We start from the raw sequence: 142,027 nt of genomic DNA, 5'->3' as shown, positions 1-142,027 counted from the left end.
CACCAAAAGATAACAGGAATTAACAATCACTGGTCATTAACATCCCTTAATATCAATGGACTTAATTCACCTATTAAAAGACATGGGCTAACAGAATGGATACAAAAGCAGAAGCCATCTTTCTGCTGCATACAAGAAACACACCTCAACTTCAAAGACGAACACTACCTCAGAGTAAAAGGCTGGGAAAAGTCTTCCCAATCAAGTGGACTTAAGAAGCAAGCTGGTGTAGCTATCCTAATATCTAACAAAATAGACTTCAAACTAAAATCATTCAAAAGAGATCAAGAAGGACATTACATACTCATCACAGGAAAGATCCACCAAGACAAAGTTTCAATTCTGAACATTTATGCCCCAAATACAAGGGCACCCACATGTGTAAAAGAAACATTAGTAAAGCTTAAATCACACATCAAACCCCACACACTAATAGTGGGAGACTTGAACACCCCACTCTTACCACTGGACAGATCTACCAGATTGAAACTTAACAGAGAAATAAGGGACCTAACTGATGTTATGACTCAAATGGACTTAATCGATATCTAAAGAACATTCCACCCTAACACAAAAGAATATACCTTCTTCTCAGCACCCCATGGAACCTTCTCTAAGTCGACCACATACTCGGTCACAAAGCAAATCTCAACAGATTCATGACCACTTAAGAGCTGAGAAAGAGGGGTTGCATGCTCTCTTGGGTGATCAGAGCCAGATCAAGTGGCAGAGAGTGGCTTGCAGTTGGTCCCCATCATCCTTGGCAGAACAGCAGCTGGATCAGCAGTGGCATTTACTTCTTCTGTATTCATGAGTGTGATCCTCATTTTATTCCTTAATAAATAAGTCTTCTTCCCAGATATCTGTGGGTTTCTTGCATTATCCTGTGTCTTAGTTTATTTGTCAGAAAGACTAGAGTAAAGGTATATGGTCTCTATGAATTCTCTCAGCTTAAAACACTGATTGTGTTATATAAGAGACACTTTGGAATTGTATGTTTTGGTTGTTTTGTTTTGTTTTTGGGTTGTTTGTTTGTTTGTTTTTTGAGGTGAGTTTCTTTGTGTAGCCCTGGCTGTCCTGGAACTCACTTGCTCTGTAGATCAGACTGGCCTCAAATTCACAGAACTATACATTTTAATCTTAGTACAATTTCTCTGTTATATGTAGTATCTACATGATCGATTCATTTTCCTTAAAAGTCTTCATTCTATTCAGGAAATAAAAGCTCTTCCATTACAACTACAAAATCCAGAAGACAAATACTTATGATTGTATATAATGGAAAAATAACAGCTGCAGCAGCCATTGCCAGTCAAGAAAAACGCTTCACTGTTTCCACTAGACAAGAAGCCAAATACATATTATTTAAATATAACTGGAGTAGGGCTTCATAGAGTGTGAGTTAATCAATCCTTCAATTACATAAACACAAAAATTGTTCTAAAATAGCCTGACCTTGGGGCTAGGGAGTTGGCTCAGTGGGTAAAATGCTTACTGCACAAGTGTCAGAACCAGGCTTGAGATGCCCAGATCCCATGTAAATGCTAGTGGTATTGCAACCCACCTGTAGTGCCAGTGCTTGGAAACCAAGACTGGCCTCCTGAACCAAGCTTGATAGCCAGACTAGCCAAATTGGTGAGCTCTGGACTCAATGGGGAGACCCCTTGCAAATGTGTGAGGCTACCTATGTATATCCATATATGTGTGTGTAAGCCTGAGGTTAACATTAGGTGTTTGTTTTCCATGATTTCACTCCACATTATGTACTTGCTTATAAGTGTGTGTGAAATCTAATTCTAGATCACAGTTTCCAAAGTGGTCCCATGATGACCTTTGCAGGTCACTATTCATCTGTTCTCTGTTGCCCTTCTTGAACTTGCAAATAATGGTGATAAATGGCTACTTGTGACTAATATTCCTTGCCTTCCCATAATAGGTGTGCAAAGCTATACATGCCCCCAAGCCTTCTGACACCATCAATTCAGAGGCAGGCTATTTAACAACAGGACATCCAGGGAAAAATGTCATGGTCTCATTCAAGGATTACATTAAAATATTGGTGGCAAATTGGGCTTCCTGAAAACAGCACATCTCAGATGCAAGCTTCATAGCAATCTCTTTCTGCTGTGATCCACATGTTTTGTCCTGCAAGTCTCAAATGTTTGAAGCTTGCTTCTCAATGTGCTGATGCTGGGAATTGGTGTGAAACATTTAAGATGTGAGGCCTGGAACAAGATAGTCATATGGCCCCTGGGAGCATGGCTGAATTTATACCTGATAACACAGAATTAACTTCATTATTTATACAATTACAGGAAATCATCAGAATTAGGGAACATATATATAACACATCATATCCCATACAGGACTGCCAGGTCCTCTTGCACAAGGTAACAATGAGATTGATCAGGTATTAATAGGTAATATGCTATAAACCTCAGAATTTCATTAAAAACACCTGTATTATCAGGTATAAATTCAGGAGTTTCAATATGTAAAACAACTCTCTCTGCATATTAAGAGTCAATAACTATATTGAGAGGTTCCATGAAGTACATTAGTACCATAAGAGTGGCATACAGTTCTGCCTTTTGTACAAAACTGTAGGAGCTTTGAACCACTTTACTTAAGTCTCCTAATTTATACCCTGCCTTTCCTGATTTATTTGCATTAGTATAGAATGTGGGGTCTCCAGAGATTGGTTTTTGGTGTACAATGTGAAGAAGGACCCCTTCAGTTCGCTTTATGAATTCTATTCTCTTGCTTTTGGGATAATAGTTCTTAATCTCTCCCAAAAAGTTACTGAAGGTTCTTTGCCAGTATTCATTATCTTTTCATAAAGAGGAAACTTCCTCATTAGTTAAAGGTACCACAATTACTGCTGAGTCCATGCCTATCAACTGACAAAGTCTTAATTTTCCTGTTAGAATCAAATCAGAGATCTTTTCCATATAAGTCTCTAATTTCTTACTCGGTATATGTGGTAGAAATATCCATTACAATATAATTTCTTCCCTCTGCATCAAAATCCCTGTGGGGGAGTGTCTGGAGGGGAGTATGACCAGAATGCAGTTAAGTTCTAGATTCACCCAATACACATGTGCCTCTCATATTTTGTTTTCTACTAGAGCCAATTCCTTCTCAGCTTCACCTGATAATTATCTTGGACTATTTAAGTCCTTGTCCACTTTTAAGATATTGGAAAATTTACTGTTCCATTTTTAGATGTTCCAATGATGGTATGTAAGTTGGAAATGCTTCTTAAAAATTTTTGAAAATCATTAGGAGTCTGCAATCAATCTCTCCTGAGTTGTACCTTTTGGGGTCTAATTTTTTGGAGATCTATCTTATATTTTAAGTAATTAATAGAATTTCCACTTTGTATTTTTTCAGGAATAATTTATAATCCCCAGTGAGGCAAAACTTGTTTATTTCTTCAAACATGTTTTCTAAGGTACCTAACTTTGGATCAGCTAATAAGATATCATTCATAAAATGGTAGATTATAGATTGTGGAAATTTTGCACAAATTATTTCTAATGGTTTTTGCACAAAATATTGACACAGGGTAGGGGTATTTAACATTCCCTGTAGGAGGACCTTCCACTGATATCTCTTGACTGGCTGGGATTTATTATAATTAGGTACTGTGAAGGCAAATTTTTCTCTATCCTTATTTTGTAGTGGTATGGTAAAGAAACAGTCTTTAAAGTCAATAAGTATAACAGGCCATTCTTTAGGTAACAGAGAGGGCAAGGGCATCCCATTCTGTAGGGAGCCCATAGGCTGAATTACCTTTTTGTGGCTCAGATCAGTCAGCATTCTCCATTTACTAGATTTCTTCTTAATAACAAATACAGGATCATTCCAAGGGCTGGTAGATTCTTTGATATGTTGAGCATTTAACTGCTCCTAAACCAAATGCTCTAAAGCTTGTAGTTTCTCTTGTGTCATAAGCCATTGTCCAACCCAGACAGGTTTATCAGTTAGCCATTTTAAAGGTAGGGTCATTGGTACTTCTGAGATTTTAACAGCAGTTGTGCTCTGTTTATGTACAGCCTAAATGGTTGGTGGCTGTTTTTTGTATAGTATCTTATAATATTATTCTCAGAAACATGAGTTGGTCTGAATTCTATGCCTGAGATTGGAGGAATTTTAATCCGGATATTCCATTGCTGTAACAGATCACAGGCCCTAAGATTCACTGCTACATTTGCCACATATGGCTTCAGCCTTCCTCTTTGTCCTTCTGGCCCTATGCATTCAACCCATCTCAAATTTTGTTTTACCTGAGATAGGATTCCAATTCCTAGAAATTGGAAGCCAACTAGGATGCCATAATTTGGGTGTAATTATACTTGCATCCATACCTGTGTTCATTAATCCTTCAAGGACAATGTTATTAATTCATACTTCAAGCTTTGGTCTTTGTTCATTTATGGAAGTCTGCCAAAATGTTCGTTTTATAGTATTTTTTGGGAATTTTTGATTCATCTATCAAAGTTGTTCTATCATCCAGTGGAGTATCATTCTTTACATTAGGCACTGGGTTATTTAATTGTCCTGGGAAGGAATTTACTCTATAGTTATTGGAAATGTTTGGACCACATTCGACTTGGGGGCCTGCAAGAGAGTCCTCAAGGCATTTCCAACTGGTAAAGGGTTTCCTCATATGTCTCTTATTGATCTGCATTCATTGGTCCAGTGTCGGCCTTCGCCACATCTTCTGCATAACCCAGAAGTTTGGGGTCTCCTGTTTGGTTTATTTCTAGAAGAAGTATTGCTTCTAGGAGCACCCTGTGTACAATTTCTTCTTATAAGACCTGGTGCACCACAGTTAAAACATTTGTTACCTTGATGTCTTCTTCCACCTTTGGAAATTGCCTCCCCTATCCAAGCCTCATTACCATAGTTAAGAGACTCAACACCATTTATATGTTGAATCCATTTTTCCAAAGGAGCTGACCTGACATTTAAAGGTATAGGTATTCTTTTACATTCTGTAGTACCATTAACAAAAGCCAAAGACTGAATTAGTACTTGTCTTAATTGTGGGTCTTATATTGTCTTGTTTGCAGCCATGGTCAGCCTTTGTAAAAAATCAATAAAAGATTCTTTTGATCCTTGGAAAAACTTTGTATATAGCTCAGTTGGTTTCCCTGGTTCTGCAATTTTTTCCCAAGCAGTTAAAGCTGCTGTATGGCTTAGAGATAATGTATGCTCATCCAAGGTGGTTTGTACATTTAAATCAGTAAAATGGCCCTCATCAAGAATTTGATCTTGGGAGATCTCAAAACCTCTGATTTTACCTTGTTATTTAAGGGCCTTAGCCTTTTCTCTAAACCAGCTTTTCCATTGTAACTGGTGGCTATATTCTAATACAGCTGAAATTAACTGATTCCAATCATTTGGAATAATTCTCTTTCTAGAAGAACATGTATTAAACATCTGTTTTACATATGTTGAATGTATTCTGTAGGTGACTACTGCTTTCTTAATATTTTTAAGTCTCTCATATGAATAGGTTGCCAGATATATTCTATATATTCTTCAGGATGTGTATCAGGCCGTTGCTGGGGGCTTTGTGCTGCACAGGCTCTGCAGGGAGGAGAAACTCACCAGCAGCCACCCACATGTGCTAGGGTTTGGTCACACAAGTAGCCCCAGTGGGTACACATAGGGCTCAGATCCACGTGGTTGGGACCAAGTGGCTTGGGGGTGCTAGTGAGGCAGACTTGCAGTGAGCACACAAGCCTCTGAGCAAACCTGCTGCTGCTGCTGCTGCTGCTGCTGCTGCTGCTGCTGCAGAGGCTGTGAGCAGGAGCTGCAGGGAATTGGGGTCTTTTTGTCACGTGGGCACCACTTATTATGATCAATTCTCATGAGTCTACTAAATGAGTAACAGAATTTATTAAGATATAAATTATGGAAATACATTCATGAATACACAACAGAGTAGACAGCTGAAGTCATCCTCTGACCTGACTGGGAGTGAATCCACCTCACAGGCAGGAGCAGGGAGAAGGGGGCATGTGATCCTTTTCCCTTCTCTTGTAAGAGGTCACAAAAAATGACAGGAAGCACCAACTCCTTTGGGCCCTATAGCCCAAGGTCATGGATGGAGCAAATACTACTACAAGAGGCTGTGAATTAATTCTGTGTTAAGAAAAATTAGATTTGATTGAGGAAAATCCCCTGATCTCCAATGGGAACAGATAGCCCAGATTATCCAATGTTTTAGAGAGCCTCTGTTGCAGTTTCCTCTGAGTTCTGCATCCAGAATGTCTTCAAGACTGCTGGCTGATATGATCTAGGCTCACAGAATTCTCCAGTCATGACTTCACCATAATCCTGAGTTTTCTCAGGGTGCTCCAAAGATTACTGGCGCCCCCAATCAGAAGGAAGTAGCCTAGAAAACTACACCCACATTCCTCAAAAAATGGATTATGGATGTTTGTCTTTATTTAGGGGATTTGGTTACAAATTGTTATTGGTCATAGTCAATCCCTTTTTAAAAGAAGAAAGGGGGATATGATATAGAAATGATGGGGGAGAGGGGTTAAATTATTAAATTTACTTTAATCAATTTAATTAACAACTGTTAATTTTACATATTTTACATCAGTATAGAGTTTAGTTTATTGATACAACTTTAAAATTAATTTTGTTATACTCTATGTGTATTCCTACTCTTGTTTATGGTATTATGCTTATGCAGTTCATTTTAAAAGTAATACATAATTAAGAAATATGGGTTAATAGTCATCTATAATAGAAACTTATAGTCATATTAGGTATGTTTTCAAGGTCATACAGAGATACATTTCAGATAGATAGGCAACCTTCAAACACTTGGAAGACATACAGAATATGGCATTTAAAATGTTTTAAGAACTTAGACTTTTCTCGACAATGAGATATGTCTGCTCTTGGCAGCACCAATTACTTCAAAGAGGATGATGTGCATTAAAGAAACTCCATATGGAGTTTGTTTTCTTTATGGCAAAAGATAGTCACATGGGCAGAGAAAGTGCCCTTCCCTGAACTGCTGACAGTATGCTGTACAAATTGGAAAAGCAGAAAAGAAAAAAAAAGTGACTGTAGAACTTTGTCAAGACAAGGTGGGACAGTCCTTCAAAAATCCTGCTTCACAGAGAAGTCTGTCAGATATGTTAGGCCTGTAGGCCAAAGACAGATGGCCCAATATTGCAGAGGAACTTTGGGTGACCATGCAGGCAGCCTGATGTCCCTGTTATTAGGTAAAATTACATCCTTCTAGAATATTTGATAGAGTTAAAGACTACATAGTTATAATTATAGTTTTCCTTAGTTATAATAGAAAATACATTAGATACAAAATTTTAGACTCACCAAGATAAGCATATTCTCTAATTTTGCCAAATGCAAATTAAATAGTGTTACTGCAATTCTTACTTAATAACTGTTTTTGTTGTATATAATTTTACTATGTTAATTTTAAAACCTTCCTTCTTAATTAGACAAAAATGGGGAATTGCTGTTGGATAATGCTCTTGTATACTGTAAAGATATGTCACTCAAATTGGTTTATTAAAATGCTGATTGGTCAGTAGCCATGCAGGAAGTTTAGGCAGGGTGACCAGTCTAGGAGAATTCTGGGAAGAGGAAGGGTGGAGTCAGGAGTTGCCAGCCAGATTCAGAGGAAGCAAGATGAGAATACCATGTTGAGAAAAGGTACAAAGCCATGTGGCTAAACATAGATAAGAATTATGGGTTAATTTAAGTGTAAGAGCTAATTAGTAATAAGCCTGAGCTACCAGCTGATCATTTATAAGCAATATTAAGCCTCAGAGTCAATTATTTAAGAAGCAATGGACAGGAATTTGGGAACAGGCAGGCAGGAGAGAAACTTCTGCCTGCAGATATCAAAACCATAGGAGGACAAATAGATAGGGTCCAAAATTTATCAGCTGTATTCAAGGATAACACTAGTGCCTATACCCATAAAATTAACAGCTTTATGCTCTGTATTTGATGTGATTAGTAGGATGTTTAGATTTGACTATATTTGCTTCCTCACATGGAACTTATTCCACTGGATAAAGGGAAGTTTTAAGCTTTTTGTATTCATCATAATGGCTCCTTTGGCATGAAAACACCTTATGATTATTTTGGGGTTGTTTAACAAACTTCATTTTGGGAAGAAATATATGACAATGAGCTCCAGAGACTGCTATCTCACCAGGAGGAACAGATTAGCATGATTTTTAGCAGACACACCTGTGCAAACTGTGATTGGAGAACCTTCTTCTGGAGATGTTTCTTCTCCATAGTAACACCACAAGTCAGGAATATTGTGTTCCAGATTCTTGTTTATACTCCAGCAATAAAGTATCATTTTTGCCAGAAGAGGTGGTCTGTATAACTGAGTAAACAGGAAGTGCAGAGCAAACAACTTCCAAAAATAAGAAATAATAGAAATACCTGGCTGCCTGAATAGTCACCTGAGGTTCCTCTGCAATGTTGGGGCATCCATCTTCAGCCTACAGGTCTAGAATATCTGACAGATTTATCTATGAAGCAGTATTTTTTTAAGGACTGTCCCACCTTGTCTTGGCAAAGTTCAGCAGTCACTTTCTTTTCTGTCTTGCTTGTCCAATCTGTACAGCATACTGTCAGCAGTTCAGGGAAGGGCAGTTTCTTGCCCAGTGGCTAACTTTTGCCACAAAGGAAGTAAACTTTATATGAAATTTTGTTGATGTTCATCATCTTCTCTGAAGTAGATGGGTGCTGCCAGGAGCAGACATGTCTCATTGTCATAAAAAAAGAAACTTACGTTACTAAGACATCTTAAATGCTATATTCTTTTTTTTGTTTTGTTTTGTTTTTGTTTTTGTTTTTCGAGACAGGGTTTCTCTGTGTAGCTTTGCGTCTTTCCTGGAACTCACTTGGTAGCCCAGGCTGGCCTCGAACTCACAGAGATCCGCCTGGCTCTGCCTCCTGAGTGCTGGGATTAAAGGCGTGCACCACCACCGCCCAGCCAAATGCTATATTCTTTAGATCTCTGAAGTGTTTGAAGATCATCTATCTAAATATATCTGTTTGACTTTGAAAACATACCTAACATTACCACATATTATTGTAGTAGATGACTAACTACTAACCTGCATTTTTTTATTATCTTAAATAGTTTGTAATAATAACCTTCAAGGACTAGACATTACATTTTTAGATGAGCTCTATAGGTATAACACCTTGAATAAGAGTAGAAATGTGTGTACAGTATGTTCTAACTAAAATAATCTTAAATTTGTATTGATATATAAAAATCTATATCAATGTACAGAATTTAAAACTAGTAGTTGCACTTTTGGTTTAAAAATAGATTCAATGATCTACCACTTTATCCTATCATTGCTCTAACATATATACAATATAACAAAAATAACCTCAAATTTGTATCAAAAATCCAAGCCAATGTAAAATGTTTAAAAATAGTAGTTGCTTGTTAAAAGTAGATTCAATAATCTGTCTTTTTAGAATGAGATCCCTGAATCTAATCTTCTTGGTTCAGCTTTTTTTCCTGACCATTACCAAAAATAACCCCTCTAACCAATAACAAAATTTATAACCCACTGAATGACCCAAAACCACCCACCCTACCTCTTGGGAATGTGGGCATTATGTTCTCAAAATTACTTCCTGCTGTCTAGGGGTGACAGCATCTTTAAGGGACCCTGAAAAACAAATTGGGATAATTTTCAAGTCCTGGGAGAGCTAACTGAATCACTTGGTATCCAGTCTCTGTGTAATGGGAATGTGCAGGGCTTGTCTAAAGTCCTGGATAGAGTAGTCTATGAGGCTGGATGATTTCAGCTAGTCACCTTGAAATTGTCCTGAGAAGTTTATAGTCTGAAGCCAATCTTTAGGTGGTGTTTGTCAGCTTAGTGGCATTACCATAGTTCAGGTGGAATCATTGTTATAGGGCTCCATCATCTTTTTGGAGACTTCAGAGATCACTGTTAGGAAAGCCTATCATTCACTATAGAAAACTGAAGCATCATTAATATCAAAACAGAAAGATTAAATTTTAAGATAGTATTATACCTAAAGAAGTGGTTTAAAGAGTCAAAATAGATTTGAGGAGTAAAAGATTTGTGACAACAATGTCCCTCAATTTTGGTTTTCTTCTGTCCCATACCAGGTGGCTCTTCTGATATGAAACAGAGACTCTGAATTTTCTTTTAACAACATGTTTGGGTTTAGAGAAGGAGAGAGCTATGCTCCAACTCCAAAGCCAGCTTTAATTTTTAAATTAACTGGGAGTACAAAAAGATTATTTGCATTAAAGGTTTGTAGAGAACAGCAGAAACAAACATTTAGGAAGATTTATGAAATTTTATCGTGTTGGAAATGTGATACATCAATAGGCCAATTTATACTTTTTCTTGGGACATTTTCTCTGGATGATTCATCCTTTTTCTTTGGGTGTCTCATTTGTCCAGTGGTCTTCAGATTCCTTAGCTGGATGCCTTCATTCTCCTGGAAAGACAAAAAGAAAACCCTGCCCCAGCTCTAAACTGGGGAATTTTACTTTTGGCAAGTTATATCTGATCAAATGAAAAGCATTTGTTAGTCTTATAAGTTAGTTTAGATTGAATGGTCATGCTGGTTGATGAACTATCACCTCTTCTTATCAAGAGGTCTCTCTTGTTCTAATCTAATATTTTAGTTACTCTTAGGAGGAGTTTTTCCCATTGTGATAGGGAATGACTGACCCAAGTTTGACATGGGGATCTTTGAGAGGCTCCCCAAAGTGTTTCCTGATGGCAAAGTGTTACCTTGTTGGTCCCTTGTTGATCTGCATTCATTGGCCCAATGCTGGCCTTTGCCACAACTTCTACACACTCCAGAAGGGAGGGGTCTTTTGTTTGGATTATTCCTAGAAAAATCATTTCTAGGAATGCCCCATTTACAACCCCTTTTTAAGTGACCTTGTTTGCCACAATTAAAACAGTTGACATTTTGATTTTTCTTCAAGCCTCTGGAAATCACCTATCCTATCCAAGCATTATCAAGGTTATGAGATTCAATATTGACTGTATCTCAGATCCATCCCTCTATGGGTGCTGATCTTGCCTTTAAAATTCTAATTATTTTTTTGCATTGTTAATTAGCATTTTCAAAATCCAAAGATTCAATTATTACTTGTCTAGCTTCTGAATTTGGTATCCTATTTACCACTGAAGTCAATCTTTGTAAAAAAAAAAAAATCAGTTTTCTTTTGGGCCCAGTATAACTTTAGTAAATGACTGAGTTCTCTTTGTGATTTCCTTAATTCTGTCCCAAGCATTCAAAGCTGCTACACAATATAAAGCCAGGGTATGGTCATCATACAGAGACTATATTTGTATGTTAGCATAATCACCCTCTCCAAGAAGTTGGTCTTGGGAGATTTCAATACCCCTAACCCTACTTCATTGTTCAATGGTCCTAGCCTCTTCTTTCCTCCAGGCCCTCCACTGCAATTGAGGGCCAGGCTCCAATACTGCTGTAACCAAGTCTCTCCAGTCTTGTGAGACAATTCTGTGACTAGCTGACCATGAATTTAACATCTGCTTCACAAAAGTTGAATGTGTACCATATGAGACTATCACTTCTTTAAATCTCCTCAAATTTAACAGGAATCCAGTCAGCTCTTACACAGCCTTGAGGATATCTGTCATTTGGCAGTTGTTCCTGTAAGGTGACTGGATAAAGTAATGTTGGTTGTTTTAAAACTTGGGCTGTTCCTCTCTAATTTTATAATGTAATGGTGAGGTTGATTGTCCTTTGGATTCCTCTGTCTGGTTCTAAATATCTCTATTATCTGTTTTAATAATTTTTCTGAGGCCTGTATCTTGGCACTCATACCAACCAACTTTTTTAGAGATAAACCAAGAATTATTAAACTGATAATAAGAATTATCAAAATGATAATTAACATTATATCAATCACAGTTAAGTTGATTATCCCTTCATTTAATTGTTCCATTTTTAAACCATGCATTGCATAAACATACTGCTGTGGGATGGTCTGTATGTCAAGTGTGTTGCTGATTGGTCAGTAAATAAATCACTGATTGGCCATTGGCTAGGCAGGAAGTATAGGCGGGACAAGGAAAAGAATTCTGGGAAGTGGAAGGCTGAGAGAAAGACACTGCCAGCCGCCATCATGACAAGCCACATGGGAAGATCCCGGTAAGCCACGAGCCATGTGGCAAGGTATAGATTAATAGAAATGGATTAATTTAAGCTGTAAGAACAGTTAGCAAGAAGCCTGCCACGGCCATACAGTTTGTAACCAATATAAGTCTCTGTGTTTACTTGGTTGGGTCTGAGCAGCTTTGGGACTGGTGGGTGTCAGATATTTGCCCTGACCGTGGGCCAGACAGGAAAACTCAAGCTACACATACAGAGACCTAATTCCCTCCATGGTAATAGTGTTTCCCATTTTTTAACATGGGAGAAAAACTCCCTCTTTTTTTAATTAATTCCCCCCGTTAAGAATTCCCAATTGTGGCCAGGTGGTGGTGGCACATGCTTTTAATCCCAACACTTGGGAGACAGAGACAGCCAGGTCTCTGTGAGTTCAAGGCCAGCCTGATCTACAGAGTGACATCCAGGACAGGCAACAAAACTACACTGAGAAACCCTGTCTCAAAAAAAATCAAAAAATAAAAGAATTCCCAATTGTCTTAACAAATCTGCTGATGATAATGGTGAAGATGATGGTGAAGTGTGAAGCTGACTGCTGCTGTGTAGAACAGTAGAAGTCCAAGCAGGTGTCAAGGCAGCAACCTAGGATGGCAGTAGCCTGAGGAGGGGCCAAGGGAAAGCCCACAAGCCACCATAAGAGAAGAAGGCAAAGAGCCAGCCATTTGTCCAGGGGAATGTGTGAAAGCGGCTAATTCCAGAGGCATTTGAGCCCAAGCACCTGTGGAGTTTGCTACAGAGGGGCTGTAACAGAAAAATCCCAAACTTGCTCAGAGGCTTGGGAAAAAGAAAGGAAAATCTTGCCAGTGAGGTAGTGACTCCTGTGGGAGCCCACGTGTGCAGCTCTAGTGTGTGTTGGCTACAAAGTCATGGGCAAGCTGCAAGTAGAACAATAGTTCCTGGGGTAGCCAACAAGTCTCTGATTAGATTTCTGGTTTGCTCCACAGAATTCATCACTGGTACTGTAAACCTAGTCAAAAACTCATGGTGAAAGAGGTTGTAAACTCTAGATAAATTAACATTTATACAACCTACTTTTTAAATATTTATGTTTATACCCATAGACAAATGTTATTCTCAACTTTAATAAAAGAATTTATTTTGTGCAATTAACAGCAGTGACTGCATAGACTGCTGCTCAAAGTGCTAGGATTAAGTGATGGTTCAGTGCTCAGCTATAAATAGGATGTACATATATAGCACCTATCCAAGTGTCACGAAACTATGAAGAAGGAATGTAAGAGCCAGAGTTAGAGAGAAGAATTGAAAAATACTGTTTTCTAGTAATGATGCATCCATTACAACCATGATCCCATGACTGCTGAGGTTGCCTCCATTTGACCTGAACAAAACAGTGTCTGTCACTAGTTAGTCATGGATGGAGGAGGAACTTATGAGTCCCTACCTCTCCAAGCTGAACAATTGGCTAATACAGGATTCTGAATTAGAGGTGTCTTAGTAGTATATTCACATGTGAGCCCATCAGGCTTCAGTGACTAGCTTCAAATTTGTGGTCACACATATCATCTTAAACTCAGTGGGGCATTAAACAAAAGAATACATGAAAGTTATTAACTTGTAGTGAAGGGAAGGCTTGGCAGGGATAAGAAGAAAGGAGAATATGAGCCATTAAGTAACCAGAACAAACTATATACATTCTAAGATAGCCAAATTGTGGAGCGGCTACCCACCAACACTACAGTTCCCCAGTTTTCTTGAGTGAGAGTAGCAGGAAATATTAGACATAAGGATTTAGATTGTGGAGATAAACAGATAGAAAATATAGGATAGCCTCAAGAGGGCCTGTAACCTATTCCAATGGGCCTTGACTGTCTCTGCTCTAGGGTATTTACAGAAATGCCAAGAGGTAGAGCAAAAGACCACCCCCCAGCACTGCCAAGTACAGACCATCTAAGACACCTGCACTCAGGCCCATGGTCTAATCATCCTCCTTATGCAGACCTGCTGGGTAAAGCCACTAGGAACCTGAAAATGGACTCCCACACCAAATAACAAATTTAATTAAAATTAAAAATAAGTTCTACCTTTTTTCATTTTGCTTTATTAAAAAACTTACTACCCATTCTACATGCCACTCACAGATCCCACCTCCTCCCTCCTCCCACTCCCAAGCCACCCCACATCTCCACATACCCCAAATCAAGATCTCACATGGGGAGTCATCACTGCAACCCACAGCTCCAGAGAGGCTAGCTAACAGGGAAAGACCCTAGGAGGGATGAGAACATATGGAAATGGGAGGATAGAGCTGGACCAGGGACAGAATAGGAGGGCAGGGAGGGAAATGCCATGATAGATGAGGACATCTGGGAATAGGAAGAGGTAGGGTGCAGGGGAGGCTCTCAGGAATCCACAAGGATGACCCTACCTTGGACTGCTGGCAGTGGTCCAGAGGGTGCCTGGACAGGTCTACTCTGGTGACTGGTCTAGTGAATACCCTAACTGTCATCATAAAAATAAATTCTTTCTTAATAATCAAAATTTATAGAAAAGAAATTGATAAATAGTTCAGAATACTAATCTAGGATTGAAGCAAAAATGTAATATGAAGTGAAGCTTCAATAGAAGGACTCTTGGTAGGTGGGTTGTGATGGTTTTCAGTTCTTTTCTCTAGTACAAGTATTCTTATCAGCAAAGAGCAGGACACAAAGCTCTTTAATGTGCAACAGTAGACTTTCATATGACTCCTTTGGGATGACTAGAGGTTAGTTGGTTTACAGCTGTAAAAATATTGACTGGGAATTAACAAGGCTGCTGATGCCCTTGGCAGCAGAAAAAGTCAGTAACTATTAAATGATTATTACCCAGCTTTCTATTTATCCTAGTAATAGCTTATGGAGAGAATTCAAGTTTTAGAGGGTATAATGTCACTTTAGGCAAGCTCTCTTCACTTGGAATTCTTTGAAAGAGAATCACTGTCTTTAGTTACTCTAAATAGTGTACTCCATGCACTATACAAGTTTGCCATAACTTTGCTTCAAAGCTTAAGAATATTTTATCTATTTTTAGATGCTTTTGCACATTTAGTTGTGCCAGTCTATAATATGTATTTCCCTTCAGAAAATGTGCTTTTCAGCACACTGCCAACTAGTAAAAATTACCATCTGGTCATGTTAAAAGCAGCTCTTCCCTCTTTTTCAATTCAGCTCACCCCCAACCCACTCAGAATCACATTCTTCATGTACTTCTAAAGCTGTTGACTCAAGGTCAGAGGAAGCAAAATACTGCACTTTCTAAAGAAAAAGCTGAGTTGTATATATTCCACACTACTGCACACTTAAGCTTTCTTGCTAAATTAAAAATTGGAGACTGAAGCATCTAAGGCAACCTCTTGCTGATTACTGATGACAAAATTACTTTACTGGACCCACTTGTGTTTCTATCACATTAGAAATTCATAGCAGGCAGCCAGCTGTATCTGTCATTCTAGATTTTTGGAAGTTGCTTACAATGCATTTCCTGTTTACTTAGGTAATATTATATCCCTCTGAGGTCTTTGATGTAGTTGAAGTCTAGCTAGTTATAATTTTGGTTTTCCTTAGTCACGATAAAAGATTAATTAGATATGAAACCTTAGACTCACAAATACAGGATAGGTAGAATATTTTCTTTAATTTTGCTAAATATAGACTAGATATTGTAACTGTAATTCTTGCTTGATAACTGTTTTGTTATATGTAATTTTACTGCATTAAAGTTAAAACCTTCCTTTTTGATTAGACAGAAAAGGGAAGTGCTGTGAGATATCTTAATGTATGCAGTGAATATGTATTGCTCTGATTGGTTGATAAATAAAGCTGTTTGGCCTATGACAAAGCAAGATAGAGCCAGTTGGGAAATTCAAGGGAGATAGTAAAAGGAGAAAGGAGAGACAGAGAGATACCATCCCATAGTCCAGGGAGCAGCATGTAACGGCACACAGGCAAAGCCATGGAACATGTGGTAACATATAGATTAATAGAAATGGGCTGGGTTTAGTTATAAGATCTAGCTAGCAAGGAAATTGAACCATAGGCCATGGCCATGCAATTTGTAATTGATATAAGCCTCTGTGTGTTTATTTGGGTCTGAGCAGCTGAAGGACTGGGCGGGACATGTGAAAACTTCCAGCTACACCATTGTTCAGCCTGTAGCAAGGCTCTGCCCTACCTTAGCAGTTCCTGCACTGCTGCTGCTGCACTTTCCATGCCAGGGCATGTCTCACCCAGGTGTTCTATCAACCAGAAGTTTCCCCAGGGTCCACAGCACTGCTTCTGCTGTTGCTTATCAAGGTTGCTGAGTGTAGCTTCCAGCTATGTTCTCACAAACACCATGGCTAATTGCATTCTCCCCACCACAGCTCTGCCATGGCAGAAAGCATGCAGACCTCCTCCCACTGCTTGCTCTGGCTCTCTCTGCATCTGCTGCCTGTGATGCAATAATGCTCCAAGGATCTCTGCTGCTGCTGCTGCTGCTGCTGCTAATTCTTGGACTGTTAGGTCCACAGTGGGTGCTCAGTCATGGAGGCTGTTTTTCTGTTTTCTTCCATGTGTCTAAATCCAAGGTCCCAAACTTTGGAAAACCTGCTCTTACCATAAGTTACTATCTATTATACCTAAGCCTACATTTCTCAAACCTAACAAAAACTTACTTATATTACAACTTTCCTTTAGGAGGGGGAGGGGAGAGTTGCTTCAGCCTAACTTTAGCTCCTCTGGCCATTTTTAAAATGTCTCTTAACAGCTGTCTACTATTACTCTGCTTTATATTTACATTTTACTCCCAAAAAGAAATCACCACACCCACTTAATTATCCAAGCATGCTCACTTCAACCTTCGGTGTTCCTTCACTTTATCCCCCATATTCAAAGGTTCCATGTTGGGGCTCCATATGTCAGGAGACCAGCCCCAGCCTGTCAAATGATACTTGAATGGAAGAGTGAGGAATTGAAAAATAATAGGAAGAAATATAGGCATAGAAAAAGACAAAGGATAGTTTTGGGAGGGTCCTGGGTCAATACCCAGAGCCCCAAATTTATTCACGATGGGATTTTTTTGTTTTTGTTTTTTGAGACAGGGTTTCTCTGTGTAGCTTTGGAGCCTGTCCTGGAACTCACTCTGTAGCCCAAGCTGGCCTTGAACTCACAGAGATCCACCTGCCTCTGCCTCCCGAGTGCTGGGATTAAAGGTGTGTGCCACCACCACCCAGCTATCATGGGATTTTTTTGTTTTGTTTTGTTTTTTCAAGACAGGGTTTCTCTGTGTAGTTTTGGTGTCTGTCCTGGATTTGCTCTATAGACCAGGCTGGCCTTAATCTAACAGAGATCCTCCTGGCTCTGCCTCCCAGAGTGCTTGGGATTAAAGGCATGCACCACCACTAACTGGCTTATGATGGGAATTTTATACAGCAGCAAGGAGAGGGGCAAAAGACCTCACCTTTTCAAAGTCAAGGTATAAAGTACCAACAAGTTTAGACTCTAAAACACCTGGTAACCACAGTTTTGGTAAATCATCCTACTATGCAGCCCTGCTGGGCAAAGCAAGTTCAGACTTTCTGACCTTGAGTAAGGCCTTACTAGGGAGCCTCTGTGGGCCCCCACATGACTGTTCCCCCTGAGCTGTGGTTATCAGTCCCAAGGTGGATATGTCTGGGGTATCTTGTGTTCTCTTTGTCAACACTGTCTTATATAGCTCTCTACTGCCATTGACCTTTTCCCTTCAGCAAATCATATATATGATACTGTACTTGTTTTTGGTTTACTTCTTAATAAGCTTGCTTGTCATAAGTCATCAGCTTCTGCAAGACTTATTAGAATTTATGATTATGACATTAGTATATCCAGGAAAATCTATAGAAAGAAATAAAAGAATTAAAAATAATAGCACATTTTTCCTGAATGCAAAAATATTCACCACAGGTCACCTATGAGAAAAATGAGAAGTTTATTACAAAAACAAATATAGGGGTTAGAGAAACGGCTCAGCCATTATGAGCATTTGCTACTCCTGCAAAGTATTGACCCCACTGAGAGAGAAAGGTCACCACCCAGATTAAGGCCAATTAAGAAAGATTTGTTTACTATGCATGGGACTGACTCTCCAAAGCGAAATTTGAGAGAGCAGTGAAGGTGAAATTTTCAGTCCTCCTTTTACAGTGAAAAAAGGGACAAACTGGGGATTTTCAGAGGAATTTGGTAATATAAGGACTTGGCAAGCAAGTTACAGAAGCAGACAGCAGATAAAATTATTTGACAGATCATCTTGGCAGACTATCTTAAGACTGCTTGGCAGAACATCGTATCAGAGCAGAGTTCAGAGTACCTTCAACGTGTGAGTCAAACTCCATAGAGTGGGAACAAATCAAATTCCAGAAATAGGTGAAAGAAGAGTCAAACATGAGTTTTACATTAAACAGAAATGAACTTATTCTGACCTTATAACAAAATGGCTTCTAACATTGTGGTCGTTTGAAAGAAAATGGCCCCCAAAGGGAATATCACTGTTAGGAGGTATGGCCTTGTTGGAGGAAGTGTGTGTTACAGTAGGGCAGGCTTTTTGAGGTCTCTTTTGCTCAAACTTCCCTCAATGAGACAGTTAGTCAGCTTCCTGTTGCCTGTAAGATGTAGCACTCTCAGCTTCATCACCACATCTGCCTGCATGTTGACATGCTCCCCTTCATGATAGTAATGGACTGAACCTCTGAAACTGTAAGCGAGCCACCTCAATTAAATATTTTCTTTATAAGAGTTGCTGTGGTCACAGTGTTTCTTCACAGCAATAAAAAAACCCAAGACAAACCTTAAGATGGAGTCAGGCTGGTCCATCACAAAGGACCCATGTTCAGTTCCCAGCACCCACACGGTTCCCAATCTACTGTAACTCCAGTTATCCCTAATAGAATAACAGAGTATCTTCTCAAAGTTTTCACTGGGATCACCTCCAAGCTCTGCAAAACAATTACTTTTTTATACATGCAGGCAAAACACTCATATGCATTAAAAAAAACTTTAAATAAAAATTTTTAAAAATCATCACTGAGAAACTCACCAATTACTCACTAATGACAATTGTGATCATGAAGGCCATCCTCAGGAATGAGGTTGAAAAGGAATTGTTCTGGCCTAGGAATGTAGTTCAGGGGATCTGATGTTCTCTTCTTCATGGGCACCAGCCATGTACATGGTGCACACACATACATGCAAACAAAAGACTGATAACAAAATTTAAAAGTCCCAAAGATTAAAAACAAAACAAATATAAAACATGAGGCTTTCTCTCCAATAATAAATAAATAATAAAGGCTAGGGAGACAGTTCAATTGGTAAAGTACTTAATATGCAGGATTTCAACCTGACGCTTAAATAAAAAGTCAGCATGGTGGCATGCATTTGCAATCACAGCCCTGGGGAGGTAGACAGGCAGATCCCTGTAGGGAACCTGAAACCCTGCCCTAGGAACAAGAGGACTGCTCTTGAGGAACCATACCTGGAATTCCCTCTGGACCCATATGCATGTGCATATGCCTGTATACCCAAACATATATGTACTAGCACACAGTCAAATACACATACACACACACACACACACACACACACACACACATACACACACACACACACACACATACACACACACACACACACACACACACACACACACACACACACACACACTGAAAAACAAATATTAAATTATCACTGGGGAGGCTGGAGAGGTGGTTCAGTAGTTAAGAGCACATGTTGCTCTTGCAGAAGACCGGGTTTGATTTTTGACACCCACATCATGGTTCACAACCACCCATAATTCCAGTTCCAGGTGATATTCTGACTTCCATGGGGCCCAGACACACAAGTGGTACACAAATATACATGCAGGCAAAACACTCATATGCATTAAAAAAAAAAACTTTAAATAAAAATTTTTAAAAATCATCACTGAGAAACTCACCAATTACTCACTAATGACAGTTGTGATCATGAAGGCCATCCTCAGGAATGAAGTTGAAAAGCAATTGTTCTGGCCTAGGAATGTAGTTCAGTTAATAGAGTAGTTGATTAGCATGCACAAAGTTCTGGGTTCAATCCCCAGGATCAAATAAGTCCAGAGTAGTTGCACACACTTGTAATCTCAGCACTCAGAAGGTAGAGATAAGAAAATAAGAAGCTTAAGATCAAACCAGGTGGTGGTGGCTCCTGACTTTAATCCCAACATTCAGGAGACAGAAACAGCAATCTCTGTGGGTTTGAGGCCAGCCTAGTCTACATAGTGAGTTCCAAGACAGTCAGGGCTATATAGAGACCATGTTTCAAAAAAGGAAAAAACTGGACCTGGTAGTGTATACCCTTAATTCCAACTCTCAGGAGGCAGAGGCAGAAAGATTCCTGCAAACTGGAAGCAAGCCTTGTATACATAATTACTTCAAAGGGATACAGTACAACCCTCTGAAAACAAAAAAAAAAGTAATTGTTTTGCAGAGCCTGAAGGTGATCCTAATGAAAACTGTGAGAAGACACTCTGTTATTCTATCAGGGATAAACATGATTCAGAAACATGTTTACAAACATCTTATAAAAATGTGTTTGTTTGGGGAGTACAGGTGGCTGGAAAACGACAAGACATTGGATCCTCTACAACTTGAGTTTGGGCAATTGTGAGGCACTCAAATGTGGGTGCTGAGAACCAAATCCAGATCCTCTGTAAGAGCAGCAAGTGCTCTTAGCTGCTAAGCCATTTCTCCAGACCCTGGAGACATCTATCAAACAACACAAAGTGGAATGGAAACTCAGCAGTTATGAACACTAACTGCTCTTCTAGAAGGTGGAAGTTCAATTCCCCGGACTTTTGTGGTGGCTCACACTATCTGTAACTCCAGTTCCAAGGCATTCAATGCCTTCTTCTATCCTCTACAGGCACCAGGCGCTGAAATGGTACAGAGATAGAGGTACATGCAAAATACACATACACACTAAGTAAAAGGGTTTTTGTTTTGTTTTTACTTTGGTTCTCAGTGCTGGAATGGAAGCCAAGGCCTTGATACACGCTAGGCAAGATTCTACCAATGAACTACATCCTCACCCACAGGTATTTAAGTCCAGTGCTACCTCAACACTTGGCCATCACAGCCTTTACTCCCAGGTACTCCTTTATTAATAAGTGTCCATATAAAAGAGCAAAGGAACAGGGCAGTGGTGGTGCACACTTTTAAATCCCAGCACTCAGGAGGCAGAGGCAGGCAGATCTCCGTGAGTTCCAGGACAGCCTGGTCTACAAAGTGGATTCCAAGACAGCCAAGGCTGTTACACGGAGAAACTCTGTCTCAGGAGAGAGAGAGAGAGAGAGAGAGAGAGAGAGAGAGAGAGAGAGAGAGAGAGAGAGAGAGAGAATGGAATCAATAGAAGGTGTTTGAAGAGAACAGATGAAATAAATCTATGCTGTAGTTTGGTTCTGTTCTGATTTTCATTTCTATGTTTCAGCTTCTTTGCCTTCATGTTGCCTCAATATTGTCTTAGAATTCCATTTTCCTTACCTGTTGGAATACGGTCCAAGAACGGAGTTATGTAAGAATACTGCGTGCTCGTGAGAACCCTTTAAGAAAACAAGACAAGAGTCTTAAGACCTCAGTTTCTTCAAAGCACTGAATTGTTCTTGGAATGTGTTTTCATGCTCCTTCAAGGTATGGTGGATAGAAGTAAGTTTACTTCAGATTATTCATTATTGCTTGAAGTTGTTAACCAATTAAATATTTAAACTATCCTTTTGTCTTAGTTAGGGGTACTATTACTGTGATGAAACACCATGACCAAAAGCAACTCGGGGAGGAAAAGGTTTATTTCACTCACAGTACTGTATAACGGTTCATCATCAAAAGCAGTGAGGGCAGGAACTCAAGCAGGGCAGGAACCTGGAGGCAGGAGCTGATGCAGAGGCCATGGAGGAGTGCAGTTTACTGTTTTGCTCCTCATGGTTTACTCAACCTTCTTTCTTATAGAACCCAAGTCTACCAACCCAGGGATGACACCACCCACAATGGGCTGGGCCTTCTCCCGTCAGTCACTAATTAAGAAAATGCCCTACAAGCTTGCCTAAAGCTTGATCTTAAGGAGGCATTTTCTTTTTCTTTTCATTTTTTATTTATTTGGTTTTTTTACATCCTGACTGCAGTTTCCCCCTCCCTCCTCTTCTCCCAGTCCCTCCCATCCACCTCCTCCCCCCACATCCACTCTGCCTCCATTTCTTTCAGAAAAAAAAAGCAGGCATTTTCTTAACTGAGATTCTCTCCTTTCAGATGACTTTAGCTTTTGACAAGTTGATGTAAAACTAACCAGCACATCTTTATGTCTCTAAGAAAAAACACATTTTTGCCATGTGTGACTTGTCCTTGTGATTGTATACAGCTTGAACTCATGAGAACTTTACTCATGCAATTTCTCTTAACCCTCAGAGTATAGATTGTTTGATGCTCTGAATGGAGTTGGCTATTGCATGAGACTTTAGTCCACCTCATCTTTCAGCTTCATTCTCCCAGATGCCACTGCCTCTAGAGTAGTGGCACTTACTGTCTTGTGGGAGTCTACAACTGACTCAGTTTCCCAGTTTGAATCTGAAGTCTATTCTGAGTCTAGAAAATTCAGGCTTGTTTGCTCCAAGGCTGTAAGAAAGTCCTGACTAGCCCAGAGAGTCTCCTTGAAGGGTTTGAGAAAGTCCTGATTAGCCCACAGAGTCTCCTTGAAGGGTTGTAAGAAAATCCTGATTAGCCCACAAGAAGGAACATACTATCTAGCTAGAAGCAGGCTGCTGATGCTAGCCAGAGGTACATTGCCATAGAAAATGAAACTGCCTGCTCCTTGATGCAAGGCAAGATAGATAGTGATTGAATGCCTGCGCTGTGCATTGTTCTATCTCTGTCCTTCAAAACTGTATATAAGACAGTTGTGAAATAAACTCGAGGCTGTCCAGCATTGACCAGCAGACCTCTCAGCTCTTTTCTGTCTTCTTCATTGTCTCTTCAATCTGCAGGCCTCTACCCAGCTACCCAGCTGACTGTCAGCAGTCCTGACACTCTCTTCAGTGTCTTTTTCTGTAGCTTTTTCAGCTGTCCTTTTGTCACAATACTAATGTGGTCATTTTACCATGACCAGCAGAAATCTTAATTCAGCTGGGGACATAGCTCACTGGTAGAGCACTGCCTCCACTATGTGCAAGGCCTCAGTCTTGAGTCTCAGATTTTCAAAAAACTGTATTGTTTGCTTTCCTTCATATGTTCATGCTTTCGTCACTTTCTTATTTGGAGAACATTTTTTTCTGAGACAGGGTTTCTCTGTGTTGTTTTGGTGCCTGTCCTGGATCTCACTTTATAGACTAGGCTGGCCTCGAACTCACAGAGATCTGCCCAGCTCTGCCTCCCAAGTACTGAGATTAAAGGTGTGTGCCACCACCACCTGGCTGGAGAACATTTTTTAATCATTCTGGGAGGGGGGGTAGGTCTTCTGGAAGCAAGTTTTCTTTCACTTGAAAGTCCCCTGCTTTGTCCTTCATTCTTCCCTACATTATGGCTACACATCATCTAGGCTGACAGTTCTTTTAACAACTAACAGTGAAGTCCACTGACATTCTAGTTTTTTCTTTGTATATGCCATCTTTCTGGTCCCACTTCTTACAATGAGTACAATGAGTGTTTCCTGATCTTTTCAGAAGTTCAGTATCAATTTCTTTTGGTTTATCCTCTTGTATCTGTAGATTTATATGTCTTATCAAAGTCAGGAGGTTTTCAGACATTATTTCTCTAAGCATTCTTTTTCAGCCATGTTCTTCATCTTTTCATTATTGTCATTGAAACAAGGTCTTACTATCTAGCCCAGGCTGTCCTAGAACTTGCTATGAGGTCCAGTATAACATCAGCCTCCTCAGTGCTGGGATTATAGGTGAGCATCATTGTAACCTGGTTTAGATATTTGATCATAATCCCAAAGATCCCTTGAATTCTAATCATTTATTTTTCAGCAGTGCTTAAAGGTAATTTACAGACTTCACTAATGAATAAGGAAGATTAAAAGCAAATGAGATAGGGCTGGAAATGTAGCTCAGTGGTAGAGTACTTTCTAGCATGCATGAAGTCCTAGTTTAATCCCCAGTACCAGGGTGATATAGAGAGATGAGAGTATAAATGAGATGTGAAAAGCTTGCTTACAAGAATGAGATCTTGTCATACTTAGCTTCAGCTGTCAACATGACACAAACCTAAAGCCACCTAAGAAGAGAGAACCACTACTGAAGGATTGCCTATATAAGATTGACCTGTGGTCATATCTGTGAGATGTTTTACTTAATTGTTAATTGGTTAATTTCTTTTAGGCTTTAAGAGTGTCCCTGTGTGTTGTCTGATTAACTTGCCTTATAACACTGCAGCTCACCCATTCTGCTAGACTAGCTGGCCAGGATATTCCATGGATTCTCTGGTCTCCATCTCCCCAGCATTCCAAGAGACTTTGAATTTTGGAGTTGTAAACATTGTTGAGACTGTGATAGACTATAAGGTTTTGAACTTTTGAAGTTGGATTAAATGCATTTTGCATTATGATATTGTTACAAGCTTTTGGGGACCAGGGAGTGGAATGTGGTATTTTGGATGTAATTGGGCCCCATAAGATCATAGGAAGTGGCACTATTGGAAGGGGTGACCTTGTTAGAGAACAGGGGGCCCATCCCACTGTTTTGCCATCCCTAAGCAGGTGGTCCTAGGCTTTATAAGAAAGCCAGCTAAGCAATACACAGAGAGCAAGCAATAAGCACATTCCTCTATGGTTTCTACTTCAAGCTCCTGCCTTGAATTCTTGCCTTGGCCTCTGCTGTGGAAGGTCGTTTTATATGCTGTGAGTGTGTGTCACTCTGATTGGTTGATAAATAAAATGCTGATTGGCCAGTAGCCAGAAAGGAAGTATAGGTGGGACAAGCAGACAAGGAGAATTCTGGGAAGAGGAAGGCTGAGTCAGGAGTCACCAGCCAGACACAGAGGAAGCAAGATGACAAGGCAGCACTGAGAGAAGATACCAAGCCTCATGACTAAACATAGATAAGAATTATGGGTTAATGGCCAGGTGCCAGGTTTAGCTCCAGGAATCCAGTCGATGAGAGAAAGGAGGGATTCTGCAGGTGGGGGACTTTGAGATTATGATGGGAAAATATGCAGAGATGACCAACCACACTAGTGGAAGCCCATGAACTGCAGACTAGTGGCTGTGGAGCCACATGGGACTGCTGTGGAAGGTCGTTCTATATGCTGTGGGACTGGACTAGGCCCTCTGGATATGGAAGATGATTGTTTGGCTCAAACTGTTTGGGGGGCACCCAGGAAGGGGGATTGGGATCCATCCCTGGTGCATGGGCAGGCTTTTGGGAGCCCAGTGCCTGCAGTGTGATGCTTTGTGCAGCCTCGTGCAGTGGGGAGGGACTTGGACCTGCCTAGGCTCAGTGTGCCAGGCTCTGCTAACTCCACATGGGAGACCTTGATTTGGGGGATGTGGGGATGTGGGGTGGCTTGGGAGGGAGGTCTAGGGGGTGGGAGGAGGGAGGAGGTGGGATATATGGGTGGTATGTAGAGTGAGTAGAAAATTTCTTAATAAAGAAAAATTTAAAAAAGAATTATGGGTTAATTTAAGTGTAAGAGCTAGTCAGTAATAAGCCTGAGCTAATGCCAAGCAGTTATAATTAATATAAGCTTCTGAGTGATTATTCTATAAGTGGGCCATGGTACTGCAGGGGCTTGGCATGACCCAAGAAAAATTCTACTACATTTGGTGTACCAATGTGGGGCTCTCCAATTTCCATAAAGCCTAAAAGAGTTTTAAAAGGGCTTTTAAACACACAATAATGGAGCTAAAAACAGTTTTCTACTTCATGTCTCATGCAGTTCAAGATATAGAGACACCAAAGTATAGAGACGCTAAGGTACAGAGATGCCATGGCATGCAGACTTGAGCTACAGTATGGCAGGTTCACAGCATATGAGCTTAACTATAGCATGGCAGATTCCTGCCACTGTACACAGTGTCATCTCCAAGCTGCACAGCATGATGTGTGGTAGATATAGCTTTTGCTAGTACAGACCAAAAAAAAAAAGGAAAGAAAGAAAAAGTTTTTGGGCTATACATGGCTGGATGGAAGCATAGAACCACTGCTTCACAAAGTTAGCAATGAGCCTGGTTCCCCCAGAGCTGGCAGTAAATGTAATTCTACCATGTTGGAAAGCTGAGGTGGGTGGAGCCAGCAGGCAAAGCTGCCATTTCAGGCATAGTCAAGCTGCAGTTTAAAGCAATAGATTCACAATAAGACAGATTCAGATGGGAAAAATACAGTCTGCAGTGTGTATAAAAATATACATAGGCTTGGAAAAGAGAGGAAAAGGAATATAGACAGTTATATAAAGAAATAGAAAGTTTTAAAAAATAAAGTCTTTAAAAAGAAAGTAAAAGTAATATAAAAAATAAGCCACATAAAGATGGAAATCACACAGAGAGTCGGGATTATATTGTCTTTGGGATTTTTAACTGCCAAGAGACATTTGATTGTAAAGGCTGCTCGGTTAAACTAATATGTATATTTTAAAGGTGTTTTGACTACAAAATTTGGATCTAAGGATATGTTGCTTTGGAAAGGAGGCTCTGTTTTTGTTTCCACAGGAAGCAAGAGGCTATGAATTTGTTTCAGGTTAAGATGGTTCAGATTTGATCAAGCCAGATCTCCTGAACCTTAACAGATGCTAACTATCAACAAAGATTATAGCTGGTTTTCCCAGGACTTGACCATTATCTTGAATTTTCTCAGGATCCCCATAAGACTACCAGTGCCCACAATCAGCAAGAAGTCGCCTAGAAAACTGTGCCCACATTCCCAAAAACTGGATTATGGACATTTGTCTTTATTGAGAGATTGGTTACAAATTGTTATTGGTCATAGTCAATATCTTTCTAAAGAAAAAAGGGGATAGGATATAGATGTGATAGGATAAAAGGGTGGATTACTGAATCACTTTTAAAGAACAACTTATTTAAAATGTTTTACATTACTATGGATTTTAGTTTATTGATACAAATTTAAAGTTAATTTTGTTATGCTGTATGTATATTTCTACTCTTGTTTAAATTGTTTTATAGACAGAGCCCACCAGTGCTGATTGTACTAAGAGGCGAGTCTTTGTCCTCATAGCCAAACACTGTAGCCTCTAGGCTTTGGGCCAGGGGCTTAACATTGTGCCTCCACACCACCACCCATTGCAGTCCCAGTTTCAGGCCAGTAGGCAGGTCTCTTGCAGACAAGTCGGACTACCACCAGCCCCCACCAGACACTGTAACCCTCAAACACCACCTCTCCCAAACCCTACCCTCCCTCAGAGACTGCAACTGCTCCTGAGACAGAGCCTGCCAGTGCCAATTGGACTAACAGCTGCTCCCTGAGTCCATCAGCACTGATTGGACCAAGAGTATCAATTAAGAGACCAAGAGAGGCTCCCTCAGACACAGACACCACTTGTATTAAGTAGAGGAAGAGATGGGTAGATGCCAGTGCAAAAATACAGTCAACAACATAAAGATGAATATGGCTCTATCAGAACCTACTGGTTCTACATCAGCAAGACTGAACATCCCAACACAGAAGAAACAGGAGAAATCAAACTTAAAAATGACTTTAAGAAGATAATAGAGGCCTTTAAACGGGAAATGAAAATTTCCCTTAAAGAAATAAAAAAAGACAAACAAAAAAATGGGAAGAAATCAATAAATCCCTCAAAGAAAGCCAAGAAAAAGCAATTAAATAGGTCCAAGATTTGAAAACTGAAATAGAACAATAAAGAAGACACAAACTGAGGGAATACTGGAAATGGAAAATCTGAGTAAATGAACAGGAACTACAGATGCAAGCATAACCAACAGAATGCAAGAGATGGAAGACAAAATCTCTGGCATTGAGGATACAATAGAGGAAATAGATTCATCAGTCAAAGGAAACACTAAAGCCAAAAAAGTTATAACACAACATGTCCAGGAAATTTGGGACACCATGAAAAAACCAAACCTAAGAATAATAGGGATAGAAGAAAGAGAAGAATACCAACTCAAAGGCACAGAAAATATATTCAACAAAATCATAGAAGAAAACTTTCCCAACCTAAAGAAGGAAATAGATACAAGAAGAACACCAAATAGACTGGATCAAAAAAAAGTCCCTTTGTCACATAATAATCAAATCACTAAACATACAGAATAAAGAAAAAATATTAAGAGCTGCAAAGGAAAAAGGCCAAGTAACATATAAAGGCAGACCCATCACAATAACACCCGACTTCTCAATGGAGACTCTGAAAGCCAAAAGGTCCTGGACAGATGTTATGCAGACACTAAGAGACCATGGATGCCAACCCAGACTATTATATCCAGCAAAACTCAATCGCCATAGATGGGTAAACAAAATATTCCATGATAAAACCAGATTTAAACAAAACCTATCCACAAATCCAGCCCTACAGAAAGGAGAAGGAAAAATCCAACCTAAGGAAGTTAGATACACCCATGAAAACACAGGCAATATATAATACCACACCAACAAATACCAAAGAAGAGAAAAACACAACACTACAACAAAAAAAATAACAGGAATTAACAATCAGTGATCATTAATATCCATTAATATCAATGGTCTCAATTTGCCGATAAAAATACAGGCTAGCAGAATGTATACAAAAACAGGATCCATCCTTCTCCTGCATACAAGAAACACACCTCAACTTCAAAGATAGACACTACCTCAGAGTAAAAGGCTGGGAAAAGACTGTCCAATCAAATGGACTTGAGAAGCAAGTTGGTGTAGCTATCCTAATATCTAATAAAATAGACTTCAAACTAAAATCAATCAAAAGAGATCAGGAAAGACATTACATATTTATCACAGGGAAAATCCACCAAGATGAAGTCTCAATTCTGAACATTTATGCCCCAAATACAAGGGCAAACACATTTTAAAAGAAACATTACTAAAGCTTAAATCACACATTAACCCCACATACTAGTAGTGAGAGATTTCAACACCCTATTCTCACCACTGGATAGATCTGCCAGACTGAAACTCAAAACAGAAATAAGGGATCTAACAGAAGTTATGACTCAAATGCACTTAATAGATATCTACAGAACATTCAAACCTAACACAAAAGAATATACCTTCTTCTCAGCACCCCATGGAACCAGATGGATTCAGCACACAATTCTACCAGAAACTGACCACATGCTTGGTCACAAAGAAAATCTCAACAGATACAAAAAAATGGAATAACCTCCTCTATTTTATTGGACCACCATGGCTTAAAGTTAGATTTCAACAACAACAAAAATTACAGAAAGCCTAAAATCTCATGGAAACTGAATAATGTCCAAATAATCACCAATGGGTCAAGGAAGAAATAAAGAAAGAAATTAAAGATTTCCTAGAAGTCAATGAAAATGAAAGTACATACCCAAACTTATGGGACACAATGAAAGCAGTGCTAAGAGGAAAATTCATAGAACTAAATGCCCACATAAAAAAGTTAGAGAAATCTCACACTAGTGACTTAACAGCATACCTAAAAGCTCTAGAACAAAAAGAAACGAACTCACCCAGGAGGAACAGATGACAGGAAATAATCAAACTGAGGGCTGAAATCAATGAAATAGAAACAAAGAGAACAATACAAAGAGTCAATGAAACAAAGAGTTGGTTCTTGAGAAAATCAACAAGATAGACAAGCCCTTATCCAAATTAACTAAAAGGCAGAGAAAAAGCATCCAAATTAACAAAATCAGAAATTAAAAGGGAGGCATAACAACAGACAATGAAGAAATCCAGAGAATCATCAAGTCATACTTCAAAAACCTATACTCCACAAAATTGGAAAATCTGAAAGAAATGAACAATTTTCTGAATAGGTACGACATACCAAAGTTAAATCAAGACTAGATAAACTATTTAAGTAGACCAATAACCTCTAAGGAAATAGAAACAGTCATTAAAAGTCTCCCAACCAAAAAAAAAAAAAAACCAAGACCAGAAGGTTTAAGCACAGAATTCTACCAGAATTTCAAAGAAGAGCTAATACCAGTACTCTTCAAATTGTTCCACACAATAAAAACAGAAGGAACGTTACCAAATCTTTTTATGAGGCTACAATTACCCTGATACTGAAACCACACAAAAATGCGACAAAGAAAGGGAATTACAGACCAATCTCCCTCATGAACATTGATGCAAAAATACTCAATAAAATATTGGCAAACTGAATCCAAGAACACATCAAAAAGGTATCTACTATGACCAAGTAGGCTTCATCCCAGGGATGCAAGGATGGTTCAACATACAAAAATCTGTCAATGTAATACACCATATAAACAAGCTAAAATCCACATGATCATCTCATTACATGCTGAAAAAGCCTTTGACAAAATCCAACACCCCTTCATGATAAAGGTCTTGGAGAGATCAGGAATACAAGGAACATACCTAAACATAATAAAGGCAATTAATACAGCAAGCCAAGAGCCAACATCAAATTAAACAGAGAAAAAAATCAAAGCAATTCCACTAAAATCAGGAACAAGACAAGGCTGTCCATTCTTCCAATATTTATTCAATATAGTACCTGAAGTTCTAGCTAGAGCAATAAGACAACAAAAGGAGGTCAACAGGATAGAAATTGGAAAGGAAGAAGTCAAACTTTCACTAATTGCAGACAATATGATAGTATACGTAAGTGGCCCCAAAAATTCTACCAAAGGACTCCTATAGCTGATAAACTACTTCAGTAATGTGGCGGGATACAAGATTAACTCAAAAAAATCAGTACCCCTCCTATATATGAAGGATACATGGGCCAAGAAAGAAATCAGAGAAACATCACTCTTTACAACAGCCACAATAATATAAAATACCTTGGGGTAACTCTAACTAAGCAAGGGAAGGACCTGTAGGACAAGAACTTTAAGTCCCCGAAGAAAGAAATTGAAGACGATATCAGAAAATGGAAAGGGCTCCCATGCTCATGGATAGGTAGGATTAACATAGTAAAAATGGCAATCTTACCAAAAGCATTCTACGGATTCAAAGCAATCCCCATCAAAATCCCAACACAATTCTTCACAGACCTGGAAAAAAAATACTCAACTTCATATGGAAAAATAAAAAACCCAGGATAGCTAGAAGAATCCTGTACCATAAAGCAACCTCTGGAGGCATCGTGATCCCTGACTTCAAGCTCTACTATAGAGCTATAGTAATAAAAACAGCTTGGTACTGGCATAAAAACTGACATGTGGACCAATGGAATCGAATTTAAGACCCTGACATTAATCCACATACCTATGAACACCTGATTTTTTACAAAGAAGCCAAAACTGTACAATGGAAAAAAGAAAGCATCTTCCACAAATGATGCTGGCATAACTGGATGTCAACATGTAGAAGATTGCAAATAGATCCATATCTATCCCCATGCACAAAATTCAAGTCCAAGTGGATCAAAGACATCAAAATAAATCCAGTTACACTGAACCTAACAGAAGAGAAAGTAGGAAATAGCCTTGAATGCACTGACACGGGAAACCACTTCCTAAATATAACACCTGTAGCACAGACACTCAGATCAACAATTAATAAATGGGACCTCCTAAAACTGAGAAGCTTCTGTAAGGCAAAGGACATGATAAATAAGACAAAATGGGGCTGGAGAGATGGCTCAGAGGTTAAAAGCACTGACTGCTCTTCCAGAGGTCCTGAGTTCAATTCTCAGCAACCACATGGTGGCTCACAACCATCTGTAATGAGATCTGGCACCCTCTTCTGTATACATAATAAATAAATAAATAAATCTTTTTTAAAAAAAAGACAAAATGACAGCCTACATAATGGGAAAAGATCTTCACCAACACAAAATCTGACAGAGGACTGATAGCCAAAATATATTAAAAACTCAAGAAACCAGACATCAATATACCAAATAATCCAATTTTAAAATGTGGTACAGATTTAAATAGAGAATTCTCGACAGAAAAATCTCAAATGGCTAAAATACATTTAAGCAATTGCTCAACATCCTTATTCATCAGGGAAATGCAAATCAAAGTGACTCTGAGATACCATCTTATACCTGTCAGAATGGATAAGATCAAAACACTGATGACAGCCTATGTTCAAGAGGACATGAGGTAAGGGGAACACTTCTTCATTGCTGTAGGAATGCAAACATGTACAGCAACTTTGGAAATCTGTATAGTGACTTCTTAGAAAATTGAAAATCAATCTACCTCAAGACCCAATGATACTACTCTTGGGCATATACCCAAAGCATGATCAAGCACACTACAAAAACATCTGTTCAACTATGATCATAGCAGCATTATTCATAATAGCCAGAACCTGGAAACAACCTAGATGCCCTTCCATTGAACAGTGAATAAAGAAAATGTGGTACAAATACACAATGGAGTATTACTCAGCTATAAAAAAAAAAAACAGTGATATCATGAAATTTGCAGGCAAATGGATGAAGCTAGAAAATATTATCCTAAGTGAGGTAGCCCCAACTCAGAAAGACAAACATGGTATGTACTCATTCCTAAGCAGATACTAGATGTAAAGCAAAGGATAACCAGACTACAACCCACAGCTCCAGAGAAGCTAACTAACATGGAGAACTCTAAGAGGGACACATGGATCACCTGGGAAGGAAAAATAGATGAGATCTCTGTAGTAAACTGGGGGTGAGGGGGACAATAGAGGGGTGGGGATGGGGGAATGAGAACATGAGGGAACAGAATGGTTGAGCTGGGGGAGGGACATAGTGGGAGAGCAATGAAAGAGATATCTTGATACAGGGATAAATTATGGAGTGAGGGAGAAATCTGGTGCTAGGAAAATTCCCCACAAACCTCAAGAATGACCCCAGCTTAGACAACTAGCAATAGTGGAGAGGATGACTGAACTGCCCTACCCCAGTAATCAGATCAGTGACTACCCTAACTGTCATCATAGAACCTTCATTTAATAACTGATGGAAACTGATGCAGAAATCCACAACCAAGCACCAGGCCAAGCTCCAGGAGTCCAGTCGAAGAGATGGAAGAGGGATTATATGAGCAAGGGGTGTCAAGATCATGATGAGGAAACCCACAGAGACAGATGACCCAAACTTGTAGGAGCACAGGGACACTAGACCAACATCTGGGGAGTCTGCATGGGACTGAACTAAGACCTCTGCATGTGGGTGACAGTTTTGTAGCCTGATCTGTGGGTCCCCTGGCAGTGGGACCAGGATCTATCCCTGGTGCATGAGCTGGCCTTTTGAAGCCCATTCCATATGGTGGGATGCCTTTCTTACTCTTGATGTGGTGGGGAGGGGGTTGGTCCTGCCTCAACTGAGCATTCCAGGTTTTGTTGACTCCCCATGGGAGGCCTTACCCTTTCTGAGGAGTGGATGGAAGTGGGTTGGGGGAAGTAGGGTGGGAGTGGGCTGAGGGGAGAGAGGGGGAACTGTGGTTGGTATGTAAAATTAATTTAAAATTTTTCCACATAGGTGACATGGGTTACATATAGTTGAACCTTCCTGGCTGAGACTTGGCACCACCTCAGTAGCCGTCTTACATTTCTCTTCTATTTTTGAAGCTATAGGAAGTCATCCACATATGGTAATAAGGTTCTCTCTGGATACCTTTGCCAAAAAGTCAGGAAGGTCAGCACTTAAGGCCTCATCAAAGAGTGTGGGAGTTTTTGAAACTTTGTGGTAATCTAGTCCAGGTCAGTTGGCCCATAAGTCCTCCCTTTTGATCAGTTCATTCAAAGGCCAAAATGGGCTGGCTTAAAGATGCCTACAAGAGGCAAAAGAAGGCATCTTATAAGTCCAGTACTGTATATATTTGTTTCTCTGGTTGAAGAAGACTTGGAATGGTGTAGGGGTTAAGAACCATGTAATGGATGGTCTCTACCCTTTTGTTGATTTCTTTGTGATCCTGCACTAGTCAGTACTCCTTGGTGCCCAGTTTTAGAACTGGGATCATGGGAGTGGTTCAAGGGGAATGGCAGGGCATAAGGAACCCTGCTTCCTATAACCTGTTCATATGTTTAGAAACCCTCTACTTGACTTCCCAGCTCATAGGATACTGTTTGACCCAGTACAGGTCAAACAGTATTTATTAATTGGATGACAATTAATGCTTGGTGGATAGCCAATCCTGGTGAGTTATTCTCAACCCAGACTCCCCTGTACCACTATAGCAAAACCTGTAGGTATCCCAAAGTTTAAGTGTCATTTTCAAGACTTGTTCCAGACTTGGTTGGAGGAGGTATTCCTCCAACAGGAGCAGGTCACGAGAATACAGGCTAAGGGCTGAGTAGGAATCAAAGTAAGATGGATGATTGAAAGCACCACTGCTTACTTTCCAAGCCAGGGTCTCCTGATATGGTCCATAGGAATTAAAACCAGGCCAGGTTAGAGGGGTCTCAGCAAGAATGAGGCTGAGACAAGTTTATTACAAGCAATCAGACTTTTTATACCCTTTTCAGAAACAGAATATAATGGTGGTTGCCAGGAAGAATATAATTGTAGTTGCCAGGATACAATGATGTTTGCAAGCTATACAGAGTACAATGTTAATGTCTAAGACTATTGTTCTATCAAGCTTCTGTATGCTTCACTGACTTCTAGGGAACATGGCGGGGCTTGCTTAAAGTTTCAGAGGTTTAGTCCATTATCAGCATGGCAGCAAGAAGGCAGATATGGTGCTGGAGGAATAGCTGACAGTCCTACATCTTGCAGGCAACAGGAAATCACACTGAGGAAAACTTGAGCAAAAGAGACCTCAAAGCCCATCCTCACAGTGACACAATTCTTCCAAGACCACACCACCAAATAGTGACACTCCCTTTGGGGACCATTTTCTTTCAAACCACCATAGTGGGAATATGGGAACTGCTTCTGCCCAAGGGAAATTCTACCAGGAGCCCTGATAGCAAGAACCACTCCATGTGTGTGGAGGGGGGATGGACCAGAGGTAGAAGAGACTGCCTCCTCTCCACAGAGCTGGGGGAACTATTTCCCTCTCCCCAGATTTAGGGGGCTGGGATGACTGGGACATATGGAAGGGGAAGTCAGCTTCTTTTGGCAAGACTGAGAGAACAGGTGGAGGCCTGGGTCAACCAAGCAGAACCAAGAGATTTGAGTTCCCAGCAAGAGGGCACAGGTCTTAAGCCAAGAGGAGGGTAAGTCTTGTACCAGAGAAAGCCAATTGTCAATGTAGGAAAATTCCAAATGGCCTAAACCTTTTGAGGGTCCAGAGATCTGTCATTGGACCATCTGGCTCCAAAAGAGGGCCAATCTATTTCACAGAAGATCCAGGGTTTCCTGGATGAGAGACTGACACCATATCTGTCCTTGTCAATAAAACCTTCCTTGAAGTTTGAGTTTTTGTTTGTTTTAATTTGGGTTTGGTTTGGTTTCATTTGGCTTTTTTTTCATTTTTTTTTAAGTCAGGGTTTATCTGTGTAGCCTCAGCTGTCCTGAAACTCGCTCTGTAGATTATGATGGCCTTGAACTCATAGAGAGATCCACCCACTTCTGCTTCACAAGTGCTGGAATTCAAGGCATGCACCACCACCATCCGGCATAGAGCCACCACTGTCCAGCCCTTGAAGTTTTTTAACATACACTTCAATGGTATCTTGGGACTGCTCATTCCCTCTCCCATCACAGCTCCCTTCCTTCCAGCCAACAGAATTGACAAAAACACACAATCAGACACATACATAGATGACAATAAGGACAACCACAGGTGGCCACCACACAGACTTAAACCAGGGGATCCAGTAACATTTCTCCAGGATTCTAGAAACTGGAATTTTGGCTGCATCCAGTCTTTCTTAAGTGTCCAAGCCGGAAGGCACCAGAAACAGACTCACCTCTGGAGGAGACAGATCCAGGTGAGCCTCTGAGGCATCAAGTGTATAGGCAGGAGAAGTTTGTGGGGTCTTGAAACATGGTGCTCAAACTCTAGGAACTGTCACCACAGAGGAGGTCTGAGACTCCTGGTGTCTCAGTGTCTCAATCTCCAAGGATCTCTTTGGTGCCTCCAGAATGTTACAAGGTAAATCCACCAAAGAATACACATGGAAATTTTTTTAATTAATTTGCTTTTTACTCATTTTACATACCAACCACAGTTCCCCCTCCCTCCCCTCATCCCATTCCCACCCCATCTCCCCCAACCCACTCCCATCCATTCCTCAGAAGGGGTAAGGCCTCCCATGGGGAGTCAACAAAACCTGGAATGCTCAGTGGAGGCAGGACCAACCCCCTCCCCACCAAATCAAGAGTAAGCAAGGCATCCCACCATATGGAATGGGCTTCAAAAAGCCAGCTCATGCACCAGGGATAGATCCTGGTCCCACTGCCAGGGGACCCACAGATCAGACTACAAAACTGTCACCCACATACAGAGGTCTTAGTTCAGTCCCATGCAGGCTCCCCAGATGTTGGTCTAGTGTCCCTATGCTCTGACAAGTTTGGGTCATCTGTCTCTGTGGGTTTCCTCATGATCTTGACACTCCTTGCTCATATAATCCCTCTTCCATCTCTTCGACTGGACTCCCATAGCTCGGCCTGGTGCTTGGTTGTGGATCCCTGCATCTGCTTCCATCAGTTACTGGATGAAGGCTCTATGGTGACAGGTAGGATAGTCACCAATCTAATTACAGGGGAAGGCCAGTTCAGGCATCCTCTCCACTATTGCTAGGGGTCTTAGCTGGTGTAACCCTGGTGCATTTCTGGGAAATTCCATAGCATCAAGTTTCTTCCTAGCCCTGTAATAGCTCCCTCTATCAAGATATCTCTTTCATTGCTCTCCCACTCTGTCCCTCCCCTAAAATGACCATCCCATTCCCTCATGTTCTCATCCCCATGCCCTTCCCACTCCCAGTTTACCCAGATCTCATCTCTTTCCCCTTCCCAGGGCGATCCATACATCCCTCTTAGGGTCATCCTTATTACCTAGCTTCTCTGGAGCTGTGGATTGTGGTCTGGTCATCTTTTGCTTTACATCTAGTATCCACTTATGAGTGAGTACAGGAACCCAAGTATACTGAACCTGATAGAAGAGAAAGTGGGAGGAAGCCTTGAATGTATTGGCACAGGAGACCATTTCCTAAATATAACACCAGCATCACAGACACTGAGAGCAACAATCAATAAATGGGACCTCCTGAAACTTAAAAGCTTCTGTAAGGCAAAGGACACCATTTTAAAAAAAGACAAAATGACAGCCTACAGAATGGGAAAAGATCTTCACTAACCCCACATCTAGTACAAGATAACAAAAGCCTATAAGTGCTGGCCTCAAAGGCTTTCTCCCAGAGTTCTAAGAAGACTCTACAACAGCTAAGGATCTAATCTGAGGGATAAGAAAATTAATCTACACACACCATGCTCTTTCAGTCCATTTCTTTATTGTTCTAAGTAAGCTTCTCTAAATCTACAGCTTCTTTTCAGTTCTCATTCTTATCTCCTCTCTTGCTTGACTATCCATACATTTCTAACAAGAAACCCTTGTAATCTTGAGAAAAGTTTCAAAACCCTCAAGGTCATAGCACATTCCTAGAATAGATGATAAAGAGCAGAACCATTACCATGGTAATGCAAGGTTCCAAGGTCTCAGGACCAGAGGGAGGAGGCACAGTGCCCAGTGTGACAAACTGTGAGACATAGCTTTTTATCAGCAGACTTAGCAAGTGAAGAATTGGCAGGCTATTCGTGGGGTGCTTTGTATTAGTAATCTTGGTAAGATACCTGCGACTCTGACTTTGTGCATAACTACAAAGTTTTAAACTTATGATCTATTTACAAGGTCTTTAGTCTAGTTTGAACTTACTCAGAGGTAAAAATGAGCTAAATGTGTGTAGTTTGTGCTAGATTGAGGAGAGATGTTCATATTCTGTGTTAGTCTGAGGAAAAGTAACAAAGCTGGCTTTAAGTGTCTACAGTCTCATGGCACTATGGATCTGGCTATGAAGCATATCCTAGTATATTTTCTATATATCAAAATTATACAGATAAATGAAAAGTCATTTTCCTGACCACCCACACACATATGTGCCCATAAGACTGAGATGTAACCATGAGGTTACATATATACATTACATGAAGATGCATGGCAATGGGGAGATATCATAGTGTAATTGTACAAGAAGTTTACAATAAGAAACAGCCAATTCATTCAAAAGGCAATAATTCCAAAATGCCTTGTGTGATGGTTTCCTCCACAAGAACCCTTAGTTCTGATAGGTTGACCTTTATCAATGATTGCTGAATCCCTACTGCATAATCCTACAGCCTGTATTATCTCATGTTAATGGCTCCTGACAAAAGGACTGATATACAAAGTACATAAAGAACTCAAGAAACTAGACAACAAAATACCAAATAATCCAATTAAAAATGGGGTACAGATCTAAACAGAATTCTCAACAAAAGAATCTCAAATGGCTAAAAGACATTTAAGGAATTACTCAACATCCTTAGTCATCAGGGAAATGCAAATCAAAACAACTCTGAGATAGCATCTTACACCTGTCAGAATGGCTAAGATCAAAAACACTGATGACGGCCTATGTTGGAGAGGATGTGGAGTGAGAGGAACACTCCTTCACTGCTTGTGCAAACTTGTACAGACACTTTGGAAATCAGTATGGTGACTTCTCAGAAAATTGGGAATCTATCTACCTCAAGACCCAGCACTACCACTCTTGGGTATATACTCAAAGGATGCTTGATCATACCACAAGGACACTTACTCAACTATGTTCATAACAGCATTATTTATAATACCCAGAACATGGAAACAACCTAGATATCCCTCAACTAAAGAATGAATAAAGAAAATGCAATAACTAGGCCCTCTGGATAGGCAAGACAGTTATTTAGCTTGAACTGCTTAGGGGCCCCCCAGGCAGTGGGATAAGGATCCATTTCTGGTGCATGAGCTGGCCTTTTGGAGCCTAGTGCCTATGGTGAGACACCTTGCGCAGCCTTGGTGCAGGGAGGAGGGGCTTAGACCTGTCTCAACTGAATGTACCAGGCTCTGCTGACTCCTCACGGGAGACCTTGCCTTGGAGGAGGTAGGAATGGGAGATGGGTTGGGGTAAAAGGCTGGGGGGAGGGAGAGAGGAGGATCTGTGAATAGTATGTAAAATGAATAGAAAATTTAACAAAATAAATTTAAAAAAAGAAAATGTAGTACATTTACACAATGGAATATTACTCAGCTGTAAAAAATAATGACATCATGAAATTTACAGGCAAATGGATAGAACTAGAAAAAATCATCCTGAGTGAGGTAACCCACACCCAGAATGTGGAAACTTTTAAAGCCAAAAAGAAAGTATTGCTGGCCACTGGCTCCACAGGGAATTTGCCTAAATCATGCAGCCCTCAAGCCTCACAGTTTTCTTTCATGCACAGAAACCACTGGTTAACACGTCTCAGTTAGAAAGAACAATTAACAAGAAGCAAAACTACAGAAGGTAAGTTCCTGAATCCTGGAACTATGGACCAGGTCTTTCATGGATTAGATCTTTGATCCTGTTTTGGCAGGTGTTAGAGCTTATGTACTGGGTTTTAAGGTCAGAATGATGCCTTAAATATAGTGATATTTTATTTGTACTGAAATGTGATTTTATTTGTATGTTAATAAATAAAGTTGCCTGGGGGTCAGAGCTAATAGCAAGCCATAGCAGAGCTGGGCATTTGTGGCACACACCTTTAATCCCAACATTTGGTATGCAGAGCTATGTAGATCTCTGTGTGGTCAAGGGTACAGGCAGCATTGGAGACACAAACCTTTAATCTCAATACCAACCATAGAAGACCTGGAGGTCTATACAGACAGGCAGTGATGAGGCGGTCATGTGGTTGGGTTTACAACCAATGAGAAGGCAGAACAGAAAGTCTATATAAAGACAAACACACAGGAAGTAGGTCTCTCTTGGCTGAAGAGGATTGCTGAAGCAGGAAGGGTAAGGCTCTTAGCTCTGACCTCTTGGGCTTTTATCTTTACATTGGCTCTGTATTTCTTATTTAATAAGATGGTTACTTCTACACTTAAACATGGTGTCAGTTGTGCTAAGGTCTGGAGGCCTATTTCACTAGGTTCAGTTTAGACACCTTGTCTAGGGGGCTGGAAAGAGATGGCTCAATGGTTAAGAGCATGTGTTGATCTCTCAGAGGACCTGAGTTTAAGTCTCAGCATCCACATGGCAGCTCACAATTGTCTGTAACTCTCTGGGGGTTCTGACATCCTCACACAGACACCATGTAGGCAAAACACCAGTGCAAAAAAAATTAATTATTTTGCCGGGCGGTGGTGGCGCACGCCTTTAATCCCAGCACTCGGGAGGCAGAGCCAGGCGGATCTCTGTGAGTTCGAGGCCAGCCTGGGCTACCAAGTGAGTTTCAGGAAAGGCGCAAAGCTACACAGAGAAACCCTGTCTCGAAAAACCAAAAAAAGAAAAAAAAAATTGTAAATTCTCAATTCAGTGAGAAACTCTGTCTCATTAGAATAAGGCAAAGGGTGATACAGGAAGACATATGTAATCTCTGCCCTGTATGGCCTCTGCATGAATGTGTCCATTAGCATACACTCATATGTATGCACCACATGAATGAGTATACACACACACACACACACACATTTTTAAGAGAAAAACTTGTTAGCCAGGCAGTGGTGGCACAGGCCTTTAATCCTAGCACTCGGGAAGCAGAGGCAAGCAGATCTCTGTGAGTTTGAGGTCAGCCTGGTCTACAGAGTGACTTCCAGGACAGCCAGGATTATACAGAAAAACCTTGTCTCAAAAAACCAAAAGAGAAAAAGGGAGGGAGGGAGGGAGGGAGGGAGGGAGGGAGGGAGGGAGGAGAGAGAGAAGGAAGGAGAAAAATGTGTTGTGGGATAATCTTTTTGTACACTGTGAAGGTATGTCACTCTGACTGGTTTAATAAAAAGCTTAACATCCAATAGCTGTGCAGGATTTTTGATACAAAGAAGACACTGAGGAGAAGAAGAAAGGCAGAGTCACAGCCAGATGGAGAGGGAGAAAGACATTCAGGAGGACAGGTGAAATCCACAAGTTGCATGGCAACACATAGATGAATAGAAATGGGTTAATTTAAATTAAGAGAGCTAGTGGGACAAGCCTAAGCTATAGGCCAAGCTTTTACAGTTAATCATAAGTCTCCATGTCACTTTTGTGAGCTGGTAGCCCAAAGAAAAGCCTGCCTACAAAAATCTGTTAGCAAGAATGTGTAAACATTCAAATACTCAAGCAGTGTCAGTATAATTATAAAATGATGTAGCCACTATAGAAATCAGAATGATTATGTATGTTCCTTACATAATTAACAATAGAATTATAGGGGTGGAGAGATGGCAAAGTGAAACATGATCCTAACTAGTCTTAACAATAAAAACCCAGAGTTGCAAGCACAAGGCCCTGGGTTCGGTCCTCAGCTCTGAAAAAAAAAAAACAGAGTCAGATAATGAGGGTGAAAGCTGAAAGATCAGAGAAGCAGAGCAGCAGCCACTAGAAACTTCTTACTTCTATGATTCCTGAGCTGGAATTGGGGGAGGGTTGAGATCCTGTCTCCACCTACCTTATATTCCCATTTCCACGTCCTTATTGTGCTGGGATTAAAGGCTTGCACCACCAGCAGCTGGCTCTGTTTATCTTTTAGACTGGTTCAATCTCATGTAGCCCAGGGTGGCCTTAAACTCCTGATCTTTCTGCTTCTTCTTCCCAAGAGCTGAGATTAAAGCAGTGTGCCACCACTGCCTGGCCTCTATGGTTAACTAATGGCTAGCTCTGCCCTCTGATTTCCAGTAAAGAGTCATTTGTCAGAACACAAACAAAATATCATACATTTCTTCCTTTTGTCTAAACAAAAAGCAAAGGTTTTAACTAGCATAGAAAAACTGTATACAACAAGTACAATAAGTACATACAAATATATACAGGCAATAATTACATTAACAATGTCTAGTTCATTAGCATTTGACAAATTTAGAGAAAATACTCCATTATTGATCCTATCTTGATGAGTCCAAAGTGTTGTAAATAATTCACTTTCTTTCATAACTTTCATTACCAACACAAAACTATCTTTTCATGTCTCTCAACCTTATATACTTTACACCTCTTTAGTGAGTTTCTTTTCTGAGTTTGATAACAATGGAAACTATAACTATAACCATCTGGTCTTCAACTCCATCAGAGACCTGAAAAGGATATAATATTAACTGGTGATATTTATTTATGCTGAAATGTGGTAATATTTTATTTGTGCTTTAATAAATAAAGTTTGCCTGGAGATCAGAGGAAATAGCAAGCCATTTTAAGTAAACAAAGAAGTCAGGCAGTGGTAGCACATGCCCTTAATCCTATTACTTAGCAGGCAGGATCTCTGTGTGCTCAAGGCCACACTAAGGAACAGAGCCAAGTGTGGTGACACAAGTCTTTAATCCTAGTACCAACCATAGAGGCATGGATGTCTGTACAGACAGAAATTGACAGAGCTGTGTAGGAAGAGGAAGTGAGGTAGCTGGGCTAAGAGAGCCAATGAGGGGGCAGAACAACAAGGCAATAAAGACCTGGGTAGACAGGAAGTATCTCTCATTTGGAAGCTGCAGAGTAGATGAGGTAAGGTTGGCTGGTGGCTTTCCCTGTTTCCCTGATATCTCTAAGGCTTTCACCCCTATATTTGTCTCCGTGTTTTTTATTTAACAAGACCATTTAGAAATTCGTCCACAATATTACCTAAATAAACAGGGAGTGTAGAGCAAACAATTCCAAAAATAAGAAATGACAGAAACTGCTGGACAGTCACCCAAGGTTCTTCTACAACGTTGGGGCATCCATCTTCAGTCTACAGGCCTAGAATATCTGACAGACTTATCCATGTAGCAGGATTTTTGAAGGACTGTTCCATCTTGTCTTGGCAAAGTTTAGCAATCACTTTCTTTTCTGTCCTGTGTGTCCAATTTGGACAGCATACTGTCAGCAGTTAAGGCAAGGGCAATTTCTTGCCCAGTGACTAACTTTTGCCACAAAGTAAGTAAACTCCATATGGAGTTTCTTCAATGCCCATCATCTTCTCTGAAGTAGATTGGTGTTGCCAGGAATAGACATGTCTCGTTGTCATTAAAAAAAAAAAAAAAAAGAATCCTATGTTATTAAAACATCTTAAATGTCATATTCTGTAGATCTCTGAAGGGTTTGAAGAGTACTTGTCTATCTAAAATAACCTCTGTTTGACCCTGAAAACATACCTAACATGACTACAAGTTTAATCATAATAGGTGACTAACTGATAACCTGCATTTATTTATTGTCCTAAATAGTTTGTAATAATAATTTTCAAGGACTAGAAATTTACATTATTACATTGTTAGATGAGCTGTATAGGTACAATACTTTGAACAAAAGTAGAAACATATGTACAGTATTGTTCTAACCAAAATAACCTTAAATTTGTATCAATAAACAAAAATCTATATCAATGTAAAATATTTAAAACTAATAGTTGCTTTTTCGGTTTAAAAGTCGATTTGATAATCTACCTTTTTGGCCTATTGTTTCTATAACATATATACAGTATAGCAAAAATAGCCTCAAATTTGAGTCAATATACAAAAATCCAAGCCAATGTAAAATATTTAAAACTAGTAGTCGCTTTTTAAAGTAGATTCAACAATCTGCCTTTTTACCCTATTTCTATATCCCCCTTTTTCTTTTTAGAATGAGATCCCTGAATCTAATCGCCTTTGTTCAGCTTTTTTCCTGACCATTATCAATAACGACTTGTAGCCAAACCCCCTAAATGATGGCAAATATCCATAACCCACTAAACAACCAAAAACCACCCACCCCACCTCTTAGGAATGTGAGCATCATGTTCTTAAAATTACTTCCTACTGTCTGGGGGCAACAGCATCTTTAGGGGACCCTGAAAAAAATTGGGATTATTGTTAAGTCCTAGGAGAGCTAGCTGTATCATTTGTTGTTCAGTCTCTGTGTAGTGGGAAAGTGCAGGGCTTATTTCAAGTCCTAACTAGAGTAGTCTGTGAGGCTGGACTAGCCACCTTGGAATTGTCCTGAGTAGTTTGTAATCCAAAGCCAATCTTTGGGTGGTGTTTGTCATCTTAGTGTGTAGTGGGTAGCTGTTTCAGCTTTGACCTGGAAGCACTACCCCCATTGAGGCTTCTGGTAACTGTCACACCTACCTATGGCCTGCCCCTGAGGCAGGGCATAGACAGAAGCCCTTAAGACTCGAGATCCATATGTACCAGCTCTCTTGGTTCCTAGTAACCCTGGATGCTAGATGTACACCAAGCAGATTTCTCCAGAGAACACTACTGGACTGCACTTCACCTCTCCTGGATCCTGTAACCAATCCCTTTACTTGTTGTAAGTAAAACCCCCAAATAAACCTCCCTTTTAACAATGTGGAGTTGTCTCAATAAATCCTCCAATATCTAATGCTCACATGAGGCAAACTCCAAAGTCCTGGGTGGTTTCCACCCTCAGCTTCCTCTGTGGCTGCTGTGGCATGCTTTCCACACTTACCACACTTCCCTGTCTCTTCTTCCCTGTCTGTTTTAAAATTTGTTCCTCTCCTGGGACCAAACACTTACCCATTCAACCCTTAACCTCCCAGTACTGTTTCTTCCCTTCCTTTGCTTCCTCCTCCCCAGCTGGTGGGCACTTGTGACTGCCAAAATGAGTTCAGTATAACCAGGGAGCACTTCCATGGTTTCATTCCCAAAGAAAGGGAGCAGCTAAGTCTGGTCTCAGTTCCCCCAGCAAGCTTAGCCCCCAGACCAGCAAAAAGCCACCATGAGTGAGGCGTTCCTCCACCTCCCTGCACACTGGCTCCCCACCCAAGCCTAAGGCTTCCATAGTCTTACTATCACTCTCAGAAGCTGCAAAGAACCTGCCTGGTTCCCCAAGGGTGCTGCTTCTGCAGCTGCAGAGGTGCTGAGAGGGGCTTGGAGCCACCTGGAGCCTTCCATGCTCTGAAGCTCCAGGGAGTCACAGGAAGAGCTGCCTATGCTACCTTGTGAACACTCCGCTCCCAACTGCAGCTGCTGCCAGCCAAAGCCTTCAGCAGGACCTGCTTTAGAGCTACACCAGAGACACCTGCTAGCCAAAAAGCGCTACTATACCCAAAAAAAAAAACATTGAAAGGAAGGTAAGACAGGCAAGCCAGTGTTTGATTTCAGGTAAGAGTATTTGATAATTGTACACCTTAAAACTGACTAAGAAATTTTGAGTAATTCTTATAATATGGCCAAAAACATTACCTCACAAGAATTTTAAAACTTTTTTGCCTGTATGATGAATGACATTTCCTGGAAATATACACCCTTCCTAAAGCGAATCTGGCCTGTACCATTTTGGCATTTACTGTAATAATTCACATAGCATTCAAATACAAGTTTAATAACAATAACAAAGATGAATTATTATTGGGACTTATACAAACTTTAAAAGATAGCAATGAAGACTTACGTAAAAAGATTCTTTCTCTGGAATCTGCTAACCAGGATTTACAAGATAGTAATAATGATTTACAAAACAGGTTTCTTAGTTTGGAATCTGCTAACTTAATGAAAGAATTTCAGTCCATTAATAATAAATGTATAGACAAAATTGATTTTATTGATAATAAATATGAATATTTAATGGATAGAACAATAACTCTCCAGAGTGAAGTTGTAGCTACTCAGACACTTTATAAGGAAGAAAGATTATCATTAACTGATAAAATAAGGTCTATGGAATTATGTGTTTCTGAAGAATATAAAAAGTTCCATGATTCCATGAGAAATCTGGAATCCCTTTCAAGAGAGGTTCACTCTCTAAAAAAGACCCTGGGTGCTTGTTTGCAAGCCCTGGAGAAACTCTCAGTAAACATGACAAGGGACCTAATAAGCAGAAGGGTAAGACCATACAGGTTGTAACATCTCTAGATGGCTCTCATACAATGGCTTATCCTGTCATCATCCATGAGAAGCCAGCAGATGATACATACCCTGAGCCATATGTGACATATATATTACAACCAATATCGATGAGGGATTTTAAAAATATGAAGGAAGCAATCGTCATGTATGGAATACACTCTACATATGTAAGACAGTTGTTAAATTCGTGGTGTACCTCACATAGAATCATTCCAAATGACTGGCATCAGTTAATTTCAGCTGTTCTAGAATATAGCCAGCAGTTACAATGGAAAAGCTGGTTGAGAGAAGAGGCAAGAAAATTAGAGCAACAAGATAAACTCAGAGGTTTTGAGATCTCCCAAGATCAAATTCTTGGTGAGGGATGTTTCACTGATAGGAATGTACAAGCTACTTATGATGAGCATACAATACCCCTATGCTGTACAGCAGGTCTAAATGCTTGGGGAAAATTCCAGAACCAGGAAAACCAACTGAGGTATACACAAAGATATTTCAGGGACCATAAGAACTTTTCACTGATTTTTTACAAAGGCTGACCACAGCTGTAACAAAAGCTGTGTTAGATAAAGAATTAAGAAAAGTATTAACTGAGTCCTTCGTGTTTGACAATGCTAATACAGAATGCAAAAGAATACTTACACCATTAAAGGTCAGATCAGCTCCTTTGGAATAATGGATTCAGTATACTACTGGTGTTGAGTCTCTTAACTATAGTAATGAGGCTTGGATAGGAGAGGCAAATCCCGGTGGTGAAAGAAGGCCCCATGGTACCAAATGTTTTAAATGTGGTACACAAGGCTATGTAAGTAAAAACTGTACATGGGGTACTCCTAGAAGTAATACTCCTTCTAGAAATAACCCAAACAGGAGACCCCAACCTTCAGAATTATGTAGAAGATGTGGCAAAGGCCAACACTGGACCAATAAGTGCAGATCAATAATAGATATATGAGGCAAACCTTTACCAGTGGGAAATGCTTCAGGGGGCCTCTTGCAGGCCCCCAAATAAAACATGGTCCAAACATTTCCAGACACTGTGGAGTAAATTCCTCTCCAGGACAATTAAATAAACCAATGCCTAATGTAAAGAATGATGCTGCAATGAATTATAGAACAGCTCTGACAGATGAAACAAAAATTCCAAAGAACACAATAAACGAATATTTTGGCAGACTTCCATAAATGAACAAAGACCAAATCTTAGAATTCTAATTAATGTCCTTGTTCTGGAGGGCCTGACAGACACAGGTGTGGAAGTGACTATATAATTACACCAAAATCATGGCATCTGAATTGGTCTCTTCAAGAGATAGATGTCCAATTTCTAGGGATTGGAACCCTATCTCAGATAAAACAGAGTTCGAGATGGGTTAAATGCATAGGACCAGAAGGAAGACAGGAAGGCTGAAGCCATATCTAACAAATGTAGCAGTGAATCTTTCAGGCCAAGATCTGTTACAACAGTGGAATACCCAGATTAAAATTCCTACACTATCAGAAAAGGAATACAGACCAACGCATGTTTCTAGGAATAATATCATAACATGATATAAAAAACAGTCACCAACCATTCAGGCTGTACATAAACAGAGCACAACTACTGTTAAAATCTCAGAAGTACCAACAGCCTTACCTTTAAAATGGCTAACTAATAAACCTGTCTGGGTTGTACAATGGCCTTTGACAAAAGGGAAGCTACAAGCTTTAGAGCAGCTGGTTCAAGAGCAGTTAAATGCTCAACACATTGAAGAATCTACCAGACCTTGGAATTCTTCTGTATTTGTTATTAAAAAAAAGTCTGGTAATTGGAGAATACTGACAGATCTGAGAGCTATTAATAAAGGAATTCAGCTGATGGGCTCCCTACAAACTGGGATGCCCTTGCCCTTTCTGCTACCCAAAGAATGGCCTATAATAGTTATTGACTGAAAAGACTATTTCTTTACCATATCCTTACAAAAAAAGGTAGAGAAAAATTTGCCTTCACAGTACCTAATTGTAACAATTCCCATCTAGTCAAGAGATAGAAATGGAAGGTCCTTCCACAGGGATTGTTAAACATCCCTACCCTGTGCCAGTACTTTGTGCAAGAACCATAGGAGATAATTCATGTGAAGTTTCCACAATCCATAACTTATCATTATATGGATGATATCTTATTAGCTGATCCAAAGTTAGGCACATTAGAAAGCATGTTTGAAGAAGTAAAAAAGTTTTGCCTCACTGGGGACTTCAAATTGCTCCTGAAAAAAAAAACAAAGAGGAGATTCTATTAATTACTTAGGATATAATATAGAACTACAAAAAAAATAGCCCCCAAAAGGTACAACTAAAGCATTTCCAACTTACTAGGTATCATGGGAATACCCAAAGACGGACTACAAAATTTGGCTAATACTCTAAAAGGGGACAAAGAACTAAATAGTCCAAGAGAATTATCAGCTGAAGCTGAGAAGAAATTGGCTCTAGTAAAAAAGACAGCTTGAGAAGCACGTGTGGATCATGTGAGTCCAGAACTTAAGTGCATTCTGGTCATACACTCTTCCAGACATTCCCCCACAGGGATTTTGATGGAAAGGGAAGATGTTATATTGGAATGGATACTTCTACCACATAAACCAAGTAAGAAGTTAAAGAATTATATAGAAAAGATCTGATTTGATTCAAAAAGGTAAATTAAGACTTCACCAGTTGACAGGAATGGACCCAGCAAAAATTGTAGTACCTTTAACTAATGAGAAAATTTCCTCACTATGGAAAGATAATGAATTACTGGCAAGAGCCTGCAGTAACTTTTTGGGAGAGATTAACAACCATTATCCCAAAAGCAAGAGAATAGAATTCATAAAGATGAGTGAATGGGTCCTTCCTCACATTGTATGACAAAAGCCAATTTCTGGAGTCCTCACATTCTATACTGATGCAAATAAATCAGGGAAAGCAGGATACAAATCAGGAGACTTAAGTAAAATGTTTCAAAGTCCATACAACTCTGCACAAAAGGCAGAACTGTATGCCATTCTTATGGTACTGATGGACTTCACAGAACCTCTCATAATAGTCACTGACTCTCAATATGCAGAGAGAGTTGTTTCGCATATTGAAACTGCTGAATTTATTCCTGATAATACAAAATTAACTTCATTATTCATACAATTGCAGGAAATCATCAGAAATAGGGAACATTTTATATATATATATATATATATATATATATATATATATATATATATATATATTTCACAGAATTTAGAAGATTAAAGTATGTACACCATACCATTGACACCTATTCAGGATTTCAGTGGGCAACACCTGAGTTCTGAAAAGGCTGATTCTGTGATTACACACCTATTAGAAGTTATGGCCATCATGGGAATACCTGTACAAATTAAGACAGACAATGCCCCAGCATATGTCTCCAATAAAATGAGACAGTTTTTTGCTTATTTCAATATAAAGCATGTTACAGGTATATTAAACAATCCCACAGGCCAAACAGTCACAGAAAGATCCAATCAAACTTTTAAAGGATAGGCTAAATAAACAGCAACAGGTAACAATGACTCCTAGAAATAGATTGCATAGTGTTTTGTTAATCTTGAATTTTCTCAGTGCTGATGAGAAATGAACAACAGCTGCAGAGAGACGTTGGATGACAGACAAAACTTCTGAACTAAATCAATCAGTTTATTTCAAAGATGTGTTGACCTCAGAATGGAAACCAGGATACATCCTACATTGGGGAAGGAGTTTTGCTTTTGTTTCTGCAGGAGAAGGAAAACTATGGATACCAACAAAATTAACAAAAATTTGATTCGAGCAGGAGAAACCCCTTGATGAGGAGAAATAAAACCTCATCCACCAATGTGACACCTCTACAAGTCATAAGAGAAATTTAACAAACAAAGGTTGGGATAGGGTTCTGTTTTTGTCTTTCCAGGAAAATAGAAATACTCATCTTCCAGAAATCATAAGGCCTTGGATGTCCAGATGTCTACAGCAGAAAGAAAGAATCTATTAGTACCAATCTACACAGGGTAAAATCTCACTACCTAACATCTACATCTCTTTAAATCTACAAAAGTTGTGATTCCAATTCAATTACATACCAAGCTGGCTTTGGAGTTGGAATTGGCTCACTCCTCCTCTAAACTCAAGCATATTGCTAAAAGAAAAGGTTGAGAGATTCTTCTGTCTCATATCAAAAAGGCCCTCTGGTGTGGGACAGAAGAAAACCAATAAAAACGGACCATTGTCTTCAAGATTCTAATTCTCTCCATGCTTACTCTTGATTTCTCAGAATCCTTTCTTACATATCATGTCATCTTTAAATCCAAACTTTCCATTTTGATATTAATAATGTTCAAGTTTTTCACAGTAAAACATAATTTTTTCCAATGGCAATCTCTGACATCTCCAGAAGGAAGCTGGGGCCCTACAGCAAGTCTACCCAGTCCAGAATGATGCCATGGTACTCATCATATGATTCTAGCCAGAATCTCAGACAATCTTACCCATTACTCTAAGACTGGCTGCAGAATCTACAGGTACTCCAACTGAGACTTAACTATCTGAGCTTTCTTACAGAACCCAACAGAGATACCATCACCCCTCAAACAGCAGGAAGCAATTCTAAGAAAATGACACCCCTTTTCCCCAAAGGTTTCATGTTTCTGAGGGTTATAGATAATGGTTAAGGGTGGAAGAAAACATTGAACTCGGTATTCCTCTTAAGAAAAGAAAAAAGGGGAATGGATAGGTATATGACATTAAGGTAGATTATTGTATATACTAGTAAACTAATTTAGTAAAATATCAGCCTTGGATAAATTGCACTGTTATAAATTCTTGTGTATTGATACAAATGTAAACTATTTTATATTCTTATCCAGATTGTTTGTATATAGATACAAATACAGAACCATATTTGTTGTAATGTACATATATTTCTACTCTTATTTGAAATGTTTTGTATATTGATACAAATGTAAAATTATATTTGTCACTTTGTATGTTCTACCTCTGTTTAGGATATTTGGTATATTGATATATATTTAGGATTATTGCCATACTGCATGTTGTACTATATATTCCTACCTCTGCTTTAGCTATTTTGTATATTGTCACAATTTTGAAGTCATTGTCCTTTTACTGTACAATTGCTTACAGACTGTTACCCTGTTTATGTGAAACCTTAGTCCTTAGGTTATCTAGGTAGATAAGACTTGCAAATTTATAGTCACCTATGCTTGTCATCTCTATAGTTATGTTAGTTAGGTTCTCCAGACTTACCAAAACATATGTCAGATGGATAGGTAATCTTCAAATACTTCATAGACCTAGAGAATATGGCATGTAAATGTTTTGATAACTTGGAATTCTGTTGACATGAGACTTGATTGCTCCTGGCAGCACTGTTCTGATGCCGAGAGAATGTTGGACTTCTGAGACATTTCCATTTGGAAATTTGCCTTTACCTTGGCACAAAATGGCCTACTGGGCAAAGAACTGCCCTTGCCTCAACTGCTGATAGTAAAATGGTCTGACAGATACTCTAGGCCTGTAACCAATTTGAATGCACCAATGATGCTGAGAAACTTTAGGTGACTGTCCAGGCTGCCAGCTGTCTCTGTCTACTCTCACAAGACTCCCAAAAGTTGCTTGCATCCTTCTCCTGTTTCTCAAGTATTATTATATTCCTTCTCAGGTCTTTGATGGGATTGAAGACTAACAGTTATAGTTACAATCTTCTTGTATCTTAGCTAGAACATACTAAGTATTAGATTTGGGTTCTTTAGGATAGGACACCCTTTGGAATGATCTTTGTAACATGCCATTTACCTATGTTCCAGACTTCTCTAGATTTTAGTATGTGTCTCTTGTTTGATATTGTTTGTGTTGGTTGTAGTTCCATCTTGTCTAGGTCATTATCCCTTACTCCTCCTGGACAATATTTGCTAATCATTCCTATTGTATATAGTTTTGTATTACATTAGAACTTTCTTATTTAGACAAAAGGGGGAGATATAGTGGGTAGCTGTTCTAGCTTTGACCTGGAAATACTACCCCCATTGAGGCTTCCAGTAACTGTCACACCTTCGTATGGCCTGCCCCTGAGGCAGGGCAGAGATGGAAGCCCTTAAGACCCGAGATCTAGATGTGCTGGCTCTCTTGGTTCCTGGTAATCCTGGATGCTGGATGTAGACCAAGCAGAGTTCTCCAGAGAACACCACTGGACTGCACTTCACCTCTCCTTGATCCTGTAACCTCTCTGTTTACTTGTTGTAACTAAAACCCCCAAGTAAACCTCCCTTTTAACAATGTGGAGTTGCCATAATAAATCCTCCAATATTAGTGGTGTTACCACAGTCCAAGTGGAATCATTGTTGTGGAGCCCCACCATCTTTTTGGATACTTCAGAGATCACTGTTAGGAAAGTTTATTGTTCACTATAGAAAACTTAAACATCAGTAATATCAAAACAGAAAGTTTAAATTTTAAGATTGTACTATACCTAAAGAAATGTTTTTAAAGAGTCAAAATAAATTTGAAGGGTAAGAGATTTATGACAATAATAGTCTCTCTATTTTGGTTTTCTTCTGTCCCATACCAGGTGGCTCTTCTGATATGAAACAGAGACTCTGAATTTTATTTTAACAACATGTTTGGGTTTAGAGAAGGAGAGAGCCATGCTCCAACTCCAAAGCCAGCTTTAATTTTTAATTTAACTGAGATTACAAAAAGACCATTTGCATTATGTGTCTGTAGAGAACAGCAGAAACAAACATTTAGGAAGATATATGAAATTTTATCCTGTTGAAAATGTGATATACCAAAAGGCCAATTTATTCCTTTTCTTGGGACATTTTCTCTGGATGGTTCATCCTTTTTCTTCAGATATCTCATTTGTCCAGTAGTCTTCAGAATCATTAGTTGATTGCCTTCATTCTATTGGAAAGACAAAAACAAAACCCTGCCCCAACACTAACTTGGGGAGTTTCCCTTTTGGCAAGTTATATCTGGTCAAATAAAAAGCATTTGTTAGTCTTATAAGTTAGTTTAGATTGAAGGTCGTGCTGGTTGATAAACTATCACCTTTTCTAATCAAGAGGTCTCATTTATTCAAATCTAATCTTTATCAACTTTGGTGATATCCATAGCTTTTCTTCTCCTGTGGAAATAAAAGCAAAACCTCTTCCCCAATGTAACACATATTCTGGTTTTCATTCTGAGGTCAATACATCTTTAAAGTATATAGGCTGATTTAATTCAGTAGTTTTTTTTCTTTTATCCAGTGTCTGTCTACAGCTGTCATTCCTTTCTCATTAGCATTTAGAAAATTTAAAGTTAATAAAGCCTTATTCAATCTATCTTTGGGGGTTATTACCCCTTTCTGTTTATTATGCATATCCTTTAGAGTTTGATTAGATCTTTCTATAACTGCTTGCCCTGTAGGATTGTGTGGTATACCTGTAATATGTTTTATGCTGTAATATGCAAAAAAAAAGAGTTTCATTTTACTAGAGACATATGCTGGAGAATTGTCAGTCTTAATTTGTACAGGTATTCACATGATGGCCATGACTTCTAATAGATGTACAATTACAGAATCAGCCTTTTCAGAACTCAAAGCAGTTGCCCATTGAAATCCTCAATATATATCTATGGTATGGTGTACATATTTTAATTTTCCAAACTCTGCGAAATGAAATATGTCCATTTGCCAAATTTTATTTCTTTGAGTACCCTTTGGGTTACTTCCTGCAAGTAGTAAAGTTTGATCATATATACATGGAACAAGTAGGACATTTTCTTATAATTTCCTTGGCTTCTTATCAAATGACAGAAAAATCTTTTTTCAAACTCTTGTTATTGACATGATGACTTTTATGAAATTTTGAGGCTTCTAGCACATTTTCTACCAATAGTTGATCAATTTCACCATTAACCTTGTGCTAGAGGACCTGGAAGACCCATATGGGATCTGATATGTGATATATGGGATGAATCCTATTCCTGACTAGTTCCTGTAATCATATAAATAACAAAGTTAATTCTGACACATCAGGAATAAGTTCAGGAGTTTAAATGTGTAAAATAAGTCTTTCTGCATATTGAGAGTCGGAAAATGTATTAAGAGATTCTGTAAAATCCATTAATACAATGAGAATAGGATATAATTCTGACTTTTGGACAGACTCATAAGGGCTTTGAGCTACTTTACTTAAATTTCCTGATTTACAACCTGCCTTTCCTGATTTTATTTGCATCAGTATAGAATGTAGGAGCTCTAGATATTGGTGTTCCCTGTACAATGTGAAGAAAGATCTAGTTAGTTCTCTTTTTTTTTTTTTTTTTTTTTTTTTTTTTTTTTTTTTTTTTGGTTTTTCAAGACAGGGTTTCTCTGTGTAGCTTTGCGCCTTTTCCTGGAACTCACTTGGTAGCCCAGGCTGGCCTCGAACTCACAGAGATCCACCTGGCTTTGCCTCCCGAGTGCTGGGATTAAAGGCATGTGCCACCACCGCCCGGCTAGTTAGTTCTCTTTTATAAACTGAATTCTCTTGCTTTGAGGATATCTGTTGTTAATCTCTCAAAAACAGTTACTGCGAGCTCTTTGCCAATGTTCATTTTCTGCTCATAAAGAGGAAATGTCCGCATTGGTAAAAGGTATTAAAATTTCTGCTGGGTCCATTCCTGTCAATTGACAAAGTCTTAATTTTTCTCTTAGAATCAACTCAGAAACCTTTTCTACTTATTTCTTTAATTTGTTACTCTGTTTGTGTGGTTAAAAAAAAGTATCCATTATAAGATGTCTTCCTTCTGCATTAAAATCTCTGGAGGGGAATGTGTAGAAGATAAAATAACCAGATGCAATCAAGCTGTGGATCCAAATGATCCACATGTGAATCCTATAATTTCTTTTCCACCAAAGCCAATTCTCTCTCAACTTCTGCTGATAATTCTCTGGGACTGTTTAAGTCCTTGTCACCTTTTAAGGTTTGAAACAAATTACTTAGTTCTTGAGTTGTTACTCCATAGTAAGCTTTAAATGGGCAATGTCTCCCAGAAATTTTTGAAAGTCATTAAGAGTCTGCAATTGGCTGCGTGGTGGCAGTGCATGCCTTTAATCCCAGTACTTGGGAGGCAGAGCCAGGCAGATCTCTGAGTTTGAGGCCAGCCTGACCTACAGAGTGAGATCCAGGACAGGCACCAAAACTACACAGGGAAACCCTGTCTCAAAAAAAAAAGTCTGCAATTGATCTCTCCTGATTTGTACCTTTTGAGGATGAATTTTTGTAGACCTATTTCATACCCTAAGTAATTAATAGAATCTCCTCTTAGCATTTTTTGGGAGCAATTTGTAATCCCCAACAAATTTTATTTACTTCTTCAAACATTTTCTCTAAAGTATCTGTATCAGCTAGTAAGACATTGTCCATATAATGGTAAATTATAGATTGAGGAAACTGTAAATGAATCATTTCCAAAGGCTGTCATACAAAATATTGGCACAGAGTGGGGCTGTTTAACATCCCTTGTGGAAGAACCTTCCATTGATATCTCTTAACAGGCTTAGAATTATTATAAGTAGGCACCATGAAGGCAAATTTTTCTCTATCCTTTCTTGTAAACATGTAGTGAATAAACAGTCTTTTAAAGAAATAACTATAATAGACCATCCTTTAGGTAATAGAGAAGTCAGGGGAATTCCAGACTGTAAAGAGCACATTGACTGAATTATGTTATTAACAGCTCTTAGATCTCTTACCACTCTCCATTTTCCAGCTTTCTTTTTCAGGAGAATTCCAAGGACTGGTAGATTCCTCAATATATTGAGCATTAAGCAGCTCCTATACCAGCTGTTCTAAGGACTGTAATTTTTCTGATGTCAAAAGCCATTGTTCCACCCAGACAGGTTTGTCAGTCAACTATTTTAAAGGTAGGGCTGTTGATACCTTTGAAAGATCAGCAGCTGTTGTGCCCTGTTTTTGTACAGCCTGAATGGTTGGTGATTGTTCTTTATAATACCTTCTAGTATTTTTTCCAGAAACATATATTAGTTTATGGCTTGTTTCTAAGATTGGAGGAACATTAATCTGGGTATTCCGTTGCTGTAAAAAATTACATCCCCATAAATTCATTGTTATATTAGCCACATATGGCTTTAATTTTCCTCTCTGTCCTTCTGGCCTATACACTCAACCCATCTCACACTTGGTTTACCTGAGATAAAGTTACAATCCCTAAAAGCCAAACATTTACCTCCTAAAGAGCCCAATTTGGATGCTAAAATCCAGGGGCAACTGTTGTTAAATCTGCTCCTGTGTCTACAACACCTTGAATTACAATGTCATTTATTCCTACCTTTAGCTTTGGCCTTTGATAATTTATAGAAGTCTGCCTAAATATTTGTTCTATGGTTTCTTCTGAAATTTTTGTTTTATCATCTAAAGCTCTTCTATCATCCAGAGAGTTTGGTTTTTTACAATAAGCATTAGGTCCTTAATTGCTCTTGGAAGGAGTTTCCTCTACAATGACAGGGAATGACTGAACCAAGTTTGACATGGGGGCCTGTGAGAGGCCCCCCAAGGTGTTTCCCTATGGCAAAGGGCTACCCTGTCTATCCCTTGATGATCTGCATTTATTGGTCCAATATCAGCCTTTGCCACACCTTCTGCATACTCCAGAAGGGATAGGTCTTTGTTTGGATTATTCCTAGAAAAAACATTGTTTTTAGGAATGTCCTGTCTACAGTCCCTTTTTAAGTGACCTGGTTTGCCACAATTAAGATATGTGATGTTTTTTATTTTTCTTCAAACCTCTGGAAATCACCTCTCCTATCTATGTATCATCATGGTTATGAGATTCAATACTGACTATATATCAGATCCATTCATCTATGGGTGCTGATCTTGACTTTAAAGGCCTAATTACCTTTTTGCATTGTGAATTACCATTTTCGAAAGTCAAAGATTCAATTATTATTTGTCTAGCTTCTGAATTTGATACCATTCTATTTACAGCTAAAGTCAATCTTTGTAAAAAAAAAATCAGTAAAGGTTTCTATTTGACCTGGTATAACTTTAGTAAATTACTCGGTTCTCTTTCTGACTTTTTCAGTTCTGTTCCAAGCATTCAAAGCTGCTGCATGGCATAGAGCCAGGGTGTGGTCATCATATAGAGACTATCTTTGTATATCAGTATAATCACCCTCTCCAAGTAGTTGGTCTTGAGAGATTGCAATACCTCTAGCCCTACTTCTTTGTTTAATGGTCCTAGCCTCATCTATCCACCAGGTCCTCTACTGTAACTGAGGACCAGGCTTCAATACTGCTGTAACCAAGTCTCTCCAGTCTTGTGGACAATTCTGTTACTGGTTGACCATAAATTTAACATCTGCTTCACAAAGGGTGAATGCATACTATGTGAGACTATCACTTTCTTAAATCTCCTCAAATCTAACATTGCCACAGGAATCCAGTCAATTCTTACACAGCCTTGGGGATATCTGTCATTTGGTAGTTGTTCCTGTAAGGTGACTGGATAAATTAAGATTGGTTGTTTAAAAACCTTGTGCTGTTTCTCTCTAAGTTTATAATGCAATGATGAAGTTGGTTCTCCTTTAAATTTCTCTATCTGGGTCTGAATATCTCTATGATCCATTTTAATAAGTTTTTTAAGGCCCATATCTTGGCAATCATATCAACCAACTTTTTTAGGGAAAAAACAAGAATTATCAAACCGATAATATAATTATCAAAATGATAATCAACATTATGTCAATTCCAGTTAAGTTGATTATCTACTCATTTAATTATTCCATTTTTAAACTATGCACATGTATGCAGAGACATAACTCCTTCCACTGTAATAGTATTTCCCATTTTTTAACATGGGGAAAAAACCTCTTTTAACCCATTCCCCCTTTAAGAATTCCCAGTTGTCTCACAATATCTGCTGTTGGTGATGGTGAAGATGATAGTGAAGTGTGAAGCTGACTGCTGCTGTGTAGAGCAGTAGAAGTCTGAGTGGATGTCAAGGCAGCTACCTAGTGTGGCAGAAGACTGAAGAGGGGGTCCAGAGAAAGCCCACAACCCACCCAGAGAGAAGAACCAAAGAGCTAGCCATCTGCAGAGGGGAACATGCAAAAGTGGCTAACGCTAGTGGCATTTGGGGCCCAAGTGCCTGTGGATTTTGCTGCAGAGAGGCTGCAACAGAAAAATCCCAAACTCACTCAGAGGTTTGGGGAAAAAAAGAAAGGAAAATGTAGCTGCTGAGGTGATGACTTGTCAGGAGCAACTGTCATGAGCTATTGTGGGCCATGACTCAAATACAGCTTATAGTAATTGATAATTCAGATGTCAACCCACCAGAGGAATCATACTCTGATACAATAACCTATCAAGCAAGGCTTACTCTGAAAACCGTTCCTTCCATCTGTAATTTCTTGTGCAATAATAGCTGTGATATCTCCCCATTTACCATGCATTTTCATGTAATGTATACATGTAATATCATGATTACGTCTCAATCTTATTGGCACACATATTTGTGGATGGTCAGGAAGATGACTTCTCATTTAACTGTATAATTTTGATGAATAGAAATATACTAAAATATGCTTCATAATAGATCCATTGTTTCATGTGACTGGCAAATTAACCAGACCAAGTGTCCTTGCAGAACTTTCACAGAGCAGAATTGCAGGTATCTAGCCTTGTTGGATCTAAGCCCTTCAAAACATTTATGGAAAACTAGAGCAATATTGCCTTGTTATATCATAGTCCTTCAAGAAATCAATAGCATCTATGTTGCCCTAAACTTCCTCCACTGCACCTCCCCACTCTGATTCAAAAAGCAATTAACACTTTGCATGTACTTCTACACCAGTTTTTAATGCAAGATTTTAGGCTTAGTAGACCAACTGTCATAATGAGAAATCCATGGAGCCTGTTTAATGGGCAAAGAATTTATTAAGGGGAAAAACTCACTGTACAGAATGTGGGACTGTGTTTCCCCTGTGACTCAGTGACTCAGTTTCCCACTGTGACTCAGCTTGAAGCTGAAGTCCATTCTGACCCAAACGAGTCCAAAGCTTGCTTGTTCTAGTCTCTTCAGAAGCTCTGAGAAAGCTCTGATAAGGCCCCTGTGAAAAGTAGAGGGGCTGTGAGAAAGTCCTGACTGGCTTGTGGGAAAGAACTGATTATTTAGCAAATGCTCAAGTCTAGGCATGCTGCTGATGTTAGCAGGTGGCATATGTTTGAGATAACAAAACTGCCTTTTCCTTGATTTAAGGACAGGCTAGACTGCCTGTGTTGTGCTTTATTCTACTTTAGCCTTTTAGTTTGTATATAAGCTAGTTGTGAAATAAACTCAGGGCTTGCTTGGTATTGACCAGAAGCCCTCCTGGCACTTATTTTCTGTCTCAGTCTATTCTTTTGTCTCTGCTTTTTTCCTCAGCCTCACACCCTACTCAGCTACCCTAGTCAACTCATTGGCTGGCTCCAACAACAGAACAGAATTGACATAGGTTCTGGAACACTGTTCCAGCAACCTGAATCATTCCTGCACCCAAGTCCCAAGAAAGAGGGAAGAGAGCAATGTCTATGTGTATCTCAGGTCTTAAGGATCACCAAGAAGCTACACCAGGGGCATGTATTTCAAGGTCATAGACAGGTGTAGCAGTTACCTACTATATCTCTAGGGGCAGTTTTTCAAGGTCATACACAGAACATCTATCCACTACATCTCCTACTTTTGTCTAAATAAGGAAGTTTTAACCTAATATAAAACTATATACAATAGTAACAATTATCAAGTATCATCCAGGAGAGGGGAAAGGTAATGACCTAAACAAAAATAGAAATATAACCAGCAAAAAAAACATCAAACAAGAGACATATACTAAAATCCAAAGATGTCCAGAACATAGGTAAATGTCATGTTACTCCAATAGCTATCCTATCCTGAAGAATCTGAATGTAGTACCTAATACGTTCTAGCTAAGATATGAGAAGGTTATAACTGTAATTATTTAGTCTTCAATCCCATCAAAGCCCTGAAAAGGAACAAAATATTACTTGAGAAAACAGAAAATACAAGCAAGTAATTTCTGAAATTCTTGCAAGAATAGACAGAAACAGCTGGCAGCCTGGACAGTCATCTAAAGTTTCTCAGTATCATTGGGGCATCCAATTTGGCAAGCCCCAAGGGAATTTTGGTATCAGGGATGCCTACCTCAATGTGTGCTAATGGGGCAGGTTTGACTCTGATCCAGGGCCAGTACTGGATGAAAGAGAAATACCTATTAAGGCCAGCTCAGGGAGAACAAAAATCTTTTGACTAAAGAAACCTCCTATAGTAAAGAAAAAGTTTGTTTGCTCTTTCTTTTCAATATGAAAACAAGCCTGGTAAAAGGGAACCAGAAGTTTGGCTCTTGGACCCAAAAGGCTTTCTGGGAAATGTAGTTTTACAGCTAAAAATAATGGTACTGCCCAGAAAAAAATGTTTTTTCAGCTTGAAATGAAATTTCTTTCCTAAGCATTGCAAGAAAGCTTAGATTTACTTGCCAAAAAGCTGAGAGCAAACAAACAGCTTGCCTCACAGGAGATAATTAAGACAAAAAAAAAAAGCTTATGAGATTGAGTAGTGTTTAAGATTCCACAGAAACACTGATATCATTAAAAAATGCTCATGGTAAACTTAAAAAAAAAAACAGTTTTTAAAAAATTAAGAAGGAGGGGCTGGAGAGGTGGCTCAGAGGTTAAGAGCACTGTTTGCTCTTCCAAAGGTCCTGAGTTCAATTCCCAGCAACCACATGGTGGCTCACAACCATCTGTAATGAGATCTGGTGCCTTCTTCTGGCCTGCAGAGATACATGCAGACAGAACACTGTATACATAATAAATAAATAAATCTAAAAAAAAAAATGTTTAAAAAAAAAAATTAAGAAGGAGCAAAATTGTCTGAGAGTTTGTTGAATGTCAGCTCCAATGATAAACTGAAAGGATACAGAGCTCGGAGTTGTGCCACTTTGGGCTATACAGGATCCTTTGAGAAAATGCCTTATATTGTCTAATAGCTGTGTAGAGTATTTATTATGGTAGCGGGATAATAAAGACCTACCTATAAGGGCAGTGGAGTCACTTAGAAATACATTATGCCCCTTAGAAGGTTTTTCTTCTCATTCCCTTTTTGGGTTTGATAATAAACAGTTTAATTTTATTTCTATTTGCTAAGTGAAGTCCAAAGAAAATTACTCTCTGTCTTGTTTAAAGATAATGTAACATCTCTTCTACATGTTAAGAAATCTTTTCTAAATTTCTTCTAGGCCTTAAGAAATCTCTTTCAGGTGTTTGCTAAGTTAGATATTTGCTAACAGTATCCCTATAGAGAGTTTGCTAAGAGATTCTTCCTAGTGTAAGTTAGTTCTGTCAAGAGTAAGAAGTATCTTTGCTAAGGTAGTCCTGTAGAGTTTGCCTAAGAATATAAGCCTGTAAGAAGTATAAATAAGTATATGTTGAATGTGAATTTGTGAAAAGTGTAAATATTGAATGTGAGTCTAAATAGTTAATGTAAATACATGTAGTAAATGGCCATGCTAGTTGTAAATGTAAGTTTAAATAAAAAGTGTAAATAGTAAGTCATAGAAAGGTACATATAACATATTAAGGTAGGATATAGGCTTTTAGTCTAGGGTCACAGTGAAGGTTTAATAGAGGGATTATATGGTGAAGGTTTAATAAAAAAGTAATTTAGAGTAGAGTAGGAACCTGGGACACAGAAAACAGTGTCCACAGCAGACTGCAAACTTGGCAGTTCCAGAAGCAGCTAACAACTGCAAAAAGCAGCTTCAGAGACTGCCAGCTTCAGAAACAGCAGCAGTAGAACATGTGCAGCTGAAATCCGTGAGGCATCAGTGCAGTGCAGGTGGCAGACCCCTGAGACAGTGAGAGTAGTAAGGTTCTGCAACCTTTGAGATGCTACACTGCAAGAAAGGCAAATGGCAGGCAGTGACTTGGAGAGCCCAGTGGCTTGCCTCACCTTGGAAAAGGTGAATGGAGAGCAGTGATGAGCAATGGAGACTGCAGAGACCAGATTGCTTCTGGAGGCTGAGAGCAGAGCAGTGTTAGTGCCAGACAAGCAGTTGAGACATGCAGGAATCCAGGAAGTTGTGGGGGTGAGAGCCATGTTCCAGGCTGAACAGCCAGACTGGGGCTCTGCAGGAACTGCTGAGATGCAGCCGAGCTCCCAGCAGCAAGGTGTGGCTGGAACCATGGAGTTGCCCTGGGGCTACATCCAGCGATGCAACGGAACAGCATATGAAGGATTCTGGGGACCCAGGGTGCTGAGCATTGGACCATCAGCAAAGCAGGTAAGGGGACTCAAAGAAGCCACAGTTCATAGCAGCTTGGTTTCCTCTCAAAGCCAGGGTTGCTGTGGGAAAGCCACAACTCAGCTCTTAGCAGCTAGAATGTGGAAGGAGGCGATTGAAAGTTCTCTAGCCTCAGGACCCAGGGGTCCAGAAATGGCCTGGTTATGGAAGGCTACAGACTGCAAAGTGCAGCAGTAGCTGAAAGTGAAAGTTTCAGAGAGGCTTGCTTGAACTGAAAAAAAGTTTTGGTTATAGGACTCCTCATATTTCTAGCTGTTTGCTATACAAAGACTTAAGAGCAGCTGATAAAGCAGGCCCTGATTTCAAGTGCTCAGAGGAACTTTTAGACCTGGTACCAGAATTTATTCTTTTGAACTTTATGGACTTAAATGAAATGGACAGTAGTGATTTCATTGCAATAGGACTTATGCATATAGACTCTATTAACTGTGATGATTCATGAACTGGTTTTGTGTTAAAAACTGAATTGTTTAAATGAAGAAGTTTGGGTTTAAAAAATTATAAAGAAAAGGGGGAATTAATATTCCCCAGTGTATTTAATTTAAAAAATATTTTCTTGTTATTTGAGTGGATTAATGTTATGTTTGTATAGTTATATTAAGAGATTTCTTTAAAATGTAAAGAGTTCAGTCACCGCCAATGGACTGTCATACTCTCGTGTGTGGCAGGTCCCCACCATGAGTAGGGACCCAGGTCCAATGCAGACAGCCATTCATCCTGGGAAATGGGGTGTGGCCAGAAAGAGGGCCGCCCTCTCGCCTGTCACATTGAATGCACATTCGTGTGGAACCTGGCATTAAACCATTCATAGACAACCTGCTTCTGGGTCATGGTTTCCCCTGTCCTGGAAACATAACTTGCAAAGAACAGGCTGGCCTCCAACTCACTCATTCATGCCTGGATTAAAGATAGACCAGGCTAGATCCACCTGCCTCTGGGACTATACACCAGCTGGTCTGGATTGACTGCAACTGCCCTCCTTCCCCAAGTCACGAATTACACATACAAAAGAAGAAACTTCGTCACCCCAACATAGGAAGACATCTCTTCCCCTACAACCCATGCCCTCTTCCACGGTATACTCAATGAAATAAATTAAATAAGTGAATGGAGAAAGAAAGAAAGAAAGAAAGAAAGAAAGAAAGGAAGGAAGGAAGGAAGGAAGGAAGGAAGGAAGGAAAAGTTTTAAAAAAGTATAAAGAGTTCTATTAAGAAATTGCTTTTGGAGCCGGGCGGTGGTGGCGCACGCCTTTAATCCCAGCACTCGGGAGGCAGAGCCAGGCGGATCTCTGTGAGTTCGAGGCCAGCCTGGGCTACCAAGTGAGTTCCAGGAAAAGCGCAAAGCTACACAGAGAAACCCTGTCTCGAAAAATCAAAAAAAAAAAAAAAAGAAAAAGAAATTGCTTTTGGAAAGTTTTTAAAGTGTTAATGGTTATATTATGAGCATTGCTTTTGAATGTAGGTTTGTCGGAATTATAATTGTGTATAGTAATGTTTATGTTAGAGTTATTTATTATGTTAAACTATTGATATTGATGCACCATGGTTTGGTGAAGTTAAGGAAGTATGTAAGTTTGATGTAAGTACAACAGAAGTTTATCCTATGTTTTATTAGCAAGAAATTCAAATGGTTCTATTAAGAGTTTGCTTTTAGATGTAAGTTTGAGAGAATTGTAACTATGTATAGCAATATTTATGTTAGAATTATGTTTACCTGTTAATGTTAATGATGAAGCTAAGGGAGTCTTTAAATTTGATGTGGTTGCATCAAGAGTTTTTTGATTTAGAAAGGGCTTGATGCAGCTAAGACTGCTGCAGTCATCTTAGACCCATTTCAAAAAGAAATGCCATCTTTATCATCCTCTACTCCTATACTGGGTGGTGTGACAGCAATGGAGATTTTTTTTTATATACATATTAAGAAGGGGGACCTGTTTGAGCCCATTTAGGACTTCTAGTGGCTTTACCCAGCAGGTCTTCATAAAGAGGATGATTGGATGACCATGGGCCTGAGTACCAGGTGTCTGAGATGGCCTGCACTTAGCTATGCTGTGAGGTCTTTTGCTCCACCCCTTGGCATTCCTTTAAAAGCCCTTTGGCAGAGACAGTCAGAGGCCGATGGATTAGGATCCAAGCCCTCCAGAGGCTGTCTTCTCTCTGTCTTCTCTCTCTCTCTCTCTCTCTCTCTCTCTCTCTCTCTCTCTCTCTCTCCCTCTCTCTCTCTCTCTCTCTCTCTCCAGCTATCTTTCTATTTAATATTTCATGCTGTTCCTGCTCAAGAGTACCCTGAGGAAACATGGGGGTGGGATGGCCCCCCCACAAGGCAGCTATAGCTATTACACCTGCCTATGACCTTGAGGTACCAGCCTCTGGGACATAGCCACTGGGGACCCTTAAGACCTGGGATGCACATATGCATCCTCCCTCTTAGCTACCTCGTGGTTCTGGATGCTGAGATGTTGGACCAAGCCATTCAGCATGGGACATAGCTCAGCTTTCCCAGACCCTATGATAAATCTTCCATGGTTGTGACTTTACCCCCAAATGAATTCCTTTGATCATTAAATAGACTCCATGGATTAATCCCAATAACTAACAAGTTATTAATGAATGGGTGTGTGTGTGTGTGTGTGTGTGTGTGTGTGTGTGTGTGTGTGTGTGTGTGTTTGGGAATTTGTAATGGAAATAAGAATAAAGATAAAGAAGAAATAAGAACATACAACCATTGCTGAGGGCTGTGGCCATATACAGCAGATGACAACTAGTGTTTGACAAGTCAACCCACCAGATGTGTATCTCCCTGATGGGGATTCCCACCTGGCAAAGCCTTGGGGTCACTGGCTGTGGAAACCAGTGGTTTTCTATCTGTAACTTTCTTGGGTGCCACTGCTATGCCTTCTTAATAAGAACAGCTGTTCTTTCCCTTTTCACGGCCCTTTGGTAGTGTGTTTTACATCTTTGAGCATACCTCTAGTTGTGGATGGTCAGGTTATGATTTCTGTTTCAGCTGTATAATTCTGATGTATAGAAACAATACCAGAACATTCTTCTTTACTGACACAGGAAAGTAACAGTATTCTCAAGCTCAAGGACAGCTTTTTACACATTTTGCAAAGACCTTAGAACAAGTCCAAAACAGACTAAGCTGCCCCTACAGAATATATACAAAAACTAATTCTCAGGTATTGTTTATTGCTAAATCAAAGCCAGGCTGTTTGCACTGAGACATAGGTCCTCACAGTAGTTCCCTTTCTGCTTGTACCCTGATGGCTCAAGGTTCAGGTAATTGTTTATTATCTGGGACCCCTCACCAACTTAGAGGTATGTGCATGGGTCAGTATGGCATTACTAGCCTAAGAGAAACTACATGACTTATCTTGTGTTGTGGGAATGGGTAGGGCCCTGAAAATGTAACCTATAATTGTCCAGAGTTTGACTGTGGAGCAGCAGCAGCAGAAGCAGTATGGAGAAAGATGGCTGTGTAGAGCTATGTGAGAGCTGCTGCAAAATATGAGTGAAGTGTGTATGAAGAAAAAGCATGAGAGAAGTGTGAGGGAGTGAGTGGGTGGAAGGTGCATGAGTAAAGAGTGAGTGAATAATCTACAAGTATGTGTGTGAGAGTGAGTGAGTGAAAGAGAGAGAGTTGTGTGTAAGAGCTGCTGCTACACAGAGGAGCTGTGCCTAGGAACTGTGTAAAGTGCTGTATGGTGAGAGAGCTATGTAAATGAGATGTTTAGCTGTGGCTGTGTGGAAATTTGTAACTGTGTGGCGAGAAATGTATGTAAAAGATAGATTGTAGACCTGTGGAAATAGATGTAACTGTATACAGATGTATGGCCTACATATGTAAACAAAGATATGTAGCTGTATGTATAGAATGTAGCAGTGTGGAGATACATAGCAGTGTGGAGGCAGAAAGATTCAGAGACCATTTCTTAAGATGAAGTAAAAGAGAAAGTTACCATCAGAAAGCATGTGTGTTTCCTTATTTCACCAGTCATACATAGATTAAAACTTATTCCTAGCTGGGTGGTGGTGGTGCATGCCTTCAATGCCAGCACTCAGGAGGCAGAGGCAGGCGAATCTCTGTGAATTCGAGGCTAGCCTGGTCTACAAAGCAAGTTCCAGGAAAGGCACAAATCTACACAGAGAAACCCTGTCTCGGAAAAAAAAAAAAAAAAAAAAAAAACCTTATTCCTAAATACCCTCAGATTAAAAAGTTTCCCATCCCTCCTACTCTGAGGCATTCCTTTTATTACCCTGAGCTGATCATGGGAGCTGGTCTCTCACAGTCTGCAATAAACAGTAAAGAGCATATAGAATGAAAAGCATTTGCCCGCATGTATGAAATTATTATAGAAATCCTTCAATTCTCACTGCTGAGAAGCATTCTCTGAAGTTACCCTGGGTAGTAGCTCTGAGGGCTAGACCCCCCAGGCTACCAAAGTGATTCCAGCAGGAGCCCCTGCGTGCAACTCCAGCATGTGCTGGTGGCTGCAAAGCCACAGGCAAACAGCTTTTTCATGAGTTTATGCCCCAAAAGTTGAACACCAAATGAAGTGTGAGCCTAATTAGTCTTAATAAAAACCCAGAGTCAGATAATGAAGGTGAAAGCTGAAAGATCAGAGAAACAGAACAGCAGCCACTAGGAACTTTTTACCTCTACGATTACTCAGCTGGAATGTGGGGTGGCCAAGATCCTGTCTCCACCCACTTTATATTCCTATCTCCACCTCCCAATTGTTCTGGGAGGTGTACACCACCACTACCAGGCTCTGTTTCTCTTTTAGACTGGTTCAATCTTGTGTAGTCCAGGGTGGCCTTGAGCTCCTGTATTGGTTGTAGTATTAAGGCAACTCCACGTAGTTGGTGGTTCAGTGGTAGAATTCTTGCCTGCCATGCGGGAAGCCCGGGTTCATTATCCAGCCCATGCACCAGCCCAGCTAGCTCAGTCGGTAGAGCGTGAGACTCTTAATCTCAGGGTCGTGGGTCCAAGCCCCACGTTGGCCACCAGATATTGGTTGTAGTATTAAGGCAACTCCACATAGTTAAAAGGGAGGTTTATTTTGTGGGGTAACTTACAAGTAAAGGGATAGGTTACAGGGTCTGGGAAAGGTGTAATGTAGTCTAGCGGTGTTCTCTGGAAAACTCTGCTCAGTCTACCTCCAGCGTCCAGGATCCAGGAACCAAAAGAGAGCATATCTAGATCTCAGGTCTTAAGGGCTCCTGTCTCAGCCCCGCCTTGTAGGCATGACAGTTACCTAAGCTTCAATGGGGGTAGTACTTCCAGATCAAAGCTGGAACAGCTACCTACTACACTCCTGATCTTCCTGCTTCCTCCTCCTCCCATGTGCTGGAATTAAAGCTGTGTGCCACCACTGCTTGGCCTCTATGGTTAACTAGTGGCTAACTCCACTCTCTAATTTCCAGGAAAGCTTTATTTGTCAGAACACAAACAAAATATCATACAACAGCTAAGCAGTTAAGAGTACTTATTGAGGGTTGGGGATTTAGCTCAGTGGTAGAGCTAAAGTGCAAGTGCACCAGCAAGTGCAAGGCCCTGGTACGGTCCTCAGCTCCAAAGGAAAAAAAAAGAGTACTTACTGCTCTTGCAGAGGACCAGGGTTTGGTTTCCAGCACCAACAAGGCAGCTCACAACTATCTGTAACTCCAGTTTCAGGAGACTTAACACCCTTCAGACTCCAAGGGCACCAGGCACACAAGGTACATATACATGTATGCAAGCAAAACACACACACACACACACACACACACACACACACACACACACACACACACAAAAGAAATATGAATAGATTTTTTTTTTGAGAGAGGGTCTCTCTACATAGTCCTGGCTGTCATGGAATTCACTCTGTAGACCAAGCTGGCCTCAAACCCACAGAGATCCACATGCCCCTGCCTCCTAAGTACTGGGATGAAGATATGTGCCACTGCACCCAGCATAAATAAATAAAATTACCATGAAATAGAAGTTCTTATTCTAGGTATAACCTAGAATAACTGAGCACAGAGATTTAAACATGTATCTGTATACCCATGTTCATAGAAGCATTATGTTTAGCAAAACTAAAACAACCCTTATGTCTAGCCACAGATAAATGTTTAAACAAAATGTAACATTTCAGGAAACAAATTATTTTCTTGCATATTTATGTTTTCAGATGTTTTTTATTTTGATTTATGTGTATGTCTGAATGTTTGGCACATGTGAGCAGGAGCCCCAAGAGACCAGAAGAAGCATTAGATCTCATGGAACTGGAGTCATAGGAAGTTGTGAACCACCTGATACAAATGTGGGAAACCAAACTCAATATCCTCTGGAAGAGCATTCAGTGTTCTTAACTGCTTGGCCATGACTCAAATGGCATGCCCTGTCTACCCTTTTTTAAAGGAATGAAATTCTGACAACACATGCTACAACATAGACGAACCTCTTAGACATTTTTCTAAGGGAAATAATTCACTTAGAAAAGACAACTAGAGCTGGGTGTGGTGGCAAACACAAAGTTTAATCCAAACACTTGGGAAGCAGAGGCAGGTGGATGGATCTCAGTGAGTTTGAAGCCAGTATAGTCTACATAGAGAGTTCCAAGCCAGCCAGAGAGTTACATAGTGAAGACTCGGTTTCAAAACACCAAAAAGAAAAAAGAAAAGACAAGTAGGAGCTGGGTGTGGTGGTACAGTCTCAGTATTTGGAGGTGGAAACAGGAGGATTGGGAGTTCAAGACTATTCTTTGCTACATAAGTTCATGATTAGCATGGGATACATGAGACCTTGTCTCAAAAAACAATAAATAATAAAAAACAAACAAATATTGTATTATTCTACCTTTATGATATACTTAGTAAAATCTATTGGGGACTATTATTTTAAACTGTGTTACTTTTGTTTATGTTGCATTTATTTAACACTGTGAAGTTGTGTTACTGTGCCTGTCTAAAATACCTGATGGTCAAATAAAGATCTAAATAGTCAATAGCAAGGCAGAAGAAAGGACAGGTTGGGCTGGTAGGCAGAGAGAATACATAGGAGAAATCTAGAAGAAAAAGAAGTAGCCAGAGAAGGAGGAGGACTTCAGGGGCCAGCTACCCAGCTACACAGCCAGCCATGGAGTAAGAGTATGATTTACAGAAGTAAGAGAACAGGAAAAGCCTAAAGGCAAAAGGTAGATGGGATAATTGAAGTTAAGGAAAGCTGGCAAGAAATAAGCCAAGCTAAGGCCAGGCATTCATAAGTAAGAATAAGCCTCTGTGTATGATTTATTTGGGAACTAGGTGGTGGGCTCCCCAAAAGAGAAGAAAAAACTAACAACAAAAACTGTGGAGACGGCTGGGCAGTGGTGGTGCACGCCTTTAATCCCAGCATTCGGGAGGCAGAGCCAGGCGGATCTCTGTGAGTTCGAGGCCAGCCTGGTCTACAGAATGAGATCCAGGACAGGCGCAAAGCTATACAGAGAAACCCTGTCTCGAAAAAACCAAACCAAAAAAAAAAAAAAAAAAAACTGTGGAGACGAACAGAACAGTGGCTGCTAGGGTTTAGAAATAGAAGGGAAACAGAAAGTTGTTATGTAATTTGTATAGAGTTACAGTTTTACAAGATAAAGAGTTCTGTAGATGGTCAGTGAAGGTCATTGCATAGCAGCTTGAATGCAACTACTGCCACTAAATTGAACAATGGAAAAATGTTAATATACTCAATTTTGTTATGTATATTTTACATATAAAATCAAACAATTTTAAATGTTTAGATGTATTTATTTTGTTTTATGTGTTGTGGTGGTTTGAATGAAATGACCCCATAGGCCCATAAGGAGTGGCACTATTAGGCTGTGTGGCCTTGTTGGGGTAGGTGTGGCTTTGTTGGAGGAAATGTGTCACTGGAGTTGGCCTTTGAGGTTTCAGATAATCAAGTCAGGCCCAGTGTCTTTCTCTCTCTCTCCCTCTTCCTGCTGACTGCAAATCCAGATGTAGAACTCTCAGCTACCTCACAAGCACCATGTCTGCCTGCATGCCACCATGCTGCCCGCCATGATGATAATGGACTAAACCTCTGAACTGTAAGCCAGCCCCAATCAAATGCTTTCCTTTGTAAGAGTTGCCATGGTTATGGTGTTTCTTCACAGCAATAGAAATCCTAAATAAGACAGAAGTTGGTACCAGGAATTGGGGTATTGCTGTGATAGGCCTAACCATGCTTTTGTTTGGAGGAATTTGGGACTTAGGGAGTTTGGGTTAGGAAAGCAGTGGAATGCTTTAATAGATGCTTAATGGACCATACTAGTAGGAGCATGGAAGACAGTAGTGCTGAGGGTGATTTGAACTGTGGGATCCTGGCTCAAAGGTTTCAGAGCAGAATAATATTAATATATGTCCTAGATATTCTTGTGATATTTTAGGGAAGAATGAAGCTCTTTTCTGGCCTTGTCTAACAAAATCTGCCTGAAAGAGAAAAACAATGACAGCATGAAATTTGCAGGCAAATGGATGGAACTAGAAAATATCATCCTGAGTGAGGTAACCCAAACCCAGAAGGACAAATATGGTATATACTCACTCATAAGTGAATACTAGATATAAAGCAAAGAACAATCAGACTGCAACCCACAGAACCAGGGAGGCTATATAGCAGGGGGGAACCCTAGGATGACTGTGGCTTATAATAAGTTTTGGTTTTACTCAATTACTGGCAAGACTCAATGAAGCATTTCACTATTAGGATAAGAATTTATATTGTATCAAGCTGATAATAGAAAAATAAATAAATAAAAATGGAAAAAATCTGCCTGAAGCTAAATTAAAGAGTTATGGATTAACAGCTTTGGCAGAGGACATTTCAAAACAACCTTGCGTTGACTGTATTGCTTGGTTATTAGTGGCCAGTATTGTGCAAATCTATAATGAAAAGGAGCAAATTGAGAAAGAAAAAAATACAAAATATACAGTTTGAGAAGAAAAGAGCTCCAGGAAAAAGTTTAAAGGAAATCCTGATGCTAAATAAAGGGAGTGGTGACCTCAGGGCAAGACCCCACCCAGCTAAGTTTCCAACTTGTGAAAAGGAATTAAAGAGCATCTTAGGTCTAGGTGTGGTGCTACAAACCTTTAATCCCAGCACTCAGGAGACAGAGGCAAGCAGATCTCTAAGTTCAAGACCAGCCTGGTTTACAGAGTGAGTTCCAGAACAGCCAAGCTTAGGCAGTGAAGGAAACCATCAAAAAAAGAAAAAACTGGTGAAGATATAATTGAATGAGGGGGCCATATTCCAGAGAATATAGCAACAGAACTTAGTAGCTTCAGCCACATGGCTCTGGCTTTAGAGTCAAGGATAGAAGGCAGGACTTATGGAATCTCCCTCCACAGCTAAGGAAAGCTGCTGAGGCCAGGCATGTGTCAGGGGAGTCCCTGCATGGAGGCCTAGAGAGGCCATTGTGTGAAGCTGTGAAGGTGAAACCTGTATTGTCTTGGAGATCCTAAAATGCTGGAGATGCCAGAGTCATGGGATACCTGCCAAGGAGAGCTGCTAACAGGGAATGAAACCAACCCAAGAGAGAGAAGTGTGTTGCAGTCAACAAAGCTGAAAGGAGTTAGAGATCTGAAGAGCATTTTGACATCAGACATGGAGGTGCACTTTTGAGTTTGCTCATCTGGTTTTCGGTCTTGCTTTGGTTCTGTATTTCCCCACTGAGCTCCCTTTTGGAATGCCTGTGTGCCTCCATGCTTCCCGCCATGATGATGATGAACTAAACCTCTCAACTGTAAGCCAGTCCCAATTAAATGCTTTCCTTTATAAGAGTTGTCCTGGTCATGGTGTCTCTTCACAGCAATAGAAATCCTAACTAAGACAGAAGTATGTGTTTTTGCCTGCATGTATGCATGTGTGTGTGCCACACAAGTGCCTGGTGCCTGCGGAAGCCTGAAGCTGGAGTCTGATCCCCTGGAACTGGAGTTACAGATGGTTGTGAGGCCAAGACGGCACACGGTAGGCTAGAAAGCAGCAGAGGCCAGCCAACAGTGAAAGACAGGTAAATCCATCTTCCGAAAAACTGCAGTGGAGAAATTATGCCAATACAGAGAGCTGCAGAAAGCTAAGAATGTCCTGAAAGAGCTTGAAACGAGGAACAGCCGTCTGGGAAGCAATCCCCTCCTGGGGAAAGAGATGACGTGAAAGTATGTAAATCGTGAGAGCTTGATTTTGAGAGAAGGAAGTATACAGAAAAAAACAGTCACGAAAGAGAATAAATCCTAGAATCAGACTTCCATCTAACCAAACAGGTGCATTCTGCTCTACGGACACGAGAGGGCACTCTTGAACTCAGAAATCTGATTTCTCTCATCGGAAATTGCTAAAACAGGAAAACGAAAACATTGAAAACGCACAGAACAAAGCAGGCATGCTTTTAAAACCATGAAATAGGAAAACTGGAGAGCAACACTCCAATCTAAATTAAATAACCTTAACTATCACTTAATGACGTGAAGGGGGGGCACTATTTAACAAGAACTATAACTCAGAAATTGACAAAAAAAAAAAAAAAACCTAAAAGAAGAATAGAGTTGGCTGAAGTCACAAGGCGTTGAAGAAAATATATCAATTCAGAAAAAAAGAGAAACAAAATTAAATGTTAGATGTCCTAAGTGAATTTTTAATTTAAATATAACTATTGATATTAAGTAAAAAATAAAAGTAAAATCAAGAAAGCGGGCCCTTGGAGAACATGATAGATACAGCTCCCAAAGAAGAAAATAATAGAATACATTCCAAGTGTTAACATCGGAAAACTTTCTGGAATAAAGCTTGTGTCTGCACATTGAAAAGGTGTTACAGGAACTCACTTGGAATGGCAAATTATGAGTATCTTCTATCATTTAAACTTAAAAGAGGCTGGAGAGATGGTTCAGCGGTTAAGAGAAACTGAGTTCGGTTTCCAGCACCCAAGACGCCCCACGTATACATTTCACACAATCACATAGACATAAATAAAAATAAAATCTTCTTAAATTTTTAATTTAAATGAAAAAAAGAAAACCCTCCAGATTTCAAAGGGGGGGGGGATGACATTATAAAAGATACAAGTATACCTAACTATTAGAACCAAAATATTACTAAGTAGTCTAATTTTTTAAATTAAGTCCTGTTATTGTTGTTAGACCTTCCATTATTTTCTGGAGGTACGTAAGACGAGCCAAGGATCTCAGTATTTGAAATAGCAATTTATTCAAGAAGTTTTAGTTATTTTCAACGTGGAAAAGTAGCCGAGGGTTCGTAGCAGCAAAAGGACTGGAGAGCGCCCGCGGGCCTCGAACCAACCACTCACTGGTTTTGCAAGCGGTTGGTGGATGGTGCTCGAACTCCACCACGAGTGGCAAAGTAGCGAACTGATGCATTGTCGAAGTAACCGCTGAGCTAAAGCCAGTCCGGCGATTTCTTCCGCGATTTTTCTACATGACTGTGAGAGAAACATACGTCATCCAGACGCTGAAAGTTGTGCGGTGACAGGGCGTGCGAGACTGACCAATCGGATCCTGTTCCGGCCACTAGGCGTGTTCTAACCGGGTGCCCAGAGCGCCTGCGCGGACTCCCGCGCTCACCCAGTATAGAGCTCCTCGCTTGGTCCAGGTCGCTCTGTGCTCGTACTACAACCATCCTCGTTCCTGTGTTACCGTAAGCTTTTTCAGTCACTGTCTCACCCACCCAAGGAAATGGAAGCTTTGCAAAAGTGCAAAAGGTTATTCCAGACGTAGCTCGGAACTTCGTGGCTTAAAGCGGCTCTCCCAGATATGTATTCGCATTTGTTCTGTCTTATAATTTCAAATACCTAGTCAACTCTTGGACCTTTTGTGTACTGAAAACAACTAATTTTCCTCAAAATTCCTGTCTCTCCTGTTAGCCACCATAATATTTGTGTGGATTCCAGACACAATGTAGGACTTTTGTTGTTGTTTTGCTATGAATGTTTGATGGGTATTCTTTTTATTAACTCAGACACAGCATTTGGAAAGTAAAGGCAGAGATTGGCTACATAAGACCCTGTCTCAACAAAAATAAAACTAAGTCTTGAAGAGCTTTCTCCTGTTATATAACTCATCTCCTTTGTAGCACTGGTTTTAAACTTTCCTTTGTATCTATTGACGTACACAGAAGAATGCTATTTGTGTATGACTTTAGTTTTGGAGACAAAGTCTCACTCTATAACCCAGATTGGCCCTTAAACTTGCCATCCTCCTGCATCAGCCTCCCTAGTAGGGGATTATAGAGCAAGATCACACCAGTTTGTCTTTGTAGGGCTGGGAATCAAACCCAGGGCCTCATGAAGGCTATGCATACCACAAGAATCATTTTTTTTCTGTAGACAGGGTCTCATATAACCAGGGCCTAGAACTTGTTATATAGCTGAGGATGACCTTGAGTTTCTGCCCCTCCTGGATTACAGTGTGCCCAACACACCCAGTTGTAAGAGTTGCCAGGGACTGAACCTAGGGCTTTGCACATGCTTGGCAAGCACTTTACCTACTGAGCTATATTCCCAGCCCCCCAAGTGTTTTTAAAGATAGATAAACTTGGTGGCAAATGTCTGTAATTCCAACATTTAGGCGAAGTAGAGGCAGGAGGAACAGGATTCAAGGCCATCCTTGGATACCTAGTGAGCTCAAGGCCAGCCTAGGCTACATGAGATCCTCTCTGAGAAGCCAGAGAGCCACCTTGCATTCCCTGTTCCTGTTGTTTGACAGTCTCACTATGTAGCCTTGGCTGGCCTGGAACTCGCTCTGTAGACCAGGCTGGCCTGAAATTCAGAGATCTGCTGTCTCTGCCTCCTGAGTCATGAGATTAAATGCACACTTCACCACATCTGGCTCCTGGGTATTTTAAATAGTAATTCTACCAGAAGGTAAATCCCCCCTACCTGTAGATCTTGACACCTCACCCCAGAAGATACCAATGACTTAACCAGGTATGATCATGAGTGCCTGCAGTCCCTAAGTACATGGGAGACCGAGGCAGGGAGATCATAAGATTTTGTCTCAAAGTTTATCTCCTAAACACTCAATGAATAAATGAACACAAGTAGGACAGCAGGTACACTCAACTAAAGTACAAACTTTCCAGATTAAATTTCTCTTTCAGAGATTCCCAAGTTATCTGGAATTGTGTTCTAAATTCCCACCCCACCCTGTTTCTACCTTCCTAACTCCCATCTTAACATCCTCCCCTAACAAAACCTAGCCACATCATTTACCTGTCCCCAGAGTTTACAAAAGCTGGAACACATGATTACAATGGAAATGGCACCATAGTAAATGCTCATCATTGCTGAGTTGAATGTGTAACTTCTCAAGGTTAGAATCTCCTCTCACTGAAACCTTATCAGTCTTAAAAAACATATAAAAGGATCCATTCAACAAGGGTACTTTCTCTAGGACAGGTAGTATAACTAATCTTGCCAACAAATGCATCCATGAACTTACCTGCAACTGACCTGCAAACTCGTTTGATAGGTCTTGCTATACAAACCAGACTGGCCATGATCTTATAGCAATCCTGCTCTGCTTTCCAAATGCTGGTTACAGGTGTGCATCACCATGCTCAACACTGCATTTAAATTCCTGAGTCAGGCATTAAGCCAACATATAGATGCACATATTTATTCAGCATTCCCAATAGCCAAATTCTACACAAGAACTCATTAAGCAAAAGGCAGACCTATCAGTAAGTTAATCTTACACACAAACCCAAAGGGTGGGATCCAAAGCTTTGTGGGATCCAGTGTTTCAGATACTACATAAAAGTGAGGAATTACATAGGTCAGAGAAAGAGTCATATTGTGGCAGTCTTGTTAACTCAAATGGACCCCTTTATTGAGAGCATAGAGCCAGCAAAAGGAGTTTCATCTGTTTACATGACTTGTATGACTGTCCCCTATGCCCTCATCCCCATCTCACCCTTGAACCCCCTACACAAGGCACAGTATGTGATCCAGTTCTCAGTGTTGTTTTGTTTTTTGGGAGATGCATTTTTTAAAATCATTTTTTAAAAAGATTTATGTATACAGAAGAGGGTGCCAGATCTTATTACAAATGGTTGTGAGCCACCATGTGGTTGCTGGGAATTGAACTCAGGACCTCTGGAAGAGCAGTCAGTGCTCTTAACCTCTGAGCCATCTCTCCAGCCCATGGGGGGGGGGGGGGATTTTTTTTGACCAGTCTATGTACTGTAGTTCACAAGTTATACCACAGTGGGGAAGTTTCTTAGTCATTTCCAATGGGAGAGCCATTTACTCATTTCCAGGGAACAAAGATATTTTCAGTTGTCAAAAATTGGATGGAAGGGAGTGCTACTGACATCTACTAAGTGGAGGCCAGGGATGCTGCTTAACATCCTATAGTGCAGTCCTGGCTAGGCATGGAGGCACAAAACTTTAATCCCAGCACTGAAGAGGCTGAGGCAGGTGGATCTCTGAGTTCAAGGCCAGCCAAGTGAGACTCTGTCTCAAAAATACAAAACAAAAACCTCAAAGACTTACCTAGCTCATCAACAGTGCCAAGACTGAGTAACCCAGTGCCTGCCCAACTGCAGACAGGTTCAACCCTGAGCTCTTCTGCTAAGATCAGAGGATGCTAAAATTACAGGAGGCTAAACTGTTTTGTTCAGACTCTCAAGGGCACAGATCCTATTAGCAGAGGGGAAAACTCACACTGAGGAAACCTATACTGGGGGGAGGGGGGGAGTTTCAAATGAAAGGGAAAGGCTCTATATGGAAATCCTTAGAGCAGGAACTTGCGGGACAGGGAATGATATGAAAATGTTCCCAACAAATGTGAAACAGGCCCAGTCAGTGTCATTTATTGTACACGTTGAACAGTGTCTGAGAACCAAGGTCCCCCAGAGTTTGTTTGGTTTTAGGGTTCTTTTGTCTTGTTTTCATTCTTTTTTGCATCAGACAGGTTCTTCCAAGAACCTGTTCCCGAGGAAGACAAAAAGAGAAATCCTCAGTGAAGTGAAACAGAAGAAACAAGGTTAAAAACTCACCAGACACAAGCCACACCAAACACTCATCCATTTAATTTCCTGTTACATGCACCGAGGAAACCAAGAACATTAGGCCCCAGGGCAGCAATGCTCTGAGATTCTAGCTCAGACATATCATGCACACATACCCACACACACGTTGACCCAGGCAGAAGTCACATGCATGCACAGGTGGCTAGAGAACCGCTGGGCAGGATGGGAGGAGGAGCTGGCCAAGGCTATGCCAGACAACCCTTCTGTTGCAGGCAGAAGAAGATTAAAGATTAAAACAAAAGCAGAACACAGGAAAAAGGAGGATGTTCAGACAAGAGGTTGGACAGATGAAGAGGGAAAGATGCAGGGGAATTTGGGGAAAGCAGCCTCAAAGAGGGAGGTCTTTCTTTATTGGGAACACAGATGGGCAGAGGTTCTGTGACTCCAGTAATATACTGTGGCTGACAGAATCTGCCACAGCATCACCTCTACATCCTGTGCCCTCTTCCCAACGTAGAGGGAAACCACAAAAACCCACCCTCCACCCCTGCCCATTAACACTCTTAAGGACTTTCTCCAGTACCCAAAAAAGAAATGACACCCCACCCCACCTCAACACACACTCAAAGTTAGGTCCAGTATAGGCCAAAGTTAGGCCCAAGAGAATGCCTCAGTAACTCTTCTTGGCGGAGCCAAAGCCAGAGAAGCCCATCACAGCTGCCATCTCGTCATCCTCCTCAAACGTCAAGTCCTCCTCAGCCCTCCTTTTCTTCTCCTTCTGCTTCTCTTTCTTGTATGCTTTAGCCTTTTCCTCCTAAAGGGCAAAGGAGAGAAAATTCCTCAGAATCAGTTCACTCCAGCGCTGATAGTGCTGAAAGAGATATGTGAGCTTCAAGATTCTTTTCCATCTTTAAGCCTGAATAAAAGCCACGGTAAAGCTTCAAAGGTCAGTGATAAAGCACTTGTCCAGCATGCATGAGGCCCTGAGAGTGACTGCCAGGTTGGCAGTGGGAAGACTGTAAGCAGATTGTCAGGGATAAGAAGAGATTCATTAAGTCTCTGAAGTTCTTAATTCTACACCTCGTTCATCTCTAGTTCTAACCAGACAGCATCCCAGGGCATGCAGGATATGCTAAGATCTGTTCTCGGTTCTGTGTAAATATTATCCTAAGATCTCCAGTGCCGAAAATGAGGTACACTGAGGTTATTTAACTTTCCCAAAAGTCATGCAAACAAATGGAAGAAAAGGGGATTCTGACCCTATAACCTGGATCCACAGGCCAACTAGAGACTAGGTGTATTTAGTTAATCCCTCTTACAGTTTAAAAAGGAGTAAAAATTATAGGGGAAGCTGTATGTACATGCATTGGGGACAGGGTGGCAATGGGAAGTTCTGAACTTTCTTCATTTTGTTATGAACCTAAAATTAGTCTAAAACAAACCTGTCTAAATGAAAGAATAATTGCCAAATGTTCTGGTCAAAAAGCCACAGAGAAATGGATTAGGTTTTGAGCCATTCTCACGAGTCTCAAACAAGGATGTCCTAGTGCACAGAAACCCAGGCACAAGACTGGAGACCAGAGAATGAGCCAAGGAAGAGGGCCATGCCCAATTCACAAGGTACAAAGTCAAAGGTGGGAAGCAGGGTCAGGAGAGCCTCACCTCTTCTCTCAGTTCCTTCATCCTTTCCTCAAAATCATAATCTTTCTGCTTCTCTTCCATCTTCTTCTTGTTGACCTCAAAACGTTTCTTTACCTGATCCAGAGTGGAGCGTTCCACACGCATAGACATACCCAGGTTTCGCTGATCTGGGTGAGGTTAACAGTGAAGGCAACCAGTCATTATAACATTCTCAGACCCTCAAAAAGTCTGGTCCTGGCTTTCTTTTTTTAAACCTTTTCAAAATAAAATACACAACAAAATAAGTATGACTTATTTGGGTCTCACTGCTCTCAGAAGTGGCAGCCACAGATAAAAAGCAGGTAGCTTTCAACTGCATTTACTAAGCAGATTATCAACCAGGTCAGCTAACCTCCTCCTCTGGCCTCTGTGCTCTTGCACAGGAGTCACATAGTCAGTGATACACATACGCGCGCGCGCGCACACACACACACACACACACACACACACACACACACACACAGCCCAAGAAAACTACTCTCCTGCACTCCCCCTCAACCAGACCTTTAAAACTCAATCCTAGCTCCAGTCATGAACTACCTCCAAGTCTTACGTTTCTTTCCATTAATGTGGTCCAGGAAGTTGATGGAGTCCTTCACCACACAGTCACAGACATTGCAGTAGTAGCTGACAAATGGGAAGAAACAGCACATGCATCAATGTGGTTTTTAAGGATCTTACTGTTTTCAGTGAAGAAACTCTAATTCTTGGTAAACTTCTATGACATCTGTTTTGTTAATGGAGACATTAAGTGGCCTGGGACTCACAATGTGGACCGAGCTGGCCTCAGATATGCAGAGCTAGTCCTGCCCCTTCTTAAGTGATACAATTACAGATGAGGTGTGTGTGCTACAGGCCTGGCTTTTTTTTTATTTTTTTGGAGAAAAGCTCTAACCCTGTAGCCCAAGTAGGCTTTAAACTTGCAGCAATCCTCCTGTTTCATCCTCCCAAGTGCAGGTATTACAGGCATGAGCTACTTCACCTGGCTCTCAGCATCTTTTTGGATGCATTTTCATAAAGCCTTACAAGATACTCTCCAGCCTCCAAGGCAGCCAGACTCTCGTCTTCCCACCCTTTGTAGCGTCCTCCCAATCTGTGCCAAAATGTTCTGTGTGATGAACAGATCGTGTCAAAAGAGGTGGTATATCACTTCCAAGATTAGATATCATAAAAGAGTGGCTTCTGCCTTTGTGAGGATGACTTGGTTTGGGGAAACTCATCTCTTTATGCTTTATTGTGAACAACCTTACAAATAGGCCCACAGAGCGAACTTCAGCCTCCAAACCATAGGCATGTGAGAGCCTGGTAGAGGATTTTCTACCTTTATTTAAGCCCCAGTGAATGCAAACCTAGTCAATTCCATGACTGCACCCTCATTGGAGATCCTGATCCAGAACCTCCAAGGTAACTACCCCTCAATTCCATGCCCACGAAGCTATGAGCTATTATTATTATTTTATGATCCTAAATATTTAACTTGCTAATTTATACAGCAAAGGTATCAAAACAGTGGGTTTACTAAATAATCTACAGAAATGTGCTAACTGCTATCTGCATGAGTCTCCTGATATAAATTCTAACTTGAAGAAATGTTGGAACTCTTCTGGGTCACAGTTTTGGTGTACAATAACTACAGTTAACAGCTTCATCTAATACACCTCAGTGCCTTCAGGTCTAACAGATTATATAACCCCTTTGAAGATAAGAAGGAAGTAATACACAGCAGCCCACAGAACAACCCCTCCTTGAGTTAACTTCAAACTTTAGAGGGCAAAGAAAAACAAAGACTCGAGTTATGGTCGATAAGGTTGCCATCCCTGGCCTAAGATTCTCCTCAACACATCCTAAAACCAATATAAATACTTCATTAGGCCAGCCTTGGTATTGGAGGACAAAAGGCTACTCACCCTCCCATTTCAGACTGTGGGGTTGTCTTGGTAATGACGATTGTCTTCCCAAGCTTGGACTCCAAGTCCACCTTGTAGTCTCTGTGCCGAAGAAGCTCCCGCTTGACGGGCTGCACTGGTTTTCCTGAAACAGAATGAGAAAGAGGGTCCCTTCAGTGTTACAGTTTCTTTCTTTCTTTCATTCTTTCTTTCTTTCCTTTTCTTTCTTTTTATTTACTTTTTTTATTTTTTAAATTTATTTATTTATTATGTATACGGAAGAGAGTGTCAGATCTCATTACAGATGGTTGTGAGCCACCATGTGGGTACTGGGAATTGAACTCAGGACCTCTGGAAGAGCAGTCGGTGCTTTTAACCTCTGAGCCATCTCTCCAGCCCTCTTTTTATTTTTTAAGAAAGGGTTTCTCTGTGTAGCCCTGACTGTCCTGGAACTCACTCTGCAGACCAAGCTGGCCTCGAACTCAGAGATCCGCCTGTCTCTGCCTCCTGAGTGCTGGGATTAACAGTGAGTATTACAGTTTCTTTTTTCTTTTTCTTTTTCTTTTTTTATAATGATCACAGCTCGTATTTACTGAGCTCTTTTTTTTTAAAGATTTATTTATTATGTATAGTGTTCTGTTTGTATGTATGTCTGCACACCAGAAGAGGGCACCAGATCTCATATAGGTGGTTGTGAGCCACCATATGGTTGGTTGCTGGGAATTGAACTCAGGACCTCTGGAAGAGCAGTCAGTGCTCTTAACCTCTGAGCCATCTCTCCAGCCCCATATTACAGTTTCTTAGCCAGAACGGAAAAGAAATGCATGAACCCCAAATTCAGATGACTACGCTCATTCATTTCTTTGGATTCCTCAAGGAAGGGACACAACAGATACTTTTATGCAGCAGTTAAAAGAGGCCAAAAAAACCTACTCTAATTAGCCTGTGACTCACTATGTAGACCAAGCTGGCCTCAGACTTGCGATGGCAATCCCAACTCTCAAGAGCTTTTCTGAACTTTAACGCCAGCAAACTTAAACAGCGGTTCCTATGTGTTGTCTAGCTGAACTGAGGAGTTCTGACTTTTTGCTCGAAGCAAACCTTTCAAGAAAGGGGAACTCACACTCTGTAGCATAATGTTCAATGTTTTCATGCCGTGCGACGGCTAATACTGGTTGTCAACTTGACTACATCTGAAATCAACTAAACCCAAGCAGCTGGGCACACTTGTCTGCAGGTTTTGTTTGTTTTGTTTATTTTTGTTGCGGGGGAGGCGGGGAGACTGGATCATTTAAGAAGAGCAATCCCGCCGGGCGTTGGTGGCGCACGCCTTTAATCCCAGCACTCGGGAGGCAGAGCCAGGCGGATCTCTGTGAGTTCGAGGCCAGCCTGGGCTACCAAGTGAGTTCCAGGAAAAGGCGCAAAGCTACACAGAGAAACCCTGTCTTGAAAAACCAAAAAAAAAAAAAAAAAAAAAAAAAAAAAAAAAAAAAGAAGAGCAATCCCACCCTGAATATGGGCCACACCTGGGGGCAGCTCACGTAAAAGGAAAGGAGAAAGTAAACGGAAAGGAGAAAGCTTTAGGTTTTTGCCTGCTTGTCCTCACACGCTAACTGTCAAGCGATCTATCCTGTTGCTGGGCATTCCTTCTCGACCCACTCTACCATTCCCCTTAGCCCTTCACGAAGCGAGCACCCACCATCCTTCTTTTCTCTCTCTTCTGTGAGTCTCTTCTCCGCGAGTTTCTCGTATTCATCTTTGTCCCACTTTCGGCGAAAGTCCAAGTTTTTTGTCTGTAGGAGGAAAAAGCGCTCAAGACCCGTCGTTGTGCCTGTTCCCCTGAAGAAACTAAGGGAACCGCCTAACTGCCACCAAGGCGGCCCCAGGACCTTTCGAAAGAGAAGTCTCTCTGATACGCCCGGGGGTCTGGGGTACTCGGGACCCCAGCCCGAGAGACTTCCGAGATTCCACTGTCCCTGCGCCAAGGCCTTACGGGGGAGTTCTCGAACCTGGACCCTGAGGTCGCGAAGAGGAGCCAGGAAGTCAGCCAAGTCTCACAGCCTGTCTCTACATAGCTCTGAAAAACCACCCCAGAGCCCTCAAACCTCCTCACACCAACACCTACCCCGCTGCCCGACGCCATCTTCACAGCGAAGTGAATGGAAAGCCGTAAAATGCCGTAAAACGCGCCCGGAAGCCATAAGGCAAGATCACGCTCCAATAAGATTCGAGCTTCGCATTCTAACTGCGTTAAGGACTGGAGCGATTCTAGGCTGTCCTGTTGGCCCCGCCCTCTGTTCCAAGGAGACGGCGCAGGCGCAAAGGGCGCGTGAAGCAACACGGAAGTAAGGGCACCGACCAACGTTTCTCTCACTGGCTCTCAAAACAAGTCTTGGAAGAACAATTAAATAGCTCAACTCTTCTATTTCACAAAGAATCGGAGGTTCGGAAACAGTGCCCCATGATCTAAACAACTTTACCTGCATCTTCAGGGTTTCTAAACTTTTTTGTTTTTTTTAAAGACAGGTTCCCAGGTAGCCTAGACTCGACTCTAATTGGCTATGTAGTGGAGGCTAGTCTTGAACTTCTGATTCTCCTGCCTCCACTTCCTAAGTGCTGGGTTTACAGGCAAGTGCCACGATGCCCATTCAGGTGTCGCTGGAGCGCGAACCCAGGACTTCGTTCATACTATTGAGCACTCTACCAATTGAGCTACACCCCCTGCCTACTAAACCTTGTTTTAAAAGCTAAAACACTATCAGCGGCTCTGGATGTCCCATTCACCAGCATGTACTATGAGTGTGGCTCTAAATTATGCACAAAAGACAAGCACTTTTACATTTGGGTTCTTTTCCCTTGAAATAATGATACTACTCCCTGGTTAAACTCATTTCCATGTCTGGAGACCATTTAAACTCATTTAACTTATACAGTACAGTTTAATCTTGAAACTGTCATCCGCCAAGCCCCCAGAATGAAGCACTCCGCACTCTGTCAAGTTTGTGGGAAAGGGTAGTGCTTGAGACAGAGTCTCACGTACCCCAGGCTATGATGCAGAGAGGATGAACTTAAACTCCGGAACCTCTTTTCTCCACTTTCCAAGTGCTAGGATTGTAGGTGTGGTATGTTTTTAGACAAGATCTTTTTGGCCCTGGCTGACCTGAAACTCTTTGTATAGTTTTCTCAGTGTTTTACTGGAGTCACAGAACCTCTGCCCATCTGTGTTCCCAATAAAGAAAGACCTCCCTCTTTGAGGCTGCTTTCCCCAAATTCCCCTGCATCTTTCCTCTTCATCTGTCCAACCTCTTGTCTGAACATCCTCCCTTTTCCTGTGTTCTGCTTTTGTTTTAATCTTTACTCTTGTTTAGCTGACCTCAAAGAGAGTCTACTGCCTTGGCCCCACCACTCCACTGCTGGGATTAAACGTGTACCATCAGGCAGAGGTTTTTTTGTTGTTGTTGTTTTGAAAAAGGGTCTCATGTAAACCTAAGGCTGAATTTTTATGTATTTATTTATTCATTTATTGGTTTTGGGTTTTTGTTGTTGTTTTTTGTTTTGTTTTGTTTTTTTCAAAACAGAGTTTCTCTGTTTAGCCCTGGCTGTCCTGAAACTTGCTCTGTAGACCAGGCTGGTCTCAAACTTACAGAGATCCGCCTGCCTCTGCCTCCAAGTGCTAGGATTAAAGACATGCACCACCACTTAATTATCTTTAGACAAGGTTTCACTAGGTAGACATGGCTGGCCAACAACTCACAAACAATAGGCCTGTCTCTACTTCCCTTGCACTAGGATTAAAAATCCTGTGCCACCTTGCCTGGCCCCAAAGCTGACTTGGAACTTCTCACCTCCTGCTTTCACCTCCCAAGTGCTAAGGGGCATTCTATCGAGAGAGCTATATCCCTGGCTGTATGTTGGTATTTTGGTGGGTTGTTTTTTACATTTCATTTTGTATGTAAGTCTGCATTTGTGCTTCACATGTCACAGCAAGTGTATAGAGGCCAGAGGACAACCCAAGAGAATCTGTTCTCTTCTCCCACCATTCGGGCCCCAGGGATCAAATTCAGGTCAGTCTTTACCTGCTGAGCCATCTCACCTGCCCCAATATTGATTTTTTAGCAACATGAGAGAAGAGGAGGAATTCTAGTCGTTCTCTTCACTGAACACAGAAGCATCTCTTAGTAGCTCACAGGGCTCTCCAGTATCTGAGGTCTACACAAATTAATCCTTTGATAACAAATTACTCAAAGTACACTTACTTTTTTTAAATTATTTTATTCTTAATCATGTGTATGGGTCTGTGTGTATGTGCACATTAAGTGCAAATGTCTATGGAGCTGAGAAGAGGGCCTCAGATCCCCTGGAACTGGAATTACAGGTAGTTGTAATCACTCTGGTGTGGGTGTTAGGAACTGAACTCAGGTCCTCTGCAAAAGCAATATGCACCCTTAACCAATAAGCCGTCTCTCCAGCCCACTAGTACGTTTTTGAAATACTATATAGCATACTATATAGCCACTCCTAGAACAACCTCCAGAGCAGGATATGGAGTCATCAAGAGAAGTTACTGTGGCAAAGGGAATGGTGTCCACAATCTCAAAAGATCAGATCACTGACTGATCATCCATTTAATTCAATGTCCAAAATCATTCAACAGCCCCACCCTTCTACTGTTAGCTGGAAGAATCAACAGATGCACTCCTGGGTCCTTGGGACATCATCTCTGTTCACTGTTCATTCTTGCTGTCAAATACTCCACGGACAAACCATGGTCCAATGTAGACAAATTCTCCGAACTCTGGTTCCTAAGCTACAGTTAAAATGAAGTACATATTTAGCTTCTCATTTCAATGGGTCAGAGTCTTAGCCTGAGGCAACTCTCCAGAGCCTTGCTCACAGGAACCATCTTAACATCTCTTGAGGCACTTCAGCTCTGCCTTTGCAGTTAGATTGTGCACTCCGGCAGAGTAGCTGCTAATCCATGAGTCCTTAGGACCCGTCTACTTCTGTATCCAGGACGGATGGAGGCAGAAGGCACTTGGACAACATCCATGCTGGTCAGCTGTTGGAACATCCACCAGAATTCAGTCCTAGATGACAACTTTTCTTCTGAGGACAGCAGATAGAAATTAGGCAACAATCAAGACTCAGACAGTCGCTTCTGAATTTCAGCCACAAGACTTTCTCGATTAATAGTCACCTAAAACATAAAGAGAATCCTTGTGTGACAAACTAGAAAATGATACTAATGTCCAAATCCACTTCATTCTGCATCCATTCTCACTATTTACACCTGGGACCCATATGGTGGAAGGAGAGAAGTGACTCCTACAAGATGACATACACACTCGTGCATGGGATATATGTGCACGCACACACACATACACATAAATGTAATTTAAAAGAAAGAGTTTTAACTTTATTTCCTCAGAGAACACATCTTTGAAAAGAATCCAATATCAGCTGGGTGATGGTGGCACATGCCTTTAATCTCAGCACTTAGGAGACAGAGGCAGGTGGATCTCTGAGTCTGAAGCCAGCCTGATCTACAGAGTGAGTTCCAGGATAGTCAGAGCTACACAGAGAAACCCTGTCTTTAAAAAAGGAATCTGGGATCTAGGCATGACAATATATACCTGTTGCCACAGCACTTGAGAAGTTGAAGCAGAAAGATCAAGAGTTCAAGACAGCCTAGGCGACACAATCCCAGGCCAGTCTGAGCTATACAGCGAGACGTTGTCTTGAAAAGGGCGGGGGGTGGGGGGCATTTAGAACTCTATTTCTGCAAGTTCTCACTCACTTCTTCTCTGCTGGCCACTGTACGGAGCTTGACGACACCTTCATTCTGTTCTTGCTCACCAATGATGACCATCAGAGGAATGTCCGTTTTCTCACAATAATGCAGCTGGGTTAACAGTTTGGGATTGTTTTTATATAGCATCTCTGCCTGAAAAGGATAAAAAGAGAGTAGGGAACTTAAAGTGATTGTAGCACATAAGTGCCCAAGAACATACATTTCCAAGGGAGCCAGAAATAAGTAGCTAGCCCTCTAGTGGTAAGGTAAAAATGTCCTGAGTACCACTGTAGGCATACTGTAGAAATGAGCCATGATTATCATGTCCACATATACCCAGATACCTTGATCCCAGCATCCCAAAGCTCTGCGATTAGCTTCAAACGCTCTCGGAGAAAGTTCTTCTGGGGTGTGGCCACAAACACTTGGGTCTCTGTGGTTCGAAACTTCTTACCAGAAGCCTAATAAAACAGAGAGAAGAAACCAAGCCGGGCGGTGGTGGCGCACGCCTTTAATCCCAGCACTCGGGAGGCAGAGCCAGGCGGATCTCTGTGAGTTCGAGGCCAGCCTGGGCTACCAAGTGAGTCCCAGGAAAGGCGCAAAGCTACACAGAGAAACCCTGTCTCGAAAAACCAAAAAAAAAAAAAAAAAAAAAAAAAAACAGAGAGAAGAAACTAAAACTACAGCCTAGGGTAGCTCTCACAACTGTAATCCCAGCACTCTGGTGCCTAGGGCAGGAAGACCCTAAATTCAAGGCCCAATTGAGCTCAGAAAGAAATCCTATTTCAGACTGCTCTTTTAAGAAAGTGGGGGTGGCTGGGTGGCGGCGGCGGAGGCTCATGTCTTTAATCCCAGAACTCGGGAGGCAGAGGCAGGCGGATCTCTGGTGAGTTTGAGGCCAGCCTGGTCTACAGAGCGAGATCCAGGACAGGCTCCAAAACCACACAGGGAAACCCTGTCTCGAAAAACCAAAAGAGAGAGAGAGAGAGAGAGAGAGAGAGAGAGAGAGAGAGAGAGAGGGAGGGAGGGAGGAACAAACGAACGAAGGAAGAGGGAGGGGGAGGGAGTACAGAGGGAGGGAAGGGCTAGAGAGAAGGCTCAGCAGTTAAGAGTACTTGTTCTTTCAGAGGATCCAAGTTCAGTTCTCCGCACTGACATGGTGGCTCACAACCACCCATAGCTCTGACCCTCCACTTCTGACCTCCACTGGCACGAGGCATACACATACATTCAGGCTAAACTCTCATACACATAAAAAGATAGAATAAGTCTTTTAAAAAAAGAAAGATATTTCCTTTGTACTTTCAATTCCAAAAAGCAAAAGGATCATTTTAAAAAAAGGTCCGAATGCCCCTCCAGAAACTAGTTATTAGCTTTCAAAGTCACTTTACATCTACCCAGGACCTACCTTCATCTTCTGTTCCACAAGGTAGAAGATTCTCTCTACTCCAATGCTCAACCCCACACAGGGCACGTTATGGCCCTTGGGATCAAACTGGGCTACCAGGCCGTCATAGCGTCCACCAGCAGCCACACTGCCCACATTCAGAGCCCCCTTTCCAGCCTGACCCGGAGACTGCAGGAGCACCGCTTCATAGATCACTCCTGTGTAATAGTCTAGGCCCCGGGCCAGACTTAAGTCAAAGGAGATCTGTAAAGGAAAAGCTACGGTCAGTCCCCGATCGGAATCCGAGAACCTAAGAGTTCAACAGAAGGTCCAATCCCAGCTCTGCCGACCTTTTCAGCAATTCCAAATAAAGTCAGGTAGTCAAAGAGCAGCTTCAGGTCTCCTAAGCCCTGCAGGGCCCGCTGGCTTTGGGACAGTCTGGGATCCTTGGACATTTCCTCTACCAGGGAGATCCCCCCTGGAAAGAAAAGTCAGGTAAAGTCTGTGCTGTTTACCCAGGTGTGTTTCATACGAATTGATCTATGTTTTTGTTGTTTTGTTTTGGGTTTTTGTTCGGTTGGTTTTAGTTTTGGTTTTAGATAGGGTCTCTCTACATAGCCCTGGCCATCCTGGAATTCACTATGTAGACCAGACTGGTCTAGAAATCACAGAGAGCTGCCTGCCTCTGCCTCCCGAGTGCTGGGATTAAAAACATGTGCCACCGGGGGCTGGAGAGATGGCTCAGCGGTTAAGAGCACTGCCTGTTCTTCCAGAGGTCCTGAGTTCAATTCCCAGCAACCACATGGTGGCTCACTACCATCCGTAATGAAATCTAGCGCCCTCTTCTGGCCTGCAGGTGTATATGCAGACAGAACACTGTATACATAATAAATAAAAAATAAAATCTAAAAAAAAAAAAAAAAACATGTGCCACCACAGCCAGCTTGAATCTATCTGCTCTAGCCTGTCTTCCTCATTTTCTTTAAAAAGACCACAACCTTGGGCTCAGGGCCAGATCTTCCTCTCTGCCTCCGCCTTTGCCAAGAAGACATAAAGCAGATACAATACCTAAAAGGGAACTTTCTTTATCCAGGCCAGACTCTGGAGCTGATCCAGAGGTAGAAGCTGGACACATGTCGCCCTCAGCCTGTTCGAGCACGGCTCTGAAAACACTGGTTCTTACCATGACACTGGACATACGCCCCAATTCGATCAGCCACCTCAGGAGTTAGGCCTTTCTGTGCCACCATCTCACATCTCACATCTTCCCAAGACATCTGCATTAAGACCCAAACATTAGCTCAACCCCAGTCCCTCTTTACCTAACTGAAGCAGGATCTCTCATTTTCATTTGGTATGTTAAGGAACTAACAGGCAACTCAGCAAAACCACAGGCAACTTAAGAAACCCAGCCACAATCCCCACTTTAAAAATGTCTCCTTAACCTTTTTTTCCCCCCATAAAGCCACTTCCAGCCATGGTCTCCTTATTCTTCCCTAACGACATGGATTAGAGGGCAGGGCAGAAACCCAGACAGGGTCGGTTTAAAATATGTTTTCGTTGTTACCTTGTCTAGTTTGTCCACTGAGGAGCAGATGGTACGGAACTTGCTCTCAGGAACACCACAGACAGCAAACATCCCATCTACAACCCGCCGGTCATTTACCTGTGAACTCAATATAATTAACCCAAGTGTCCTGTCAATCAGTGCCCCTTTCCTCAAAACTATGGCTTTCTCTAAATCTCTTTACTCATAAAAGCAATTCAAAGACAATTTCACAGGCCCAATCCAAACTTCTCCCTCACTATGTACACCAGGCTGGCCTCACCTTAATGAGAAAGTCCCCCAGTTGCAATCCACTTAGGATTTCACACATGATCTTCAAACATTCTGCATCAGGGATCATAGGGTCAAATTCACCAGCAATGTCAAAATCCTACAGGAAAAAAAAGAAGAAGAAAGCAGAACATATTGGCCCAAGCCTTTAATGCCAGCACTCAGTAGGCAGAGGCAGATGGATCTCTCAGTGAGTTCAAGGCTAGCCTGGTCAGTTTCAGGACAGCCAGGGATACACAGATGTCTCAAATACCTGTCTCAACAAAGCCAAAACCCAAGAACAAACCAAACAAACAAAAGGGAGAAAAACAAACCTCCCACTAATCGGCAAATCCCCAACGTAACTATCATTAAACACTGGCCTAATCTATCACTTAACTGGTTGGTCACTTACACACTGGCAGAACTCCCGGTAGCGGCCCTGGACTATGGCTGGGCTCTCTCGCCGCCACACCTTTCCAACTTGATATCGTTTCATCTTCTTCAGTTTATTCATGGCCAGATAGCGAGCAAAAGGAACCTTATGTAAACAGGTTGAGGAAGAAAGATACTATGTTCAATGTTCAGACCCACCATTCAGATGGGAGGGAGAACTGGGTTCCTAGAAATCATCCTTATCTTACAGTGAAAACAAGGACCTTTCCAGGCTTTTCCCACTGTCTCTGAAGCCTCGCAGTATTGGTGTTGATGAAGGCATTTCACTTACTGAAACTGAAGGCTGACCAGAAAAAAAGAGGCAGGAATAGAAATGACCTCAGACACTTAGGCCCGGTCCATTTCCTCCCATTCAGATCATTACCCAACCAACTAAAAAGCCATCAAGCTTCAGAACTGAATTTGCCTACAATTTAAAATCCTGTTTCTGAATGCACGGGCCAAAGACCACATGCACATTTTCCAGGATTCTGTTTAGAGAAGTGGTTCTCAACCTTCCTAATGCTGCAACCATTTAATACAGTTCCTCAGTTGTGGTGACCCCCCCCCACCATAAAATTATTTCATTGTTACTTCATAACTAATTTTGCTACTGTTATGAATTGTAATGTGAATATCTGATATTCAACCCCTGTGGGGCTGAGACACATAGGTTGAGAACCTCTGGGTTAGCACTTGCAAGATGGTGCAGTGGGGGAGGGGCATGCTGCACAAGTCTGACAATCTGCATTCTATCCCCAGAACCCACAGAGGAGTTAGGAGAGAACTAACTCCACATAAACACCATCTACACACACAATAATTAATTTTCTTTTATATGCACATTTATAAATACCACTCCAGTTATGGAATTTAGGGTCTCTGGAGCTAGGGTCAATAATCTGTGCTTCTGCAAACTTCCTAGAAAGAGTCCCCATATGTACGGAAGTTAAATAACAGGGCCTTCAGGTTAGGCTCTGCAGGCAGAATTGCTTCCTAGGAGAAACTGGGAAATGAAAGATGCTGTCAAAGTTCCTCTACTCTCTTCTGCCAGAGAGAGCCCTCTGGATCTGGGTAGAAACATGTCAGGCTCCAGCACTCAGAAAGATACAGTAAGATCGTATCGAAGAGACAACAACTCTCCACCTTGATCCTTCAAATCGTACATGAGGCCGAAGTTGTCTTCATACTTCTCGGTGAGCATTTCCTGCAAGAGTCAGACAGAACAAGCCACAGTTCAATGACTGACTACAGAACACAGATGGGAAGCCCTGCGGGAAACTGAAGGCAGGTAAACAATGAGGTTCTCAGCACCCTTCTGTCCTTACTGTTAGCTCAAATGCTGGTGTATCCAACCCCTGTGCCCCATGACGCTTAAAGCAGCTGACAATCTTATCAAGAATCTTCTCCCTCACAACCATCTGTTGAGGACTTAAATCCCTGGTGCCCTGGAAAACAAAAGCAGTCAAATAATAATCAAGACCATTTAAGACTAGAGGTTAAATCATGTCCATAACCTAAGGTTTGGAACTAACTTGACCCCCAGCTAGAATTTTAAGAATAAAACGCCCCACACACCCCCAAAAAAGATTTAGGTTAAAAGGGTAAGGTAAGGAGAGCTGGTGTGCCCTCCACGGCACTCTGCCAGACAGGGTGGGCAAAGGGTGTTACCTTTGGAACCTTGATGATAAAATTTGGTTTCTCTTGATGTGGTTTCAGTTGGGATGTTAACACTGCCTGTGCAACCTAGGAGAAAAAGGAACATGAAATGTGTCTTCTCTGGACACTGGACAGTCCTGTGACATCTTTGACCCTGTGGACCATCAACCTGAGAAGTCCCTTGATCCCACACAAAAGGTTTCCCAAACACCATTTTGTCTACCCTGATCTCCTTTCACCCTCAATAATCCATGTTGAATTTCCAATTATACCTGTAATACATAGTAAGTTCAGTCTTTATTACACAAACTTCTCCACTGTTTGGAGTTTTTAAGTGTCTGAAAAAGTTGAAGCGCCTGAGAATAATAAAGACACAGAACCCACACCTGCCACCACTAAACTTCTACAAGTAGGGATTAGAACTCCAGTTCTCTACTGGACACGATGACATATACATGTAATCCCAGCACTCGGGAGGCAGAGGCAGGCGGATCTCTGTGAGCTTGAGGCCAGCCTGGTCTACAGAGTGAGTTCCAGGATAGCTGGAGCTACATGGTGAGATCCTGTCTCAAACAAATAAACAAAATGAACTCCAATTCTCAGATCTTATTTAAACAGCAAAAAAGGTGCACGCCTTTAATCCCAGCAGTCAGAGGCAGAGACAGGCAGACCACTATGAGTTTAAGGTCTACACAGTGGGTTCCAGGCCAGCCAAGGGTGCATAGTTGAGACCTTGTCTAAAAAAACAAACAAACAAACAGGGTCAGGAGACAGGATAAATGGAACATAAAGACAGAACCAACCCAAGAGAAAGGACCAAACCTGGGCCAAGGAGATGGTTCAGTGGGTATCCACCTGACCACCTGAGTTGGATCCCCGGGACCCACTCACATAGTTGAAGGAGAAAACCAATTCCCACAAGTTGTCCTCTGACATACTTACACTCATATGCAATAAAACCTATGGAATGATAGGAATAAATTTCCTGGTTGGAAAAAAAAAAAACAGACTAGTAAAATGCTGTGACTTAAAATGAATAAAAAATCCGAGGGGCCGGGCGGTGGTGGCGCACGCCTTTAATCCCAGCACTCGGGAGGCAGAGCCAGGCGGATCTCTGTGAGTTCGAGGCCAGCCTGGGCTACCAAGTGAGTTCCAGGAGAGGCGCAAAGCTGCACAGAGAAACCCTGTCTCGAAAAACCAAAAAAAAAAAAAAAAAAAAAAATCCGAGCTCTGTTGAGCATGACGGTACAAAGTATCTGCTTTCAGAGAGAGGTAACAACCACTGACATAGTGTTAGTGAAATGGCTCATGGGTAACGGTGCTCGCCACTTACCATGACCACCTAAGTTCAATGCCCACACTCCACAGGTGAAGAACAGAAATGCGCCATGGCACACCAACACCCACACACATTAATAGATAAATGTACTTTAAAAAAAAAATCAGGTTTGAAGACCTGAAGGTTGTATGTCTTTCCAGAAATAGAAATGGTGGTAATTTCGTACTTTGGAAAGTCCCCAAAGAGAAGTCTGAGTTCAAGTCCACAATCCCTTACTCTAATTCCAAAATCCAACTATCTCTGAAAATGTTTCTCCGGGATTCATTTTAGGGTAAATTCATTTGATGTGCATAAACTCAGTCCATTTATAGTTTGGGGGGGGGGGCATTCTATTATAGATCTGGCTCAAATTCTAACATGTTCAAGAATTTCATATGATTGAGAGTAAACCTCATTATAATACTTAGCGGCTACGTATCCTTAAAAGCCATTTAACCCTGTGATCTCCACTTACTCAGCTGTAAAATGGAGAATAAAACCCTCAACCTCTGAGATTGCTCCAACAATAAAATGACAAAAGCATCCAAAACGCTTAGTTCAGTGCAGGTACAAAGTGGCTAATCAACAAAAACCAATTTCAGGGCTGGAGAGCTGGCCCTTTTAGAGGACCTAGGTTCTATCCCCAGCACCCACAGGGTGGCTCACCACCGGATGTAACTCCAGTCTCAGGGGATCCTCTGCGGGCACCAGGCGCATACGCAGTGCACACACACATGCAGGCAAAATCCCCATACACATAAAAAGAAATAAACCTTCAAAAATAAAATAAAAATGTAATAATACAATACAGGCTGCGAGTCTATGCTTTCAAGCCAGGAGGCCCCGGCTCAGGGTGGCTTACCTGGCTGTGACAGCCAACCGCCCGGATGCACACTGCGCGGGGAGGTCGCAGGAGCTGGCCGAGCAGCGCAGCCCAAACCCCGCGGCGCAGGGGTCCCAGGTGGGACATCGTGCAGCAGGACGCCGGTTTCCTGGAAAAAGGAGCCAAGGGCCTGGGGACGAGACCAGTCCAACCTCAAAAAGGCGACAGAGAGTCGAAGACCCTAGCACCAGCCCCTGGGAACACCTGAAGTCGGAGTTAGTCCGGGGGTGGAGCTGAACTCCGAGTATCTCACGCTCCCTGACCCGGAAAGGTTTTTGCTCTCGCTGGAGACCTTCTAGGCACGAGAGCCGTTGACTCGATAGCCGGAAGTCATCCGAACCTGGGCTAAAGACTACCAAGGCGGGGTTAGGCAGCAGTCAGTTCCGGTTGGCAGCCAGGATGGCAGACCGTGCTGCGCTGGAGGAGCTGGTGCGACTCCAGGGGGAACATGTGAGGGGCCTCAAGCAGCAGAAGGCCCCCGCTGAGCAGGTGCGACTGAGATGGAAGGACAGGGGCCCGACAGAACCGGAGGAACACAGAGGGCGGTCTGGCTGGAGGACAGGCATGTGAATGAAGGGGCTAGGCTGGGAGAGTAAAAGAGGCTGAGTGAGAAGGTAGCCAGGGTGGGTCCCCAAGAGAAGCCAGGCTAGGCCTATGAGAGACGAGTGTGGAGTGCATGGGAAGGGAGGGACGGGAGGGACGAACAGACAGTCCAGCGGCGTTTTTCCCTCCACAGATCGAGGAGGAGGTGTCGAAACTCCTAAAACTGAAGGCACAGCTGGGCCATGATGAAGGCAGACAGAAATTTGTGCTCAAAACCCCCAAGGTAAACTGTTGCTGTGAGAGGCCTCAGAGGGAGGTCCTGATCACAATCTGCAATATTGCAAAGGCGTCAGTAGTTGGTGTAGGCACTGGGCTGGATGGATCTCAACCTGAGTCATTCGGTGATGACGGAAACAAAGCTGCTCAGGGGAGTCAGCCTGCTAACTGCTGCTCCTTTCATTCATTACATAGTCAATGAGTAAATCTATGTGTGTAGTATTGTGCACTGAATATACCATAATGGACGCCTGTCTTTGTGATGCTTACATTCTACTGAGACATTGGATATTCCACGCAGGGATATCCAATTACAAAATATGACTGGTGATATGAAGAAAGTTAGGGCTGGAGAGATGGTTCACAGCAGTTTAGAGCATGCAGAGAATCCAAGTTTGAAAAGATATTATTGAGATAGGGGAAATTAAACACACTTGGTATTGGATAGCATTAAGGGATTACTGTTAGTCTGTGGATACCAAAATCTACAGCTGAATAGTCCCTTTTGGGAAATGGTGTAGTATTTGCATATAACCTATGCAATTTTCTCATGTACTGTAATGTCATCTCTAGGTTACTAACAGCTAATAGAATGTAAGTAGGTGCTGTTCAAAGATAATGACATGGAAAAAAACCTATATTTAATACAGGCAAAATTTTCTTTTCAACCTCAAGTATTTTTAGTGCAATTTATTGAATCTGTGGATATGGAACCTGCAGATACAGAGAACCAACTGTATGTTCCACATTCCATGCACTCACCATTAAAAAAAAGGGGAGGGGGCTGGAGAGATGACTCAGTGGTATAGAGCACTTGTTGCTCTTGCAAAGGACCCAGGTCCGATTCCCAACATCCCCATAGTGGCTCACAAGCTGTAGTAACTCCAGTTCCAGGGGATTCAACACCCTCTTCTGACCTCAGTGTGCACCAGACATACACACAATACACAGACATACATGTAGGCAAAGCACCCATACACATAAAATAAGATAAATCTTTAAAAAAATTTGAACTTACCTTAAGAATATTTTTACAGGGGGTGGGGGGAGACGGGTTGGGGTCCCTGGAGAGATAACTCAGTGGTACTTGCTGGAGGCTCAAAACTATTTGTAACTCCAATTCCAGGGGATCTGATGCTCTTTTCTGACTTCCATGGGTACCGGGTATGATTGTGGTGCAAATAGATACTTGCAGACAAAACACTCATACACATAAATCTAAAAATAAATAAATAAATAAATAAATAGGTGTCCTTTATGGGTAAAATTATTAATTTTATTGAATTTTGACCCTTGGCTATAATGAGTATCACTAGTAGGAGACAAGGACATATATATAAAGCATTTCTGCTACAAAGCAGACATCTGATGGCTTTTCAGAGAGTTGACTATCTGGCAGCCATCTTGGTGAAAATAAAAGAAGTGGGCTTTGCTAACTCAAGGAAATCTTCTGGCAGTGTTATGTTGCTAATGATGAAACTCAAGCACTCACACAAAAAATTTTTGGAAAACTTAAATATTTTTACCCTGAGTTTGACAACTTCTCAATACTTAGATTTTCCTGGTGAGATATATGGTCCAATATTATGAGGATCTCTATGACTTACCAATGAGCCAGTGTTTTCTAGATGACCAGTGCAGATGTCATAAAATCATACATGAATAAAAGAGAACCTTCAACGTAGAAGATACAATGGTAGATTCCCACCACCCCTGCCCCAGACAGGGTTTCTCTGTGTAGTTTTGGTGCCTGTCCTGGAACTCACTCTGTAGACCAGGCTGGCCTCGAACTCACAGAGATCCACCTGGCTGTGCCTCCTGAGTGCTAGGATTAAAGGCATGCACCACCACCACCCGGCTCAATGGTAGATTTTAATGTATAGTTCTGCAGCATGAAATATATTCATATTATTGTATAATCAATGCACTCATCTTTTTTCTTCTTCCAGATAGGGCTTGAGTCTGTGGCCTAGGCTGGCCTGTAACTTACCACAATCCTGCCTGGGCCTCCTGAGTATGGAAACAGGAGCTGTTATACCTGCTTTTCCAGAACTTTTTAATCATTCAGAATTGAAACCACCCATTTAACAATATTCCCCTTCCCACCTTCCCTTCAGTCCAGAGGTGATCACTGTCTCCATGTATTTAATAGCTCTAGTTACCATATATAACTGAGAACAGTGCTTGATGAGTTTTGTTTTCTTGAGATGGAGTTTTGCTATGTGTTCCTGGTTGACCTGGAACTCACTATGTAAACCAAACTGGTTTTGAGCCTCCCAGATACTGCTATTATGGGCATGCACCGCCCTCCCCAGTTGACTAGTGCTTCTAAATGTAACAATAGGAAAACTCCATTGCTGTAGCTTTTAGATTCCACATTCCAACCAGTCTGTAAGAAATAAGCACTTGGATTTTGGTATAGTATCAAAAAAGAATATCCACAGTTGAGGAGCTCATTAGAATACTCTGCCCTTTGTAAGAACCCACCTGAGTAAGATTAGAGTTTCTTCATACTTTTCAGCCAGACCAATATACAGCAATAGAAATTTAATACAAAAAGACATATGGGAAAATTGGCTGACTGTAAAGATTTGCAGAAATGGGGTTGGAGAGATGGCTCAGCTGTTAAGAGCATTTGCTGATCTTCCAGAGAACCTGGGCTTGATTCCTGGTACCCATGTGGCAGATTACAACTACTTGTAACTCCAATTCCAGGGGATCTGATATTCTCTTCCGGCCTCCATGGGCATCAGACATGCAAGTGATGCATGGAACATACATGCGTGAAAAGCACCCATACACATAAAAAATAAGATTGAAAACAAGATTTGCAAAAAATGTGATCGATATTACTTGCTACATTTCTTAATAGTCTTAAAATATTATTTGTGTTCATTTGTAATGATACATTGATAAATTTTTACACTTATAATTTCAAATGTGGCAAATGTACACAGAAATAATACACTTTGAATTGATAGTAGCTAAGAATGTGGAAAGGTCCTTACACCACTGGTTTTGGAGCAGGCTGTAACAGCCCAGACTAAAAACTCTGACCTAGATGGGAACAGACTACTACACACTTGCTGAGTGCTCTTAGGAGTAACTTGACTTCTTGACAGCCTGTAATGTAGCTATAATATGTATCTGCCAAATTATGTTGAAAACTTGCATGCAAACTTTAGAATTCAACCCACTGAGCTGCTTCGAATCGGTAATATGCTTGTCGGGTAGGTACTGTCTGCTGTGCAAGCAAATGTTATTCCTGAGTTTTCAAAAAACTCGGAGCTGAGCAAACGGTTCTGAGTTCTGTGAAACAGTATCCAGCCAGCTAGCTGATGGCAGTGGCTCTTGGGATTGGCAGGGCTTGTTCTGCACTGTCGCCCACTAGGTGGCCTGCAGGAAAACACACGCTTTCGACATCATTTGTGTTTCTTGTTGCTCAGCTAGACTTTGGATAGTTCTGCAGTTTATTGTTCTTTGTTTTAATTTATTTCATGTGTGTTTGGTGTTTTGCCTGCATTTATATCTGTATGAAGGTGTTGGATCCCCTGGAACTAGAGTTACAAACAGTTGTGAGCTGCCATGTGGGTACTGGGAATTGAACCTGGGTCGTTTAGAAGAACAGCCAGTGCTCTTCACCGCTGAGCCATCCCTTCAACCCCTTGTTCTTTGTTTTAAATGTCATCCTTGAGTTTTGATTTTGACTCCCAAGGGCACAAGAGACTACAGTCCCCGGCAGATGGCAGTTCGGGAAAAGGTGTTTGATGTCATCATCCGCTGCTTCAAACGCCATGGAGCAGAAGTGATTGATACACCGGTGTTTGAACTGAAGGTGAGAGATGGGTAAGGAGAAACTGAAGAGTGGAGCTGTGGGCTTTGAATACCAAAGAGGCCAGGGAAGGAGTCTAAGGTTGCAAAGGTTAGAATTTTAACACATTAGTGGGGTCGACAGAGTTCAGTCTGTGACACCACCAGAATACAAATGTTTGAGTCCACACACTGAGGATTTTAAAGCTTTTTAAATCTTGGCCAGTTTGGTCAGAGGGATATATTATAACCAGTTGACGACATCAGGGTGCATGGACTGCTGTAACATCCTGAAGACATTCTATTTCAGTTCTGACATTGTTCGGATCTCAGACGTTATAAAAGCATCTATGTTTGCCAACCTGATAATGCATTCCTACAAGCTTATCTTCAAGAAAAATACTCAAAACCAGAAAGCTGTGTGCACAGATATGCCTGTTGACATATTTTGGAAATGTATTTTAATTGGAACGATATAAACATCTAATAGAACGGTGTTAGCAAACAAAGTGCAGAGCTCTGTACTGTTCTGAGACGGTCTCATCATAACCCAGGCTGGCCTTGAACCACAAGCAGGGTGCTTCTGCCTTCCTAGTGCTACAGTTACAGGTGTATCTCACTACCCCAAGAGTCCCACTGGAAAATTATACACCTTTTTTATTTATTTACCTTTTAATGATGGAGGTTAGACTTATTTTTAACTATGTGTTGTGTGTGAATGTATGTACATGTGTACACATGCCTGAGGAGGTCAGAAGTATAGGATGTCCAAGGAGCTGGAGTTACATTAGGTGGTGACTGACATGGGTGCTGTGAATCGAACTTGGGGTTTTCTTCAAGATCACTACAAACTCCTAACTACTTTATCTGGGCTGGAGAGATGGCTCAGCAGTTAGAGCACTTGTTGCTGCAAAGGATCTGGGTTCAGTTCCCAACATCCATGTGGTGACTCACAACCATCTGTAACTAGTTCCAGGGGATCCAACACACTCTTCTGACCTCCACAGGCACCAGACATGCATGTGCTGGGCATACACACATAAACAAAACATACGTACACATAAAATAATATTTTTTATTTTAAATAATAATACCTTAGGCCTGACTAAGATGGCTCAGCTTGGGTAAAAACATTTATTACCAAGCCTGATGACCTGAGTTTAATCTTCAGAACTCACAAGAAGGAAGAAGAGAACCAACTCTCACAAGTTAGCCAATGATCGTATGCATGTCGTGGCATATGAATGCACACAATAAACATAAATGATTGTTTTTAAAAAATTAAATTAAAAGTAATACTTTCGGGGGTTGGCACACACCTTTTATCCCAGCACTCAGGAGGCAGATCTATGTGAGTTCGAGACCAGCCTGGTCTACAGAGTGAGTTCCAGGACAGCCAGGGCTACACAGAGAAACCCTTTCTCAAAAAATGAAGGAGGAAAAAAAAAAGTAATACTTTAGCTTTTGCACAAAATAGAAAAAAGTAAGCAGAATATCAACACAAAATTGTTATTTCCTTTTATTTTTGTTTTGTTGTATGTTTTTGAAACAGGGTCCCTCTATACAGACTAGGCAGGCCTTGAACTCGCAGAGAACTACCTGCCTCTACCTTCTGGGTCCTGGGATAAAATGTGTGCCTGTTACTACTTTTTATTGTAACTACTTCAGACTTGTAAGCATTAGGAATGAAAAGCAGAGAAATTATAGAACTATAGACAGGTTAAGATTAGTCACGTTAAAGGAATAAGTTTTTGTGTTCATAATGGTCTTTAAGGGCTGGGGATACAGCTCAGTGATAGAGTGATTGCCTGCCAAGTACAAAGCCTAGGGTCAATCCCTAGCATCACATGATAATAGTAATAATAATAATAAATAAAGTTATTTCTATCCAGCCACGGTGGCTCAAGCCTTTAATCCCAGCATTCAGGAGGTAGAGGCAGATAGATCCCTGGAAGCCCAAGGCCACCCAGGGATACATAGTAAGACCCTGTCTCAAGAAAAAACTAAAATGTAATTTATTATTGTGATCACATTTCTTCTTGGTTTCTCCAGGAAACACTGACTGGAAAGTATGGAGAAGACTCAAAGCTTATCTATGACCTGAAGGACCAGGGTGGGGAGCTGCTGTCCCTTCGTTATGACCTCACTGTATCTTTCTAACTTGGGTTAAGGTTTTGGATGAATTGGCACTCACTGGGGTTGAACTTGGGTTTAGGGACAGCAGGCAGAGGTTAGATTAAATATGAAGGCATTTACAATTAAAGGATTTATTTCTCTAAACCAAGATACAGGACTTTGGCTAAGCGGAATATAGCCTTAGAAATCTTCATCTCTCTCTCAGGGCCCTGTTCCTAGTTTAACAACAGTCTCCTGGCTCAAGAATAGTTTGCTGGGTGGTGGTGGTACACACCTTTAATCCCAGCACTCGGGAGACAGAGCCAGGCGGATCTCCGTGAGTTTGAGGCCAGCCTGGGCTACAGAGCAAGTTCCAGGATAGGCTCCTCTCCCCTGCCCTCCCAATGGACAGAGTTTTCTGCAATTGACCATTATTTCCTTTATCTCCAAGCATCTCAGTCAGTGTTCTGTTGCTGTGAAGAGACACCATGACCAGAGCAACTCTTAGAAAAGAAAGCATTTCATTGGGGGCTTGCTTACAGTTTAGAGGGTTAGTCTGTTTTCATCATGCTGGGGAGCTGAGAGATAGACTGACAGACAGAGACTGGGCCCATGGTGGGCTGTTAAAACTTGAAAGCCTATTTCCAGTGACACATCTCCTCCAACACTACCTAATCCTCCCAACAGTTCACCATCTGGAGACTAAGCCTGCAGATACACAAGCCTGTGGAGACCAGTGTGGTTCAGACCACCACACCCAGCCCCTCTGCCAGTCATCCACGCAGGCATTCCACATGCCCTTTCCTGTTCTGTCTGATCTGCCGGGCCCCCTTCTCTCCCCTAGTCAGCATAGTCCAGGAGAGACAGGAGCGAGAGGGAGAGGAAGGAGCCGAGTCTTCTTTCCACTCAGCTGCCTTTCCTGATTACACAGTCCATTCTTCTGACAGTCACAAGTGCTGTCACTCTTACAGGGAGTGGTTTTATCTCTACAAGCAGGGTTAGACCCCAGCTTCTGTGGGTGACGATGACTTCCGGCAGCCACAGGAGGCTCTTTGTCCTTAACGCTCTGTTGTCAGGTCCCTTTTGCTCGGTATCTGGCAATGAATAAACTGACTAACATTAAACGCTACCACATAGCAAAGGTGTATCGCCGGGACAACCCTGCTATGACCAGAGGCCGTTATCGTGAATTCTATCAGTGTGTGAGTGTTGGAAAACCGTGGAACAGGATGGGTAACTCAGGCCCTCTCTGATAGGATCTACCGGGTGCTATGGTGTCCTGAACAAACTGGATGACCTCGAAAATGCTCTTAGATTTCTAATATTTTCATGTAGATCTCATAATGGCTTAGTGGAGATGAAGAATAAGACATTGAATCTGAGGTTTGGGGCCTGGTTTGGTAGTTTTGATTATTTGGGGGAAGTTGTTTTATTTGGGAAAAAATTAATTCTATTTTTCAGTACTGGGGTTTGAATGCAGGGCCTTATACATACTAGGACACTGGGCAGTTGTTCTACCACTGGGCTACTCCCTAGCTCCAGGTCCTGTGTATTAAACCACAGTATTACAATCACAACAGAGAACGAGGAAATTCAGTGTGTGTTGTTGTCAAGTCTTCTAGACTACTGGCGGGACTTCTGACAGAAAAAAATAGCAAAAGACTATGGTAGGAAGAGCTGGGGCTGTAGTTAGCGGTAAAGTGATTTGCTCACATGCTTGAAGCCCTAGGTTCAATTCCCAGTATTACCACAGAGAGACAGACAGACAGACAGACAGACAGAGACACTGACTAAGGCTGGGAATTGCCCCCACAGCAGTAGGAGAAGTTGAGGAAGACCATGAAGAAGTGGGTGCTGAAGAAGAATAGTTCCATAGTGGACCAGGGAGCAGGACTGGTGAGGGCCCGAGGGCTGAGGAGGAAACTGAAAATGAAGGGGAAAGCCCGTGCTTCCATGCCGACAGCAGAGGTTTCGGGAGTCTGTCACAGGCCACCCCTCTCCCTCTCTATTTCCCTGCAGGATTTTGACATTGCTGGCCAGTTTGACCCCATGATTCCTGACGCAGAGTGCCTGAAGATCATGTGTGAGATCCTGAGTTCACTTCAGATAGGCAACTTCCTGGTCAAGGTCAGAGCTGGGTGGCACTGGGAGGTCAAGGTAGGGCCTGGCCTCTCACAGGGAGAAGTCCTTGTGCAGAGAGATCAGTAGCCCATGTGATAGAGACGACTGGGAATTGTGCAAAATAAGCAGAAAATAAGCAGCCTCCTTCTTCCCTATACCTTGCTCCTCACAGGTAAATGATAGGCGCATCCTAGATGGGATGTTTGCTATCTGTGGTGTTCCCGACAGCAAGTTCCGTACCATCTGCTCCTCAGTGGACAAACTAGATAAGGTAATAACCCAGACACCTGACGTTTTAAGCAATGAGAGAGTTTAGGAGGAAGAGGTAGCTGCCTCTGTGCCCACTGGAGAAGTTCTGGCTCCAGCATGGAGGTCGAAGGGTCCACACTTGTTCTGTGGTAGGGAAGCTGTGTAGTGGCCTCTGACTGTTGTTGTGTTGTGTGCCCAGGTATCCTGGGAGGAAGTGAAGAATGAAATGGTGGGAGAGAAGGGCCTTGCACCGGAAGTGGCTGATCGCATTGGGGACTATGTCCAACAGCATGGTGAGAAAAGAACCCAACAGCCTCATCACTGCCCTCAGTCCTGAAATTGAAATGTGCGTGTGTGTGTGTGTGTGTGTGTGTGTGTGTGTGTGTGTGTGTGTGTGTGAAGCAGGAGTGTTCATGTGTACATGTCCTGCAGCCCAGACAAAAGGCAGACCTACTGTTTTTTTCTTGTCAGTCTAACCTACAAATTTGTTTCCTCAGGTGGGGTGTCTCTGGTGGAGCAGTTACTCCAGGATCCTAAACTCTCCCAAAACAAACAGGCCTTGGAGGGCTTGGGAGACCTAAAGCTGCTGTTCGAATATCTGACCCTGTTTGGCATTGATGACAAGGTAAGTCAAGTTGGAGAGAGGAGCCTTAGCTGACCGCTGTGGCTTGGGGTCCCTGATCCTAATCTGCTGCTGACCAGGACCTTCCCTCCACAGATCTCCTTTGACCTGAGCCTTGCTCGAGGCCTGGACTACTACACTGGGGTCATCTATGAGGCAGTGCTGCTACAGATGCCAACCCAGGCTGGGGAGGAGCCCCTGGGTGTGGGCAGCGTAGCTGCTGGAGGGCGCTATGATGGGCTGGTAGGCATGTTTGACCCAAAAGGGCGCAAGGTGCCGTGCGTCGGGCTCAGTATTGGAGTAGAGAGGATCTTCTCCATTGTGGAGCAAAGATTAGAGGTAAGTCCTGGGGTCGGTAGAACACAGAAGGGCAGGTGATGGTACCCAAGCTACCTTTGATCTCTTAGGGACAGGTGCTGCTTTGGACAGAAGAGGTGGTTGTTAGTCTTTAGAGTCTCTATCCTTTATAGGCCAGTTTTGTGTCTGTCTGTCTGTCTGTATGTTTTATGATACTGGAAATTGAACCTGGGCCCTGTGCATGTTAGGCAAGCACTGTTATCACTATATGCTATTTTTCACTTGATTTGAGACAGGGTCTCACTAAGTTGTCCAGGGTGGCTTTGAACTCAGTGTGTAGCCAGGAGGGCCTTGAATCCTCCTGGCTTAGCCTCTGATTGGCTGGGCTAGGTTGAGCCATGAGGCCTAACTTGTAGGATAGTTTTGTAGCTCTTTATTCTTTCTCCACTGGATCAGAGCTATCAAGAATCTAGGCTGGTGTATCTAAATTGCACATCTTCCTTGGGGCAGAATACTTCATGTTGACCAGGCTTACATGCTTGGTGCATTTTCAGCTAATGTAGTTCTGACACAAAACAACTGAGAGTAGCCGAGTTTGTTATTTTTGTTTCTCAGATAGGAAGCTAGATATTAACGATCAGATAATTTGCTCAAGATCATGACACTTGTAAGTAGAAGAGTCAGATTGTGAATCCAGATAGTCAAAACTCCTAAGTCTTACTGTTAACCACACTAATGCTGCCTCTCGGTGGAAAACATGTCTGAGGCCCTGGGCTTGCTTCAATGGCTGCTCTGACTCCCTGGGACTTAAGAGTAACACCTTTGTTGCTGGTACTCCTTTTGGTTGTTTGTTTTTTGAGACAAGGTTTCTCTGTAGCTTTGGAGCCTGTCCTGAAACTGGAACTCACTCTGTAGACCAGGTTGACCCCAAACTCACAAAGATCCGCCTGTCTCTGCCTCCCGAGTGCTGGGATTAAAGGTGTGCGCCACCACCGCCCAGCCTGTTGCTGGTACTCTTAAATGGCTCGTTGCATTTGATTTTCAGGAATGCTCTAGCAACTTTCCCACTATTCCTGTTTTTTTTTTTTTTTCTCTAGGATGACACCATCCATGTTTCCCATTTGAGTTCATTATTCTAGTAGGCATCTTATGTTGTAACTCTGAAAATAGTTTTCCAGAAAAAGTCGAGGGGCAATAGCAGCCTTCCTCCTTGTTCCTGCATCCACATAAACCTAGTCTCTCAGAAGGTGAAGACTGGATGCCGGTGGTGGGTTGAGATGGTCTCATAGTACTCCTTCTTTGTGATTGTGCTGTGGCCCTAACCGAATGGAAGGGAGTTTGAACTTTACTGTACTGCTACCCTGGGATAGTTAGTCCTTTTTGTTGCTGTTTTGTTTTGTTCTGTAATTTTTTTTTTTAATGGGTGTGGGTATTTTGCCTACTTGTATGTTTGTGCCTGGTGCCCACGGAGGCCAGAAGGGGGCATCGGATGCCCTAGGACTGGAATTACAAACGGCTATAAGCTGCCATGTGGGTGTTGGAAATCAAACTCGGGGCCTCTGGAAGAGCAGCCATCTCTTAACTGCAGAGCCATCTCTCCAGCCCCCTTGTTTGTTTCCTTGGTGTTGTGTGTTTTGGTTGGTTGGTTTGTTGGTTGGGTTTGGGGAGTGTTTTTTATTTGTTTTTGTTTTGTTTTGTTTTTTGAGACACACTAGCCTCAAACTCACATATTCAAGATGAGCCTTGAAGGCCTGATCCTTCTATCTCCACCTCCCAAGCACTAGAATTAGAGATGTACCCCGCTTTCCAGTCACCATTTAGTCTGACAAGTCATGCAAGTCAGTTCATTTCGTACACCTAAGAACTATTTTCTGTCCTACTAGTAGAGAAGGCTGGGACCTTTCCCTACTGGAGCCCACAGACTTGGACCTAGTCTCTCAGGATTCTAACTACAGCCTTCCCCAATGTTCCTGATTACTTAGTCCCACTCTGACTCTTGCCTGCCTCTCCCCAGGCTTTAGAGGAAAAGGTACGGACCACGGAGACACAGGTGCTTGTGGCATCTGCACAGAAGAAGCTGCTGGAGGAGAGACTGAAGCTTGTCTCAGAGTTATGGGATGCTGGGATCAAGGTACAGGAGGCAGTCCCCAGGGTGGTAGCAGACTTGGGAGTACTAGGCACAAAACATAGTGCCTCCCATTACTTCTTGAGATGTAGCAAAGAACAGGTACCTGTTGCACCCCACCCCCATCCCATCCCCAGAGTTCCTCCCCGAGAACAACAGAAGCCTTCGTTTTCTTGTTTGGTCATGTGCAGGCTGAGCTGCTCTACAAGAAGAACCCGAAGTTACTGAACCAGCTGCAGTACTGTGAGGAAGCAGGCATCCCACTGGTAGCCATCATTGGCGAGCAGGAGCTCAAGGATGGTGTCGTCAAGCTCCGTTCAGTGACTAGCAGAGAAGAGGTAAGGAGGCAAGCAGGGAGGCTGACGAACAAGGGGGCATCAGCTGCCTGTTGGAGACCTGAGCCGCACAGAGCACTAACTTCTGAAGAATCTGGGGCCTTAGACTACAATCATGACGTTTCAGATCCCCAGCATCCACCTGCACGTGTTTTACTGGGGGCATTATCTACCCTGGGCTGTCTAATTGGGTTCATGTCCCAGTGAGCCAAACCTGGTAACTAGAAGTAGGCACTCAGTGAATAGCTGAACCAAAGATGTTCATACCTTCTTCCTCCTTCCTGGCCAGGTGGATGTCCGAAGAGAAGACCTTGTGGAGGAGATCAGAAGAAGAACAGATCAGCCCCTCTCCATCTGCTGAACCGAGCAAACTGGCAGAGGGATCAGAATTGGCCTTATTTGAACTGAAACAAAACTGCATATGTATTTAAACAGTTCGCGTACTTCTGACCCAGGAGAAGACTGAAGGGTGGTCAAAATAGTGGCTTTTTTGTTTTTATCATTACCTTATTATTGGTAATCACTGGCAAAAAAAATGGCCAAGAACTACCCTTTCTTTGTCGGGGATGGGGAGGAGCAGTATAGGTGGACTAATTAGGACTCTGCCTCCAAAATCCTGTGTGGACCTGAGGTGGCTTCACTGCAGAGCCACACACTAGATGAACAGATGCGACCCTACAACCTACCCAACCTACCGCCAAAAAGTTCAATAAATGTCTCCACCGCTAACGCCTGTCTGTGTCCATAATGCCTAATGCTACCTTCCGCCTCGGGTCCTGAACCATTCAAGCTGCTTTAGTGACTGGTGTGAAAGAGAGGAGGCCTTCCCAAACCCACTGGTTAAAGGACACCCTGTGGGCCCGGTGCCCACCCTGCCCCTACTCGGCCCCACCCCCCACCTCTGATGGAGCTCCTCCCACACACGGTCCTAAGAGAGTTGAGAGATTTCCAGGGGCTAGCGCGCCTCCAAGCGTTCGCGCACGTGCAATGGATGCCTCCTTGAGAGGCGGGGTCGCTCTCGGAGCCAATGAGAGCTCGAGGGGGCGTGGAAGGCAGGGAATCTTCCAGAGGCAGAGAAGCCCAAGGGAAGTTCTAAAGAAGGTACTGGCAGGCCGACCTAGGAGAGGGCTATGCAGTCTAAACGGGAGTGTGAGGTAAGTAATTAAAGACCTAAGGGGTCCTTGGGCCCCGCCTCCATAAGGAGCGGTTACAGTGACCCCAATACCCAAGCGAGGTGGTACTGGGCCGGTGATGCGCCATTCCAACCTACCGTCTTTCCTCCAGCAATGGTGTGAACGGGTGAATCCAGAGAACAAGGCAGCCCTGGAGGCGTGGGTAAGGGAGACTGGCATCCGCCTGGTACAGGTCAACGGGCAAAGGAAGTATGGCGGGCCACCCCCAGGTATGGTAGCCCCACCCCGTGTGGCACTACACAGCCTCGGCCACTCTTGTAGGAAGGGCCTGTCCCCTAGGCTCCAAAGTCAGAAAACCCAGACTACCTGACATAGTCTCTATCAGGTGCGGATATTTGTCTGGCTCCCCTTCCACTCTCCCCGTCGAGGAGAGTACGCCCACCCACTCGGTGCCAGCCTAGTTGTTTACGCCGTCCAGTCTCCCAGTTCTGCTAACTGGGTGGGTGTCAGTATTTCTAGATGGTCTTCCCCCTCGTCCCCCACACCCTAGCAGTTTCCTGGGGCTTAGAAGTAGAACCATCCCCATTTGACGACAGTACCCCCTTCCTATCCTCTCCCTCCAGGCTGGGTGGGCAGCCCGCCACCATCAGGCTCCGAGGTGTTTATCGGACGACTGCCCCAGGACGTGTATGAGCACCAGCTGATCCCGCTCTTCCAGCGTGTGGGGCGTCTCTATGAGTTCCGCCTGATGATGACCTTCAGTGGCTTGAACCGTGGCTTTGCCTACGCACGCTACAGCTCGCGGCGCGGTGCCCAGGCCGCCATTGCCACGCTGCACAACCACCAGCTGCGCCCCTCCTGCCAGCTTCTGGTGTGCCGAAGCACCGAGAAGTGCGAGCTGACAGTGGACGGGCTGCCTCCCAGCTTGAACCGCCGCGCCCTCCTGCTCGCCCTCCAACCGCTGGGTCCCTGCCTGCAGGAGACATTGCTGCTACCCAGCCCCGGGTCGGCGCCCTCTCAGATTGCGCTGCTCAAGTTCAGCACACACCGAGCCGCTGCCATGGCCAAAAAGGCCCTGGTAGAAGGTAGGGGGTGGAAGCTGCGGGTGGGCGGCTGGCTACTTTAAAAGCATATCCCCAAATCTTAGAGTCAAGACATGCGTGGGGTTCACAAACTGCCTGCATACGACAGTGCTACAACCACTATTTACCTAAATTGAAGCTCCCGCGTGTCTAAATTCCTCCCATAGTTTGTATCCTATTTTGTTTTTGTTTTTTGAGACAGGGTTTCTCGTGTAGCCTTGGCTGGCCCGGAACTCGCTTTGTAGACCAGGCTGGCCTCAAACTCACAGAGATCCACCTGCCTCTGCCTCCCGCTGGGATTAAAGGTTTGCGCCACCACCACCTGCCAATGCATCCTGTTCTAGTCCTCAGTATTTCCAGGGGGGGAAAATCGGAGTTGTACAAGAGTTCAGGTGAGCCTGCTTATCTATGTAGTGCCTGCTTCCTCGGGGGAATTAAGCAGTGCTGCCTCCTGTTTTCAGCTTTCATTGATCAGAAAGGTTAGCTATTGTGATGGTGACTAAGTAAATAAAGCCTGAATGCTCTGTACTGCCCCAGGGATAATTAGATAGTATGTGTTGTTACAGCCCCTTTACAAATAAATGAAGTGGGGCTCGGGGAAGTTGTGACACCACCAGGAAGTGGAGAGGCATTCAACATAGCCCGTGGCGAGTCACTCCCAGGCCCCTTTACTGGCCAGCTCCTCAGTGTCCGGCTCCGGTCCCTGTACTCAGATCTGCCCTTTGTCTTCTGCCTCTTTCTTGCAGGGCAGTCACGCCTCTGTGGCGAACAGGTGGCCGTGGAGTGGCTCAAGCCTGACCTGAAGCAGCACTTCCGCCAGCAGCTTGCAGGTCCCTCGCTGCGGTTCCTACGGCCAGAAGGCAGCCAACTAGCCCAGAGCAGGGATAGGCTAGGGTCCCAAGGGGCTCGGGCTGCTCTGCAGCTGCTGTGTCAACGGATGAAGCTGGGCAGCCCAGTGTTCCTTACCAAGTGTTTAGGCACGGGGCCTGCTGGCTGGCATCGCTTTTGGTACCAGGTTGTGATCCCTGGACACCCAGTGCCTTTCAGCGGCCTCATTTGGGTTGTGCTGGCCTCTGAATGGCAGGATGGGCATGAGGTGGCCAAGGATGCTGTGTCTGCACAGTTGCTGGAAACACTGAGTGAGTCTAGAACCAGCTTGTGGTCTCCTGGGGCTGAAGCAGGTATTATGGTTAGGCAGTGACCCCCTCCCCCTCCTCTCTACAGGCAGCCTAAATGGGTGGGCAGAACCTGTGCCAGCCCAGCCCAGCAGGCCTGGGCAGCCACTACTGGATCACAAAGAGACAGGGGCCTGGTTACAGCTTCCTTGCTGGGGAAGGACCCTGTCACACCTAAGTGCTACTTTAGTTGTGAGGAACTTGGCCCTTCCCCCACTGAGCCCAGGGTCTGATTTGACCTCTGACCTAGTATCCTTGGTCACTTCCCAGTTTGCCAAAATTACCAGACCCACACAAAAAGTTTACTATGAATCTTTGTTTTTATTTGAGCCAAAGGCCCTTCCTTCCACCACTTGCCACTGATTTGGGCTTCTATGTATGTCTTTTTCTATACTGGTTGTATTTATATTAAACCCCTGGTTGGTATTCACATGTCTGTCTGTGCTGTCTTACCATAACAGTTTGTTTTACAGTGGTAGGGTGAGCAAATACTTTCCCACTTTGGGGCCATGAATTTATACAACAGAGTATTGGAAATTCCCGTTGGGGGGCTGGGGGGATCAGTGGTAGATCTAAGCTTATACTCAAGACTGTAGGTTCAATCCACAGCATCAAAAAACAAGTTTCTTTAGGGGCTGTCCCAGAAAACATAGCTCCTCGTCCTGACATTCTCCTCATGGCCTCAGCTCAGTCACTGTCGCCATCGCTCTCCTTCAGCACCTCCTCGGGAGCCTTGGCATCCTCTCCATCTTCTCTCAACCCTGCAAAGAAGTCGTCAGTGCTCCAGGCCTTACTGCTCAGGGCACGGAGGGGCCCTCCCTTTTTCTTGCGTCGCCGATAATCGTCCACAACCACAGTTCGCAGCTGAGTCATGTTCCAAAATTTGAGTCGCTGGTCGTGGCCACTACTGGCCAAAAACTGGCCGCAGTGGGATAGGGCTAGTGCCTCCACAGGCTCCCCAGCATGCTGGCCCACGGTGCCTACCACTCGGTTTGGCAGGATGTTCACGGCCCTGGGCAGAGAAGAGTGTTAGGCACTGGCTGGCTTGGCCTGGCCTCCCTGTGCTCCAGGGCTGCACTGGCTCCCCTTACCTAATGATGCCATCCGTGGAGCCGGTGCACAGCAGATTCTCAGTGACCGGAACCATGCAGTCGATGGACTCTGCTCTCAGGGCGAAGCGGTCACTTGTCGCCCCAAAACCATTCCAGTTGAAGAGGTAGATGGTACCTTCACTAGATCCACAGGCCACCTTCTTCCCATACTGCAGGTTAACAAGGGAAACCATGTTTGTGGAGCCACTTCAGAATACACCCCCTAGCATGCATACCCTATCCCATCATACCCAGCTGTACTTTCATGAGGGTGACGGAGGTCAGATCGCCTGACTGAGGCTCCGAGAGTAACTCCAAACGGCGTCTCTTGATGTTGAAGACACCAAGGCAGCCATCCCCACTGTAGAGAGCAAACAGATTGAACGCGAAGCTCCATTTAAAGAAGACTGTAATACCAGGTGGGTACCTACATCACCACGTGGTCTCGAGGGAGGAAAAGAGCAGGGAGTAGGCTTGAAGGTTGCACCTGGCTGTCAGCAGCAGCTTTTTGGCTGGGTCTAGCGCCATGTCAGCGATGTACTCCTCATGCTGCCGCATATCCATTAAAGGGCCCTCTTTTCGCTGGTCCCAGAGCCGGATGCCACCTGTGTCATCCCCAGTGACTAGAACATTCTCATCCACAAGCAGCAGACTATTAATGGGGGCACTGGAGAAACAGAGAATATGAATTTGTTCTAATGGAGACCTCTCAGTCCTTAACCCCTCACCAGGTACACGTACATCTGATTTTTCTTACCTGTGAGCTTTGGAAATGCGTCTTTCCAACTGTCCCTGTTCGACATCTAATATATGGATTGCTTTGTCCTTAGAGACAGTAACAAGTTCTAGGGGGGAAAAGCCCAGCTTATGGTATGATCACTGCCCTCTCCCCTGTACCACACTGCTGGCTGCCTGCCCCAGTACTCACTCTGCCCATCCTCTGAGAAGACAACAGCTCTGCAGGACTTGAGGTGGTGTCCCGAGGACCAGAGTTCCTTGGTTTCTCCCTCCTGACAAGAGTATGAAAAGCTGAGGAAAGGAAGAGAGTGAATCATCCCATACCACACCTGCAATGCACAGAACACAAAAAAAAAAACCCACGTTCCCATGTAGATGAGAGTACTTCCAAGACCAAAGAGCCTACCACTCTTGTTCGTCGATTTTCTTTGTAGTATTGGAAATGGAACTTCACACATGCTAGGTAAATAGTCTGCCACTGAGCCACACACACCCAGCCTATTTATCCATTTTCTCTTTATATTTTTCTTTTAGTTATTCTTTTTGTTTGGTTGGTTTTGTTTGTTTTGAGACAGGGTTTCTCTGTGTAGCCCTGGCTGTCCTGATACTCAAAGACCAGGCTGGTCTTGATTGAACTCAGAGATCCACCTGCCTCTGCCTCCCCGAGTGCCGGAATAAAAGGTGTTCACCACCACTGCCTGGCTTATTTATCCATTTTCAATTAACTTCAAATATTAGATCTTGTTTCAATACATATTAATTCCAGATATATTTGTATAGGACTATTTGGGGGAATGAATCAGGCTGTGACAAGATCTCATTGCATAGCCAAGGCTAGCCTGGAACTTTTCTTTTTTTGTTGTTTTATTTGAGACAGGGTTTCTCTGTGTAGCCCTGGCTGCCCTGGAACTCCATCTGTAGACCAGGCTGGCCTCAAACTCAGAGATTCACCTGCCTCTGCCTCCCAAGAGCTGGGATTAAAAAGTGTGCCACCATTGCCTGGTTTAGCCTGGAATTTGTAATCCTTTTATCTCATCCTTCAAGATGTTGAGATTACAGGTACACATCATTACATTCCACTCTTCACCATCCTCAAAAGCCCAAGCCTGGGGAAAGATTGGGTCTGGACCACTGTGGGGGCCCAGAAATACTTGATTAAACTAATGGCAAGCTGGGTGTGCTGGTGGGTGCCTATATTCTTAGGAATTCTGGCTGGGCAGTAGTGGCAGATGTCTTTAATCCCAGCACTCAGGAGGCAGAGGCCAGACTGGTCTACAGAGCAAGTCCAAGAACAGTCAGGGATACTAAAAAACCTAGGGGAGCCGGGCGGTGGTGGCCCACGCCTTTAATCCCAGCACTAGGGAGGCAGAGCCAGGCGGATCTCTGTGAGTTCGAGGCCAGCCTGGTCTACAAAGCGAGATCCAGGACAGGCACCAAAACACCACGGAGAAACCCTGTCTCGAAAAAACAAAAACAAACAACAACAACAAAAAAACCCTAAGGGGGAAAAAAAATCTGAGACCGGAGCAAGAGGATCCTTTTAGACTACTCTGGGCCATTGTGAGATCCTGTCTCAAAGGAAAATAACTATTAACAGAAATCCAGAAGTTGGAAGGGTAATAATCAGAATCCACAGAAGCTATAGAAGGACACAGTTAATTACTTTATATTCTGGCCAATGTCACCGTGCTGACAAGTTAAAACAAAATAGAGGTGGAGGTCTGGAGAGATGGTTCAGGCCTTGGGAATCCCCAAAACCTATGTAAAAGATGGGTAAGTATGGTGGCCAACTTTAATTCCAGCACTTAGGAAGCAGAGATGGGTGGGATCCCTGAGGCGAGCTAGCTAGGTAAGACGAGCAAGGATCGTCGAGCTCCAGTCTCAACAAGACACATTGCCTAAAAATTAAAAAATTAAAAAGATGGAGAGGGATGTGGGAAGACATCTGGAGTCAATTTGAGACCCCCACCAGCACACTTGCGAGTCCGGGCCGTCTGAGTCTCTTAAAATATGTCTTCCCGCCACACGCTCTACCCCCACCTCCAACCCAGGAGCTTTAAGACCCTGGCGCCCACGCGCCGACCACGCCTCCGCCCTACAGCCCACTCACACGAACACGTCCCCGTCTACGTCCCCTGCTGCCAGCAGGTCTCGAGTGGGATGGAACGCCAGGCCACTGGCTGGCGCTTCCAGCACGATGTCTTCTGGGGTATCACGGATCCGGGGTGCTGCCTTCATGGAGTCAAAGTCTTCCTCTTCATTGCTTGAATTCTCCGCGGGACTCTCCTCGCACATGCGATCCATAGAATCCATACACGCCCGAGGAACCAACTACACTTAATGGGGCGTGGCTTAGGTCGTTGCTTCCGGGAGAAGGCGGGATCGGAAGTGCACTGGGGGGAGGACGTCGGAAGGGGCGGGCCTGTTGCCTCTGGTGTAGATGGAGCGATCGTGGCATGCTGCGTCCTGTAAGAATACCCTACCCCCCCTTTTTTTTTTTTAAAGATTTATTTATTTATTATGTATACAGAAGAGGGCGCCAGATCTCATTACAGATGGTTATGAGCCACCATGTGGGTGCTGGGAAAGGCACAGCAGAAAATATGGGCGTGGTTTCAGAGATTCCCCGTCCCTCCGACCCTCTGTGTTTTTGTGTGATGAGTGCACGTCCTGTGGAAGTCAGAGAACCACCTTAAGGAGTTGGTTCCAGTGACTAAACTCCGATCCTCAGGTTTGCTCTACAGCCGACATCTCCCTGCTCCCCGACCCCAGACCCATCTTACCTGACCCACTGTGGCCTGTGCTTGGGGCTAGCTTGACTGTGTGACCTTTAAGGCCTGCCCTTCCTCCCAGCCGCTTCACATACTTGGGAACACCCTAAATTGTTCCCCCCATCCAGTCCTATCCTAACAAATAGGAGAGGGGGATCCCAATCACTCCTGACTTGGTGAAACCTAAGACCAAGGCTAGGGGCAGGCACGTTGCCCAAGATGGAAAGAGTCCTCACATCCCTAAGTTCACAGGGATCATTAACAGGAGGCAGCCTTCACACATGCTCAAACTGCTGCCCACGCCAACATCTTCGTGCCTCCAGAGAAACAGTGAACCGTACTGTTCTAGAATAGTTTAGCTCCTGACCTTTGATGGGCATGACCAATTGTACTTAGGCTACCCAGGAAAACATTCATGACAGCTGATGTTCTGGGCATCCCTGTTAACGAGGGTTCCAATAATGAGATGCTCAGCCGGGCGGTGGTGGCGCACGCCTTTAATCCCAGCACTCGGGAGGCAGAGCCAGGCGGATCTCTGTGAGTTCGAGGCCAGCCTGGGCTACCAAGTGAGTTCCAGGAAAAAGGCGCAAAGCTACACAGAGAAACCCTGTCTCGAAAAACCAAAAAAAAAAAAAAAATAATGAGATGCTCTCCATGGCAGGACAGTCCCTGAGGCTAGCTGAAAATGACCTGCTCAGATTTCTGGGCAACTAGGCCTTCTAAGGCTTGTGCTGGCATGGTAGCACACATCTTTGGGGGAGGGGGATAAAAGCAGGTGGATCTCTTGAGAATTCCAGGCCAACCTGATCTATATAGTGAGAACCTGCCGAAAAGGAAAATAACATGAACATGAGGGGCTGGGAAGATGGCTCAGCGGTTAAGAACATTGGCTGCTCTTCCAGAGGGCCTGGGTTCAATCCCAGCACCCACATGGCAGCTTACAACTGTCTATAACTCCAATTCCAGGGCATCTCACACAGACATACATATAGGCCAAACACCAATCAATGCTCATTAAATAAAAATAAATAAATTATTGCCAGGCAGTGGTGGCACACACCTTTAGTCCCAGCACTTGAGGAGGCAGAAGCAGGCAGATCTCTAAGTTGGAGGCCAGCCTGGTCTCCAGAGCAAGTTCCAGGACAGGCAGGGCTACACAGAGAAATCCTGTCTCAGAAAAAAAAAAAAAAAAAAAAAAAAAAAATGAACATGAGGTGAAGTTAAGAGTTTCAGAGGAGGACTGGAGAGATGGCTCAGTGGTTAAGAGTACTGGCTGTTCTTCCAGAGGACTTGGGTTCAATTCCCAGCAGCCACTTGCCAGCTCACAACTGTCTGTAACTCCAGTTCCAGGGAACCCCCACACCCATGGCAAGACATCAATACACATAAAATAAATTTTGCTGGAATCCCAGCACTCGGGAGGCAGAGCCAGGCTGATCTCTGTGAGTTCGAGTTTGGACAGGCTCCAAAGCTACACAGAGAAACCCTGTCTCGAAAAACCAAAAAAAAAAAAAAAAAAAAAAAAGCTTAAAAGGACAGAAATAACCTATCTGCAGAGTGATTAGAGGGTTAGAGTACTTGTAGAAACAATATTAAATTGGCAGCCAACCCTCAGATCTTGCTTTTATTGATTCTGGGTATCCATATGAATCATGTCTGTGACCTTTCTCCTAATTAGAACTGTGGCCTACAACCATAGGACCAAGGCATCATTTGCCTAAAAGCCATTCTAGGGACTGTTGAACAGTCCACTTTCTACTTCTTTTTTTTTTTTTTTTTTTTTTTTTCCTTCGAGACAGGGTTTCTCTGTGTAGTTTTGCGCCTTTCCTGGATCTCGCTCTGTAGACCAGGCTGGCCTCGAACTCACAGAGATACGCCGCCACCGCCCATTTTCTACTTCTTAAGCACTACTGGCAAAGCTGGATTCCTCAAGCTCTTTCCCACAGCTGGGGCTTTAGCTTAGCGGTAGAGCGTTTGTCTAGTATGCAATGCCAGCAAAACAAAATGCCCTTTCCTATCAGGATGAAGATGATCAGAGTCAGTAACAGCTTAGTCACATCCTAACTTCCCCTGGATCTGGTGAAACCACAGTTGGGCTCAGTACTCAGCCAGAAAAAGTGGAGACCCTAAATGAACACCAGACCAAAGTGCTGGCAAAGAGCAGAAAAGAGACACAGTAGCCCCTGGGCCTTAGCAGACTTCTCAGGGTGAAGGACACCAAAACCTTTTGGACCGGATAAACCAGTTTTACCCTCAAGGAATCCCCATCTCACCCCCACATCAGTCCCTTATTGAGGAGGACTTGAGTTGAATTTAGCACTGGTGCTCCCCTAAGGGCAGAAACTCATAAAAGGCTTTTGTTTCCACAAGTGATTTTTATTAATACAGCTTCACTAAGAGCTCGATCCTATGTAGCCTTGACATTAGTCTAGCAGCCCATCAGGATGATCTTAGTGCCCAGAGAATCTCTACTTTCAGACTAGGACCCCAAATAGAACTAAGTCTGGCCATTCAACTGGACATCTCTCTTACCCATCAGAGACTCATTTTTTCCCTTCTCATCTGGAAACTGGCCTAGTAAACATCCTTAACTGTCTAGGAACCTAGAATCAATGCATGAAACACAGAGAAAACTATTTTATTGAATGAAAAAGAGAGGGAAGGAGGACATGCCTGCTCCTAGGTATGGTGGAAGAGATTTATTATAGATATGAGGGAGAGCACAGCCAGAGGTATCTGGAAGGGTCCAGACTGAACATGAGACTGGGCCACATGAGAAGGGTGGGAAAGAGGGGGAAGAGGGACAGAGGGTAACCTGAAGCAGCAGCCAAGAGGCCAAAAGGAGCACATAACCAAAATGGCTGGTTTGTAGAGGAATCAGAGAAGCTGGGAGAAGAAAAAGCCCAGCCTAGGCCCTGGGCTAGAGTTTAGGGTAGGGGTTGGGTATGCCAGCCAGGAGGACACTGTAGCAGGTAGGGACTAAAGTATACTGGGAGAACCTGGCGACCAGCATCAGCTCTGATATGTTAATAGGCACCTCAGTTGAGACCTAACATTCATACAGCTACTGGAACTATCTTCTTCAAGGGGCCCTCAAGAAAGAGTGTCCAACACAGAAAAGAAGACAGCAAGTTTAACTCATTTTAATGGAACATGTTGGGCATGGGTGCATGCCATTAATCTTAGCACTTGGGAGGCAGATCTATAAACAAATAGTTATACAATAAAGATTTATAAACATTCACAAACAAAAACAGTTTGCCACCTTTCTAGGAACTGTAGAAACAACCAACCAACAGAACAGCCGTGTAGTGACGGTTGGAACTGGATTAGTACTTTGGTCTTTTCACTTCAACCCTGAAATCAAAGGAGAAGTAGATCAGCAAAGGACCAGACACTAAACAATTCTCCCCAGGCCCAAAGAGAAAAGGCAATGCTGCTCACCCATCGGCTTCCATCTTCTTCCTCTTCTCAATGATCTGTACAAGAACAGTAGTAGTTTATATGCATGCTGCTAGTCTAAATCCAAGTCCACCTAAAGCCCAAAGGTGACCTCTCTCAATTTCCATGGCTGCCCCACCCTGCCTGTTCCTGAATCTGTTAGTGTCTCTCCTCAACTGAAACCCTGCCACCTAAGAAAGAGTCCACTAACCGCACTTATTTTCTTCCACTGGCGATCAAGCTCTGCCTTGTCATTGGTTTCTTTGAAGCGTCTGGTTTTCCGTCCTTCAGACATCTTGATACCATACTGGAATGCAGCCCTGAAAAGGATCATTGTGGGAAGAAGGCATTAGAGGTCTCACAGCAGTAGGAAGATTTTTTTTAAAGGGCTCTGTGGGCAAAGTACCTATCTGGGAACACCGCAGTTAGACTACAGCTTCTAACCCAACATGGGCTAGTCCACCAAACACCACATCCTCATTCTCTGCCCATATTTACTCACTTGGGCAAAGCCTCCTTGTTGTTCATATACTCGCTATATTCCTCCTGAGTATCAAAGTCCCAGCGGCCTAAGGGACCCTTCTTGTTACCCTGTGGTAGAGCAGATGGGAAGGAAGCACTATCAGTGGAAAAGGAATTTTCTCTGAACAAAACCAGATGCCCACAATCCACAATAATCCACCAGTAATAAATCTTACCCTAATAAATAACGTTTCCTATGTACTTACATTATACACATTACTCTGAACACTAATTCTTACAAATTACACCTTAATTTTTACAAAAATTCTAAGTGACAATTATATTTCTATTTTTTACGATGTAGAAACAAAGGCAGTTGTAAACAGGGAAAGAACATGGCAAGGTCACAAAACTAGCAAATGGCAAAGACAAAACAAGGCTCCAAGATTAAACCATGTTCTTGGGTATGTGGCTCAGCAGTAGAGCACTTGCCCAGCATGTGTGAAACCCAAGAACAACAGAAAACAAGTTTCTCTTAGTCCAGGATGTACTCAGTAATACAGTACTTGCCTAGCATGCAAAGGTTCCTGGGTTCAATTTCCAGCAGTGAAAAATAAATAAAACTTTATTTTATCTGAGCATGGTAGTGCACACCCATCATTTATAATCTTAGCACTAGAGACATGGAGGCAGGAGGATCAAGAGTTTAAAGTCATCCTCAGCTACACATCCAGCCTGGCCTACAAGATCCTGTCTCAAAAACAAACAAACAAAAACAAAACAAAACAAACAGCAACAATAACAAAAAACATGTTCTTAACCAATCACTTCAGGAGAGAACTGACTCCTGCAAGTTGTCCTCTGACCTCCACATTCATGCCATGGAACATATTAAATAAATAAAAAATAAAACATTACTGATCAAAGGTCCCCAACATCCTTAAACACCCTTTAACGTCATACCTGGTCCATTTTGCTATAATCTACCTCTTCATCACTATCGACAGCCATGTCATCCATCCTAAAGAGAAACAGAAGTTAGATGCTTCAGATCCATAGTACTGTATTTTATTCAGAAACCCACCTGATGAGCATCTCAGAACTAAATAGAAGAATTCACCCAAATAAAAAAATTCCTTAGTTACCAACAGGTCAAATTTAAATCTCATAATCACCCCAACCTCCCTGACTTAGGCCTCACTTACGTGGCTGGATAGCATTCTGCATAACTATTGGACATGCCAAAGAAATCACCCAGCTGCTTCTTGTCTTCAGGCTTCTTCAACATAAATGCTATGTTAAAAAAAATTCCATCACTTGCAGAAAAGATTAGGTAGAGGTAACAGAGGCTAGAGGTGTCAAGATGAACATTTCAGAAACCAGCTATAAACTTGAATTCGCTCTCTAGTTGATACAAAGCATGATTTCATCCCAGCCAACACACAGCATAAAAGAAAGAGCCAGGCGGTGGTGGCACATGCCTTTAATCCTAGCACTTGGGAGGCAGAGCCAGGTGGATCTCTGTGAGTTCGAGGCTAGCCTGGTCTACAAAGCGAGATCCAGGACAGGCACCAAAGCTACACAGAGAAACCCTGTCTCGAAAAAAAACAAAAAAGAAAGAAAGAAAGAGAGCAAAGTCAGAGAAACAACTGGAGTTGGAAAAGAAAATGGCTCCTACAACCCAGGAACAGCCCATGCCTTAATTTCAACACTCAAAAGACAGAGGTGCCGTCTCAATATAAATAAGGAAAAATAATTAAAATTCAGGAAGAAATACAATAAAAGGATATGATTCAGTGCCTTCCCAACCAGCAGACCCAGCAAATTTTTCATTGATGGACTTGATCAACTCTTTGGCAGATCCAGGTCCTGGAAGAAAAGACAACTCTGTTTGGACTTGAACTGATGTTTTTACAACCTCCTCCCACTAACCTGATTCCAGCTTTAAAAATGTTTTTATGGAGCTCACAAGACAGTTAACAGGTAAGAACCCTTGCTGCCAAGCCCAACAACCTGAGTTCAATTCCAGGAACCAACGGGGTGGAAGGAGAGCGCCAACTCCTAAAAATTGACTTTAGACCTCCATAGGTATGTCCTAGCACACCCGAGTCCAAATAATACATACACACACACACACACACACACACACACACGCCACACACACCCCAAATAAATAAATATGGTAGTTTTTTGGGTTTTGTTTTTTTTTTTTTTTTTTTTTTTTTAAGTTTTTGTTTGCACTTGGGACAGTCTCACTATGTATCCCAGGCTGACCTAGAACTCTGGAGTTTAGGCTAGCCTTGAACTCCTGATCTCACCTCAGCCTCCAGAATGCTGAGATTATAGGTTGAGTACAACCACATCTTGCTAATTAAAATATTTTTAAGGCAAAGGAACCCTTTTATCTATCAAAATTTTAACCAAACTCCAACTAATGAGCTACTCTGGCAAACACTAAGATCTCTAGAACACTGTATACTCAACCTCAGCCTCACCTCAAAAACCTCATGTGCCCCCCTAAGTCCATAAATTAAGAGATGGTTCTTATGAGAGCCCCAAGCTAGGCAGTCCCCCAAATGCCACCTTCATCAGCTTAGAGCAGCAGGGTTCTGTAAGGAGAGCAGGACGGCTAGCGCAATGCACGATGCCACTGGTACAACCCACCTTTGTCAACATCCATGGGCTGGAAACAGAAACAGAAGTGAGGATCACTATGAGGAATTTCCATTCATCTCTCCCTCAAATCTGAATCAATTCCCTAATCCACTTCTGTCCCACTTCCATGATGGTTCCCACCCTAGGTTAGTTATTGCTGTGAAGCCACAAGGCTGCTGAGGAGGAAAAGGGTCCTGCACCTGGTGAGAATGCATTTCTAGGGGCAGTTTTCACAGCCTGATACCAAGGGCCCACATCTCACCTCATCATCCACTTTTGGCTTCTCAAAGTAGCTGTGCCTTTTCTTTTCTTCCTCTCGCTCCCGCTCCCTGTCTCGCTCCCGGTCTCGCTCCCGCTCCCGGTCTCGCTCTCGCTCCCGGTCTCTGTCCCGTTCCCGATCACGTTCGCGTTCCCGGTATCTCTCGCGCTCCTTGTCCCGAGGTGTCTTGGTTGTGGAGGGAACATAATCCCCAATGTCTTCAAAAATGCTGGGGAAAACAAGTATCACTAGTTCCTAAAATTGTACATACTCATGCCGGCCGTTTCTCCAGAAGGGCTAAAGACAAGAAACACACAAACTCTCTTGCTCACAGATGCACGGGACTGGGATACATACTTCATGTCTGCCTCAGGAGGTTTCTTTTCTTCCAGTTTTCCTGCAATGGAAAGAGCTTGTCTCAGTGCCTTTCTAATTTTTAAAAATTTTATATATATAAAAAAAAGGTGAGCCATGGTGGCACACATCTTTAACCCTAGCACTCAGGAGGCATAGACAGGCAAGCTCTGAGTTCAAGGCCAGCCTGGTCTACATATGCAGTTCCAGGATACTCAGGACTACATAGAGACTCTGTCTTAAAAATATGAATAAAAAATTTTATGCATATGGGTGTTTTGCCTATATGAATATCTGTGTACCACATACGTGCCTAGTACACTCAGAGGCCATAAGAGGGTGCTGGATCCCCTAGATCTGAGTTCCAGATGGTTGTGAGCAACTCTAAGAGTGTTGGGAATCAAGCCTGAATGTTCTTTACAAGTTCTGGATGCTCTTCAGTGGCCCCAGTGCCTTTTTAACCATCTGCTGTAAGAATGGACAAAACTTCCCACTCTCCTTGGCAATTCAAAGCCAACCAGTGGGCTCTGAGTGGGTCAAGCAGAATTTGGACACACTCATCTGCCCCAGTGTTCCATTTCATCATTTTCCTTTGTTGTCTAGAAGTCATCCAATGTCTACAAGACAGAGGCTTCAAGAGAGCTTGGTTTCACCACCAAATGCCCCCCCAAAAATAAGGTTTCCTTCCCTTCCCATCAGGTACCTTTATCCTTCTTCTTGAGTTTCTTGTTTCGGGTACCCTGCCTCAGGTATGACAAAATCTGGGTGAGCTTGCTGATAACAATGTCATTTGTAGTCAGTGTAGTCTGGGCCTGGAAAACCCAAGGAGCAAGAATTATATCCCTCTTAGCAGGGCTCTCACCACCTATTATCAATTCACTTAAATTCAAGGACAAGGACACAGTTGTTAGCTAGGAAGATGACGTGTAAGAGGGCAGCAATGAAGGGACACTCCAAACAGATGAAAGGTGTGGAAAAAAGCCCTGACCAAAAAGTGCAAATAACACATTCAAGAAACCTAGGAGACCCGGAGAACAAATAGGGAGGCATGTTGGAAAAGGCTACAAAGTCCAACTGTTGCAGGGGTTCACAGACTTTTTACTCTGAACCCTAAAAACAAGAAACCACAGAAAACTTCTACGTAGTGGTGAAACAAAAATTTGCACTTATAAAACATCACCTTAGTCATGTGTAAAATGCATTAATGGAATCTAGAGCAGAGAGTTTCAGGTAATGGATGTTAAAAGAGTACAGGGTTTCTTTGGTGGAATATTCTAAAATTATGGTAGTGGCTATACAATTTGGTGAATATGATAAAACTATTTGAAGTAGAAACTAAAAGGGTAGATTACATGGCATGTGAATTACATCTCAATTAAAAAAAAAATACACTGGACGGGAGTGGGAAAAATAACCAATCTTTTAACAGCTCCAGTAAGAAATTGTGGTTTAGACAAGAACACTGCTGGTGGAGAGGGATGGATTCAACTGAGACTGAGATTTTTTTTAAAAAAGAACAGAACATGAGGATACTGTAGATGAGGAACAGGACAAGGGCAAGGCAGATCTGAAGATTGTATGACAGGTTCTTAGAACTTGACTACTCACCTCCATGGTGGGGCAATCAGCCTTGCTGCGGATAAGAGTGGTGGGGATATCCGTGTCTGCATACTCATCATCCAGGTCTACCACATAGGCCATCCGGCCTGGTAAGAACAGCTCATTTCGCTCATATGATTTACTCTTGAAAAGCATTCGATACACATTTCGGCCTACACAACAGGAAAGATTAACAAACAGCCAATGAAAAACTTTTTCATGAAAAATCAGTCATTTACTGATTACCTCCTCTGTACTGGGCACCAGGCCATGTGCTATTTGTGCTCTGCTACACCAAATCTTCAAATAACTCTATGCTGTGAGAGATGGGCATTAATACTTTTTACCGATTAAGAACACTAAAGCTTCTAGACAGTGGTGGCACACACCTTTGAGCACTTAGGAGGAGAGGCAGGTGGATCTCAGTGAGTTCAAGGCCAGTATGGTCTACAGGGCTAGTTCCAGGCTAGCCAGGGCTACACAAAGAAACCCAGTCTCAAAAAACAAATTAAATAAATAAATAAAAATCCACCTGTCTCTAGGCCCCGAGCACTGAGATTACAGGAGTGTGCCACCATATTCAGCTCCTACACACGTGTTCTGGTATCAATGCAGGTCCTCCTGCTTGTACTTGCAAAAAAACAATGAATTATCTTTTGAGTCCTCCATACTACCTTCTTTTTTGCTATTTTACGTCCAGCTTTTAAAAAATTAATTGGCTTTATTTATTCTTTCACTTACTATTTATTTCAGATGGGAGTCTCATGCAGCCAAGAGTGACTCAATTCTTGATTATCCTCCCAAATGCTGAGGTATGCACCACCATACTATCAGCTAGTTTGGGCTTTTTGAAGCAGGGTCTTGCTATGTACCCAATGCTGGCCTTTAACTGACAATCTTCCTGCCTCAGCCCACGTGAGTTCCAGGACTATAAGCATGCAGCATCACCCCCAACCCATCCTACCTTCTTTGACGCATACATATTAAAGACCTGAAAAGGCTTCCGGTCTAACTAAGGAGACATAAATGACATGGAAAATAATCCATGTCTGAGTTCTATAAGACTATTTTATAGGAGAAATCTGGTTTAGGGGCAAAAAGAAGAAAGTATATCCTAGTGTTATCATATTCCTTACAATCCACCTAAAATGCAACCACTACTATAGAAACTACTCACCAAGTCGTGTTTTAAATTCAATTTTGTTTTCGGGATCCTCATCTTTCCTGAAAACAAAAGAAGAAAACAACGTTGGGGGGGTGGGAACGCTAAAATGTGTCCACCTTAGGTGTCCTCTTCTAACCTTCAAGCCCTCACTGCTATTTACTCACTTGGTTTCCTTCTGGGGCTTTTCCATGAGTTCCTCTTCCTCTTTCTCTTTGCTGGCAATCTCAGCGCGTACCTAATGAAGTACAGGAGTGTACAAAGAAGGAAGTGAGGGATCTGGGCCCTTAATCACACCAGGGAATCAGGGAACACGTCCCCAAGGAATTCGTACTAACAAAAGATGAGTAGCCACTAGTTCTACCAACGGGCCACCTTTAATTCGACTGCCAACTAAATGGTCTAGACCACCACGTCTTTCACCTCATAAAGGTCCAAACATGAGCATTCAACACAAGTAGTTCTCTCCACTCTTTAAATAGAACTCACCTTTTGAAGCAAAGCAAAATCCAAGCCTTTCACCAAATGGGTGTGTTCCATATCACCACCCAAGAATTTGGACTCCTGAATCAACTGTCTTCTCTTCTCTGCAGCTGATTTGTCCCTGAATAAAAGAATGAAAGAGCCTTATTGAAATAGTCTTTTTGAATGACAAATTCCTTCTGAAATGTCTGGAGTATGCTCCAGAGTAGGTTAAACTGTAAGAAACATTTATAGTGTGACTATGTCTCTGACAGGATGAAAACAGGCCTTAGGATCCCTGCAGTACTCACGCCTCAGCAGTGGGGCCCACAGCCCTATAGTTGGCTGTGGTGCTAATCAGTTCAGTCTCTTCATAATCTTTGTTCACACCATCTCTCCGTTCCTTGGCACGGTCCCGGTATTTCTCTGCAAGTTCTCTCTCCCTCTCAATTTCTTGTTGGCGTAGCTTGGCATAATAACTGTGACCAGAGAAAGAGAGTATGTAAGGCTTACCAGCTCCTATCTCCAGGTCAACACAAGTGTTCCTGTTTTCCTATAACTCCAAGTAGCTCTCAATGGTGAAAACCAGGCTTGTCTTTATAGAACTCCCAGTCACCTCCTGATGGTCCTCAACATCAGAAACTCAGTTTCTTCCAACTCCGATTTGTTTTTGACTGCTACCCCCTGCCCTTTCATAAACACACTTTCACAGGAGGAAACTCCATCTGTTACTGTAGAAGTCCTCGACTCCTTTCCTCACAAACAGTACCCATCTTACAAAGCAATCATCTTCTACCACCCCTTTACCTTTTCTTTTTCCTCCTTCGTGCAGCTGGGTCTTCATCCTCATTGTACTCTCTTGGCATCCTAGAAGACACAAGAAACTCACTCATAGCAAAATAATGCTCCAGCCCCGAAAACCCACAAGGCCTGAAGGATATATCAGAGGTTGAAAGAATAGGGTAAGTTCAAGACCAGCCTAGAATACATAGTAAATTCCAGTCAAGCCTAAACAATGTCTCAAAAAAAAAAAAAAGAGAGAGAGAGAGAGAGAGAGAGAGAGAGGAAAAACAGCCAGTAGTGATGGCACACACCTTTGAGCTCAGCACTCAGGAGACAGAGGAAAGCAGATCTCTATGAATTCAAGGCCAAACTTGTCTACACAGTGAATTTTAGGCTAGCCATGGCTACATAGTCAGGCCATTCTTAGTAAGAGAAAAAGGAAAGGAAAAACAACACAACACAAAAACCTGTATTGATCAGGAAATCATATTATCAATATCTGTATCTCTCCAACTTTAAAAAGCATCATCAACATCTAATTGACAGTAACATCAAGACATCACCTGAAAAACCTTCTGTAGAGCATGAGTCTACAAGGTAACAACAGGCCCAGAAATCTGACTATTTGTAACAACAGTGACTCTATTACAAGTATTCATAAGGGAACAATAAGAATCCAGAGCATCTCAGTCATCACTGAAACTTCAGTCTTTATGAGAAGAAAAAAAAAAAAAAATCAGAAACAGAGGCTTTAAAAGAGAACTGGCTTTCAAAAACCTACCAAATTCTAGTTCCACAGAAATGGACAGACCGGAAGGAGGAAGACTACTTACTCATGGTGACGTGACTTTGAAGGTGGTGCAGAAGTAGGTGCAGCCCTTGGGGTCATGAGAAGTTTCCTGAAGTCTTCATTGGTAAGTTTTGATCTATAAAGAAATTGCGAAGATTTTTAAAATTAGAAGCCAATATGAAATAGAAGAGAGACCTGTAAACACATGGTTAACTTTACTAAAACAAGGGAAATGCAAATGAAAGCAGACAGGTCACTTTCAACACGTTACTGTTAACTACTAGAAGCATGAATTTTTGTTTGTTTGTTTTTTTGGTTTTTTTAGACACAGTTTCTTTGTGTAGCCTTGGCTGTCCTGGAATTCACTCTGTAGACCAGTCTGGCCTCATGTTAAGTACTAGAAGTTTAAATTTTTGGTTTTTTTGTGTTGTTTTATTGTTTGTTTATTTAATTTATTTTTCTTTCATCAGCTTGATACAGTATAAATTCTTATCCTAATAGTGAAATGTTTCACTAAAGCTTGCCCAGTGATTGGGTAAAACCAAAACTTATTATAAGCCACAGTCATCCTAGGGTCCCCCCTGCTGGATCTGTGGGTTGCAGTCTGATTGTACTTTGCTTTATATCTAGTATCCACTTATGAGTGAGTACATACTGTTTGTCCGAGTCTGGGTTACCTCACTCAGGATGATATTTTCTATTTCCATCCATTTGCCTGCAAATTTCATGATGTCATTGTTTTTCTCTGCTGAGGAGTACTCCATTGTGTATATGTACCACATTTTCTTAATCCATTCTTCAGTTGACGGGCATCTAAGTTGTTTCCAGGTTCTGGCTATTATGAATAATGCTGCTATGAACATAGTTGAGCATATATCTTTGTGGTATGATTGAGCATTCCTTGGGTATATGCCCAAGAGTGGTATGGCTGGGTCTTGAGGTAGATTGATTCCCAATTTTCTGAGAAACCGCCATACTGATTTCCACAGTGGTTGTACAAGTTTGCACTCCCACCAACAGTGGAGGAGTGTTCCCTTTGCTCCGCATCCTCTCCAACATAGACTGTCATTAGTGTTTTTGATCATAGCCATTCTGACAGGTGTAAGGTGGTACCTCAGAGTCGTTTTGATTTGCATTTCCCTGATGACTAAGGATGCTGAGCAATTCCTTAAATGTCTTTCAGCCATTTGAGATTCTTCTTTTGAGAATTCTCTGTTTAGCTCTATAGCCCATTTTTTAATTGGATTGTTCAGTATTCTGATGTCTAGTTTCTTGAGTTCTTTATATATTTTGAAGATCAGTTTTTTGAGACAGAGTTTCTCTGTATTGCTCTGGCTGTCCTGAAATTCACTCTGTAGACCACCCTGGCCTCAAACTTAGATTTGCCTGCCTCTGCCTCCCAAGTGCTGGGATTAAAGGTGTGTGTGACCACCATCCAGCTTAGAAGTTTTATCGAATCAAATATGAGTGAAATTTTGGAACATGGATACTCATACAGTTGCAGGAATGCTGGAATGGGAGCTTAATTCTTTACTAAAACTGGGAATACAATAAAGGACGAGGCTTAGTCAAAAATGGGACTTGCAGGTCATGGTGGCAAATGCTAGAAACAATGAGGCAAAAGGACCGCTAATTTGAAGCAAACATGGGCCAGGGCCAAGCTCATGTATAAGGCCCTAGATTCAATCCCCAGCATTACAAAAAAAAGAAAGAAAGAAAAATGGGATTCTTGGGTTACAGTGTGGGAGCACACACCTATAATCCCAGTACTTGAGAGGCTGAGACAGGAGGATGATTAGATTGAAGTCTGTCTCAAATAAATAAGTAAAAAAATTTTTAAAAAGTAAGATACAGTAGTTCTTGCCTGCAATCTCAGCACTCAGGAGACTTGAGGGAGGAAGAATGCCAAGCGTTCCATGCCAGCCTGGGATAAAGTATGAATCTATCTCCAAAAGAAAAAAGGGCTGGGGAGAGGGCTGGGTGAGTGCAGTGCCTGCCTTGCAAGCCCAACAACCTAAGTTCAGGTCTCCAGAACCCACGTAAGAGCTGTGCACAGCAGTACAAGTGTCTGCAGTATTAGCCCGACCCTTATCAGGAGACAGGAGAATCATCAGAAGCTTGCAGAACTAGCAGTCTTGCTGCCAGCAGGGAACAAAAGACACCCTATCTCAAAACAAGGTGGAAGACAAACACCTACACCCATAGTTACCCTCTGATCTTCACATGTGCACCCACTCACACACTCAAAGTAATAATAAATACGAAAGTGGTTGAGATTGTGAAGTTACAAAAGACCATTTTACTCTCATTTCCAATGCTTCATTTTCACCAGGAAAAATTTCTATATATGTAATAAAGCAACACAAACACTAGACTTTTCCCTGCCATAATTTCTCTTCTAATAACCTTACGTAGTGTTCCTGATTCACAAAGTTCAGGGATAAAGGGCTAAATGGTCCAAACTTTTTATAGTTCATAATCACAACTTTACTAAAAAACAGACACCCAAAGCAATCATTCTGTGTAAGTTACAAAATTAAGCATAACTACACTATCTTGGTAAGGTAAGTGAACTTATGATAAAGCTTTCTGTGGGAAAATAAATTTAGCATGTGCGTGGATTAGCGTTTTCCTCTCAACAAGCCACCTTCTACAAACTTTTTCACCATTCTTGCCAACAAAATATTCAGAATTCTTTCACTATCCCTACATCCCTCTTGCTCATTGCTCAACTTACTCCATGGTTCAAGGACAAAATACTCACTGGTGGAAGGAATGAGGATCGTCCACATCATGGCCATCTGGGGCCAAAGGGTTAGAGAAGGGCTCACCTTAAATTAAAAAAAAGAAAAGAAAAGTTGACATTAATCACTCGTTTTTGTTTTGGGAGACAGGGTTTCTCTGTGTAGCAGTCCTGCTGTCCTGGAACTCGCTTTGTAGTCTGGCCTCGAACTCACTGGGAGGATCCACAGCCCGGCTTCATTAATCCCTCGTTTAATGTGTGAGTTCCGTGCAGAAACTGGCAATTATAAAAATGAGCAAAAGACGGGACAAGAAGAGGTGCAGCGGTTATGCAGTAAGCGGTTACGATGAAATGGGAGGGCTTCACGAAGCTATGCGATCAGAAGCTAGGGGCGGTGACTGACACCTGTAAACCCAGCACAAGGGAGACTGGGGCAGCAAGACCGCCAAGAGCTCAAGGCCAATCTGGGCTACACAATCAGACTATCTCAAAAAGGAACCAGCAAAAGTGCCGCTTGTGGTGGCCCACGCCCGCCACCCCAGCACTTGAGCAGTGGAGACAGAAGGATCAAGAGTTCGAAACCCATCCAGGTTCGAGCTTCCGTCTCACTTGGGGAAAGAAAAAGTTATACAGATGGGTTTTCCCAAACGAAGTGGAGAATTAACAGAAAAAAATTTTACTACATGAAAGAGCCCAGCATCCGGTGATCCCAGCTAGTCGGGACTCTGAGGTTTGCCTGACAGCGAAGCGGGCCCCTCCCCTCCCATGTCAAATAAACACACCAAGTCCCCGAAGGAGAAGCACAGCCACGGTTCACTAAGGATGGCGGAGGGAGGTGGGACTGCCTCACAAATTCAAAGCGCCGCTCCTCGACTGAGGAACGAAACTCGGGGGCAGCTCGGCCGGGCCTCTCCCGAAGACGAAGGGTTGGCGCGGCCCCAACGGTACACAACACCTGGCAGAAATCTCTAGTCCGACGGGCAAGGGAAGAGTGGTGGACTTACTGTCTCGTTCTGGCATTTTGGCCGCGGTCTCTCAAGGCCGGCAATCGTGAAGTCTCCTGCACAAAACAACAGCTCCCAGCTTTCTCCCACAGTGCACCGCGAACACTCGCCACAGGGCTTTGCGTTCCGGGCCTTCCGGCTTCCTTAGCGTCCGGCCGCACCGCCGCTACAAAGGCCTCGTGTCATTGACCGAGACTTGTCCCGCCCCTCCCTTCGTCATCCAATCGGTGGCGGAGACTAGAGGGCCCGCTATTGGTCCGATTGAGGCGGCTGCAAAGTCGTGATTGGGCGCTCCTTTGCTAGCAAAGATGGCGGCCGCCGCTGCTAGCCGGGCCGTCGGTACCAAGCTGGGGCTGCGGGAGATTCGCATCCACTTATGCCAGCGTTCGCCGGGCAGCCAGGGTGTGAGGTGAGGCACAGGTAGCGTGGGGAGGCGAGTGGGCTTCGGAACCTGGAGTTGTGACCTTGACCTTCGGGGGGGAGGGGTCGTGCCCTTAGCACTAGCGGCGGTCTCTCCCGCCCTGCAGGAATTTCATCCACCAGCGTTATGTGGAGCTGAAGAAGGCGCACCCCAGCCTGCCCATTCTAATCCGCGAATGTTCGGAGGTGCAGCCCAAGCTCTGGGCCCGCTACGGTGAGTACTGGTCGCCGGAGGCAGGGACCCGGGTCGCACAAAATAGGGGTTAGACAAAAGAAGGGGCCTCCCAACGTCAAGAGAAAAGGGGGCGGAAGACCAAAACTCGAACTTCCGCGGATGAGGAAATTCACATTTGCCTAGTTGTGTGATGCTTTTTATTCCTGTATTCCTGGCAACATACATACGGAGCCTGGCCGGTTCTTGGATAAGAACCAGTAGTTTTTGCAGTTCAGAGTGGACTTCAGGTAAAAAACATGCTCCCCATGACACTGTCGGTCCTTCTGAATTACACCTTAGCTAGTGCAAATTCAGAGACTGAGAATTTCAGGGATGTTGAGCATTTCATGCCTAGGGCTTGTGCTGTGTACTTTCCTCATTCCCAGTAGTCTTCATTAATCTTGTGAATGGGTGCTTTTCTTTCGTGGTTATTGTGAGTGGGTGTTGTCTTTTGTAAATATTAGAAAACTTAACCCAAACATAGAATCTGCCTAAAATTATGCAGCGAGAATAGAACAGGGTTGAGCTTTTACGTTGTGTGCCCCTTCCCTATAGAGTACTGATAATATGGTTGGCTCCCATCATCCAGGTTGTTACTTGCATCTAACCATTTATATTACTGTCTCAAAAAAGACATTCCTGAGCCAGCCTGTAAATCCCAGCTACAGATCCTCCCAGGCAGAGGCAGGAGGATCTTGAACTCAAGGCCTATCCAAGGCTATAGTGAGTTCAAGCCCTGACTGGGAAATTTAGTGAAATCTTGTCTCAAAATTTTAAAGGTACAAAGAAAGCCCGTGATTGCCTTTCATATGAGAGGCCCTGGGTTTGATTGTCAGTACCAAAGTAAGGCATTCCCTGACCAGTAATAACATTACCTATTACATCACACTAGTTCTATTTATTACAATCTGATATTTTCTTAACATGTTGACCAAAAGATAGTAGGTAGGTAATACATTAAATTTTAATCATTCCAACCATGCCAAAGGACTACCTGGGAGTGGAGAGAGTCACATCCTACTACAGATTGGTTGTAACCAAAGACTCCTATACACTATATTAAACAGGTTCCTCCTAAAGCACACAGAAGGACCCAGTCAAGAGTAACTTTAGTGTGTAGTACTGCATGTGCATAGTGCCACATATTTAAGTGGACTATGGCCAGCCAAAAATGCACAGTCAGGCAAGGATAGACCCCTGCTTGGTAGTTAATGCCTACAATGACCTTAAAGTATCACTCAAACACCTTTCTTCTCAGATAAAATTCTAGTAGCACCTGGGATTCCCAAATAGATTCACTGGATTAATGCTAAGCACAGCAAAACTACTTTTTTTTTTTTTTAAGGCAGGGTTGCATAATATAACCATAGCCAGCCTGGAACTAGCTATGTAGGCATGAAGCCCTATGTTCCACAAGCCATATCTTTTTCCTTTCTTATCCTAACAACTTTGAAATAAAGACCCTTTATGATTTGTGGTCCATTATATAGGATATTCATTTAATCACCTTTCCTCAGCTTTTGGCCAAGAGAAGAGTGTGTCTCTGAACAACCTGAGTGCTGATGAGGTATCCAGAGCCCTGGAGAATGTGCTGAGTGGCAAAGCCTGAATTGTCTCCACTGAGGACTGTGAGCAAGAGCACCAGAACCTGGGCTCTTCTAGACTGGCTACAGTGTGGGGAAATGTGTTCTTCTGTTCCTTATAAAGCTTATCTATGTACAGTGCTGCTTCAGAATGTTCTCATCCTTATTCCCTTCTCCCCCTTATTGTACAAACACTGAGGCAAAGCAGTTTTACATAAAAATACAATTTTATTTCTCATCAAAAACCACCAGCTGCCAGCTGTGGTGTCACATGTCATTAACCAACTTAAGACAGTTAAACAAGACAATCTCAAGTTCAAGACCACCCTCGGGTACATAAAAAGCCACCAGCTTCTAAAACACAATAGGGGACCCTGGGATAAATAGACCACAGGGGCTAGGGAGTGACATTAAGCAGCCAGGTCATCCACGAATAGCTGTCTGCTGGAGAGCAAGTATCCTATCCTGAAGCTGGGCTTCCTCCTGATGCTTTTCTAGGGCCTGCAGCCCTGATTGCTGCAGGAAGGCCTGGGCAGCCTGAGGAACAGAAGAACCAACATTTAGATCCTAAAACCCAATTCCTATAGTTCATGGGTCAGCCCACTTCTTAGACAGTACATTCCTAACAAGATGAAGGGTCTGACCTTCAGCCCACATAGGCTAGCCATGCCCAGAGAAACAAATATAGAGATGGGCACCACGGTGAGATCAGTAGCTTCTACTCAAGGGACTGGAAACCAAACCCACCTCCGGCTGATACAGGAATAGCAGCTGCAGCAACTCCAAACTCTGGCCTACTACTTCAGTGTCAGAGAGAACCAGTGTTTTGAGCAAACAGGAGAGCAAGGGCCCTGGCCACAACCGCTGGCAGTAAGCTGGACCCTTTTCTACAACATTGCACAGAACTGTAAGCACCTGTAAACACAAGGACACCCCCCCCAAAAAAAAATGATGAAAACCAAGAATTATGATAGTATAAGCAAGGCTGACTATGTGTCCAAGTACTATTACAAACTCTTTTATATGTAATTCCCACAACCACCTCTGTGATAGTACCCACTTGTAAGTGAAGAGGTTGAAGCTTCCAATGGCTGATTTACCCAAGGCCCATAAGCAGTAGTCTAGCTTAAAGACTTACACCACACCTAGGGGGCTAGAGAGAGGGCTCAACAGTTAAGAGAACTGCCTGCTCCTCCAGAGGACCCAGGTTCAATTCCTAGCACCCACATGGCAGCTAACAATTGTCTGTAACTCCAAGATCTGACACCCTCACACAGACATATATGCAGGCAAAACACCAGTGCACATAAGAATAAATTATTACAAAAAAAAGGTTACATCTAGACTATTAGCTCTGAAACCAAACCACACCACCTACCAGCTCTCAGTTAAGGGTACTTAGAGAGCCCAGGTCTACTCTTCCTGTTTACTTTGACCAACAGTTCATGGACCCAAATTTTGATACCAATACATACCAGCACACTTGTCACATTTGATAGTGGCAGCAGCTGCAAGAGGGGCTCGATCAGATCCAGAGAAAGCAAGGAGGTACAAAAAGCGGGACTATTTGCTGAAAAGGAAAATGTCATATGAAGTACCTGTAGTTCTGAACTGCTACCCTCACAGTCCAATCTGCTAGGCCTAGGCCATGAGGAACTACCCTCTACATCTAAAGGTCCAGATCCTGCTCGGTCTGAAGTAAGTGTTGCTGCTGTCCAAATGGGTGGCAGTGGGCCTTCAAGGACAAGAAACACGTCTACTGTGATGGTTGCCAAGCTGTCCCTGGAGCATGTGCCATGTGCAAGAAGACTTTAGCATCTTCCTTGTGTTTCCACTCCATCCCACAAGTCCCCTGACTACAAATTTGGCCCCCAGGAGGATGACAGTATCAGATACTTCCTTACTATAACTTTGAAGACCCCACATCCCCAAACCTCTGGTGAGGTGTGCTGGGGATAGGCTCTCCCAAGATACCCATCCTGTTGCTGAAGTCCTCTGCCCTTGGTTCTTCTCCCAGCTGAATTGGAAAAGTTTATTCCTACTTCATGTCTCCAGTAGTTTCAAGCTCTGAGGTCTAGCTACCAAGAGGCTAAGCATGCCATGAAAGAGTTTGTGTTTGTAACATGTATATACATGGCACCCAGAACTTAAGGGGATACATTTATGTGTGTGTTCTACAGATGAGCAAGAAACTGTGTGTCCACATGGGGGAGCTCTTACTACATTTTTCAGTCTCCTAGTTCCAGGAAGCCCATGAGGCCTAGGGTTCCTTCCACCTGCCCCAGAATTTTCAGAATGACTAGCTCAGAAGAGGAGACCCTTGGCTGGGTGGGTCAGCAAGAAGTGAGAGCACTTCATCTGGAAGATTTTTCTGACCGAAGTTTTGATGGAGTATTTGTTTACTGAGCATCTCTGGGAATTCTAGGGAACAAGCTAAGGTTGGAAAAGAGGAAGAGGTGTAGGGCAGGTAACCCTGAGCATGAGGTAGGGATCCCTCATTGCTTTTATTTTATCCTGAAGGAACTAAGACCCAGGCAGTTTATTGGGAAGGTGAGGAGGGAAAGATTGCCTAACAGCCATGGAAGTATGGTCTTCCTCCACAGGAGTCCTTTCAGGGGCTAAGGAACGCTGCGAGCTGCTTATGAGATGGGAGACCTTCACTGACAGGGTAGGCAAAAGGTGTGGGCTCCTCCTACAGCATTTGAATTGCCTTGCCCGGCCCCCCTTTCTCTTCTTTTCCCTCTAGTCTGCACTTTGTTTCCTAACAAATCTACCCCCTCCTTTGGTTTTAATAAATATTTTAATGATGATAAAAGACCAGGCCTGTGCAGATTCTAATAACATACCAGTGAGGTTGTTGAGGAGCCAGAGGCCCTCAGGCAGCAAGGTGGGCTGTTTCTGAAGGAAGAACTGGAGAAGGATAAATAAGGCTGCCAAAACTCGCTCGTCTCTGAGCTCCATTTGCTCGCCCATGGCCTCCACTGGTACTTCTGTTAACAGGTTGCTTAGGCACCGAAGCACAGGGCATGCAAGCTGCAAAGACAGGCTGAGTGCGGTGGAAGGGGGAAGAGGCAGCAGATACAAAAGGGCAGCGTGCAAAGAAAGGCTCACAGATCCTTTTTACTTACTAGCTCTAGTCCCTCATCATCCATTCTCTGGACAGCGCCAGCCAAGTCCAACAGCAGCATTGCCAATGTGGACAGAGCCCCAAGGGTGAGAAGCATAGCATTGTTGACCTGGCTGGGCAACAGATAGCAAGCAATCACTATCAAGTCTATGTTTAAGCTACAAAACAACTAAGGTCTGTGGGTTTCCTGAGCAAAAGAAAGCACCAGAGGGATGAAAACTCACCAAAGCAATTCTAAAAACTAAATTCAGTCCAAAGACTTAAGTCATATGTAGGAAGCACCAGGAAAGACATTTTCCCAGTTGGCCTGTTACCTGCAAATGATGTAGTGAAGGCACCAGGCAAACTCCACAGCAACCCCAAGGTTCAGCTTCGGGCCTGGTTGCATGAGTCGTAGCATGTGCTGGGGAAGACTGGAGTCCAGAAGAGAGCTGCCAGCAGAAGCAGGCTGTGAGCAGGAACCATGGGGAGACCAATGGCTCTTCTCAAACACTTAGAGCAAGAAAGAATCCAAACCCCCAAGTTCTCTCTAGCCAGACACAGAGAGTTGAAAATGTGGAAATCAGGCACCAAGAGGGTCAATCATGGCCAGGTATCTGAAGACATCATTTTACTCACGGAATGATCTTCTCCGGAGCTTCCTTAGCCTGCAGAAGCTGGGACAAGGCATATCCAAGGGCTTCCAGCACAGCCACATGGGGGGACTAGAAACAGACAGCATAGGGAATCTGACTGGAAAATGGGTCCTGAGGACCCAGAAGACTTTAACCCCTTTGACCATGGCAGAGGGTAGAGCTACCTTGGTAAGCCAGTGGAACATGTGGAGAGGAGCTAGGGGAGGCTTGCTAGGGAGAGACCAAGGAAGCACTCACCTGGATGCAGGCAGCCAAGGCCGGAACAACGCCCTGTGCCAGGAGCTGCTTTCTCACAGCCTTGCTCTCCACAATAAGGTTCCCCAGTGTATACAGACACAGCTCCTGAGAGCAGGCAACAAAAGCAGTGGGCTGGGCTCATCTCCCACCAGGGAGAAGGACGGCATGACCCTGTCCTTGAAGCTCACAAGAAAAGAGAAATGGTGGGTATGTGCCCGCTTTTTCTTCTCCTATACCTGCCAGCTCGAGCTGGCCCCAAAGGCATATATAAACTCTAAGCCCAGAGCACGGTTGAAAGGGACAAGCCTTACTATGAAGTCTGAGCTGTGAGCAGAGAGGTAGGTGAGGAGGTAGGAAGTGGCTGGCAGGCAGGCCTCGGCCACCGCAGGCTGCTCAGAATGCGAGAGCTCATGGAGGCAGCGAGCCGCCTCAAGCTGCAGCAGGGCCCGGTTGCTGGTCAGGAGCCCGACAAGGGTCCGCATGCTGCCCTCCAGCCTACATGAACGACACCGGAACCTACTAAGCCTGTGGTCTATCCCCTCCACTCTCTCTTGTCCCTGGAAAGCCCAGCCAACCACTCACACCACCGACACTGACCTGATAAAGGTTTGCTGGGTTTCAGGGTGCTGCAAGCCTCGACGAAGGCTGAGCAGAGCCTTCTCCCTCTCCTTCTCATCTGTTCCCCGTTGGGCTAGCCGAAGGAACTGCTGTACCTGAATCCCCAAACAAGGGAAGGATGACATGTAATTGCCATGAAGCAAGTCCTAAGTCTGTCTATCAGCTTCATCTGTGACATCTTCAATACCACTACAATATCACTACTCAGAACTTGTTATTGGTAACAATATGGCCTGGTGTGGTGGCACAAGCCTTCAATCTCAGCAAAGGCAGGGAGATCTTATCAAGTTTGAGGGCAGCCTCGTTTACATAGTTCCAGGACAGCTGAAGCTATAGAGAGAGACCCTATCTCCTATCTCAAAAAAAAAAAAAAAACCAGCTCGGGCAGTGGGGGCACACGCCTTTAATCCCAGCACTCAGGAGGCAGAGCCGGGGGAATCTCTGTGAGTTCCAGGCCAGTCTAGTCTACAGAGTGAGTTCCAGGACAGGCTCCAAAACCACACGGAGAAACCTTTTTAGCAGGTTAGACAGGCAGGTTAGCCCTGCTGCTAACTTCCAAAGAATCTGAAACTGCTTCCTCATCTGAAAAAATAAGAATGATATCTTCTCTGCCTTGTTTGTTTGGTTTGATTTTTCATGACTGGTTTTCTGTGTGGCCTTGGCTGTCCTGGAACTCAATCTGTAGACCAAGCTGGCCTTGAACTCAAGATGTGCCCCACCATCGCCCAGCTTACTCTGCCTTCTTACAGGGCTATTTCTAGAATATTAAACCCCTCCATCTGCAAACCTCCCTCCCTCCAGCAACTCCTACAATAACATGTTTAACACTTCCAAGCTTTTGTACATCTATCACCTCTGCCTAATACACTCCAGATTCCCAGATCTTTATGGCCTCAGGGAAGTTAACACCTTCTGGCTTCCCCCAACAAACTTATGAGTTTCTCTTGTACCTCATGTTTCCTCCCATGGTAAAAAATGGTAGGAAATCTGTTTCCTTCATTGGTCTTTGAACACTTATTATTATTATTATTATTGTATCTTTTTATTTTACTTTTATCGTGTGAATGTTTTGCTTTGCATGTATGTCTGTTTACCATGTGTGTGCCTGGTCCCTGTGGAGGTCAGAAGAGGGCATCAGATCTCCTGGAACAGGAGTTACAGGCAGCTGTGAGCCATTATGTGGGTGCTAGGAATCGAACCTGGGTCCTCTTCAAGGGCAGCCAGTTTTTTAAACCACTGAGACATCTCTCCAGCCCCGCCTTTGAACACTTTGAACTCTATCTTGTCAGTCTTTGTATGCCTCAATGCTCAACGTCCTGGCATAAGGGACGCATACAATGAATAAGTGTCATACCTTAGGAGCAACTGCTCTGTAGAAGTAATATATAAACACAGACACTACTAAAACAAGACATAAGCAATGCCTGCTAAATGCATAGACACTTTCGTTTACTCATTCAGTAAATCTGTGCTGGGGATGAAGCGCAGTTTGTAAAGGCTTGCCCAGCTCATTCAAATTCCTGGATTTAGATTCCCAGCACCCCATAAAACAGGTGTGGTGGTGAACAACTATAAGCCCAGCACTTAGCATGTGGAGGCAAGAGGATCAAGGTTCAAGGTCATCCTCAGCTTAAGAGTTTGAGTACAGCCTGGGATACAAGAGACCCTGTCAAACAAAAAACAAAAAAGCAATGACATCTTTATTCCAGATATTGTGCAGGTGTCTGGATTTTTTATTTTCCTTTTTTACAGGGTCTTGGTATGCAGCCGAAATTGACATCAAACTCAGGTTCCTTTTGCCTCAACCCTCTTAAGTGCTGGGATTACAGGTGGGACACACCACATCTGCCTCATGTCACCACCATCCCTTCATTTCGGAGGTCTGAATCTAGGGCCTGAAGCATACTAGGCAAGCACTCTACTGAGGGGCTACAGACTGCTCCTGAGTTTGTAACTGAAGACAAAACAGGGTCTAGTTAAGTCTAGTTTGGAGAGCTCGATGTGGTGGTGCATACCAGTAATTCTAGTACCTGAGCAATGGCAGGAGAGTTGCCAGTTTGTGACACTAAGAAAACAAAACAAACTTCGGATGTAGTAAAAGCAAAGCCCCTGAGACCGGAAAGCAGCTGGTACATGTTCCAGGAACTGAAAATGACAGTGGTTGGATTGAGTAACTATTAAGTCAGTAAGAGGTTAGACTATGCTTAGTTTAGTAGGTCACTGGGAGGATGTTGGTTTATGTTTCTAAAAACACGAATCAGGGTGGCAAATGCAGACCCTTTTAGGAAGATACTGTAGTATCTGGATGGTGGAGACACCTACGAAAGAGAGGCACGTAGACTCCGGAAATCTTTATCAGGTTTAAAAAAAAAGCAAAGATTTGATTTGATGATGGACTGATGGAAAGACGAGGGACAGTGAATTGTACAGGGTAATTAATTCTGCCTCCGGCTTGATCCAGCGGATCCAGTAGCTGGCATTCAGGTTTGGGTCATCCCGCTCGCTCACCTCGGCTTCCCCAAGGAGCACGGCTGCACTCTGACCTCCGGCTTCTTCCGGAGCATCTTCCCTTAGCAGCCTCTTGCTGACCAACTGCTGCTCCCTCCGCGCCTTCCGCAGGGCTGGGGGCAGAGGAATGGCTCAGTTGAGGAGAGGAAGCCAGGCAGCAGACACTCGACTCAGAGCTAGGGGTCTCCTTTCTCGACTCCCAACGGCAACATCCACTTTCCCCCGCCCTCGCCCCCACAGCTCCCTCATCCGTTCGCACCTGCCTCCCGCTCCCGCCGGCGGCACCGCAGCTCCTCCACCCCGCACGCCAGAGTCTTTAGACGGCTTTGCCGCCGACTCCACATCGTACAACGGAGGGAAATTCAAGAGCTCAGCAGCAACAGCTCGGCCGGGGAAAGCTAGAACCGCGCCGGCGCCAAACAGAACGCCAAGGCCCACGGAATCCACACTCTGACGGGGGTGAGGGGCGGGGCTGTACGTGAGGGGCGGGGCTCCGTGCGTGCGCGAGGGCGGGCAAGGGCAGTGCGATGACGCGAAGGGGCGTGATCAAGCTGGAGTTCCGTAGCTGTCGCTCAGCTTCTGTTGTCTCTCTGCACTCCAGCTCAGGAAAGAGATCTGGACCTTCGACTCCATAGGTCCGCGGTGTGTCACCCTCCGCTCAGCAAACACAACTTACTCCCGTGCCTTCCGCGCTCAGTATAACAGCCGGTTTCACCAATTACTCGGCTTCCACTGATCGGGCACTTCCTAAATGCTTGAAGCATAATATCCCATTGAGGGTTTCAGAGCCAGCTTTAAGAACATTTACTACTCTTCCAGAGTGCCTGGGTTCGATTTCCAGCACTAGCCTCTGGCAGCTCACAGCTAGATACCTGTAACTCCACTTCCTATAGTATATGATGCACATAAACTCATGCAGGCATACTAGACATACCATAAAAATAAATCTTGCCTGGCATGGTGGCGCATGCCTTTAATCCCAGAGGCGGGGATTTTCTGTGAGTTTGAGGCTACCCTGGCCCACATAGCGAGTTCCAGGCCATCCAGAGGGATCCTCTTGAAAAAACAAAAACAAACAAACAAACAAACAACAACAAAGGTAGGCAGATCTCTAAATTCGAGGCCATCCTGGACCACAGAGTGAGCTCCTGGACAGCCAGGGCTACGCAAAGAAACCCTGTCTTGAAAAACCAAACACAAACAAACAGCAACAACAATAATGCTCCACTGGATGATCCACAAGAACCATTATTCCCATTTTATAAATGAGATTGGGATTATAATCACCTCATGTCCCTGTTTTTGGTTTGTTTGTTTTTTGTTTTTTGTTTTTCGAGACAGGGTTTCTTTGTGTGTAGCTCCAGCCTACAGCTGTCCTGGAACTCCCTTTGTAGACCAGGCTGGCCTCAAACTCACAGAGATCTGCTTGCCTCTGACTCCCGAGTGCTGGGATTAAAGGCATGCGCCACCACTGCCCAGCTAATTTTTTTTTTTTTTGCTGTTTTTTTTTTTTTTAAGATAAAATAATTCAACAAATTTTGAATGTCATCACTCTACTAGGTAATGGGTGAGGTAAGTTTCTCACAACTCAAAATCCAAATTGTGGCCAACTAGGTAATGTATGGTGTGACTGTAACTCTCTTCTCTAGTCTGGACTGTAAGGGCACTTCACCTTACCCATCCCAGGGACCTTCAGTTTGTCTCTTGAATGAGCAGTGTTTCCTTCATCCCCTGAGCTAAGGCACAGGTTGTTCCCTCTGCCTGGAACTCTGCCCATTGCCTGCACTTTCCCAAACATCAACCTCAAGGTCCCAACTCCAGGCCAGACGTGGTTTCTAACACTCAGGAGGCTGAGGAAGAAGGTGTGCCATAAGTTTGAGGTCAGCCTGGACTATATAGCAAGACTCT

At 42.7% G+C, this 142,027-nt stretch overlaps 8 protein-coding genes across 10 annotated transcripts; 3 read left to right on the top strand and 5 right to left on the bottom strand.

The window, feature by feature from the left end:
* Window positions 1-76,354: 76,354 nt before the first annotated feature.
* On the bottom strand, window positions 76,355-83,544 carry Zmat2 (zinc finger matrin-type 2). Of its 2 annotated transcripts, XR_009375204.1 has the most exons (7): window positions 83,417-83,544; window positions 82,991-83,084; window positions 81,313-81,436; window positions 79,959-80,032; window positions 79,388-79,533; window positions 78,337-78,539; window positions 76,355-77,681 (listed from the first exon to the last, which is right to left on the bottom strand). XR_009375204.1 is itself a non-coding variant. In XM_059245991.1 (6 exons), exons 1-6 carry the CDS (start codon window positions 83,432-83,434, stop codon window positions 78,396-78,398), a joined length of 600 nt encoding a protein of 199 aa, XP_059101974.1. In that variant the 5' UTR covers window positions 83,435-83,544; the 3' UTR covers window positions 77,764-78,395. The 2 variants fall into 2 exon arrangements, 1 of the variants encoding a protein (XP_059101974.1); XM_059245991.1 differs by lacking the exon at window positions 76,355-77,681 and having other exon boundaries at window positions 77,764-78,539.
* Window positions 83,545-85,579: 2,035 nt separating this feature from the next.
* Hars2 (histidyl-tRNA synthetase 2, mitochondrial) lies at window positions 85,580-94,886 on the bottom strand. The gene is made up of 13 exons (XM_059245900.1): window positions 94,560-94,886; window positions 92,392-92,466; window positions 92,049-92,168; window positions 91,832-91,927; window positions 90,701-90,826; window positions 90,299-90,406; window positions 90,037-90,135; window positions 89,653-89,746; window positions 88,820-88,947; window positions 88,491-88,733; window positions 87,427-87,543; window positions 87,089-87,235; window positions 85,580-86,488 (listed from the first exon to the last, which is right to left on the bottom strand). Exons 1-13 carry the CDS (start codon window positions 94,665-94,667, stop codon window positions 86,429-86,431), a joined length of 1,521 nt encoding a protein of 506 aa, XP_059101883.1. The 5' UTR covers window positions 94,668-94,886; the 3' UTR covers window positions 85,580-86,428.
* Window positions 94,887-94,900: 14 nt separating this feature from the next.
* On the top strand, window positions 94,901-107,802 carry Hars1 (histidyl-tRNA synthetase 1). Its single transcript, XM_059245899.1, has 13 exons — window positions 94,901-95,069; window positions 95,317-95,406; window positions 99,115-99,234; window positions 101,262-101,357; window positions 102,401-102,526; window positions 103,344-103,451; window positions 103,618-103,716; window positions 103,894-103,987; window positions 104,192-104,319; window positions 104,413-104,655; window positions 106,628-106,744; window positions 106,930-107,076; window positions 107,363-107,802. Exons 1-13 carry the CDS (start codon window positions 94,980-94,982, stop codon window positions 107,432-107,434), a joined length of 1,530 nt encoding a protein of 509 aa, XP_059101882.1. The 5' UTR covers window positions 94,901-94,979; the 3' UTR covers window positions 107,435-107,802.
* Window positions 107,803-108,102: 300 nt separating this feature from the next.
* Window positions 108,103-110,893, top strand: Dnd1 (DND microRNA-mediated repression inhibitor 1). Its single transcript, XM_059246056.1, has 4 exons — window positions 108,103-108,227; window positions 108,358-108,475; window positions 108,830-109,291; window positions 110,035-110,893. Exons 1-4 carry the CDS (start codon window positions 108,204-108,206, stop codon window positions 110,487-110,489), a joined length of 1,059 nt encoding a protein of 352 aa, XP_059102039.1. The 5' UTR covers window positions 108,103-108,203; the 3' UTR covers window positions 110,490-110,893.
* On the bottom strand, window positions 110,765-114,664 carry Wdr55 (WD repeat domain 55). Its single transcript, XM_059246055.1, has 7 exons — window positions 114,403-114,664; window positions 112,483-112,583; window positions 112,312-112,399; window positions 112,042-112,221; window positions 111,816-111,915; window positions 111,555-111,724; window positions 110,765-111,475 (listed from the first exon to the last, which is right to left on the bottom strand). Exons 1-7 carry the CDS (start codon window positions 114,603-114,605, stop codon window positions 111,151-111,153), a joined length of 1,167 nt encoding a protein of 388 aa, XP_059102038.1. The 5' UTR covers window positions 114,606-114,664; the 3' UTR covers window positions 110,765-111,150.
* Window positions 114,665-118,190: 3,526 nt separating this feature from the next.
* Window positions 118,191-130,932, bottom strand: Ik (IK cytokine). Its single transcript, XM_059245866.1, has 20 exons — window positions 130,778-130,932; window positions 129,795-129,861; window positions 127,074-127,166; window positions 126,265-126,324; window positions 125,769-125,936; window positions 125,485-125,599; window positions 125,163-125,233; window positions 125,011-125,057; window positions 123,843-124,006; window positions 122,938-123,046; window positions 122,238-122,277; window positions 121,884-122,109; window positions 121,631-121,649; window positions 120,757-120,835; window positions 120,172-120,252; window positions 119,930-119,987; window positions 119,007-119,095; window positions 118,716-118,824; window positions 118,508-118,542; window positions 118,191-118,420 (listed from the first exon to the last, which is right to left on the bottom strand). The coding sequence occupies exons 1-20, from the start codon at window positions 130,791-130,793 to the stop codon at window positions 118,393-118,395; spliced, it is 1,674 nt and encodes a 557-aa protein (XP_059101849.1). The 5' UTR covers window positions 130,794-130,932; the 3' UTR covers window positions 118,191-118,392.
* Window positions 130,933-131,002: 70 nt separating this feature from the next.
* On the top strand, window positions 131,003-133,132 carry Ndufa2 (NADH:ubiquinone oxidoreductase subunit A2). Its single transcript, XM_059245870.1, has 3 exons — window positions 131,003-131,186; window positions 131,305-131,411; window positions 132,929-133,132. The coding sequence occupies exons 1-3, from the start codon at window positions 131,086-131,088 to the stop codon at window positions 133,018-133,020; spliced, it is 300 nt and encodes a 99-aa protein (XP_059101853.1). The 5' UTR covers window positions 131,003-131,085; the 3' UTR covers window positions 133,021-133,132.
* A 70-nt stretch (window positions 133,133-133,202) lies between these two features.
* On the bottom strand, window positions 133,203-140,578 carry Tmco6 (transmembrane and coiled-coil domains 6). 2 transcript variants are annotated; one of them, XM_059245867.1, is made up of 12 exons: window positions 140,379-140,578; window positions 140,120-140,232; window positions 137,591-137,706; window positions 137,305-137,488; window positions 136,994-137,098; window positions 136,740-136,825; window positions 136,436-136,552; window positions 136,123-136,234; window positions 135,841-136,027; window positions 134,470-134,564; window positions 133,742-133,909; window positions 133,203-133,531 (listed from the first exon to the last, which is right to left on the bottom strand). In XM_059245867.1, the coding sequence occupies exons 1-12, from the start codon at window positions 140,461-140,463 to the stop codon at window positions 133,418-133,420; spliced, it is 1,482 nt and encodes a 493-aa protein (XP_059101850.1). In that variant the 5' UTR covers window positions 140,464-140,578; the 3' UTR covers window positions 133,203-133,417. The 2 variants fall into 2 exon arrangements, with proteins under 2 accessions (XP_059101850.1, XP_059101851.1); XM_059245868.1 differs by having other exon boundaries at window positions 135,841-135,904.
* Window positions 140,579-142,027: the final 1,449 nt, after the last annotated feature.

Source organism: Peromyscus eremicus, chromosome 19 (genome assembly GCF_949786415.1).
Source record: "Peromyscus eremicus chromosome 19, PerEre_H2_v1, whole genome shotgun sequence".
In the NCBI taxonomy this organism is placed as follows: Eukaryota; Metazoa; Chordata; class Mammalia; order Rodentia; family Cricetidae; genus Peromyscus; species Peromyscus eremicus.
This window is presented reverse-complemented; position numbering and strand designations above follow the sequence as displayed.

Coding starts and splice junctions, on each gene's coding strand:
- Zmat2 (XM_059245991.1), bottom strand. Junction 80,033..81,312: donor CCACAGTCTGAAATGGGAGG/GTGAGTAGCCTT, acceptor CCCATTTGTCAG/CTACTACTGCAATGTCTGTG. Junction 78,540..79,387: donor TGAAGGAACTGAGAGAAGAG/GTGAGGCTCTCC, acceptor TTTGCCCTTTAG/GAGGAAAAGGCTAAAGCATA.
- Hars2 (XM_059245900.1), bottom strand. CDS start 94,667: ATGTCCCACCTGGGACCCCTGCGCCGCGGGGTTTGGGCTGCGCTGCTC. Junction 90,407..90,700: donor ACCGGGAGTTCTGCCAGTGT/GTAAGTGACCAA, acceptor TTTTTCCTGTAG/GATTTTGACATTGCTGGTGA. Junction 90,136..90,298: donor TGGGGGACTTTCTCATTAAG/GTGAGGCCAGCC, acceptor TTGAGTTCACAG/GTAAATGACCGGCGGGTTGT.
- Hars1 (XM_059245899.1), top strand. CDS start 94,980: ATGGCAGACCGTGCTGCGCTGGAGGAGCTGGTGCGACTCCAGGGGGAA. Junction 95,070..95,316: donor AGAAGGCCCCCGCTGAGCAG/GTGCGACTGAGA, acceptor TTCCCTCCACAG/ATCGAGGAGGAGGTGTCGAA. Junction 103,452..103,617: donor TAGGCAACTTCCTGGTCAAG/GTCAGAGCTGGG, acceptor TGCTCCTCACAG/GTAAATGATAGGCGCATCCT.
- Dnd1 (XM_059246056.1), top strand. CDS start 108,204: ATGCAGTCTAAACGGGAGTGTGAG. Junction 108,228..108,357: donor AGTCTAAACGGGAGTGTGAG/GTAAGTAATTAA, acceptor TCTTTCCTCCAG/CAATGGTGTGAACGGGTGAA. Junction 108,476..108,829: donor GTATGGCGGGCCACCCCCAG/GTATGGTAGCCC, acceptor CTCTCCCTCCAG/GCTGGGTGGGCAGCCCGCCA.
- Wdr55 (XM_059246055.1), bottom strand. CDS start 114,605: ATGGATTCTATGGATCGCATGTGCGAGGAGAGTCCCGCGGAGAATTCA. Junction 112,222..112,311: donor CGCATTTCCAAAGCTCACAG/GTAAGAAAAATC, acceptor CTGTTTCTCCAG/TGCCCCCATTAATAGTCTGC. Junction 111,916..112,041: donor AAGCTGCTGCTGACAGCCAG/GTGCAACCTTCA, acceptor TGCTCTCTACAG/TGGGGATGGCTGCCTTGGTG.
- Ik (XM_059245866.1), bottom strand. Junction 126,325..127,073: donor TCAAAGTCACGTCACCATGA/GTAAGTAGTCTT, acceptor TGTGTCTTCTAG/GATGCCAAGAGAGTACAATG. Junction 123,047..123,842: donor CTGATTGCCCCACCATGGAG/GTGAGTAGTCAA, acceptor TGGGTTTTCCAG/GCCCAGACTACACTGACTAC.
- Ndufa2 (XM_059245870.1), top strand. CDS start 131,086: ATGGCGGCCGCCGCTGCTAGCCGGGCCGTCGGTACCAAGCTGGGGCTG. Junction 131,187..131,304: donor CCGGGCAGCCAGGGTGTGAG/GTGAGGCACAGG, acceptor CCCGCCCTGCAG/GAATTTCATCCACCAGCGTT. Junction 131,412..132,928: donor CAAGCTCTGGGCCCGCTACG/GTGAGTACTGGT, acceptor ACCTTTCCTCAG/CTTTTGGCCAAGAGAAGAGT.
- Tmco6 (XM_059245867.1), bottom strand. CDS start 140,463: ATGTGGAGTCGGCGGCAAAGCCGTCTAAAGACTCTGGCGTGCGGGGTG. Junction 137,707..140,119: donor TGCTCCTTGGGGAAGCCGAG/GTGAGCGAGCGG, acceptor TTGGGGATTCAG/GTACAGCAGTTCCTTCGGCT. Junction 136,826..136,993: donor CCTTGGCTGCCTGCATCCAG/GTGAGTGCTTCC, acceptor GTCTGTTTCTAG/TCCCCCCATGTGGCTGTGCT.